The sequence below is a fragment of the Oncorhynchus nerka genome, linkage group LG7 (genome assembly GCF_034236695.1).
Source record: "Oncorhynchus nerka isolate Pitt River linkage group LG7, Oner_Uvic_2.0, whole genome shotgun sequence".
NCBI lineage: Eukaryota > Metazoa > Chordata > Actinopteri > Salmoniformes > Salmonidae > Oncorhynchus > Oncorhynchus nerka.
In genome coordinates, this window is record NC_088402.1 from 52,492,323 (window position 1) to 52,636,501 (window position 144,179).

The 144,179-nt window shown below is 41.7% G+C and overlaps 1 protein-coding gene across 1 annotated transcript; it reads right to left on the bottom strand.

The window, feature by feature from the left end:
- Positions 1-142,162: 142,162 nt before the first annotated feature.
- LOC115132599 (potassium channel subfamily K member 9-like) lies at positions 142,163-143,794 on the bottom strand. The gene is made up of 2 exons (XM_029665339.2): positions 143,512-143,794; positions 142,163-143,201 (listed from the first exon to the last, which is right to left on the bottom strand). The coding sequence occupies exons 1-2, from the start codon at positions 143,792-143,794 to the stop codon at positions 142,174-142,176; spliced, it is 1,311 nt and encodes a 436-aa protein (XP_029521199.1). The 3' UTR covers positions 142,163-142,173.
- Positions 143,795-144,179: the final 385 nt, after the last annotated feature.

The window sequence follows — 144,179 nt, forward strand, 5'->3', positions numbered from 1 at the left end:
TGCATCAAAAACACGTCTTATAAACACAAAAAGGTTTTGAATTCTAACTATGTCAATTGTTGTAGCCATTGTGCTAGCTAGGCAGATATAGCACTGATTCCATCTCCATTCTGTCCACGTGTTCCAGGGCCACTAGCCAAAGGGCCTCTAATGGATCTGGTAATGGGGCAACACAATGGAATCAGAGTGAGACGTGAGGAGGCCAGCCTTTACAGAATCTTTCAAATGTCAGGCGGGCTTAGCTAGCCTTGTCTGACCATTTTACTTGTCCTTCTGCTGGATTCACTGTAATGTAAGTCAAGCTAGCCAGAATTTTAAAAAAAGATACAAGATAAGAGAGAACATGGGGAGAACAGATAGCTCTGACATTTGAGGCAGGAAGTGAAAAGCTTTGTCTTGCTTGTTGTTGTTTTTATACAGGGGCGTCCGAGCTTTAAAAGCCAACCTTAACAATATAGTCAATAAAGACTGGCACGGACTAAAGTGCTGCCTTTCCTTTACCACTTAATGCCCTTTAAAAGATACAAAAACACCAGTCGACCCTGACAGAGTGCCAAGCTGAAGCTTACCTGTGTTGTGTTTGGTTTTTAAGTTAAAGGTGTCCCCTCTGGTGATCCACACTGACCTTTCACTGATCTAAGCTCTGCTCTTCATGCCGCCTCTGTACTCAGAACAACACACGTTTCATCACTCCGCTGTCCTTTCTTTCCCAAAGGAAGAGCTCCACAAGCTCCTGTCATTTCATGTTTCACAGTCATTTTACCATTTATTTTCCCCCTTAAACACTTGCCCAACATGGTTTTTCTAAGGTTACCAGACAGGTGATGGTAACTTTTCTAACTTGTCTAATTCACACGAGCAATAGTGAGTGCCCCACGGCGTCAATGCTTAAAAGAGAACAAATGCTTGTCATCCCACTCACTGAAGTCATTTGGAAAACTAATTAAAGTTTTCCCGTACATAGCCCCCTGAAGCTTACATTGTGCTGCAGAGAAAGGGAGAGGGAGAGGGGGGGGGGGCTAGAGGGAGAGAGAAGTAGAGGAGAGGTGGAGAGATAGAGAGAGGGTGAAGAGAGAACGAGGGAGAGGATGGAGAGAGACTGCTCCCCAAAGTGCTTAAGGCTTGCTTATTAAGTGTGTGGCATTTTGTTAACTCAAACAAGAATTAGCTCTTTAATCTACTGTAGGTTGATGAAACAAATGTGATGGATATTTGCTTTGCTTGTTTGTGTGTCTTTCGCTTCTTAGACAGCTGTACGTGTACCAGTTCCGGTTTACATTGATTAAGTAGATTTTCATACAGGAATTCTGTCTGTACATTTTATTGTATGACTATCGCATCTGTAAGACAGTGCAGTTGAATCACTATAAACACAAAACAGAGGTTACTTTGCTAATAACAAAAGTGTCTGTGACTCTGATGTTGGTGTGGACTGAGCCCTAATCACGCACACGGACAGCTGGCGGTTTAACTTTCACTTCCCCATCTTTAATTTCATTTTCTTTAGCATTCTAACGAGCTAATTCATGGTTTATGAATAACAAGTATAGCGACTCCTCTCATAGATATTAATGAGATATGGAGTTTTAATTCTGTAATCCTTTTTCAGTGTCATGATGTAATATTTATAAATTATAGCAATTAGTCTTGCACTTAAAATCATTGTAGGGCAAAATTATATTCCAGAAAAGCTTTTTTCCCAAAAAGAAATGCATTTATAACATCCTGATCCGAAAACGTCATAGTCAGCCTCACAGCAGCAGATGCCTGGGGGAAAAGAAAATGTTCCTCCCCATTTTTGTACATTAATTCAAGATTATGTTTGGGGTGCATAATTACCACAGTCATTAAATTCTCCTATGCTGAAACGGCGTCAAATGGGAGAAAATATCATTGGCAGTAATCCAACTCATTAGAATCCCTGATGATGGGTTATGGGATTGGCTTTTTATTAGCAGTCACTATTTACCGTAGAGCTGAAAGGAAATATTACAGTAACCTATAATTATGTGTGAGCCTGACGGTTAATTCTAATCAATAAAAGGCATTTTGTTTGGACTGAGTAGAGAGCAGACCGAGCTTTGGGTCACACTGTGAACCACTGTCACCGAGGTGAATTGGAAGGCACACTGCTTCATTTCTTACCTAACTTTGTTTCCTTCTTATCTCCGTTCAGTTGTTTTCTTGCTTGCACTTGAGGAGACGAGTTCTACAGTGTGGGATCTAGTAATCAAAGTGATGTTGTTTTAATATCCTGGTGAGACTAATCTTAACACAAGGGGTTTTTAGGTCAATAAGAGATGTCTCACTACTCAGCCTGAAAGAGTTCCCGACCCCGATGTCCTTTAACTTATTTCAAAGCTAAGAAACAACAATCAGCCTGAAGAGGAAAAGAACTTGGCTTTTCTGAGTGACGCATTACCGATTTTCACGTGTTTCATGTTTAAACAAGTGAAATTGAAGGTAGCTCTCTTCATAAGTACTATGTCATCACAGCAGACAGACGAAAGGGGAGTGCTTTGTCTCAGGCCCTGGGTTGCATAGCATGTGTCTGCAGGCCTCTACTATTATACTGAATAAATCACAGCTTGATTATTCACCCAAGGTCTGGATGTTCTTTCTGCTCCTGCTGAATGAAAATCTACCTGAGGTGAACTTCATCTAAAGCTGTAATTAAGAGTGTCTGTCCATGTGTGATATTGTTTCTCATTACATCCTCGAATCCCACCCAACAGAACCACAGAGGATGAGGCTGTGTGTGTGTGTGTGTGTGGTGGGGGGGCTTGACAGAAGCTCGGGGGCTGAGGAGGGTTATGTGTGTGCGTGCGCATGTGTGTACAGGTGTGTGAGTGTGTGCCTGCCTACCTACATTATACGTGCACAGCTTTTCCCGAATGATACATCTGCAGTGACATCTGTTGGTAACTGAGGGGAAAAGGAGATGGATGCAGCACCAAATCAATATTGAAGTCACAATCCTGCACATTTACAGTGTACACAAGGGATCTAAACACAAGTATGCACTTAAAGCTGCTCAAGTAGAACATGGCGTAGAGATGAGTGAGACTGAGACGTCGTACGCATATCATAATTTTGACGAGTCTTAAATCCTAATCAACATTTTCCTGTGAGACAAGCACTCCACTACAGTTCCCCTTTAGTTCCGGGCTGGCAGGTAGCCTAGCGGTTAAAATCATTAGTCCAGTAACCAAAAGGTTGCTGGTTTGAATCCCCAACCTGACTCTATGAAAAATAAATCTGTTGATGTGCCCTTCAACAACACTTAGCCCTAATTGCTCCTGTAAGTCACTCTGGATAGGAGTGTCTGCTACAATGTATAAAGCTCTTCTCTGTTCATTTCTCTCATCACTCAATCTTCCATTTGATCGACACACAGAATGCCAGCGCTGCAATTTCTCCTCCCTGTCCTCTTTCTCTACCACAGTAGGCCTACTCTGTACCAACCCAATTGAATTTAGCTTTTTTTTCAGATTTACAGAGCTGCCCATAAGGGTTAGAGGTCAATGGCCTGTATTCTGACATAGGTGTTATGGATGGTCAATCACAAGACCCACAGAGTCAATTTTCGTCACACTTTATTTGGATAAATGCTCTACAGATGGCCAAATTATCAGCAAACTATCTGTTGATAAAGAACTGCTTGCTAAGTTTACAGTTAATGTGAGGCACACGTGCCAGCAATTCATACATTGCACTAGACAATAGAGGCTATAGCTTTCTTAACTATATTATAGTCAACTAAAACTGAAACACATCATTTAAAAAGTATTTAGTAAACAAATCAAATAATTAAGAGACACGTTTGAAAGACTAAAACTATACTGAAACTTATTTTTGACAACTGAAATAAAATTAAAATAATCATGGAATATGTTCATGTTTCAAAAAAGGGGATGTCGATGTTTCAAAAAAGCCTAGCTTGTGCATCACTATCACTAGCCATAACTAGCTAACAGGGGAAAAATGTCTAGGTGGCTAAACTTGATTTTCTTACATGTACTACTAACGATGAAAAGCATTGGATTGGTGTAAACATGGGCGAGTGAGTTTCCTTCCACCATATGTTTTGCACCAGCCTAGGCACTAGACTGGGGATGGGAGGGACATGCCCCCCCCCCCCCCCCACACACACACACACACTCTGGAATTGCATTTTTGGCCACCCCAGTTTTATCATTTTACTGTAATACAAAACGTGACAGTGATGTCCTTTAGGACTATGCGGACGCCTCAGAGCGGTTGGGTAAAGTTTTACTGTTTCAGACTGCTGGATTTATGACCGCACGACACGGACACCACAAATCGTGCGGACAGGCTGTGTAAAGGCAAAGCTGCTGAAAGGCTGGCGTATAGGACCAGCATGGTAGAGGTGAACAGAGGCAGCTGTCTGTGTGTGTTTCGCATTTTGATTTATTCCCAGTGCTGAGCTAGTAGCGAATGTTTCATCCCCTCACGACTGAAGTGAATGGACTACTAGCAGCTATTTGGCTAGCTAGTAGCTACAACTGCCAGTTCTAGCTAGCCTCTACCTAGCTATCTGTCAGGTAGCAGTATCTGGGCCATTCCGCCAAATCGGTGCCATTTGCATGTTGCAACTTTTCAAAATTAAACTTAATTCTTTATCTTTTTTCAGCACTGTATCTAATAACACACGTTTAACTATTCAAAATGTGTAATGGTCAATCTCAGGCAATTTTATTTATTTTTTACAAGGTTTCTAAATGGAAGATGGTTGCATTTTCTCAGTCCTGTTACCAAATCTCTTAAAACTGTTTAAATATCAATTAAAAGTGTATTTGTTTTTCCCTCAATAAATTGGGTATTTTAAATAAATATTTGGTTACATGTTAAAAATATATATATATCTGTAGCTAAAAAGTTACAACATATGCAGGCGAAATGTATTTTATTTTAAAACACAAAGCCATTTTTTTTAAGGGAGACCCCAACCTCAATTTGATCAAAAATCTATCATGTGATTTATCAAACAATTGTTTAAATGATGGACCAAACATAATTGAAAAATAAGTGGTTTATCTTTATTATTTTTTATAAAAAACAATTAAGTAACAGGAATGAACATTTGGTCACAGGAATGGGTGCTTGTGTGTGTGAGAATAACTGGATGTCACAGAACTACCTTCAATTAAACAAAGATAAAACAGAGGTCATGATATTTGGCCAAAAATATCTTAGTCTAAATAGAAACATAAAAGCAGTAACAATTGTATTACTGTGTGTTCTTGTGTGTGTGTGTGCGGGGCGGTGGAGAGAGAAGGTATGAGTATCGCTCCTCCCCATGCAGCATGTGTGTCTGTCTCCTGCCTCTGCACAGTATGCGTTCTCCATCTTTCTCTACAAAAGGCAAGAAAGACAAACAAATACAAAAAGCTGAGCATATTAAGCATATTAATCCTCAGATCTCTACATTGACTACCAGTACCTAAGATTAACTTGAAAATACAATTTTCTGCATATAAAACACAACACGACAATTGTATTTCATACAGAATTGCAATCAATTAATAAACAAAAACTTGTATTTTATAAGAAGCAGTTTCTAGTTTGACCCAGACTTTGTTGTCAATTTCCTATGTAACGAGCTGTGAGCTGCCTCACTGGCGGGATGGTTCACAGGATGTCTTGAAACGGGTACCAAAGGATGTCTTCGCGGGCTAGCCAGCAAAACCTGTTGGCCCCAATCCTTTTCATACAACAAACCTTAACATGTGTGTTGTTTGTCTGTGATGTTGCATGGGTACAGTTGACCGTCGTACTTCAGCACACACCATTTACCAACAACCTCAGGACTTTGCCACTGATTTTCGGTGGTCGTGGGAGCCTTCTGTTGATTGAATGTGAAATGCTTTGCATTAAAGCACTCACAGTTCATATGTTGTCTTGCTGTGCACAAGCAGCTGACATCCCTGTAGGTCAGCTCTCCATGGCCTAGGTTTACTGCCTGATACATCTTCATCGTAGATGGCACCGGTGGCACATCCTTGGGCATCTCTGACACTGCTCCCTCTTCCACAAAAATAAACAACTGAATTGCTGTATTCGTCTTGCTCAACACAGAAAACAGCTCCGAAGCATCAGGAATATCTGTCAGCCGTCCTCTTCAGGGTCCCTCCCTATCCATCCGGGGCAACCTTGTCTTGGCTTACCTCAAAGAGGCTTACCTGTGCCGTACTTGCAGAGGTCATTCTCGGAAAAGTCAACATGAATTAAGCATTCATGTGCTGTCAAGCCTTGTTTCAGTGCCCTGTAGTGAGTAAACTGATTATTGATGTTGTAAGTCTGCTTCTCAAAAATGCACAGCATCAGGTTCAGCTGTTCCAGCAGTTGCTGTTGGGTGGTCTGTAACTCTTTTTGCCCGCTGGACTTAAGTCACTTCATTCTTATCATTGTGTTGGCCAGAGACGGGACAAGAGAGGTCCTTGCACACTGCACATTCTCCATACATGCACTTCATGCACTCAGTGTTGCATGTGATGGATTTTAGAAGTTCATCAGGATTGAAAGTGTTGATGATCTCCGGGTGGTGCAGTTTATGTATGATAAAACTGAGATTTTTTTGCAGCTTGCACATGCAAATCTCCTGGTCACAGAGTTGGGCGAACAACCCAAAAGGGGGCGCATTGAGCAGAAGAGGGAGTATGAGATCGACCCATCATATTCTGCCAGAAACTTCACATGTAGATATTTCATCGTGTCCAAAAGGAACCTCTTCTGATTTTTGATTTTCCTCTGGGTGAGGGTCGGCTTCTTCCCAGTCGTAATTCACCTGACATCATCCCTGGTGTAAAAATCTCGGACTTTGTTTATGAAGCCATCTTCTTTCCTGGACTTGGTCCTGTAGTAAGTCTCCCTTCACTTTTTGCAACATCTGCGCTTTTCCCTGTTATTGACTGAATGCTATGTCCTCCCTGTATTTCTGCTCTTCCTTCTTTAAGTATCTCTCTCTCCTCTCTGGGTCGGTATTGTGTCGAGCGTGATGGAGCCGCTGCTTCTCTGCAGCCCTTATCGATTGGCTCCCTGTAAATCATCTGTAAGTAATGTGTTCAAAACACCTGAAAACACCTTCAGTAAATCCAACTCTAAAACTTAAAATAAAGAGAATAGTATCATAATTAATCAATGTATATACCAGACACACATTTAAAAATGTCTATTTCATTCAAACTTCTCACCCATGGTACTCTTATTCAGTCCTGTTACCCTTCATGTGAGTAACAGGACTGAAAGTATCAGGACTGAGTTTTTAGTATAGCATTAGCAAGTACATGAAATGGAGCCACATGGCATCAATGCTAATAGTATGTTAACACTTAGCACCTTCAAGTGGTTTACCAAAATGATCTTTAAAAATACAACATAATAACATCTAAGAAATAATTTAGGGTACAGGACTGTAAATTGAGATTGACATTCTCGGTCATACTTACAATATGATTTTTTTTAAATACAGAAAAAGGAGTGAGAGAACTTACTTTTGGTCTTCCCATGGCCTTCAGGAGACTCAAATGATGCTACTTCCTGTTGATCATGTGACTTATCAGGGTAACATGAAAACCTGGGGACATGACTAAAATGTGTATTTTAACGAGCTAGCTAGCTCACTAACTTTAGCTGTTATTTTTGCCTCGACACATTAAATCTGAATCCAACGATGAAACCAGCAGCCAAGCAATTGAAGACCGATATTCTGACATGTTCTCAGCGCAATGTGAGTTTTTATTCATCAGTAGAGCATTGTAATGTTATTGATCTCTCAGTTTGCCTAGCTAATTCCCTACTTTTCACACTGTCATAGAATAAAGAGCTCTACAGGATTCACTGTCATGGTGCACAGTCAGTATACAAGAATATGCTCATCATATCCTCGCAGGATCAGATGGTGACAGGTGTCCCTGCAGGATCAGACAGCCAGGGAAGACCAGTCTACGGAGTTCAGGAGAATTTTGTAGTATATTAGCTATAACAATCAGTGAATAGATACGAAGTTCGATATTGAGTTGATGGTAGGGCTACAGTCTGGGATCAGGGAATAATGGTCATTTCCATTTTTGAACCACTTATTATATTCTTGGATAATGTCATGTAGGTAATTCTTTGTCATGCCTCATCTGAACAGGATCAGATAGTGACCTGGGTCTCATTAGGGCCAGGCAGCCAAGAAGGCCAGTCTGTGACGGCGCAGAGGTGAATATTTGCAGATACAACAATTTATTACCACTGTGCAGCAAACACTGGACAATGAAGAAGTGCTTTTTCTGTGTGTTTATGTGTAGGTGTATGTGCGTTTTTATAAAACTTTTGTTTTCCAAACCTTTCCCTTGAGACATTAAAACAAAATGCCCCCCAATTAAAGCATATTTAACACAGGTTTCACACCAAACAAAAACATAATACCTTGCATTACGTCTGTGACAACCGCAGGACGGTTGAGCTAAAGTAGGCTAATGCGATTAGCATGAGGTTGTAAGTAACAAGAACATTTCCCAGGACATAGACATATCTGATATTGGCAGAAAGCGTAAATTCTTGTTAATCTAACTGCACTGTACAATTTACAGTAGCTATTACAGTGAAATAATACCATGCTATTGTTTGAGGAGAGTGCACATTTATGAACCTGAAAAGTTATTAATAAACCGATTAGGCATTTTTGGGCAGTCTTAATACAACATTTTGAACAGAAATATAATGGTTCAATGGATCAGTCTGAAACTTTGCACATACACCACTGTCATCTAGTGGCCAAATTATAAATTGCACCTGTGCTAGATTAATACATTATGGCCTTTCTCTTGCATTTCAAAGATGATGTTACAACAACAACAAAAATATAAAATAACTGTTTGTTTTTTCTTTGTATTATCTTTTACCAGATCTATTGTGTTATATTATCCTATATTCCTTTCACATTTCCACAAACTTTAAAGTGTTTCCTTTCAAATGGTACCAATAATTTGGATATCCTTGCTTCAGGGCCTGAGCTACAGGCAGTTAGATTTGGGTCATCTCAGTTAGATTTCCGGTCATGTCATTTCAGGCGAAAATTGAAAAAATGGGTCCGATCCTTGGGAGGGCCAGAGGCAGTAAGATTCAGATACATATCTGGGTCATTCCACCAATTCAGTGCCTCTTGTGAAGTGTTACCACACTAGGCCTTTGGCCTAGTAGGCATCTCTTTGTTCGTGCTTTGTCTTGTAAGTTAACCATAGGATCTATATTTCTAGAATTACATTTGTTAATTTCAGTATTGAATTAGCTTTATGCTATGTATTTGAATTCATTTATTTTTACAAGGTTAGTAAATAATACTTATTTATCGCTTCTTACGACCATTTCTTGATCTTAGTCAGCTAAAGGCATAATACTTGATTGCACATGGTTTAACTATAGTTTTTTTGCATATTGATATTTATCTTAATTAATTTAATGGGCAAATTTCTTAGTCTTATTTAGTGTTGCATGTGAGGTATATATAATATATGCATATATGATAATTATTACCCCACTACAGTAAATGGTGACCCCTGAGGTGATATATCTTATGGATACTTTGGACTAAATTGGGGTGTAGTATTCCATTAGATTCCCCAATGTTGTGTCTGGAATATCATTAAATGTGAACGTATTTATATCAAATCAGTTCTCAAGGTTGAACTATTATGTGATCAAACTAATCATGTAAACATAAACTAAATAGGAAGTCGGGGCACCACAGAAAATGTTGAGATTTACAGAGTTATAATTTTCAGAATAGATATTTTAATATCTGATCGATTTGTCATTCTCATTGATGTATTATTATTACCTCATCAGTTCTCATTACTGAACATCGCAAACCCTTGGATATCTGCACAAACCCTAGTTTCCATAATGAATCAGCAATATACAAATTGGCTTAATTATTTATTTAATAACTAACTAAATAATCACAGAAATACATAACAAACAAACAGTAGATATTGGCTACTAACAATGATAGAAAAGTCCCTAGTGGGCTAAGCCAATATGACAGCTTGGTAGACAAAGGAAACGGGTGGGGACTGAGAAAGAGCGGGAAAGACACAATGGATTCACTACACATAGTGGATAATTATAATAATTGAAATGCTAATCCTTTGCACATGAACGACCGCTCAATCGAGAATAATTACAATGTATAAGTTTACGCCCGTACGCCATTGTTGTCTTCTCTGTTGGAATCCGGTCCGTCTGCTGGAGAGTCAGTTCATCAGTGAGTCTCTTGTTAACTTCCCCAGAAGTCACAATGTCCTTCGTGGTTGTAGGTGGTTAGAATGGATACTTCAGAGTACCATTCTGAAATGTTCTCATAAAGTAGATGCTTCTGGTTTTCTCATCTAAACTTACTGTACGTAATTTCTAGCTGCAGACTTGTAATTATACATCTAAGATTTGCTCTTATTCTGTAGTGATCGTTAGTCTCAGATTTTCACCATTCCCAGCCATGTAGCCTAAACAACAGCTGTATGGTCTCGATGGCCTATAGAATTGTAGCCAGTCCAACGTCAACATGGGATCTACGTCCCGGCGTTCTCTGACTTAATGTATATTTTGGAGGAAGTGGGTTTTATACTCTGTAGAAGAAGGGGCGGTTCTATGACGCCTAATGTGAGCCCACGGGGGTGTGGCGAATGACTAGTTTGTCCTTGCTTAACACCCACCAAAACAGGGAATTGAAGGGAAATATATGCATTTTGGATCTCTTCTCTGACGAGATGCATTCAAAAAACATTTATTGGGAAAAGAAACATGAGCAAAATGCTGAAAATGTTACCTCTTTAAGAAGGAGAGGTGACGCTTTTGGAGCAGCAAAGTAAAATGCTCGAAAAAGAGTGTCAAGACACAGGAGCCCACTGCTCTGCTTTGAGGCTCACCATTCAAGCACTTATGACATTTCATACACCGATAGTGGTGTTGGCTTTACAGGCGACTGTGGAGAGCACAGCCGCACTCGAACGCATGGTCTTGCTGCCCGTATATTCGAATTCGCAGCCGGTGTCACACTCCTCATAGACTAGCGAGTCAATTTAGGGCAGTAGCAGCTCATGTTTCAGTCATTAGTGCATTGAAACCAATGCAGGGGTATTGCTGTGACTTTGGCTATGGATATTGAAGATAATTTATTGACTAATTACTGAAATAATCAATTGATCTAATTCTTGTAATTCATTTGGTTATCCTATCCAAGTTAATCAAAATGGTGGGCAGCATTGATATATAGAGACCCCTTTAATTAATTATGTCAGTAGTAATCATTAACCATTGTGTCAATCTTATATATCCACAATAGTCTTAATCAACAGTCAGTTACTCTAATCTAATTTTGGAAGTCATCAAGCTCAGAAACTTGATGGACCCAATCACTTGTAAATCAACTCAAGGGCACAGATAATTCCTTTTCAAGGCGTCATTTACTAGACAAAATAAGTTGGAAAATTAGGTAGTTGACAGACACGATGGTAAGGCATAGTATAGGCTAACAGAATACAACACAGTTATTGAGGTGAGAATCTCCACAGGTCAATATAAGCGAGCTCCCGTACTTATCTCAGCAAATACAACGATACATTCACAAGACTTTTGAGGACAAGAGGGTCTTATCAATTGAGAGGGAGAATATAAGAGGCTCCACCAACAATTCACTTTAAATTATAGTTTCAACAACCAGGAATCGCCATAGTCATGGCCTCCAAACCGTCATGCTTCCTACTGAACCCTATTCCAACTAAACTACTGAAAGAGCTGCTTCCTGTGCTTGGCCCTCCTATGTTGAACATATTAAATGGCTCCCTATCCACCAGATGTGTCCCAAACTCACTAAAAGTGGCAGTAATAAAGCCTCTCTTGACCCCAAAAATATAAAAAACTATCGGCCTATATCGAATCTCCCATTCCTCTCAAAATATTTAGAAAAAGCTGTCTTCCTGAAGACAAACAATGTATACAAAACGCTTCAGTCGGGTTTTAGACCACATCATAGCACTAAGACTGCACTTGTGAAGGTGGTAGATTACCTTTTAATGGCATCAGACCGAGGATCTGCATCTGTCCTCATGATCCTAGACCTCCGTGCTGCTTTTGATACCATTGATCACCACATTCATTTGGAAACCAAAATTGGTCTACACGGACAAGTTCTGGCCTGGTTTAGATCTTATCTGTCGGAAAGATATCAGTTTGTCTCTGTAGATGGTTTGTCCTCTGACAAATCGACTGTATATTTCGGTGTTCCTCAAGGCTCCGTTTTGGGACCACTATTGTTTTCATTATATATTTTACCTCTTGGTGATGTCATTCGGAAACATAATGTGAACTTCCACTGCTATGCGGACGACACACAGCTAATCATTTCGATGATACCGTGTGAAGCCCCAAAATTGCCCTCCCTGGAAGCCTGTGTTTCAGACATAAGGAATTGGATCGCAGCAAATGTTCTACTTTAAAACTCGGACAAAACAGAGATGCTAGTTCTAGGTCCCAAAAAACAAAGAGATCTTCTATTGAATCTGACAATCAATCTCAAATAAAGCTGTGAAGGACCTCGGTGTTACTCTGGACCCTGATCTCTCTTTTGACGAACATATCAAGACTGTTTCAAGGACAGATTTTTCCATCTACGTAACATTGCCAAAATCAGAAACTTTCTGTCCAAAAAATTAATCCATGCTTTTGTCACTTCTAGATTAGACTACTGCAATGTACTTTCCGGCTACCTGGATAAAGCACAAAAATAAATCTAATCTAGTATTTATACGGCTTCTAGAATCTTGACTAGAATCAAAAAAATGTGATCAAAATGTGATCATTACTCCAGTGCTAGCCTCTCCACACTGGCTTCCTGCTAAGGCTAGGGCTGAATTCAATGTTTTACTGCTAACCTACACAGAATTACATGGGCTTGCTCCTACCTATCTTTCCAATTTGGTCCTGCCGTACATACAGTTGAAGTCAGAAGTTCACATACACTTCGGATGGAGTCATTAATAAAACTAGTTTCTCAACCACTCCACAAATTTCTTGTGAACAAACTATAGTTTTGGCAAGTCAGTTAGGACATCTATTGTTTACACAAATATTATTTCACTTAAAATTCACTGTATCACAATTCCAGTGGGTCAGAAGTTTACATACACTATATTGACTGTGCCTTTAAACAGCTTGGAAAATTCCATAAAATGATGTCATGGCTTTAGAAGTTTCTGATAGGCTAATTGACATCATTTGAGTCAATTGGAGGTGTACCTGTGGATGTATTTCAAGGCCTACCTTCAAACTCAGTGCCTCTTTGCTTGACATCATGGTAAAATCAAAATAAATCAGCCTAGACCAGAAAATTGTAGACCAGAAAATGCCCGAGGGTACCACATTCATCTGTACAAACAACAGTGCAAAGTATAAACACCATGGGACCACAAAACCATCATACTGCTCAGGAAGGAGACGTGTTCTGTCTCCTAGAGATGAATGTACTTTGGTGCAAAAAGAGCAAATTAATCCCAGAAAAACAGCAAAGGATCTTGTGAAGATGCTGGAGGAAACAGGTACAAAAGTATCCACAGTAAAACAAGTCCTATATCGACATAACCTGAAAGGCCGCTCAGCAAGGAAGAAGCCATGGCTCCAAAACTGCAGTTTGCAACTGCACATGAGGACAAAGATCATACTTTTTTGGAGAAATGTCCTCTGGCCATAATAACCATCGTTATGTTTGGAGGAAAAAGGGGGATGCTTGCAAGCTGAAAAACACCATCCCAACCGTGAGTTTAGTGGAGGTTTTGTTCTGGGCACAAACCGAACAGGCTGAGACAAACTCCCGGACATTTCTTACATTACAGAAAATTATTACATTTTCCTCTTCTGTCTCTGCTGCTAAAGCCACTTTCTACCACTCTAAATTCCAAGCATCTGCCTCTAACCCTAGGAAGCTCTTTGCCACCTTCTCCTCCCTCCTGAATCCTCCTCCCCCCTCCTCCCTCTCTGCAGATGACTTCGTCAACCATTTTGGAAAGAAGGTCGACACATCCGATCCTCGTTTGCTAAGTCAAACGACACCGCTGGTTCTGCTCACACTGCCCTACCCTGTGCTCTGACCTCTTTCTCCCTCTCTCTCCAGATGAAATCTCGCGTCTTGTGATGTTGCCCGCTTGACCCTATTCCCTCCTCTCTTCTCCAGACCATTTCCGGAAACCTCGCTCATCAACTCATCCCTGACCGCTGGCTACGTCCCTTCTGTCTTCAAGAGAGCGAGAGTTGCACCTCTTCTGAAAAAACCTACACTCGATCCCTCAGATGTCAACAACTACAGACCAGTATCCCTTCTTTCTTTTCTCTCCAAAACTCTTGAACGTGCCGTCCTTGGCCAGCTCTCCCGCTATCTCTCTCAGAATGACCTTCTGATCCAAATCAGTCAGGTTTCAAGACTAGTCATTCAACTGAGACTGCTCTTCTCTGTATCACGGAGGCCCTCCGCACTGGATCCTTCTAGACCTATGGCCTTCGATACTGTGAACCATCAGATCCTCCTCTCCACCCTCTCCGAGTTGGGCATCTCCGGCGCGGCCCACGCTTGGATTGCGTCCTACCTGACAGGTCGCTCCTACCAGGTGGCGTGGCGAAATCTGTCTCCTCACCACGCGCTCTCACCACTGGCGTCCCCCAGGGCTCTGTTCTAGGCCCTCTCCTATTCTCGCTATACACCAAGTCACTTGGCTCTGTCATAACCTCACATGGTCTCTCCTATCATTGCTATGCAGACGACACACAATTAATCTTCTCCTTTCCCCCTTCTGATGACCAGGTGGCGAATCGCATCTCTGCATGTCTGGCAGACATATCAGTGTGGATGACGGATCACCACCTCAAGCTGAACCTCGGCAAGACGGAGCTGCTCTTCCTCCCGGGAAGGACTGCCCGTTCCATGATCTCGCCATCACGGTTGACAACTCCATTGTGTCCTCCTCCCAGAGCGCTAAGAACCTTGGCGTGATCCTGGACAACACCCTGTCGTTCTCAACTAACATCAAGGCGGTGGCCCGTTCTTGTAGGTTCATGCTCTACAACATCCGCAGAGTACGACCCTGCCTCACACAGGAAGCAGCGCAGGTCCTAATCCAGGCACTTGTCATCTCCCGTCTGGATTACTGCAACTCGCTGTTGGCTGGGCTCCCTGCCTGTGCCATAAAACCCCTACAACTCATCAGAACGCCGCAGCCCGTCTGGTGTTCAACCTTCCCAAGTTCTCTCACGTCACCCGCTCCTCCGCTCTCTCCACTGGCTTCCAGTTGAAGCTCGCATCCGCTACAAGACCATGGTGCTTGCCTACGGAGCTGTAAGGGAACGGCACCTCAGTACCTCCAGGCTCTGATCAGGCCCTACACCCAAACAAGGGCACTGCGTTCATCCACCTCTGGCCTGCTCGCCTCCCTACCACTGAGGAAGTACAGTTCCCGCGCAGCCCAGTCAAAACTGTTCGCTGCTCTGGCCCCCCAATGGTGGAACAAACTCCCTCACGACGCCAGGACAGCGGAGTCAATCACCACCTTCCGGAGACACCTGAAACCCCACCTCTTTCAGGAATACCTAGGATAGGATAAAGTAATCCTTCTCACCCTCCCCCCCCTTAAAAGATTTAGATGCACTATTGTAAAGTGGCTGTTCCACTGGATGTCTTAAGGTGAATGCACCAATTTGTAAGTCGCTCTGGATAAGAGCGTCTGCTAAATGACTTAAATGTAAATGTAATGTAAATTTCTCTCCATGGTGGGCCACCAAAAGTGCTGACGCAGGAAGGCAAGGGTCCGGTTCGTACCAGGGTGAAAGGTGAGGTGGGTAGAATGGCCCCACTGAAGAACATCAGAGCGAACACAATCTGGATCAAACAGATTATTACTAGGACCATTACCCGTGTCAGGTTGGTTCTGCTGAGCCTGGCGGATACAGGACCCGATCTACCAGGTGACAACGATGCAGGTGGACGGCACAATGGCTTCTGGCTCGGTACCCATGTTGTCGGTGGTGAACTGGCGAGAGAGGGCATCAGGCATGGTATTCTGCTAATCGGGGCGATAAGTGAGTGTGAAATTGAATCTACCGAAGAACATGGCTAACCTATCTCTTCGGGAGTTCAGACGTTTGGCGGTCTGGAAGTAGGACAGGTTTTTATGGTCAGTCCACACGATGAAGGTGGTTACCGAGCCCTACAGCCAGTGACGCCATTCCGCCACAACCAGCTTAACTGCAAGGAGTTCCCGATTTCGGATGTCAAAATTCCTCTCTGCAGGTGAGAGGTCAGAGGCATCCACCTCCACGATGAACTGGAGTTCTGGGTTGGGCTGAGTAAGGACGAGAGCAGAGGTGAAGTGACGCTTGAGTGCCAGGAATGCTGCCTCTGCCTCAGGAGTTGCTGGCTCCAGGTGGTGGGGCTGGCTGAGACGAGGCACCGAAGAGTCGTCTCCAGGTCCTGATTGGCACGCTCCGACTGGCCGTTGGGACAAGACTGTAACTACTAATTGGATACCACGAAATTGGGAAGTTAAAAGTGATAAAAAGTACAAAATAAATATGAAAACCATATTCATGAAAACAAATCACCCTAAGGTCAATTATTGAGTATAGATCAATAGAAACAGAACATAATACGAACACATCATGTTATTAAAGGCACAAAGCAATAACATGTTCTGTAAAACAGTTGAACAACAATATTAAAGGTAGTGACACATACAGATTGTCTATGTGTAGTTAGAATTAGCATAAATCAATATTAGCATTTAAAAAAGTGATTATAGCCATGTTCTCCGCCAACAGGAAGTGCAATTTCTAACTGGTTTCTAAGCAAGCAGAGGTTCTGGAAAGTAAATCTCTTTAAATGTAAATCAGGAAGTAGAGACTGTATCTTTAAACATGGATTAAATGGTACAGTATGTGGCAAAGTCACTGTTCTGTCTCTGGAGATAGAGCTGTCATATCTAACTAAAATGAATTTCAAACCTGACAAAATCACATACAAGGATAAAAACGATGCAATCTTTAGCAAGTAACCTTCTATAAGATGAGAATAATAGCAAAATACTAAAACTTGGGAGTGAGAACCAAAGCTCACCCACTGCTTGTGTATATCATTTATGAATAATCAAACAACACCATTTCATGTCGCATCAGTGACATGGCAGGAGATGTTTTGAAACAATTACTGCTTCGCATTCAAGCCAGTGAATTCTATGCAGGGTTTTTTTTAAGGTAATTTATTTTCTGAAACAAACAAGAAATAACACAAAAACACAACTTGAGCGTGCATAACTATTCACCACCCCAAAGTCAATACTTTGTAGAGCCACCTTTTGCAACTTGCAATTACAACTGCAAGTCTTGGGGTATGTCTCTATATGCTTGGCACGTCTAGCCACTGGGATTTTTGCCCATTCTTCAAGACAAAATTGCTCCAGCTCCATCAAGTTGGATGGGTTCCGCTGGTGTACAGCAATCTTTAAGTCATACCACAGATTCTCAATTGGATTGAAGTCTGGGCTTTGAGAGATATTCACATGTTTCCCTTTAAACTACTCGAGTATTGCTTTAGCAGTATGCTAAGGGTCATTGTCCTGCTGGAAGGTGAGCCTCCAAAACAGTCTCAAATCTCTGCAAGACTGAAACAAGTTTCCCTCAAGAATTTACCTGTATTTAGTGCCATCCATCAGTCCTTGAATTCAGACCAGTTTCCCAGTCCCTGCCGATGAAAAACATCCCCACAGCATGATGCTGCCACCACCATGCTTCACTGTGGGTTGAGGTGTTCTCGGGGTGATAAGAAGTGATGGGTTGAGCCAGATATAGTGTTTTCCCGTATTTAACTAGTTATGTGACTTCTGAAGCTAATTGGTTGCACGAGATCGTATTTAAGGGCTTCATAGCAAAGCGGGTGAATACATATGCACGCACCAATTTTCCGTTTTAGATTTTTTTTTAAATTCCTATGAAACAAGTTATTTTTTTCATTTAACTTTTTGACTATTTTGTGTATGTCCATTACATGAAATCCAAATAAAAATCTATTTAAATTACAGGTTGTAATGCAACAAAATAGGATAAACGCCAAGGGGGATTAATACTTTTACAAGGCACGGTACATTTATGGGGGGTTCAATTAAAGAAGATACCCTCTTCTGCAAACCACTGGAAACCTGTACAACAGGAGAGGATATTTTTTAAGTACTGGACAAATAAACTCCTCTATTTTTCCCAGTTTAGGACTCTGAATAACTCTGAAGGGAGCAAGCAGACAGAATAAAAGACAGTCTTGTGATCTGCATGGGTTACAAAGGAAACAACCAGTCAGTCGATTTGAGCGCCAAGAGATGTGTATTGAAAGAGAGAAAAACAAAGGGACCTTTCTTCACCCTCCTTAACAAAGTGAACATGGCACCAAGAGCATGAAAGGACATTGAACTGTTCTCCCTTTGTTGTCACACAATGCTAGACAAAATGTATTCTGTGGTTGTGCAAGGGATCAGATTCATGTTGATGTGGCACATATGATTAAATCTTCCTGTTGGCCACACCCACATCTATGGATGTGTGTGTGTGTGTTCAAGGGAGGGCTCAGATTGGGTTTACAAACTACTGAATTATTCATATTTGATTTACACAAGCAGTATGTGAGCTTTGGATCTCCCTCCCAAGTTTTAGTTGGAATGTTGCTATTATCTTCATCTTATAGAAGGTTACTTGCTAAAGATAACACATTTACTTTGCAGACCTTCTGCTTGCTTAGAAACCAGTTGGAAATGACATTTTATTTCATGACCTGTTGGCGAGGAACATGGATATAATACGTTTTATACATTCTAATATTGATTGATGCTTATTCTAACTACACACAATCTGTATGTGTCACTACCTTTTAATATTGTTGTTCAACTGTTATGCAGAACATGTTATTGATTTGTGCCTTTAATAACATGATGTGTTAGTATTATGTTCTGTTTCTATTCATCTACACTCAATAATTGATCTTAAGGTGATTTGTTTTCATGAATATGGTTTTCATACTGTATGTATTTATTTAGTACTTTTTACCCCTCTCCCCAATTTCGTGGTATCCAATTTGTAGTTAAAGTCTTGTCCCATCGCTTCAACTCCCATACGTACTCGGGAAAGGCAAAGGTCGAGAGTCATGCATCCTCCGAAACACAAGCCTGCCAAGCCACACTGCTTCCTGGCACACTGCTCGCTTAACCCGGAAGCCAGCTGCACCAATGTGTTGGAGTAAACGCCGTACAGCTGGCGACCGGGTCAGCTTGCAGGAGCCCAGCTGGCCACAAGGAGTTGCTAGAGGATGCTGGGCCAATTGTGAGCCGCCTCATGGGTCTCCCGGTCACGGCCGGCTGTGGCACAGCCTGAGATCAAACCTGGGGCTGCAGTGATGCCTAAAGCACTGTAACGCAGTGCCTTAGACCACTGTGCAACTCAGGGGGCCTAGTTGTCACATTTTCAAGGTAAATTTCCTCCCGGGGGGAGAGGCTTTTTCAATGGAACTTTGTCTTTCTCAAAGAAAAGTACAATTTAACACTTATAGTGTATCTAAGTATGCATTCATTGGTCTTTCATTTCATTTTATATCCATCTGATTCATACTTAATAAACTTTGAAGATACCATTGACCAAACCAGCCAATCTGACCAACATTCAAAGCCAAACAGTGACTATTATTTTAACTCTTCACTGTAACAACGTTTCATCAAATGTTGAGAACTGATTGAACTGGTATAATCGTTTTGCACTCAACAAAGATTGACGTTTTATTGAGCTTGGTTTAAAGAATGTGTATGTAGGGACATTTGCATGACCACATTGTCAACGATCCCCCGGAAGACACTCCTGATGTCATGGGCCCAAGTACTAGATGTTGGGTTCCATAAGTTTGACTGAAGTCTCAAAAAGGAACTCTCTTGTGGTGCGGGCCATTTCTTCCACTATTGGACACAGGCTGTCCATATACAGCTTCTTTCCAAAGGAGATTATTAGGCTCTGTCCTAATTTATGTTCTCTCTCACCTGGAGCTGCATGGCAAATGGTCCAGGAATATAAGGAAAGAACCATGCCCAAGGACTAGATAGCCATCCCCTTCTGAGGGGCCAAAACTATATCTCTGTTACAGTATCCAGGGAACTGACTATTGAATGTGTGATAGATACCAGACATGGATACTATAGTATTATTCTATCTGAAACCTGTTACCTAAATAGGAATCTGAAGCTACAGTATGTACAGTACCAGTCAAAAGTTTGGACACAACTACCCTTTCCAGGGTTTTTCATTATTTTACTATTTTCTTTATTGTAGAATAATAGTGAAGACATCAAAACTATGAAATAACACATATGGAATCATGTAGTTTCCAAAAACGTGTTAAATAAATCAAAATATATTTTATATTTGACATTCTTCAAAGTAGCCACCCTTTGCATTGACGACAGCTTTGCACACTCTTGGCATCCAATCAAGTTTTAGAAACATCTCAAGGATGATCAATGGAAACAGGATGCACCTGAGCTCAACTGAATATTTATGTAAATAAGCTATTTCTGTTTTTTAAATTTGCAAACATTTCTAAAAACCTTATTTCTCTTTGTCATTATGGAGTATTGTTCGTAGGTTGCTGAGGATTAGCTTTTCTTCTTTAATCCATTTTTGAATAAGGCTTTAACGTAACAAAATGTGGAAAAAGTCAAGGGATCTGAATACTTTCTGAAGGCCCTGTGCGTATAATATATGCACATATGATCATTATTACCCGACTACAGTAGAACCAGCTGACCTGCTTTTACACTATGATTTGACTATTAGATGGTCAATTTTTCTTTAATAAAACACTTAAAAAGGAATAGTTCCACCATATATTTAAAAAAAAGACTGTTCCTAAAAGATGAATCACTGATCACAGGATATAATAATAATCTTCAGAAATGACTAGGGCTTTACAACGATGACGAAAACTTGGAGAAATGTTTGGATTAAGCGAATTAAAATCTTCCTAGAAGGGCCCACACAGGGACATGCTGAATTTAGGCACATTAGCAAGTCTTCAACATTTCTGATTTATTGAAATCTCCATGTGGTCTTTATTTAATATTACTGTCACGCCCTGGTCGAAGTATATTGTGTTTCTTCATTTATTTGGTCAGGCCAGGGTGTGACATGGGTTTATTGTGGTGTGTTTTGTCTTGGGGTTTTGTGGGGTGTTGGGTGTGTGGCTTAGTGGGGTTATCTAGCAAAGTCTATGGCTGTCTGGAGTGGTTCTCAATCAGAGGCAGGTGTGTATCGTTGTCTCTGATTGGGAACCATATTTAGGCAGCCATATTCTTTGAGTGTTTTGTGGGTGATTGTCCTTAGTGTCTTGATGTCCTTGGTCTGTGTGTATGTGCACCAGTATTAGGCTGTTTCGGTTTTCGTTACGTTTATTGTTTTGTAGTGTTTGTATTTAGATTCGTGTTACTTCAGTTTAATAAACATGGATCGCAATCTACACGCTGCATTTTGGTCCGACTCTCCTTCACCACAAGAGAACCATTACAATTACAGGCTTTTAAAAATCAATATCGGTGTACAAGTTCTACTTAAAATATCAACAGGGATGCAAAAGGCACTCTTTTCAGGGAATGAAATCTAATACACAGACTGAGATGCACATTCAATAACTGTCTTTTGTTCAGTCTATCTTTTGTCTTGGTTTTGCATCTTTTTCACTCTTCCTCCATCAGATTCTTTCAGAATCTGTATTCTTATGGCCCAAGATCACACACACACACACACACACACACAATCAATATGCACAAAGTAATACTGTATGCAACGAATCCCACTCCCTCTTATTTCCAGTGGTTTATATACAATGTACAGAACCATACCTGTTTGCCCATTTTGTCAAGACACATCCTTCAAATGGACCCATGTCTGTGATGTGTTACTGTATGTGGCTATGCCAAGACAAAGACAAAGCCTGTAAGATTAGGACCAGGCAGGCAGAGCAGAGTAAAGCCAGGTCAGACTGGATAGTAGGGGACAGAACAGAACAGAGTAAAGCCATGTCAGACTGGGAAGTAGGGGACAGAACAGAGCAGAGTAAAGCCATGTCAGACTGGATAGTAGGGGACATAACAGAGCAGAGTAAAGCCATGTCAGACTGGATAGTAGGGGACATAACAGAGCAGAGTAAAGCCATGTCAGACTGGATAGTAGGGGACATAACAGAGCAGAGTAAAGCCATGTCAGACTGGATAGTAGGGGACAGAACAGAGCAGAGTAAAGCCATGTCAGACTGGATAGTAGGGAACAGAGCAGAGTAAAGCCATGTCAGACTGGGAAGTAGGGGACATAACAGAGCAGGGTAAAGCCATGTCAGACTGGGAAGTAGGGGACAGAACAGAGCAGAGTAAAGCCAGGTCAGACTGGGAAGCAGGGGACAGAAGTGAGTGTGCATGTATGATATAGCACTCCAGCCTGTTTGGGAAATGTTGTGTGTGTCTCCGGCTCCTGTGAGCCTGCCTCGCGCCCAGCACTGCTAATGAGGCCTCTGGGAATATTCACAAGGATAGTAAAACAAGGAACATTCTGACAAGTTTAGGTTCAGGGTTAAGGTTAGAGAAAATGCAATTTTGTTTGGTCCCCACAAGGAAAGTAAAACAAATGTGTGTGCGTGTGTGCTTGCGTGTGTGTAATCCATAAAAATATATGTTTTAAGGAAACCATTAAATAGAGCACACAAGGCCAATGTGGGATAAACACTGCACAGGCAAATGTGACTCGTTTCAGGAAACTATGCGTATGTCGTGCGTCACTACTTCACAAGAGAGCCATTTGAACGTACAGTACATCAAAAAAAAGCATTTTTTGGCAGAAATGCCTTCTGGAATATAACTTTCATATGCCTTAATAACAAACTTGTATGCCATCTGTAAATATTAATAAAATTGTTAAATTATGAGCCTAGTTGGTTTAGCCCCAGAAAAAGTGAGCAACCTTCCCGCTAGCCATGATTGGCTGAGATAATGAGTGGGCTGGAGACGAGTTCGGATTGGTCTGCCATGTAGCACTCTTCTGTCGATAACATGAGCTGGTCATTATGTATAGGTAATCCTTTCTAACACGTTTAAAATCAAAAATAAAGATATAACGTAGTAGAACTCCACATTCTGGAGGACCGAGTTTTGAAATCAGTCGAATTAGAGTATGATAGTTTGATTGCAAATATGCAGACAGAGTAGAAAAGAGAACACATGCTGTTGTATAAAACACCTGCCTCTGGATTACATCTTCAAATGAATGGAAACCATGGCATCTGTGGCAGAGAAGCATCCATCCATGTATACGGATAAGAGAGTCTAGCTAACTACAATTTTCAGATATTACACATTTCTAATTTTGTCAGAAAGTCATTTTCATTTCAAGTTGAAGTGTACTGTATTCTAGCTAGCTGACGTTAGCTGGCTGGCTCGCTAGCTAACGTTATGTGTATGAGATCTGTGTAGTTATATTATTCGTATATCAGAGCCATTTACATTGCTAGTTATAGGCTAATGCTAGCTAGCTAACATTGAACCTAGTTGGTTAGCTACCTGTAGATTTATGCAGGGTAGTAACGCTATGAGTTGAGATTAGGGTTCATTGTTTAGCTAGCTAGCTACATGTCTAAACAAAAGACTCCACTATGCAAGTAACCATGTCAATAGAATGTTCATGATGTCACTGTGACAACTGTCGATAGACGTTACTGAGAAATTCGCTCAGGCTATCTACTTCGATTTCAGAACACTCTCATCTGAGTGTGCCAGAGAACAGAAGAACTGGTGAATTTACAAATTTAAGAAAGCTCAAAAAAGTGTAATTAAATTGGCTTGCCAGCAGCACAGTTGCAGTCACCAACACTCTGGATAACATCAATTCAGCCTAACCAGCTCTACTAGGGCAAGTAAAATGGTCAGAGTGAGCTGATCGCTCATTTGTGTCTGGAAAGTAGCTAGCTACCTAGCCAATGTTAGCCAGTAAGCTTGAGTGCTTGACTGATGTTGTTAGGTCAGAATGCTCGATCAACCTCCACTCATCCTGCGCTCTGAAAGCTCCGAGATCAAAACGCTCTGAATTTACGAACGGACAATCTGACAGCGCACTCTGAGCACACTCTGGCAATCCAGTTTACATTTCTGAATACACACCCATTGTATAAACCAGCCTTTAGTCTTGAAATATTTGGGTGTTTAGTGCATGGCCTCACATGTGAATCCTTAAAGAGATGGGTGGGGCTAAGGCTTTAGAGGGTTGAATGATGCTGAATTCAAATAAGAACTCTCCAGTAGGTGTACCAAAACATTCAAGCCCATTTTCTCAAAAGTGAGGTAACAAGTTTATCAACTTTAAAAGCAGATTACTTTCCGTTGTTCCTCAAGTGTAGTGTATGATACACCATTTTATAGCACTGAGTCTCTACTTTTAGCCAATGTAAAAAACACCATTTCAAATTTGCTACCTCAGACTGAATCGAGACGGTCGGTCACAAATATAAGACAGCCTGCAACCCATCAAGCTGGGGATCAATAACTCTCTCTCTTCTCTCTGGTGGCTCAAATTTCCCTAATTCCTCCCTATTGAAGAATAAGGTCAAGACTTCCTAGACTTAAAACAGTAATTATTACAACTTCCGGAGGATGTCCTTCAACATATCAGACCTCATTTGCCCACACAATCAAAGGATCAGAGCTAAGGGTGAGGATCTCCTTCCAGAGAGACATCAGGGACTGTAACATAGTCTGTTTCACTGAATCATGGTTCTCTCTAGATATACTGTCCCACTCCATACAGCCAACTGGGATTCTTAGTACACCGCGCAGACAGAAATAAAGATTTCTCCGGGAAGAATAAAGGCAGTTGTGTATGTTTCCGCGCAGACAGAAATAAAGAATTCTCCGGGAAGAATAAAGGCAGTTGTGTATGTTTCATGATTAACTACTTGTGATGTGATTGTAATAACGTACAGGAATTCAAGTTCTTTTGTTGACCCAACCTAAAATACCTCACAATCAAATGACGACCCTCTTACCTCCCAAGGGAATTCTCTTTGGTTATAGTCACAAGCCGATACCACGACGGCCCTCAAGGAACTACTGAACTTTGTGCAAACTGGAAACCACATATCCTGAGGCCGCATTTATTGTAGCTTGGTATTTTAGCAAAGCAAAGATGAGGAAAACACTATCGAAATTCTAGCAACAAATTGCCTGTAGTACTTGTGCTTCAAAGATTCTCGACCATTGTTACTCTCACTTCTGGGATGGTTACAAGGCCTTCCCCAGCCTTCCCTTCAGCAAATCAGATCACGACTCCATTTTGCTCCTCCTTTCCTACTGGCAGAAACTCAAACAGGAAGTACCCATTCTACGATTTATTCAACGCTGGCCTGACCAACGGAATCCATGCTTCAAGATTGTTTTGATCATGCAGACTGGGATATGTACCGGGTTGCGTCTGAGAATAACACTGACATATACACTGATCCAGTGACTTTATCAAGAAGTTTATCAAGAAGTGTATAGGGGATGTTGATCCCACTGTGACTATTAAAACCTACCCAAACCAAAAACCGTGTATAGATGTCAGCATTTGCGCAAAACTGAAAGCTCAAACTATCGCACTTAACTACGGAAAGGTGACTGGGAATATTGTTGAATACAAACATTGCAGTTATGCCCTCTGTTTGGCAATCAAACAGGCAAAACGTAAGTACAGAGACAAAGTAGAGTCGCAATTCAACGTCTCAAACACGAGACGTATGTGGCAGGGACTCCAGACCATCACGGATTACAAAGGGAAAACCAGACACGTTGGGGACACTGACATCTTGCTCCCGGATAAGCTAAACAACTTTCCAAATTATGTCCAATCAATTGAATTTACCGCAAATGGACTCCATTCAAGTTGTACAGTAGAAACATCTCAAAGATGATAAATGGAAATAGAATGCACCTGAGCTCAATTTCGAGTCTCATAGCAAAGGGTCTGAATACTTATATACATTTGCAAACATTTCTAAAAATCTGTTTTCGCATTGTCATTATGGGGAATTGTTTGTAGATTGATGAGTATTTTTATTTATTTAATACATTGTAGAAAAAGGCTGTAAAGTAACAAAATATGGAAAATGGGAAGGGGCCTGAATACTTTCCGAATGCACAGTGTATATATACAGTACCAGTCAAAAGTTTGGACACACCTACTCATTCCAGGGATTTCTTTATTTGTATTATTTTCTACATTGTAGACCAACGTGTGGCCATTGCTGTGGTGAGAGACAAGTGCGCCTCTACTGTAATCTCTATCACGGAACCAGAATGAGATTCACTTTCTATAATCTCTCTCCCATTCTCTGCTCTGATAGACATGAGTCTGCAACTCTCATCTCTCCAGCGTTGCACTTCATCATTTGTTTAAAGTCATTTAATATTTCCATTAGTTAAAATGTGTTCTTTTAAAATCATAGTGTGCTGGAGGTGCTGCATTGAAATAAATGTGCCAAAATGATAGAAATAGCTACTCCTGTCTGCACAGAAAGTGAAGTTCAAAATATTACACCAGAAAGTATAATTTAGCCACAAAGGATCAATAGTTTTTTATTTATTTTAAATGTTTAAATAGCTGTGGATTGTGTAGGTTACAGTGTAACCCAATCACAAGGCATAGCCTAGAAGGGAATGTGTAGAAAATAGGCTGATTGTTATGTTGTGGCCGTCTGTAAACAGCAGCCAAAACATGCCTTCGGCAATATTTGAAATACAATCACAGGAAAATCCAGGTTGGAAAGCAAATGGCTCCTTCAGAAAAGAGAAGACTAATCTGTCTGTAGTAATAATATTAATTATTTTATTAAAGGTGCTACACGTAGGTTTTTGTAGAATATTTCCCATTGTAACTTAATGTCCATAGTATATCTGCAGTAATAGTGGAATGATAGTGTTTCATAGTATTACTTATCGGCCAACCCGGGAACTTCCGGGTTGGAGCGAGCGGTCGCATCTGCACTCGGTCTGCACTCGGTCCGCAGGTAGTATTACATTTCATTACATTTCATTATAGTACAACGGTTTGATTTGTCTAATCTTAGCAATTTCTTCTTAGCTAGCTACATAGCCGTCTTTGTATCATAGATAATTGCGTAATTATCGTATTTCGTCGTCCTAACGCAGTCTACACTGCCCTGCAGCTAGCCAGCTAGCTAACGTCCACCGTTAGCTAGTCCACCGTCTACCGATTAGCAGCACAACTATTACACTCAACTGAACGACTTGATTAGTGTAGTGTTAGCTAGCTACATAGTTGTCTTTGCTGTCTTCGTATCCAAGATAATTGTGTAGTTTAGAGTGTGTAGTTTTAGAGTGATTATCTTAATTTACCGAGGTTAGCTAGCCAGCTATTTGTCGTCCTTAACGTAGGAGACACTGCTAGCTAGCCAACAGCTAGCCAACGTCTACCCAACAGAACTTCCGCACTCAACAATCCGGTCGCATTTCGCTTCGCTCCACAGGTAGTATCACATTTTTCATTTCATTTCATTACAGTACAACGGCTTGATTTGTTTGATCGTAGCTAGCTACATAGCTAGCTACATAGCCGTCTTTGTATCAAAGATAATTGTGTAGTCGAGCGATTTCCTAGGTTAGCTAGCCAGCTATTGTCGTTCTTTTAACGCAACGTAACGTAATCAACACTGCTAGCTAGCCAGCTAGCCCCGAATAGCAGCACAGTAGCACAGTAGAAACTATTACACTCAACGGAACGACTTGATTAGTTTAGTGTCAACAACGCAGACACTGCCAGCTAGCCTACATAGTCAACAACGCAGCCTCTGCCAGCTAGCCTACTTCAGCAGTACTGTATCATTTAATCATTTTAGTCAATAAGATTCTTGCTACGTAAGCTTAACTTTCTGAACACTCGAGACGTGTAGTCCACTTGTCATTCCAATCTCCTTTGCATTAGCGTAGCCTCTTGTGTAGCCTGTCAACTATGTGTCTGTCTATCCCTGTTCTCTCCTCTCTGCACAGACCATACAAACGCTCCACACCGCGTGGCCGCGGCCACCCTAATCCTCATCTCTCCCAAGTGGTCATTCTCTCTTTCTCCCCTTACCCATCTGTCTATCGCCTCCTTTGAATTCCATGCTGTCACAGTTACCAGCCCTTTCAAGCTTAACATCCTTATCATTTATCGCCCTCCAGGTTCCCTCGGAGAGTTCATCAATGAGCTTGATGCCTTGATAAGCTCCTTTCCTGAGGACGGCTCACCTCTCACAGTTCTGGGCGACTTTAACCTCCCCACGTCTACCTTTGACTCATTCCTCTCTGCCTCCTTCTTTCCACTCCTCTCCTCTTTTGACCTCACCCTCTCACCTTCCCCCCTACTCACAAGGCAGGAAATACGCTCGACCTCATCTTTACTAGATGCTGTTCTTCCACTAACCTCATTGCAACTCCCCTCCAAGTCTCCGACCACTACCTTGTATCCTTTTCCCTCTCGCTCTCATCCAACACTTCCCACACTGCCCCTACTCGGATGGTATCGCGCCGTCCCAACCTTCGCTCTCTCTCCCCCGCTACTCTCTCCTCTTCCATCCTATCATCTCTTCCCTCTGCTCAAACCTTCTCCAACCTATCTCCTGATTCTGCCTCCTCAACCCTCCTCTCCTCCCTTTCTGCATCCTTTGACTCTCTATGTCTCCTATCCTCCAGGCCGGCTCGGTCCTCCCCTCCCCGCTCCGTGGCTCGACGACTCATTGCGAGCTCACAGAACAGGGCTCCGGGCAGCCGAGCGGAAATGGAGGAAAACTCGCCTCCCTGCGGACCTGACATCCTTTCACTCCCTCCTCTCTACATTTTCCTCTTCTCTCTCTGCTGCTAAAGCCACTTTCTACCACTCTAAATTCCAAGCATCTGCCTCTAACCCTAGGAAGCTCTTTGCAACCTTCTCCTCCCTCCTGAATCCTCCTCCCCCTCCCCCTCCTCCTCTCTGCAGATGACTTCGTCAACCATTTTGAAAAGAAGGTCGACGACATCCGATCCTCGTTTGCTAAGTCAAACGACACCGCTGGTTCTGCTCACACTGCCCTACCCTGTGCTCTGACCTCTTTCTCCCCTCTCTCTCCAGATGAAATCTCGCGTCTTGTGACGGCCGGCCGCCCAACAACCTGCCCGCTTGACCCTATCCCCTCCTCTCTTCTCCAGACCATTTCCGGAGACTTTCTCCCTTACCTCACCTCGCTCATCAACTCATCCCTGACCGCTGGCTACGTCCCTTCCGTCTTCAAGAGAGCGAGAGTTGCACCCCTTCTGAAAAAACCTACACTCGATCCCTCCGATGTCAACAACTACAGACCAGTATCCCTTCTTTCTTTTCTCTCCAAAACTCTTGAACGTGCCGTCCTTGGCCAGCTCTCCCGCTATCTCTCTCAGAATGACCTTCTTGATCCAAATCAGTCAGGTTTCAAGACTAGTCATTCAACTGAGACTGCTCTTCTCTGTATCACGGAGGCGCTCCGCACTGCTAAAGCTAACTCTCTCTCCTCTGCTCTCATCCTTCTAGACCTATCGGCTGCCTTCGATACTGTGAACCATCAGATCCTCCTCTCCACCCTCTCCGAGATGGGCATCTCCGGCGCGGCCCATGCTTGGATTGCGTCCTACCTGACAGGTCGCTCCTACCAGGTGGCGTGGCGAGAATCTGTCTCCTCACCACGCGCTCTCACCACTGGTGTCCCCCAGGGCTCTGTTCTAGGCCCTCTCCTATTCTCGCTATACACCAAGTCACTTGGCTCGGTCATAACCTCACATGGTCTCTCCTATCATTGCTATGCAGACGACACACAATTAATCTTCTCCTTTCCCCCCTCTGATGACCAGGTGGCGAATCGCATCTCTGCATGTCTGGCAGACATATCAGTGTGGATGACGGATCACCACCTCAAGCTGAACCTCGGCAAGACGGAGCTGCTCTTCCTCCCGGGGAAGGACTGCCCGTTCCATGATCTCGCCATCACGGTTGACAACTCCATCGTGTCCTCCTCCCAGAGCGCTAAGAACCTTGGCGTGATCCTGGACAACACCCTGTCGTTCTCAACTAACATCAAGGCGGTGGCCCGTTCCTGTAGGTTCATGCTCTACAACATCCGCAGAGTACGACCCTGCCTCACACAGGAAGCGGCGCAGGTCCTAATCCAGGCACTTGTCATCTCCCGTCTGGATTACTGCAACTCGCTGTTGGCTGGGCTCCCTGCCTGTGCCATTAAACCCCTACAACTCATCCAGAACGCCGCAGCCCGTCTGGTGTTCAACCTTCCCAAGTTCTCTCACGTCACCCCGCTCCTCCGCTCTCTCCACTGGCTTCCAGTTGAAGCTCGCATCCGCTACAAGACCATGGTGCTTGCCTACGGAGCTGTGAGGGGAACGGCACCTCATTACCTCCAGGCTCTGATCAGGCCCTACACCCAAACAAGGGCACTGCGTTCATCCACCTCTGGCCTGCTCGCCTCCCTACCACTGAGGAAGTACAGTTCCCGCTCAGCCCAGTCAAAACTGTTCGCTGCTCTGGCCCCCCAATGGTGGAACAAACTCCCTCACGACGCCAGGACAGCGGAGTCAATCACCACCTTCCGGAGACACCTGAAACCCCACCTCTTTAAGGAATACCTAGGATAGGATAAAGTAATCCCTCTCACCCCCCTTAAAAGATTTAGATGCACTACTGTTCCACTGGATGTCATAAGGTGAATGCACCAATTTGTAAGTCGCTCTGGATAAGAGCGTCTGCTAAATGACTTAAATGTAAATGTAAATGTGATTGGCTGTGATATTTGCCTGTTGATTTTTCCCGCAGGAGCAGCATCTGTTGTCAAAATCAGCAAGCTGTTTTGACTTTTTGGCGGTGTTATCTAGTGGAAATCAGGTTAAACTGCCAATATAGAAATCACTCTGTCATTTCCTGTTTGTTAAAATTCTACACTTTTCCCTCAATTTCAGTTTACGTGAGAAAATGAGCACTGAATAGTGTATGGAATCATTGTACCTTCTAAATTGAGGTGAAATATATTTTCAATATAAAATAAATATTGTTTTTTACAGCTGTTTGAAGCTGGTGGACCAAAACCGAAAGTAAAAGGCTCAAGAACGAGTCTCCACTATGTTAATTGGTAAATCGGGAGGTGTCAGAACAAAAAGTGAGTACTAGAGGAGAGTGACCTGGGGAGTTCTGAGGTACCGGAAGGCATGAGTTTTTTTTTAATCACAGCGTAAAGCATTGCACGCATATCATTGCATTTGCATAGTGGCATACAGCAGGAGAGTAGAGGCACTTACAGGAGTTGCACACATGGGGAACATTATTAGTTTGCCGAGAGTCCGGGAAAATGTTGGCCTTTTAAAAAAGTATTTCATGCAATTCTACGTCATTGTACGTGACTGGAGACTGTACAAATTATCCAAATGGCAGGCTACTTTGACACTGACAACCTGCGAATCTGAGATGAATAAAAACAACCTTGTCTTGAATCCATCAATAGCCTAGGCCTAGACGTGTGGAGACATATTGCAAGCTACAATATGAGCAAATCATAGTCCTAAAAATGCTTTCCAGTTTCACTGACTCACCCAATGACGCAGCAGCTCACTCCAAAAGACTATCTCCCTCTCTTTCTCTTTTGGAAGTTGATTAAGTACTTTGATATCCGGCAGCATGGAGTCTTCTCTTTTCAGCAGGAGTCGTTGCTTTCCAACATGTGTTTTGACTTGATTGAATTTGAAAATGTTTTGTCTGCATGCTGTTTTTTCACTGACAGATTTGCCTCATGTTCCAGACTGTTTATTTTGATTTAACTAGGCAAGTCAGTTAAGAACAAATTCTTATTTTCAATGATGGTCTAGGAACAGTGAGTTAATTGCCTTGTTTAGGGGCAGAATGACAGGTTTTTACCTTGTCAGCTTGGGGATTCAATCTTGCAACCTTTCGGTTATTAGTCCAACACTCTAACCACTAGGCTACCTGCCACTAGGCTATTCCTTGTTATTGGGCTACAATCCACAGCTAGGCTATTTTTATAACAAGCTATTGGTCCTCTGTGGCTAAATGATAAGGCTTCTCATGGTGTAGTAGGCTACCTGAGTGATTTCATTTTTTTCTGAACAGACAGCAGTAATTCTATAACTTTGGCAAATGTATCTACATTTATCAGGGGTGCTGCAATTCCTCCAGAAACCTTTGCGCAGCTATGATTCTACAGTATAAGGAAATAAACTATGAAGTGCAACACTGGAGAGATGAGAGATGCAGGCTCATGTCTATCAGAGCAGAGGGGGAGATAATAGAAAGTGAATCTCATTCTAGTTATGTGAGAGATACCGGTGCACTTCTCACACAGCCATGTGTTTTGTCTTAAACGATGTTGCGCAAACCATAAAACCAGCCAAGCCAAATCAATTTATAGAATATAATCTACTTTTTCACATTACGTTTTTATTTTTTTTGGAGTAGGAGAATGAATGAAGAGCCAACACAAATGAACCTGGATCGCTTTTATTCAGATTTTTACAGTGCAAAAAGGGAAACTTATTTTTCATGCCACGAGAGATATCAGATACGGCCAAATAGGTTCCGGAACAAAACAGTTTTTTTCGGAACAAAACAGTCCAAAAACGAAGAGGTGCAATGCGGAAATGGGAAGACGGTTGAGGGGGAGATTTGTTATGAATACAGCCTAGTGCTGTTTCAATTCACCCCTGTGCTGTTTCAATTCACCCTAGTGCTGTTCCAATTCACCCTAGTGCTGTTTCAATTCACCTGGCTTCCACATTGTGGAGAAATTCTGTGTAGCATTAACTACCGAATAGGCCCATTTTACAAAGTAAAACAACACCAGTGAGTGTTCTGCACATCATTGGGCAAGTCAGTGACACTGGAAAACCTGTTTAGGACAATGATTTCCTCCCCATCTTGTACAATCTGTGTCTCTCCACTGTTTACAATGGCATAGGCTATTGGTTGTGTTCAAAAACAGGCCATTTGTATTGCTCTTTGTCTCAAACATGTGTGTGGCATTAAAACAGATTCTGCTAAAGACTCCAAGCATGTAACTTGTAGAATTGCATGAAGTGTGTTCATTAAAAGGCCACATATTTCCCGGATGCTAGGCTACTAAAAACTGTTCCTCATCTGCACAAATTCTGTTCGCGCCTCCACTATATGCCACTACGCAAATGTCATGATATGCATGCAATGCTTTATTTCTTTTTTTTAAATCTTCTAAAAACAAAACAAAAGTGTTCAGGTACCTCAGATTCCCCCAGGTCATCCCCCTCTCACGTTCACTTTGTGTTCCGGCACCTTCCGATTTACAAATAGCCTGCCAGATTGGACGTATCATAATACACAGAAAATATAGCGGTAAAACATGGAAATGGTTCCAATGTCTTTTTTCTGTCATAAATGTTTCACGCTGTGAGTTTTACAAACACTTCAAATGAAGTCTGTGTTTGGTGTAAACTTGGCGTGGCGTTTTGATAACTGTGTAATTCCCTCTAGGAAAGGTTGGTTGTATCAAATATGTTTGCTTCAATTTACAAAAGAAAAAGTGTGAAATGCTGATTTGCAACAGAGAAGACCTCAGCAAGACTACAAATTCCTGCAGGAAGCTCCTGCGTGTCATCTCTAGCCGACACTGTCAGCTAGCGTTCCCCAGCGCGATCAGAGACCTGTGCCCAATCCATGATGAATCCGTGTGCTGTATTGAAATGAATTGAATAAAGTGTTGAATTTCTTCCGTCCCCTTTCTCGGTCTTAGCTACTAGTCTTTAAACTTTAACTAGCTAGCTAGAAGAACAGTAGATAAAAAAACCAGCTAATTGTTGGTACAATATGCCGACTTCCGTGTCTATTTCAGACCTTATGCCATTTTTCAAGGATGAGCACAAGAGCATAAAAAGTAGAGATAAAGTGTATCCTGTGTCGGTGAGCGTAGCTATTAAGTTCTTAACTCAATGACCTCGACTGACCTGCACCCCCACACATTGACTAAGTACCGGAACCCCCTGTATATACTGTAGCCTCGTTATTGTTATGATATTGTTGCTCTTTTAATTTTTACTTGAGTTCATTTAGTAAATATTTTTCTTAAAACTGCATTGTTGTTTAAGGGCTTGCAAGTAAGCATTTCGCGGTAAGGTCTACACCTCTTGTATTTGGAGCATGTGACAAATAACATTTGATTTGATTGAAGTTAAGCTTGAGCGTCTTAGCAATACAATGTTTTCTTTACAGCGATCAACATTCTACAAGAAAAGAGACCCTTAATATAATCATCAACAAGATTACCCCGTCTACCAGAGTTTGATGAATGATAACTCCATTCTAAAATGGTGTAATTGATTAGAATGAATCAAAAAATCCATTGACATTCAGAATTGGCTTTGTTTACACATCCAACCTGTATTGTAGTTTCATGACCAGAGAAGTACAATCTTCAAAGGCATAGTTTTTATTTATTCGGAGTGGTACATGCATTCACACGGTCTGTGTTTATAGGATCCTTCCCACTATATGACTAATATGTGATAAAGTGATAGAATAGCAGTTTACCAATTAAACGTTTATGGAAAAGCTGTACTTGTCCTCGTGAAAATTCCAGTTGATTAAATATTCTACAGCTGTAATGTCATCCATCAAACCAAAATGTATTTACAGTGCACTCAGAAAGTATTCAGACACATTGACTTTTTCCTCATTTTGTTTCATTACAGCCTTATTCTAAAATATATATTTTTAAATTAAATACCCCATAACGACGAAGAATAATAAATTGAATATCACTTTTATATAAGTATTCAGACACTTTAGTCAGTACTTTGTTGAGGAACCTTTGGCAGCGTTTACAGCCTTGAGTCTTCTTGGGTATAACACTACAACCTTGGCACACCTGTACTCTCTGCAGATCCTCTGAAGCTCTGTCAGGTTGGATGAGGAGCGTCGCTGCATAACTATTTTCAGGTTCAAGTCCAGGCTCTGGCAGGGCCACTCAAGGACATTCAGAGACTTGTGCCGAAGCCACTCCTTCCTTGTCTTGGCAGTGTGTTTAGGGTCGTTGTCCTGTTGGAAGGTGAACCTTCACCTCAGTCTGAGGTCTTGAGCGCTCTGGAGCAGGTTTTCATCAAGGATCTCTCTGTACTTGGCTCCATTTATCTTTCCCCCGATCCTGACTAGTCTCCCAGTCCCTGCAGCTAAAAAACATTCCCACAGCATGATGCTGAAAACCACCATGCTTCAGTGTAGGCATGGTGCCAGCTTTTCTCCAAATGTGACGCTTGGCATTCAGGCCAAAGAGTTCAATCTTGGTTTCATCAGACCAGAGAATCTTATTTCTCATGGTCTGAGAGTACTTTACTGTAGGTGCCTTTTGACAAATTCCAAGCGGGCTGTCATGTGTCTTTTTTAGAGTGGCTTCCGTCTGGCCACTCTACCATAAAGGCCTGATTGGTGGAGTGCTGCAGAGATGGTTGTCCTTCTGTAGGGTTCTCCCACCCCAACAGAGGAACTCTGGAGCTCTGTTAGAGTGACCATCAGGTTCTTGGTCACCTCCCTGACCAAGGCCCTTCTCTCCCGATTTAGGTACCCTTCCCTAGATCTGTGTATCGACACAATCCTGTCCTGGTGCTCTAAGGACAATTCCTTCAACCTCATTGCTTGGTTTTTTCTCTGACATGCATTGTCAACTGTGGGACCTTATATAGACAGGTGTGTGCCTTTCCAAATCATGTCCAATCAATTGAATTTACCAGAAGTGGACTCCAATCAAGTTTTAGAAACATCTCAAGGATTATCAATGGAAACAGGATGCACCTGAGCTCAATTTTGAGTCTCATAGCAAAGGGTCTGAATACTTATGCAAATAAGCTATTTTACATTTGAAAATCATTCTAAAAATCTGTTTTCGCTTCGTCATTACGGGGTATTGTGTGTAGATTTATGAGGGGAAAAAATGTAATTGAATCCATTTTAGAATAAGACTAACGTAACAAAATGTGGGAAAAGTCAAGGGGTCTGAATACGTTCCGAATGCATTTCAAGGTGTTCAAAGTCATGCATCGAAAGGCATGTGACACTTACTGTAACATCATTGCTCTTGGCACGTCTCCATAGGTGACTATGGGGGATTTTCTCTACCAAGTGAATGCCACCGTGGAGCTCATAAGTGTAGCCATGAAGCCTATTTTGGCGGTTCACAATATCAGCCGTATGGATATGGAATGTGAATGGAAGAAGCCAGCCATGTCCAACCAGGTGCAGTCTGTGGAGGACCTGTTCCCAGCCTAAGACTACAACCCGCTGTCCCGAGAGCCCACTGAGGAGGACCTTCAGTGTCTAAGGAACCGTCACCAGGGCAGGTTCAGTGGAATGTCATGTCTGCTTGAACCTGAGCCAGAACAACCACTACCCACCCTATCATCCTTGTCTGTACCGAACATTGTTAAAAAAAACAAGAGCATGCAGGCATCCTAGCTGGCATGGCGCTGTCGGTGAAGCAGCAGTAGACTATATCGCAGGCAACAGTTGGATAGCGCACCAACCCCAACTGCCACACCATGAGGAGTTGGAGGTTAATGGCAAGCAATTTTGAGGCGTGGTTAAGGCCTAGCGCATTTCTCCTTTGCTGCTAAAGGGTCCTCAAACCACAGTTGTTGTAGGGAGTGTTGTCTGTAAAGTGGGGCACAGATAACGAAGAGGAGGGCATCAAGGCATTCAAAATGGCTGTGCAGGAGTCAAGCGGTTTGGGATCCTGTGTGTCTCACCGGATGGTCTGGTAGGCACCACAGCAGTGGTGGAGGTCAAGTGGCCCTATGGTGCAAGTGACCTTACCATTGAAGAGGCAGTGAAGTCAAATAGTTTCTATATCAAAGAAGAAAGGTCTTACAGCCTCCATAAAGACCATCCTTACAGGCACCAGATCCAAGGTCAGCTCCACATCACTGGATGGGACACCTGCTTCTTTGTTGTGTGGAACACCAAAGCCTTGATCACCATCCCCATCCAGTGTGACGACCTCTGACAGACTCATATTTTTCCTCCTGTTAGCACTTGTTTTCAGGGAAACCAATGGTCCAAAAATATTCCACATAGTTTATACACACACTAGGCTCCCAGAATAGGCTATATTGCATACAAGTTTTGCTCAAAACAGTCAACTAAAGTAATGTAGTTTCTAAAGAAAATGATTTCTTACCTCCTGAAGGCCCCAGTCATCCCTGCCTGTACCTGACATTGTTGAAAAACAGGTGAACAATGAATAAAGACCATACACAAACAATAGGCTCCAAGAATAGGATAAATTGCATTCAAGTTTTACTCAAATCAGCCAACTAAAGTAATGTAGTTAACTTTGGGAAAGGCGTGCCACTAGCGGGACACCTCGACAACATCCGTAGAAATTGCAGAGCGTGAAATTCAAACTACAGTATTATAAATATTTAACTTTCATAAAATCACAAGTGTAATACATCAAAATAAAGCTTATAACTTCTTGTTAATCCAGCCGCTGTGTCAGATTTCAAAAAGGCTTTACAGCGAAAGCAAACCATGCGATTATCTGAGGACAGCGCCCCGCATACAAAACCATGAAAAACATATTTCAATCATGCAGGTGCGACACGAAAGTCAAAAATAGCAATATAATAAATGCCTTACCTTTGATGATCTTCTTCTGTTGGCACTCCAAACGGTCTCTGTTACATCACAAATGGTCCTTTTTTTCGATAATGTCCTTTATATCCATAAAAACTCAGTTTAACTGGCGCGCTTCAGTCAAATATCCACCCAGTTTCACTCCATCAAAATGGATACAAAATGAATCCCAAACGTTACTAATAAACTTTTCCAAACAAGTCAAACAACATTTATAATCAAACCTTAGGTACCCTAATATGCAAATAAATGATACAATTTAAGACGGAGAATCGTTATTGTCTTCACCGGAGAAAAATACCAAAGAACGCGCTCTTCCACTACAGCCAAAATGGGAGCCACCTAGAAAAACTACAATTTCTGTCTCATTTCTCCAAAAACCAGCCTGAAACTCTTTCTAAAGACTGTTGACATCTAGTGGAAGCCCTAGGAACTGCAATCTGGTAGGCTGAAATTATATTTTTTGGGGGGGGATGGTTTGTCCTCGGGGTTTCGCCTGCCATATCAGTTCTGTTATACTCACAGACATAATTTTAACAGTTTTCGAAATTTTAGAGTGTGTTCTATCCCAATCTTTTTATATTATATGTATATCCTAGATTATGGGCTTGAGTAACAGGCAGTTTACTTTGGGCATGCTTTTCATCCGGACATCAAAATACTGCCCCCTATCCCAAACAACTTTTAATGTTAGTTCAATTACAAAGGCTGGTCTGAGTGCATTTCCTCAGTTTCATTCAGTAGTACAACATAATTCAAATGGCATTTTATCATGGGCACAGTGGGCAGTTATACAGTTGAAGTCAGAAGTTGACATAAACCTTAGCCAAATCAATTTAAACTCAGTTTTTCACAATTCCTGACATTTAATCCTTGTAAAACTGTCTTAGGTCAGTTACGATCACCAGTTTATTTTAAGAATGTGAAATGTCAGAATAATAGTAGAGAGAATGATTCATTTCAGCTTTTATTGCTTTCATCACATTCCCAGTGGGACAGAAGTTTAAATAAACTAAATTAGTATTTGGTAGCATTGCCTTTAAATTGTTTAACTTGGGTCAAATGTTTCAGGTAGCCTTCCACAATCTTCCCACAATAGATTGGGTGAATATTGGCCCAATCCTCCTGACAGAGCTGGTGTAACTGAGTCAGGATTGTAGGCCTCCTTGCTCGCACACGCTTTTTCAGTTCTGCCCACAAATTTTCTATGGGATTGAGGTCAGGGCTTTGTGATGGCCACTAAAATACCTTGACTTTGTTGTCCTTAAGCCATTTTGATAAAAATTTGGAAGTATGCTTGGGGTCATTGTCCAGTTGGAAGACCAATTTGCGACCAAGCTTTAACTTCCTCACTGATGTCTTGAGAATTTGCTTCAATATATCCACATAATTTCCCTACCTCATGATGCCATCTATTTTCTGAAGTGCACCAGTCCCTCCTGCATCAAAGCACCCCCACAACATGATGCTGCCACCCTCAGGCTTCACGTTTGGGATGGTGTTCTTCGCTTGCAAACCGTCCCTTTTTCTTCCAAACATAACGATGGTCATTATGGCCAAACAGTTCTATTTTTGTTTCATCAGACCAGAGGACATTTCGCCAAAAAGTACAATCTTTGTCCCCATGTGCAGTTGCAAACCATAGTCTGGCTTTTTTATAGTGGTTTGGGAGCAGTGCTGAGCTACCTTTCAGGTTATGTCGATATAGGACTTGTTTTACTGTGGATATAGGTACTTTTGTACCTGTTTCCTCCAGCATCTTCACAAGGTTCAACTGTATCTGTGATGTTTAAATGATGTCTTACACCCAGAGTCAGAGAAAGAGTTCATCACTTCCAGCAGATCTCCTTGCTGAGGGTGGTGTTGACCATGCACTGCTTCTAGTGCAGTGAGCCAGATGTTCCACATGTCACTCCTCATGTCTAAAACATGGGGGACAGAAAACAATGTTTTACACAATATTGTATCATATTTGGTGAGTTACTGACCTGTCCGTCCAGGAAACACATTGTTTATCATAACACAAACACACCTTGAACAATATGACAAGTGGTCCCTAAACACCCAATCCTCATGCCTCAATGTTTATTCTTGTTTCCCAATCAACAGTCTGGATCTGCCTCTTCTGTCATGGTGGATGAGCTACCTTGTCTGGTAAATACAGGGCCATTTCTCTTTACCAACAGAAGATGTTAGCTACAGACCCAAGTGTTATCAATGGGTTTCTGGTCCGCCCATCTGAAAGACAATACTTTAAAAAAAAAAAAAAACTTTTGCTAGCTAGATAAGTTGATTACAACAATGGTAACATCTATTTTAAAATACCATAACCCACAGACATGACTATAGTAACGGTAAAATAGACTGGGCCTTGGTCTATCTGCACATCTAAAATCATACTATGTGATTGGGACATTTCTTCTGGGATGGAGGAATTATCTGGAATTCTCAACTAGATGATCAGGACAGTCTAGGATACTATTTGCCTGAAGAGGTGAAGTATTGTGATGAGCTATACGACTGTACTTCTGATTCTAATTCTCAAGAGGAAAGTTAAAACCCTCAGCCGTGAGATCACTGAAGAGAACCAACCGTGACAGAGGGATCATCTAAAAGGGACAAACATGCAGGGACCTAACATAAGGGTTTGGGGCACTGGCCAGCAGACCACGATTTCTACATGCAGGTCCTAAATCTGTGGCGTGCGATGTTTGTAAAGACAACACTTCACTGCTGCGTCAGGCAAATTTTGCACATTGTCTACTAGTCCAGTCTGAAAAGTACTAGCCTTGGCTAGCTTAATTTCCATCCCTGCTGACATGTCTAACTGACTTCACATGTCATTTGATTAGTCAAGTACAACAGATGTACTCGTGGAACAATACCGTTTCTGTGTTTTGTATGAGGAAAACATTGAGCCCAAAAGTCCTTTGTGAGCTAGCGAGCCAACTTTAGCTAATGTAGCTAACTAGCCAAACAATGCTCCTAACTAGTTATCCAACCAGGCAATATTTAGCTAGCTAGCTAATTAATATTAGCTCAGCGTTTGTGTAGTCAGACTTTTCTAAGTGGTGACAGCTAGCAACCAACTATCATTGCCCTGGTGCTGGCATATCGTTAAAAAGGTCAAAACAGTCATTATGCTAGCCTCTGTTGGATTTCTTTGCATGGAAGGTATGGAAGGTACAGGTAACTACAGTTGGTAGTTGACTAGCACATTTTCAAAAGCACCTAGCTAAGCACAGATCTTTGACGAAAAACTATTGGAACCATTTCCAGGTTTTACCGCTAGGTTTTATGAGTATTATGAGTGTGGTACTCAAGAAAGCATTGGTGCAGAGCAAAGTCAAAGCGAATCTGTGTCTCAAGTTACTCTCACTCTTTAGGTAATGGTATCCTATTTTCTCTAGCTGTGGTCGCACACACTAAGCACATACAGTGCATTCTGAAAGCATTCAGCTCCCTTCCCTTTTTCCACATTTTGTTACGTAACAGCCTTATTTTAAAATGGATTCAATTTTTTTTTAATCGAATCGACGCACAATATCCCGTAAGGACCTAGCGAAAACAGGTTCAGGAATTTTTGCATTTTATTCAAAATAAAAACAGAAATACCTTATTTACCTAAGTATTCAGACCCTTTGCTATGAGAATCGAAACTGAGCTCAGGTGCATCGTGTTTCCATTGATCACTAGGGATTTTTATACAACTTTATTGGAGTCCACCTGTGGTAAATTCAATTGATTGGACATGATTTGTGAAGACACACACCTGTCTATATAAGGTCCGACAGCTGACAGTGCATGTCAGAGCAAAAACCAAGCCATGAGGTCAAAGGAACTGTCTGTAGAGCTCCCAGACAGGATTGTGTTGAGGCACAGATCTGGGGAAGGGTACCAAAACATTTCTGCAGCATTGAAGGTCCCCAAGAACACAGTGGCCTCCATCATTCTTAAATGGAAGAAGTTTGGATCCACCAAGACTCTTCCTAGAGCTGGCTTCCTGGCCAAACTGAGAAATCGGGGGAGAATGGCCTTGGTCAGGGAGGTGAATAAGATTCCTTTGGTCACTCTGACAGAGCTTCAGAGTTCCTAGATGGGAAAACTTTCCAGACGGACAACTATCTCTGCAGCACATCACCAATCAGGCCTTTATGGTAGAGTGGCCAGACGGAAGCCACTCCTCAGTAAAAGACACACGACAGCCTACTTGAAGTTTGCCAAAAGGCACCTTAAGGACTCTCAGACCATGAGAAACAAGATTCTCTGGTCTGATGAAACCAAGATTGAACTCTTTGGCCTGAATGCCAAGCGTCACATCTGGAGGAAACCTGGCACCATCCCTACGGTGAAGCATGGTGGTGGCAGCATCATGCTGTGGGGATGTTTCTTAGCTGCAGGAACTGTCAGGATCGAGGGAAAGAAAAACAGAGCAAAGTACAGAGAGATCCTTGATGAAAACCTGTTCCAGAGTGCTCAAGACCTCAGACTAGGGTGAAGATTCACCTTCCAACAGAACAACGACCCTAAGCACACTGCCAAGACAACGCAGGAGTGTCTCTGAATGTCCTTGAGTGGTCCAGCCAGAGCCCGGACTTGAACCCCTCTCCAAACATCTCTGGAGAGACCCGAAAATAACTGTGCAGTGACGTTCACATCCAACAGAGATGTGACAGAGCTTGAGAGGAACTGCGGAGAAGAATGAGAGAAACTCCCCAAATACAGGTTTGACAAGCTTGTACCGTCATATCCAAGAAGACTCAAGACTGTGAGTAAAGGGTCACATTTCGGTTTCATATTTTTACACAGTTGCAAAAATGTCTAAAAGCCTGTTTTTTCTTTGTCATTATGGGGTATTGCGTGTAGATTGATAAGGGGAAAAAACTATTTAATACATTTTAGAATAAGGCTGTAACGTAACAAAGTACTGAGTAAAGGGTCATATTTAGTTTGTTTTATTAACACATTTCCAAAAATGTCTAAAACCTGTTTTTGCTTTGTCATTATGGGGTATTGTGTGTAGATTGATAAGGGGAAAAAATGATTTAATACATTTTATAATAAGGCTGTAATGTAACTAAATGTCGAAAATTCAAGGGGTCTGAATACTTTCTGAATGCCCTGTACATTTACATTTACATTTAAGTCATTTAGCAGACGCTCTTATCCAGAGCGACTTACAAATTGGTGCATTCACCTTAGGAAGGTAGATAGTTAGGTAGGTAGGTAGGTAGGTAGGTAGGTAGGTAGGTAGGTAGGTAGGTAGGTAGGTAGGTAGGTAGGTGGGTGGGTGGGTAGGTGGTGGGTGGGTGGGAAGGTGGATGGTTAGGTAGGTAGGTAGGGTGAGGTAGGCAGGTGGGTAGGTGCAGGTGGGTGCGTGGGTGGGAGGGTAGATAGTTAGGTGGGTAGGAAGGTGGATAGGTGGGTGGGTGGGTGGGTGGGTGGGTGGGTGGGTGGGTGGGTGGGTGGGTGGGTGGGTGGGTGGGTGGGTGGGTGGGTGGGTGGGTGGGTGGGTGGTGGGTGGGTGGTGGCAGGCAGGCAGGTGGGTGGGTGGGTGGGTGGGTGGGTGGGTGGTGGGGTAGGTAGGGTAGGTGGGTAGGTAGGGTAGGGTACGTAGGTGGTAGGTAGGTGCGTAGGTAGGTAGGTAGGTAGGTAGGTAGGTAGGTAGGTAGCTAGGTAGCTAGGTACATAGGTAGGGAAAACATGTCCATGTCTCCGAACTGTCTGTCCTTCTCCAAAGGAAGTGTCCATCTGGAGGTCAGTCTGACCAGAGACAGACAGGTTGTCTTCTCCTCGTTGGGAGGGACATACAGGACATGAGGATCTCTTGGCCGTCTACCGTGTTGTCACCATTCATCCCACAGTTCGGCGTTTCTTAAATTAGGCAGGACGCTGTACACACTAGCATGCCACTGATATGGTATATACAAGTTTTGATGAGGTAAATACCCTCAAGATATCACCGAATTTACAGAAGAGACTTCACCGTCCTGCCATGTAATCCAAAAAAGGCTTGGCAAAATTATGTTATTTTAGGGTTTAATTTTGTTAATCCCCTCTTGTTTTCCAAAGCGATTGTTTATTTCGGGAAATTAGCATCTGTGTGTGGGTTTCCCACTCTTAATGATTTCCCTTGCCTTTAAACAGCAGGAAACTCATCCCATTGAAATAACACAGCGCAACCTGGAGAAAAATAAGTGGATATTGAAATTGAAAAGCATGAAATTAATATTTACATTGAGAAGGCAGGAGACAGGGATTTGCTCAGTGGCACAGATGAAGTGCTTTATAGGGGAGATGGGAAATGTGGAAATGGTGAGGAAGGTGAGGGGTGGTACCATGCCACATGCTGAGAGACACCACTTCTGTTGACGAGTCAGGCTGAGGTGGACTGGAGTGAGTGGATAAAAGGCAAAGAGGGGTGGACAAGGAGGAGTGCTTGAGCAAGAGTGGCTTGTTTTCAAAGACTCAGTTTACAATGAGCATGTAAATTACTCTAAAAACTGAAACATGCTGGAACATATTTGTCTGAAATATTTTGAAACCAATATTCAAATATATCTCTCTTAGAGACAAGACTGTTGGTCTTCTGACAGAAACACTGCGATAGTTTGATCTGTTCAGTGGAGGTTTTCTCAGAAGAATCGATTAAAAACACTTTCTCCTTTGTCCCCTCTGTCCGCAGCAGAATTAACATGCAAGAAGAAATTAATTATGCACTGCCATCATTAACTTTTTTGCTTCTAATTACTACAATTTCAGGCTTGAGGAAATTTAGATAGGCCAATTTGAGGAGAGGTTAATGGGTTCTTATTATGGGCTAGATTTCTCATTGCTGTGGCGACTGTGACAACAACACTGGGATGAACAGACAGACCACTTCTCTGGAGACAAAGGGAAACTGTTTCACTGAAAATCCCTCTGAAGATCACAACATTATTTTTCTTCTAAAACTATTCCAAAACGTCATTCCAAAAACTTTAAGCCATGTTGAATGATTTGGAACATTGGGCAAAAGAATAGGACTAAAAGTTTTGATGCAACATCATCTCACAAACTCAAGTGGATTCTAGACGTTTGTACTGCCTTAAAAGTAAAATTGAATACAAAACAGCTGCTGCTACATTTACATAGCAAATATATCACTAGTAGGTACCAGCCATGGTCTGACTGTTAACAAAACTGACCTTCTGTTCTGGCAGCAGAGGATTTCTGTCTTATTTATTTATTTGCTGGCTTAGACTTTGAGGCTCACCGGAGCGCAAAATTGCTGTGCAAAGATATATTATTCACAACATGACAGAGTTATTCTCTCCATAGAAACTGGCCCCCATTTTCTGTAGTTAATGCAATTACCAGACAAGGTCAACAATAGAGACAGTATGTGTGTGTGAACGTGTGAAATCGAGGGATTGAAAAGACACGAAGAGGCAGAAATGTTGTGATAATGAAGAGAGAGAAGGGACAGATGGTGTTGGAAAGAGAGAAAGAATGAGAGGTGCATAAGAAGTGGATGAGTGGGGGGGAAAAATGTATGTAAAGAATAATGATAGTGGGGAAAGGGGTTGACAGACTAGGACTTTGAGTGAGGCCATTCTGACCATGTTGCACTGCAGATCCAAGCAAGGCTGCATTTTTTTTTGACCCACAATCACAAAATAACATCATCCTGGAGTTGGGAGTGTTTTCCAGTTCAGGGTTTACAAGCTAGTTTAGCAGACAGTGAGGATTTCAAGAGAGGCATCTGTCGTCTCAAATGTAGGCAGTGAGGCTTTGATCGCACGGTGAAGGATACAACTTTTTTGTTGTTGTTGAAATAACTACTTTGATTTGAAAAGTTCCTTTAAAGGTATTAGACGTGAGCAGATGAAAGTGTACCTTGATTCAGCTCTTTAAAAAAAACATAATAGATAGTATAACAACCTTGATTTACTGCTTTGCTCTATGAACATGAGAACCACAATAGAGCACTAAAATTCCCTCGTCGGTATTCTGAGTAATCAGAAGGTCATTCAAAAGCCTCTGAAATATACAAGTAACCCCCTTGCCTCGGGCATACACCAATAGTTGTACAATGCTTTAATGACTCGGTGATTGTCAGTGAAATACCAACGAACATATCTTTTCTGTCTGTGAGAATATGACTCAGAGGTAGAAATGCAACTGAATGGCTCTGTGATGTCCGGGATGGCCACGCTACCAACGAAGGTCAGAAGACTGGACAGGTCTGTACAAATCTGGCATTTTATGCCTTATCTCTTTCCTCGATATCCCCACCTCCCAACTCGCCCACAAACATATCCACCTCCTCTCCATCCGTTTTTCTCCCCTCGTCGCGCAACATTATCTGTGATGGTCTGTCTGTCTGGTCAGCTAAGCCGTAAAGTCTTGAGGAGCTTGCATGGATTCGACAGGAGCCGCGGCGACATTTCAGGTCCGACTGTTTTTCCATTAATGTTCCCCTGATGGGACTGAGCCAGGGTTATTCTCCTCTAGCAACTCACTGAAGCACAATAAAACACACACAAACACACCACAAAGCACTGAAACGCACTGCAACCAAATGAAACATACTAAAACCCCACTGCAAAACACTGAAACACACTTAAGCACACTATTACACTCTGAAACACACTGCAAAACAGTGAACCATTACAAAATACTGAAACAAACCGAAACCCAATGCTACTCTCTGAAACACACCGAAGCACTTTGAAACACAATGAATCACACTCCTACACTTTGAAACACAATGAATCACACTCCTACACTTTGAAACACAATGAAAATCACTGCAAATCCTGTATCACTGAAAAACATTAGCTTGAGGAAAAGAGTCAATATGTGACTTTTTTGTTCAAGCTAAAATCGTCAGAATCTGACATTCAAAGTTGATTTTAAATGTCAATTTTGGCTACAAAAATTATGACATTAAGCTGGAACTGCACTAGATCATAATGAACTTCACTGATAACAACAGCAACAGTATAATGAGTTGGTTCCTCATAATTAGTTGTACACTTTTTTCTCTTTCTCCCTCTCTCCACATCTCACTTCCTCCACTTCACCCCTCCTTTACCTTGTCTTGCCCCCACTATTGTATCCCTTTATCTTTAATTTTCTCTCTCCCCTCCCCCTTTTTTCTCTGCTAAACCTGGATAAGCCTACATGACGACCAGAGAAAGAGGGAGACAGTGTGAGGGAGTGAGAGAAAGATCATGAAAAAGTGGTAGAGCTGCTCAGAGAGCAAGTGAGAAAAAGAGAGGCATGAGAGAGACCTGGAATTATGGTGAAAGAGGGGCAGATATCTAATAGTTAAAGATCGGGGAAAGGAGACAGGGAGGGAAATGTATCTGCTCACCAACCGTTCATTTTCCAATCCGTACCCATCATATCGGCTCAATCTCCCTCCATTATGGGCCAGATGTCTCCCCCGGCCTGTGAAGTGCTGGTATCAAGCCGTCATCTCTCCCTGCGCGGCTTTCATTTACCTCAGTCGCAGCAGATTCACAAGGAAATGACTGGAGACACAGAGGAGAACTTTCTGTTCCATGTGCCCTCAGCACTGAGAAAACTCTCCTCTCTTCCATGTACCCGTTCCCTGACAATCTAGGTGACCATCTTTCCTCTATGCCGTAATTGCAGTCAGGCTTTGACCTCTGTGAATTCAGAAAGATCTCAGTGGGGCAGCCGTTGCGATCCATCACAATTCTGATGTATTCTTAGAGTATTTTTCCAACATATACAATTCTGTGCATGAAGTTAAGTGATTTCCTATGAACTCCAGACAAAGGTGATGATAAAAGTGGGTAAGCCAAGTCGGAAAGCACATATCAAAATGTCTGCCTCTCTGAAGAAGAAAGGCTCAGTCAGTTTTATTCAGTGTTTAAATCAAGGGAATAGTTTTCATCCCCATTGTTTCTTACATCTTTACACATCTTTAATCATACTGGGGTGGTGTTTTCTTACTTACTCAACAGCATATTCAGATATAGCATTTGTCATACAGTACCACTGCCCAAGGCCGGCTGCAGGCATAAGTGACAAAAAAGAGTTTCACACTATTGGCCTGAATGCATGTTAACTAGCAGGGTAATTGTTGCCCATGAAAGGAAGTTAGGCTAGCAAGCAAGCATTTTAGCAAGTTAGCCTAGGACAACAAAAACTAAAAGTGTGTACTGTAGGACAGAGGATGGCATTGGTGTTTCTCTACAAGTAGGGTGAGTGAACATGTTTTTTCTATTTACACACACACACACACACACACACACACACACACACACGAGAAATCAGTACCATGGCCAGTCACATAATATTTAGCTTACTTTGATTGGACTAAATTGTTTTTGGAATCTTTTAGTTGTCACTATATTAGACTAAGCATAGGTGATTTGATGATTTTGAAATGTTGAAGTTGAAAATGTGCTGGAAATAGTGGAGCTCCTGTTTTCTTTGCGACTTGCGGTAACTCTCTGTGGTTCTAAATCAATAGTTGTTAAGTAATCTGAAAATGTTGATAGCATTAACTTGCTTGACCGTGCTGTAGGTCATATAAACTGTTTGTTACATGCAATGTGCTTTGTGGATTCCACCGGACAGATGTTGCTCTCCGGTTTTGTGATGAAACAAAGGTGTGGTTGAATTTATTCGTCCACTGTGTCTACTTGTTGTTTTGGCTTTAGGCCTATATATCATGGTGGCAAGACATATGAACTAACAGGTTATAGAGCAAACAATGCAATTATCACAACACATAGGTTGCAATATGGATTTTTTCCCAGGGATTTTGCCCTCGCACCGCTACTGCCCCTGCATCACAATGGGACTCAATACGCTATTAGCGTCCGTTGCTATATCAACGGTGTGGTGAGCTAATGCATCACATTTTGAAGATCCTTACAGCCAAAATGACATTATTTTCATCACCGCTGTGAACAAAGCTGATTTCCCCGACAAACTTGCCGCTTAAAATAGTTTCTTTTAGCTAATAAGATGAAAACATGAACACATTGATGTCCCTTACCTTACAGATCACAAAGTCCGCTAATTCCCACTTCATTCATATGGAAATCCATTTGATTCATACACTGGCTTGTCTGGTTGGCATGTTTTTACTTTTAGCTTTTCTCCCATTGTCTTGTATACACTGATATAATATTATTTCAGTAGTCCTCTATTATGATTATTTATTTTCTATCTCGCAAAGCTCATTAGTACACCCTTGTGGTTGAATATACTGTATACTGCCTGTCACTTGTTCTCAACAGGCAGCCAGTCTGAGAACGGAGACTCGAAGAGGGACACTGCGAAGTCCAGGCACTGCTGCTCTCTTTGTTCGGAGTGTTTGCAGTGCTAGTGTTTGTTGTGTATCTCACATATTATATGCCCAGTACGGCAAGCAAAATGTTCGAAGCAGATAATGACAACATGACAGCTGTAGATTCAATGAAAAGTTGGAGGGTGGTTAGGACATCAGGTGGATCCACGTCTGGGTGTTAGACAGAACCCATAGGTCTTGGAGAACAGGAGCGGAATAACGGAATAGGGGAGGAGACAGAGACGTAAACCAGCAAGCACACAGGTTACAGGTAGATCGGGTATGTAAAGATACAGTTATTGATTGATTTAAGTTAAATGTTTGAACATCCATGCAATAATGTTAATGGAAGACATAGAAGCAGAAAAAAGGATACCGGTCTGTAATTTTTAGCATCAGAGGGGTTGATGAGAGCGGTAAGGAATGGGAGGAGGTCTCCACTAGATGCAGGATTTTGTCTGGAGTGAGGGTAGAGAAATAATTAAAGGATGAGGTAAGAGGCTAAATCAAGAGACAGAAGGTGCTGCTGCTAGTTCTTCCTGTCGACAGGCAGCCAGTCTCGGAAGCGGGACTTGAATTTTGCTCAAAATGGTCGTCATCTTGTCTCCTCGCCTCTGTCTTGGAACATGGCAGAACCCCTGGAGATCATAAGCAGAGTAAAGGGGAGAGGAGAGAAGGCTGTTTTTTATTATTTTTATTATTATTTTATTAGGATCCCCATTAATAACCGATGCCAATGGTGACAGCTAGTTTTACTGGGGTCCAACACATAACAAAAAATACATTACAGACAGAAATACTTTACAATTTACATACATTTAAAAACATTGTGTGTGCGCGTGTATGTATGGATCTATAATTTACACATACATGTCAATATATACACACAAAAAGTAGGTCACATTAGTGTTTCTTATAAAAACAAGAAGTGGTGCAGTCAATCTTTCCTCATCTCTTAGCCAAGAGAGACTGGCATGCATAGTATTGATATGAGCCCTTTTATTACAATGAAGAGCAAAATGTGCCACTCTATTCTGGGACAGCTGCAGCGTAAACTAGGTCATTCTTTGCAGCATTTGACCATTATGACTAGACAATAATCAAGACTAAATCAAATTAGAGAATGCAGGACTTGGTTGAGTGTGGTGTCAAAAAAACTGTGCATCTCTTTATCACGGACAGACCGCTCCCCATCTTTACAATCATCAAATCAATATGTTTATGCAATCTAAGGTAACAGCAAGGGATTTTGTCTCCTTAACTTGCACAACAGTTACACCATTCATTAACAGATTGAGCTTAAGTTTTGAGAACTTAGGGAATGATTTGTCCCAAATACAATGCTCCTAGTTTTAAAGATATTCAGGACCAGTTTATTACTGGCCACCAATTCTAAAACTGACTGCAACTCTTTGTTTAGAGTGATTTCACTAGCTGTGGGTGCTGACGCGTATATGGTGGAATCATCAGCATACATGGCACACAGGGCTTGTTTACTGCCAGTGGCAGGTCATTGGTTAAAACATAAAAGAGTAGAGGGCCAAGAGAGCTGCCCTGCATTACACCACAATTTGCATGTTTAACATAAGAGAAGTGTCCATTAAAGAAAACCCTCTGTGTTCTATTGGATAGCTCTAAATTCACAAGGTTGATGGATTAGGTTTCACACCAATGACCACACAACCAGCCAAATATAATTTGACAGAAAACAAATGTGAATTGTTGCATCTCGTTGTGTTGTCCTCTGGTGGCTAGCTAGCTATCTAAAAATGGTCCCTTTCCTAAATTAGCCATGGATGGAGATAGGGATTTGGACTTGTGGTTTTACTTAATACTCCATACTGGCCAACGATTATAAAGGTGATTCTGATCCAACCATAAATTCATACACTGTGCCTCTGGCCTGAGAGTATGGAGGCTGAAAAGCCATGACACAAACGTTTGTTCAACAACAGTTTATGATCAATCGTATCAAAGGCTGCACTGCAATCTAACAGTACAGCTCCCACAATATTCTTCAACCAATCATCTGTCATTTGTGTTAGTGCAGTACATGTTGAGTGCCCTTCTCTGTAAGCATGCTGAAAGTCTGTTGTTAATTTGTTTACAGAGAAATAGCACTGTATTTGTTCAAACACAACATTTTCCAACAGTTTCCTAAGAGCTGGCAGCAAGCTGATAGGTCGGCTGTTAGAACCAGTAAAGACCGCTTTACCATTTTTGGGTAGCGGAATGAATTTGGCTTCCCTTCAGGCCTGAGGACAAACACTTTCCTCTAGGCTGAGATTAAAGATATGACAGATAGGAGTGGCTATAGAGTCAGCTACCATCCTCAGTAGCTTTCCATCTAAGTTGTCAATACCAGTAGGTTTGTCATTATTGATAGATAACAATAATTTTCCACCTCTCCCACACTTACTTTACAAAATTCAAACATACAATGCTTTTCTTTCATTATTTGTTTTTTTTATGCATGAATATGATGGCTCACTGTCCGTTCTTGGCATGTTCTGCCAAGTTTGCCCACTTTGCCAATGAAGTGATCATTAAAATAATTGGCATCATCAAATGGTTTTGTGATGAATAAACCATCTGATTCAATGAAAGATGGAGTTAAATTTGTCTTTCTGCCCATCATTTCATTTAAAGTACTCCTTGGCTTCATAATACAGTTTCTTCTTCTTTTTGTTGAGTTTAGTCCCATAATTTCTCAATTTGCAGTAAGCCAGCTAGTCAGATGTGCAGCCAGGCTTATTAGCCACTCCTTTTGCCTCTCTTTCAACCATACAGTTTGTAAATTCCTCATCAATCCAAGGAGCATTAACATATCTAACAGACAGTTTCTTAACAGGTGCATGTTTATCAATAATTGGAAGAAGCAATTTCATAAATTCATCAAGTGCAGCATTTGGATGCTTCTTATTATTCACATCAGACCAACAAATATATTTGACATCATCCACATAAGAGTCACAGCAAAATATTTTGTATGATCTCTTATACACTATTTTAGGCCCAGGTTTTGGAACCTTGGCTTTCCTGGATATAGCCACTATATTGAGATCACTGAATCCAATGGGTACAAATACAGATTTAGAACAAAGTTCTACAGTATTAGTAATATGATCAATATGTGAATGATATAGTTCCTGTAGTGTTTCTAAAGACCCTGGTAGGTTGATTAAAGGCACAGTCAACTTAGTGTATGTAAACTTCTGACCCACTGGAATTGTGATACAGAATTGTGATATAAGTGAAATAATCTGTCTGTAATCAATTGTTGGAAAGATTACTTGTGTCATGCACAAAGTAGATGTCCTAACCGACTTGCCAAAACTATAGTTTGTTAACAAGAAATGTGTGGAGTGGTTGAAAAACGAGTTTTAATGACTCCAACCTAACTTCCGACTTCAACTGTATGTATGTATGTATGTATGTATGTATGTATATACATATACATAGTGTCCATGATGGACAGTGTGTAGATATACTGAATATTCTATCTGTAAAATATGTAGAATAGAATAGTATATACAGTGGGGCAAAAAAGTATTTAGTCAGCCACCAATTGTGCAAGTTCTCCCACTTAAAAAGATGAGAGAAGCCTGTAATTTTCATCATAGGTACACTTCAACTATGACAGACAAAATGAGAAAAAAAATCCAGAAAATCACATTGTAGGATTTTTTATGAATTTATTTGCAAATTATGTTGGAAAATAAGTATTTGGTCACCTAAAAACAAGCAAGATTTCTGGCAGACCTGTAACTTCTTCTTTAAGAGGCTCCTCTGTCCTCCACTCGTTACCTGTATTAATGGCACCTGTTTGAACTTGTTATCAGTATAAAAGACAGCTGTCCACAACCTCAAACAGTCACACTCCAAACTCCACTATGGCCTAGACAAAAGAGCTGTCAAAGGACACCAGAAACAAAATTGTAGACCTGCACCAGGCTGGGAAGACTGAATCTGCAATAGGTAAGCAGCTTGGTTTGAAGAAATCAACTGTGGGAGCAATTGTTAGGAAATGGAAGACATACAAGACCACCGATAATCTCCCTCGATCTGGGGCTCCACGCAAGATCTCACCCCGTGGGGTCAAAATGATCACAAGAACGGTGAGCAAAAATCCCAGAACCTACCATCAGTAACACACTATGCCGCCAGGGACTCAAATCCTGCAGTGCCAGACGTGTCCCTCTGCTTAAGCCAGTACATGTCCAGGCCGTCTGAAGTTTTCTAGAGAGCATTTGGATGATCCAGAAGAAGATTGGGAGAATGTCATATGGTGGTCAGATGAAACCCAAATATAATTTTTGGGTAAAAACTCAACTCGTCGTGTTTGGAGGACAAAGAATGCTGAGTTGCATCCAAAGAACACCATACATACTGTGAAGCATGGGGGTGGAAACATCATGCTTTGGGGCTGTCTGCAAAGGGACCAGGACGACTGATCCGTGTAAAGGAAAGAATGAATGGGGCCATGTATCGTGAGATTTTGAGTGAAAACCTCCTTCCATAAGCAAGGGCATTGAAGATGAAACGTGGCTGGGTCTTTCAGCATGACAATGATCCCAAACACACTGCCCGGGCAACGAAGGAGTGGCTTCGTAAGAAGCATTTCAAGGTCCTGGAGTGGCCTAGTCAGTCTCCAGATCTGAACCCCATAGAAAATCTTTGGAGGGAGTTGAAAGTCCGTGTTGCCCAGCAACAGCCCCAAAACATCACTGCTCCAGAGGAGATCTGCATGGAGGAATGGGCCAAAATACCAGCAACAGTGTGTGAAAACCTTGTGAAGACTTCTGTCATTGCCAACAAAGGGTATATTAAGTATTGAGATAAACTTTTGTTATTGACCAAATACTTATTTTCCACCATGCAAATAAATTCATTAAAAATCCTATAATGTGATTTTCTGGAAAAGAAATCTCATTTTGTCTGTCATATTTGAAGTGTACCTATGATGAAAATTACAGGCCTCTCTCATCTTTTTAAGTGGGAGAACTTGCACAATTGGTGGCTGACTAAATACTTTTTTGCCCCACTGTATACAGCAATAGTTGAATAGGATGATATTGACTAGAATATAGTATATACATATGAAATGAGTAACACTGTATGTAAACATTATTAAAGTGACCAGTGTTCCATTATTAAAGTGACCAGTGATTCCATGTCTTTGTACATAGGGCAGCATCCTCTAAGGTGCAGGGTTGAGTAACCGGGTGGTAGCTGGCTAGTGACAGTGACTGATGGTCTTGAGACAGAATCTGTTTTTCAGTCTCTCGGTCCCAGCTTTGATGCACCTGTACTGACCTCGCTTTCTGGATTATAGCAGGGTGAACAGGCTATGGCACGAGTGGTTGATGTGGTTGATGATATTTTTGTCCTTCCTGTGACATCGGATGCTGTAGAGGGAGCCCCGCGGTTGCGGGTGGTGCAGTTGCCGTACCAGGCGGTGATACTGCCCGAAAGGATGCTCTCAATGGTCCATCTGTAAAAGTGTGTGAGGGTCTTAGGGGCCAAGCCAAACTTCTTCAGCCTCCTGTGTGGGGGGACCATTTTAGATTGTCAGTGATGTGTACGCCAAGGAACCTGAAGCTTGATGATTGAGTTGGAGGCGTGCGTGGCCACGCAGTCGTAGGTGAACAGGGAGTACAGGAGTACACCAGTAGCACAGGGCCCCGAGCTTCATGATGAGCTTGGAGGGTACTATGGTGTTGAAGGCTGAGCTGTAGTCAATGAATAGGATTCTTACATAGGTATTCATCTTGTTCAGATGCAGTGCAATGGCGATTGCATCGTCTGTGGATCTATTGGGGCAGTATGCAAATTGAAGTGGGTGTAGGGTGTCAGGTAAGATGGAAGTAATATGATCCGTAACTAGCCTTTCAAAGAACTTCATGATATTAATTTACTTCAGTTGCCTTTGCTTTCTTGGGTACTGGAGCAATGGTGAACAACTTGAAGCAAGTGGGGACAGCAGACTGGGATAGGGAGATATTGAATATGTCTGTAAACACTCCAGCCAGCTGGTCTGCGCATGCTCTGAGGACACGGCTAGGGATGCCGTCTGAGGGTTAACATGCTTGAATGTTTTACTCATGTTGGCCACCAAGAACGAGAGTCCTCGGGAGAGGCCCACGACGGTGGCACTGTGTTATCCTCAAAGCGGGCATAAAAGGTTTTTAATCTGTGATTGTCTGTTGTCCCTTGCACATACGTCTCATGTCTGAGAGCTTGAATTGCGACTCCACTCTGTCTCTGTACTGATGTTTTACCTGGTTGATTGCCTTACGGAGGGGATAACTGCACTGTTTGTATTCAACCATATGCCCAGTCACCTTTATCATGGTTAAATGCAGTGGTTCGCGCTTTCAGTTTTGTGTGAATGCTGCCATCTTTCCATGGTTTTTGGTTTGGGTATGTTTTAATAGTCACAATGGCAAAAATGTCCCCTATACACTTACTGATGAACTCCGTCACTGTGTTAGTGTATGTTAATGTTGGGGCTAGGGGGCACAAGGAGTTCCCTAAAGGGAACACCCCCTCCCATTCAGCTGGAAAAAATATTATTTCGAAATATTTCACTTTCACACATTAACAAGTCCAATACAGCAAATGAAATGATTCTTGTTAATCTACCCATCGTGTTCGATTTTTAAAATGTTTTACAGCGAAAACACAACATATATTTATGTTAGATGACCACCAAATTCAAAAACACACACCAGCGATTTTTCACAGTCACAAAAGCATAAATATAGATAAAATGAATCACTAACCTTTGATTATCTCCATCAGATGACACTCATAGGACATCATGTTATACATTTATTGTGTTTTTTGTTCGATAATGTGCATATATATATATATATATATATATATATATATATATATAAAATCTCAGTTTACATTGGTGCGTTATGTGCAGTAATGTTTTGATTCCAAAACATCTGGTGATTTTGCAGAAATACTCATAATAAACATTGATAAAAGATGCAAGTGTTATTCACAGAATTAAAGATAAATGTATCCTCTATGCAACCACTCTGTCAGATTTTTTAAAAAACTTTACGGAAAAATAATAATCTGAGAATGGCGCTCAGAACCCAAAGAAATAGCCGCCATTTTGGCGTCAACAGAAGCTACAAAAAACACTATAAATATTCACTTACCTTTAAATATCTTCATCAGAAGGCAGTTCCAGGAATCCCAGTTCGACAATAAATAACTGATTTGTTCCGTAAAGTTCCAAAAAGCCCATAATTTAGTCACTTGTTGTTAGCTTGTTCCTCCAGACCGAAACTCAAAAAGTTCCGTTACAGGTCGTAGAAACAAGTCAAATGATGTATGCAATCCATATTTAGGATGTTTTAAACATTAATCAGCAATAAGGTTCCAACCGGAGAATTTCATTGTCTGAAGAAAAGCATAGGAACGGGAGGACACTCTCTCATGACCGCGCGCAATGAGACCGAGGCTTTCTGCCAGACCACCCACTCAAAGAGCTATTATGAGCCCCACCTTTACAGTAGAATCATACAACCAGAATCTAAAGACGGTGACATCTTGTGGAAGCCCTAGGAAGTGCATGCTCATCCATATCTAAGATGGCCATCCAATGGCACTGTTTTCTAAATTAAGTTCTCACTTCCTGTTTGGATTTCTTCTCAGGTTTTTGTCTGCCATATGAGTTCTGTTATACTCACAGACATAATTCAAACAGTTTTAGAAACTTCAGAGTGTTTTCTATCCACCGGTAATAATAATATGCATATATTCCCATCTGGGAAAAAGTAGGAGGCCGTTTACTCTGGGCACGCCTTTCATCCAAAAGTGAAAATGCTGCCCCCTAGCCTCAACAGGTTTTAATCTCAGAGGCAACCCGAAACATAACCCAGTCCGCGTGATCAAAACAATCTTGAAGCATGAATTCCGATTGATCAGACCAGCGTTGAATAGACCTTAGCACAGGTACTGCCTGTTTGAGTTTCTGTCTATAGGAAGGGAGGAGCAGAATGGAGTCGTGATCTGATTTTCCGAAGTGAGGGCAGGGAAGGACCTTGTAGTCATCCTGGAAGGGAGAGTAACAATGGTCAAGAGTTTTTTGAAGTGTGAGTACAACAGGCAATGTGTTGATAGAATTTCAGCAGCATTTTCCTCATATGCTCATATTTTCCTGCACAAAGTCCAGTGTAGTTCCTTAACGGCCGTCGTGGTATCGGCATTTGATTGTGAGGTTTTCTAGGACGGGTGAACAAAAGGACATAAGTTCCTATACATTATCAAAATCACACCACGAGTAGTTAATCATGAAACATACACAACTGCCTTTATTCTTCCTGGATACCTCTTTATTCCTTTATTACTCAGAACCTAGATGGCTATATGGACGGGGACAGTATATCCCAAGACAGCCATGAGAATGTGAATGTTACATGATTACAGTCCCTGATCTCTCTCTGGAAGGAGATCCTCACCCTGAGCTCGTCTACTTTATTGTCCAGGAACTGAACAGTAGCGAGTAATATACTCAGAAGCGGTAGATGGTGTGCACACCTCCTGAGTAGGACTAGAAGACCACTCGGAATACCTCTTCTCTGCTGGCGGCGTCTTAGAGCAGCCTCTAGGACAAGTTCAATTGCCTTGGGGTTACGAACAAAGGATAAAATCCGGGAAAGTTGTATTTCTGGTCGAAATGCTGGTGAGTTACCTCCACTCTGATATCCAAAACATATGTCCAGCTGTATGTAATAACACACAACAACAAAAAACGTTTTGGGCTAATAATGTAAGAAATAACACAAAAACATACACAGTACCAGTCAAATGTTTGGACACAATTACTCATTCACGGGTTTTTCTTTATTTTTACTATTTTCTACATTGTAGAATAATATTGAAGACGCTCAGTGTCCAAAGTGCATGCTCTTCAACAAATCGCTGCCCGCACCTGCACGCTCGTCCAGCATCACTCCTCTGGACAGTTATGACTTAGAATATGTGGACAATTACAAATACCTAGGTGTTTGGTTAGACTGTAAACTCTCCTTCCAGACTCACAATAAGCATCTCCAATCCAAATTTAAATCTAGAATCGGCTTCCTATTTCGCAACAAAGCATCCTTCACTCATGCTGCCAGTCAGTTTTACGAGGGTATCTTACCGATCCTTGACTTCGGCGATGTAATTTATAAAATAGCCTACAACACTCTACTCGGCAAATTGGATGTAGTCTATCACAGTGCCATCCGTTTTGTCACCAAAGCCCCATATACTACTCACCACTGCGACCTGTATGCTCTCGTTGGTTGGCCCTCACTTCATATTCGTCGCCAAACCCACTGGCTCCAGGTCATCTATAAGTCTTTGCTAGGTAAAGCCCCGCCTTATCTCAGCTCACTGGTCACCATAGCAGCACCCACCCATAGCACGTGCTCCAGCAGGTATATTTCACTGGTCACCCCCAAAGCCTATTCCTCCTTCGGCCGCCTTTCCTTCCAGTTCTCTGATGCCAATGACTGGAACGAATTGCAAAAATCACTGAAGCTGGAGACTCACATCTCCCTCACTAACTTTAAGCATCAGCTGTCAGAGCAGCTCACAGATCATTGCACCTGTACACAGCCCATCTGTATATAGCCCACCCAACTACCTCATCCCCATATTGTTATTTTGGTTGCTGCTGCTCCTTTGCACCCCAGTATCTCTACTTGCATATTCATCTTCTGCACATCTATCACTCCAGGGTTTAATTGCTCAATTGTAATTATTTCGCCACTATGGCCTATTTATTGCCTTACCTCCCTAATCTTACTACATTTGCACACACTGTATATAGATTTTTATATTGTGTTATTGACTGTACGTGTGTTTATCCCATGTGTAACTCTGTGTTGTTTGTGTCACACTGCTTTGCTTTATCTTGGCCAGGTCGCAGTTGTAAATGAGAACTTGTTCTCAACTGGACGACCTGGTTAAATAACTGACCTGACCTAAAACAGGTTATTTTTACTAGGATTAAATGTCAGGAATTGGAAAAATAAAACTAAGTTTAAATGTATTTGGCTAAGGTGTACGTATGTAAACTTCCGACTTCAACTGTATGTGGCAGGGTCTACAGTCAATCACAGATTACAAAAAGAAAACCAGCCCTGTCACGCACCCCAATGTCTTGTTCCCAGACAAACTAAACAACTAATTTGCTCGCTTTGAGGACAATACAGTGCCACCTACATGGCCCACTATCAAAACATGTGGACTCTCCTTCACCGCAGCCAATGTGACTAAAACATTTAAACGTGTTAACCCTCGCAAAGCTGCCTGCCCAGACGGCATCCCTAGCCTCGTCCTCAGAGCATGTGCAGACCAGTCTGCTCTTCCCACATGCTTCAAGAGGGCCACCATTGTTCATGTTCCCAAGAAAGCTAAGGTAACTGAGCTAAACGACTATCGCCCGTAGTACTCACATCCGTCATCATGAAGTGTTTGAGAGACTAGTCAAGGATCATATCACCTGCACCCTCCCTGACACCCTAGACCCACTCCAATTTGCTTACCGCCCCAATAGGTCCACAGACAACGTAATCGCAATCACACTGCACACTGCCCTAACCCACCTGGACAAGAGGAATACCTATGTAAGAATGCTGTTCATCGACTACAGCTCAGCATTTAACAACATAGTACCCTCCAAACTCGTCATTAAGCTCGAGACCCTGGGTCTCGACCCCGCCCTGTGCAACTGGGTCCTGGACTTCCTGACGGGCCACCCCCAGGTGGTGAGGGTAGGAAACAACATCTCCACCCCGCTGATCCTCAACACTTGGGCCCCACAAGGGTGCGTTCTGAGCCCTCTCCTGCACTCCCTGTTAACCCATGACTGCATGGCCATGCACGCCTCCAACTCAATCATCATGTTTGCAGAAGACACTACAGTGGGAGGCTTGATTTCCAACAACGACGAGACGGCCTACAGGGAGGAGGTGAGGGCCCTCAGAGTGTGGTGTCAGGAAAATAACCTCACACTCAACATCAACAAAACAAAGGAGATGATCGTGGACTTCAGGAAACAGCAGAGGGAAGGTGGAACGTTTAAGTTCTTCGGCGTACACATCATGGACAAACTGAAATGGTCCACCCACACAGGAGACAGCGTGGTGAATAAGGTGCAACAGCACCTCTTCAACCTCAGGAGGCTGAAGAAATTCAGCTTGTCACCAAAAACACAGATGCACAATTGAGAGCATCTTGTCGGGCTGTATCACCGCCTGGTACGGCAACTGCTCCACACACAACCGCAAGGCTCTCCAGAGGGTAGTGAGGTCTGCACAACGCATCACCGGGGGCAAACTACCTGCCCTTCAGGACACCTACACCACCCGATGTCACAGGAAGGCCAAAAATATCATCAAGGACAACAACCACCCGAGCCAGTGCCTGTTCACCCCGTTATCATCCAGAAGGTGAGGTCAGCGCATCAAAGCTGGGACCGAGAGACTGATAAACAGCTTCTATCTCAAGGCCATCAGACTGTTAAACAGCCATCACTAACATTGAGTGGCTGCTGCCAACATACTGACTCAAATCTCTAGCCACTTTAATAATTACAATTTGGATGTAATAAATGTATCACTAGTCACTTTAAACAATGCCACTTTATATAATGTGTACATACCCTACATTACTCATCTCATATGTATATACTGTACGCTATACCATCTACTGCATCTTGCCTATGCTGTTCGGCCATCACTTATCCATATATTTATATGTACATACTCGTATTCATTCCTTTACACTTGTGTGTGTATAAGGTAGTTGTTGTGAAATTTTTAGATTACTTGTTAGATATTAATGCATGGTCGGAACTAGAAGCACAAGCATTTCGCTACACTCGCATTATCATCTGCTAACCATCTGTATGTGACCAATAAAATTAGATTTTACTTAATGTATCATAATAATGCATCTCTGAAAATGAACTTCGATTATGTACCTAATGTATACAACACAGCTTTGTTGACACCCCTCAAAAACAAATGTTTTTGAAGCTTCTCCTCCCGATCTTGCCGTTCTGTGCGTAAAATGATCAGACCTACCAACTTTACCCTCTTCATGTAAAAATAATAAAATTGTGAGGCCAGACGCTGCGGGGCGAGAAGGAAGTACAGGGAGTGAATATTTGATAAATAACAGAAATTAAACAAAACAGGGACATCGTCTAGACAAGGGAAACATAACAACATTAATGCTGACAAGGTGATGAAACTGAGGAATAGACAGATATAGTGGAGGCAATCAATAAAGTGATGGAGTCCAGGTGAGTCCAATGAAGCGCGGATGCGCGTAACGATGGTGACAGGAGTGCGTAATGATGTGTAGCCTGGCGACCTCGAGCGCCAAAACATGCTATTGGGTAAACTACAGTATATCTACTTGGAAATAAAGTTGAATCCCATCCCCCTCCTAAATTGAATGTATGAATATTATGACGATTATTTATTTGAGTTATTTCCATAACGATTAAACAATTATTTTGCCAGTCCTTGTGTACGTCTGTATGCATGTATGTGTGTTCACATGATCGCACGTGAAAGCTGTTATCCCAGACCATCACCTCATCTCCACTCCTCAGGAGTGGCCCAGAAAAGCAGTGGGTTCTGAGATTTGGCCAGCCAGGTAATGGGAGGATTCAGTCTTAAGGTTTTGAAGGGCATGAGTTCTCATCAACCCAGAGGGGAAATGGGAAAGGAGGGAACTGGTGAAAGGTTCAGACAGGGTTACCTTAGTGTCTTAGACCAGGTGAGGTGGGTCAGCTTGTCCTTTCAGGACTCGAGCTCACGATAAACTGGATTACACCTACATGCTGCACAATTATGTTGTTCCATTGTAGTAAAGTATCTTTGTCACATAAAGTGTCTGCCATCTTCTCACAGTCACCAAGGCTTGCGTGACACTGCCTGATGTGGAAATGAGATTGTAAGAGCAATGAGTAAGTGTCTCAGAACAGTTGATGTGAAATAAGAACACAAGCTACAGCGCGTTGCACCACAGAAATCAGAACAGCACTTATCAACTAGCCAGGCACTGATAGGCTTATCTATACGCACAACAGAGACCTCACAACCAAACTTTTTCCTTCAGTTCTGTATTTCTCCACTCCTATTTTCCACTCAAGAGAGATGGAGAGAAATTGTGTGAGACAGACAGACAGACAGACAGACAGACAGACAGACAGACAGACAGACAGACAGACAGACAGACAGACAGACAGACAGACAGACAGACAGACAGACAGACAGACAGACAGACAGACAGACAGACAGACAGACAGACAGACAGACAGACAGACAGACAGACAGACAGTATGAGGCAAATGCTAGGGTTTAATGAATGTGCTATCACTGTCACAAGCTTATGAATTCATCATCAAATGAGTGACAAGGTTGAAGAAAACTCAGGATGTCACATTCTAATGGAGATCAAGGCGAGAGAGAAAATAGGGTGAGAGGGAGAGAGAGAGAGATAGTGGGGGGGGGGGGTGCTATTGGGGGTGCTATTGGCTTCTCTAATGATGTGGTTGTCATGCTGATAACAGCCATGGTCATATGGCTCATATTTATGTTATCTGCTGTATCTGCTGTTGGTGGAGACCAGAAGGAGGAGCTCAGTGCCTGGGAGTTGACCGTGTCTAAAACACTACAATGATTTATGAGTCTGAGCCGTAGGAGCAGAGACTGCAACATTGACACAATGAGTACACCAAACATTAGGAACATCTTCCTAATATTGAGTTGCACCCCCCAACCCCCTTTTGTACACTCAGAACAGCCTCAATTTGTCAGGGCATGGACTCTACAAGGTGTCGAAAGCATTCAACAGGGATGCTGGCCCATACTGGCTCCAATGCATCCCACAATTGGCTGAATGTCCTTTGGGTGGTGGACCATTCTTGATACAGACGGAAAACTGTTGAGCGCACCGTTGCATTTATTGACACAAACCGATGCGCCAGGCACCTATTACCATACCCCGTTCAAAGGCACTTCAATCGTTTATCTTACCCATTCACTTTGAATGGCACACATACACAATCCATGTCTCAATTGTGTAAATGCTTAAAAATGCTTCTTTAACCTGTCCCCCCCACCCCCCTTCATCTATACTGATTGAAGTGGATTTACCAAGTGACATCAATAAGGGATCATAGAATGACCAGGTGAATCCAGGTGAAAGCTATGTCAAGGAAAGAGCAGGTGTTCTTAATGTTTTGTATACTCAGTGAATGCATGCACACACACGCACAAACACACACTCACACGCTTCTGCAACAAACTTTTCCTAAGAAGCACGTACCGGTAGAGTCCTATCCTCCATACCTCAGGTTTGATCAGTACAGGATAGGATGGGGCATCAGGAGAGGACAGAGTGAGAGAAAACACATTTACCATCGCTGTGGTGGCAAGAAGCCTTATCTTGCACACAGACTACACATACACACACACGAAGAGGAGGGCAATACAGATGGGCAGAGGATGGAGTAGAAAACAAATAGGAAGTGGTAAGGAAAAGGAAAAAAAGAGCCCACAGTCAAAAACCGAAAGGTTATTCCATTTATGACACTACTTTACTTTCTCTCCCCTTTAATCATACCTTTCTGATATCTCAGCTAAGGAAGCAGTACTGTCATTTAGGTGTAATTCATTCCAAACTCTCTTTCTTCTTGAAAGTTCCCTACACACTGTGCCCCCACAAGGTAATGAAATTCAAAGTGAACTAAAATGCATGAATGACCAATCATGCCATGTTTTAGCGAGAACATGAAAATAATTGGTGCATTGTGCTGAAATAAATGTTGTGGGGAATAAACACATAGGGCACAGAGTCCCTGCTAGTAGGACTCTTTACTGATTCACTTAGTTAATTTCCACTGATGTTTGTCTGCATTGTGACAGTACCAGGAAGTAAACATTCATGGAATGACAAAGGCATACTCACTCCATGGAAATGCCTGTTTAAAAAATCTAACTGACGTGTTGTTGACACTCCAACCCTAGGCTGTGCATGCCCACGTTTCTCCTCTCCTCTAAATTATTTTGATATTCACTCGGTTCTCAGATTTCATTTAAACAACAAAACAAATTATTGGGTTTCTTGCTACGTCTTCTGCGCCTCCCCTGCCACTCTTTGATTTGCACAATTTAGATAGGATGAATCTGGCTGGAGACGTGTAAACACACTTTGACTTGTGATCCATAAGTCTACACAAATCATTATCCACTTTCCAGACATTTAACATCCAGTATTGATAGCAGATCTGTTGGCTGATGCAGAGTGAAGATGAAAGCAATTCAGTATTGACTGTGATTGTCTCTGGGCAGAAAGAATATCTAAACAAAGTCAATAGTATTCTGTCCATGTGTGAGGGACATACTGACTTATCACATGAACATCACATGCCTGTATGCGTCAGCCAAGACACTGCAGCACCACAAGAGAAAAGCTCCTCTTCTCCCCAAAAAGTATTTTTAGCCCCAATGACGAGTCCCTGTAATTTTTTGCACCCAGCAGCACTTCAGAAAGCTAATTCTATGACCCATTAAATTAGCCAGAGACCTTTTAAATGAAGCAATTCGGGGAGAGAGCGCTAGCAATTAATACAGTTCTAAGGACAGCCCAGGCGCCAACGAAACAATCCCCCCAAAAATCTGCACAGCAGACTGTAAAAGTAATAGTCCTCTATCGAAAATGAAAGCTTTACATTTGAGTCATTTAGCAGATGCTCTTATCCAGAACGACTTACAGGAGCAATTAGGGTTAAGTGCCTTGCTCAAGGGCACATCAACAGATTTTTCACCTAGTCAGCCCGGGGATTCAAACCAGTGACCTTTTTGGATACTGGCCCAATGCTTTTAACTGCAAGGCTATCTGCTCCTTTTAATAAAGCGAGTAACCGGGCACCTGAATGTTTCTCACTCAGGAAACCATTAGAGCCACTGATGTTACAATAATGTGCATTATGCAATGACATTATTCATGGTTTATCCAGGAGCATGGTGGTTAAAATAGTCTATGGCATCACTTCCAGAGGCCATTAAGCGTCATTAACAGATAGGGTGGCATTAGCAGCCATCGAACATTCAGTCAATCACAAAATGTACAGTTGAAGTCGGGAGTTTATATACACCTTAGCCAAATACATTTAAACTCCGTTTTTCACAATTCCTGACATTTCATCCTAGTAAAAACGCCCTGTCTTGGGTCAGTTAGGAACACCACCTTATTTTAAGAATGTGAAATGTCAGAAAAATAGTAGAGAGAACTATTTATTTCAGCTTTTATTTCTTTCATCACATTCCCAGTGGGTCAGAAGTTTACATGCACTCAATTATCATTTGGTAGCATTGCCTTTAAATTGTTTTAACTTGGGTCAAACGTTTCATGTAGCCTTCCACAAGCTTCCCACAATAAGTTGGGTGAATTTTGGCCCCTTCCTGTAGACAGAGCTGGTGTAACTGAGTCAGGTTTGTAGGCCTCCTTGCTCGCACATGCTTATTCAGTTCTGCCCACAATTTGTCTATAGGATTAAGGTCAGGGCTTTGTGACAGCCACTCCAAAGCCAACTTTGGAAGTATGCTTGTGGTCGTTGTCCATTTGGAAGACCCATTTGTGACCAAGCTTCTTCTTGATTGATGTCTTGAGATGTTGCTTCAATATATCCACATAATTTTCCTGCTTCAAGTGCACCAGTCCCTCCTGCAGCAATGCACCCTCACAACAAGATGCTGCCACCCCTGTGCTTCATGATTGGGATGGTGTTCTTTGGCTTGCAAGCCTCCCCCTTTTTCCTCCAAACATAACGATGGTCATTATGGCCAAACAGTTCTATTTTTGTTTCATCAGACCAGAGGACATTTCTCAAAAAAGTACGATCTTTGTCCCCATGTGCAGTTGCAAACTATAGTCTGGCTTTTTTATGGCGGTTTTGGAGCAGTGGCTTCTTCCTTGCTGAGCGGCCTTTCAGGTTATGTCGATATTGGACGTTGTTTATATATTGTTTATATTTGTTTCAACAAGGGTTTCATGTAAATATGTATACATTTAGTTGTCATACACACACAAACACACACACACACAGTTAAACATACATATTTATACATGTCCTCTTCCAAAATCTACTGTAACAAAGAGAAGTAATGTTCAAATATTCTGTTATATACTTATAATGCAAAGTATCACTAACCTTTGGCCCAAGAAATCACACCAAAGATGATGTCAAGATGTTCCATTTCTTAGATATTGTATGAAAGCAGCTCAATTATGAGGGAAAAAAAGAATTAAGAAAATGAGAAATGTATTCTGAACAATGTAAGATCAATTATTTTCAAATCAGTTCCTTCATAATGATAGATTATCTATGGAAGCGAGACGAGACAAAAGCAGAGAAAAATCATTGGTCTCTCTTCTATTGTTTTGAGAGCTAAAACTGTGAATAATTTGAATCATTTCATTTTCATATTTTTAGCTTGTGACTTTTTTTCCGTCTTTCCGTGGCCGTCATCTCCCTGCTCTTTTCTTTCGATTTTTCCTTTTTGTGGGAGGAGGAGAGTGAATGCATGTATTATCTTTCAGCGTGGAATGGTGGTGCTTTAATGAGTTTTATCTCCCCTCGCTACGTTTATCGCTCTCATTCAAACTCAGCCACTGCTACAATTCTAAAAACAGACTTTCCTTAATATATGATATTTCAAAAGCCGCCGATTGTCCAACAAAAGCCTTCATTCTTTTCCCTTTTTTTTCCAGAGGTAAAGAGTTTCTCGGATTCGGAGCAGAAAACAATGAGACTACTGAATGAAAAGGTCTCCACCGCTGAAGACAGACAGACAGGGTGAATAGAAAAGGAAAAGTCACTTGCGTTGCCTCTGAGTCAATGTGAGAAAAGGTTAGTTACCAACTCCTATAAGTCTTATTAAAAGCAGTGAAATACGGTCCTTTAGCCCTCACTGCAATCCTCAGGGAGAAGGTAGGTGTGAATGTGAGTCTTGAATTCATTCAGATTCATAGAATATGTGTATGGAGGAGGAAGCACGAATAGTTACCCTTTCAAAAATAGTCCCCTAGTTACCAGGTTAAAGCTATAAGCACTAATAAGCAAACACTCTAAAGTTTCCAAGTGCATTCCATTATTTCCAAGAGTGATAATGGACCCAGTGTCTCCTCCCTGAATTACTTTGGAGTTGCATGCTGACACACTGACTAAAATGGGTTCATAAAGGAGAAATCAATTAACTGTGGCACTTCATCAATATTATACACTAATGATTGACTTGTCTCATGTTTCCGTTACCAAAACTGCATTGTGACACGCCTTACAAACAGGGTCAAACACCTCATTAGAGAATTAAGAGTTGGGATATGTGGGAGTTTGTTGAGTTGTTGACATTTTTCCTCTGGGAAAAATAAGTGAGACATGTAGTGATTAAAAATATATATTTTAGTAATCCTATCCTGGATGACCAGTATAGAACCTATTTCTGTAGAAGATAAAAACCCAACTCTGACAGTTGAAATTAGAAGCTTGTGATGTGTTAAAATCAACAAGCTCCTTCTTAAAATGTAATTATCATTTGACTACAGCTTATGGCGCACCAGTAAGCACAATATACCACTTAGAGAGATATCACCATCAGGCTCTGTGCCTCTTCAGAACAAGGCTACGGTAGAGCCAGTCATCTGAGCACCATTCAAATCCACATATTCTGGATGCCAGCATGGGTGCCATGCCATCACCAGAAACGCTGCTAACTTCTATAAAGTATTTACAATCTGTTTGTATACTGTCAGGATCGGCAACTTCAACGAGTAAAGTTAAGGCATGCAACGTGTTTCAAGATGGACACGGCGAGTAAGGGAGGGGTGAGAGGGAGGGAGAGCTGGCTTTGATGGAGGAAGAGAGAGAGCTGAAAACGGGAATGGGGAGAAGGACACAAATGGGGAAAATGAGATGGAGGCAAAGAAAGTCAGTGAAAATTAGCACAATCCTGAAATAGAAAATATATAATGGGGGGGACCGTGTGTGAGCCATGTGTCCATGTGAGTATATGATATTTTTTTGTTTAAAAAAAACACAACATCCATTTACATAGCTGCTCTATCGTTTATTCTATCCATCATCGGCACAAAGCTATTGTATTGTGAATCATCTCGATTCTCAATGTTCTGCATTGTCATCTACTCTGCCTTAGAAAATAGAGAAAGTAAAACAGAAATACCTTCATTCAGCAGACTGCCTGGCAGTTAAGTTAGCCTTGCTTACTGTAACTCTGACTATGATTGATGTTCAGCACACATTTCATTCCTATTGACTAGATCAGTGGTCACCAATCTCCAAGGCGTTCCTAGTTGATCACCAAACATTTCTGTAAAAAAAAACTATGATAAAGCCTTGCGTTCCAATTTTTGTGTATTGGTTTTGCACTGTTGGCGGTAGTTACGCTTGGTTCAGCATACCTAGTGCCGAGAAGGCAAAGTATTTCCATGTTGAACCATTTCATACGTCTGAAGGTAGAACTCCACCTACCCAACAGGCCCAGAGAGCAAATCAAGTGGGCCTTCCGCTGGCCAATCAGATACAGCGCATTCAGAAAGTATTCAGACCCCTTGACTTGTCCATATTTTGTTGTGTTACAGCCTTATTCTAAAATTGATTTTTTTTTTTTATTAAAAAGAGGCCTCCCGAGTGACGTAGCGGTCTAAGGCACTGCATTGCGGTGTTGCGGCATCACTACAGCCTGGGATTGAATAATACATTTGCACAAATTTCTAAAAACCTCTTTTGGCTTTTTCATTATGGGGTATTTCCTCGAGCCATAGGCTGTAAAATGAAGCCTCGAATGCACAGCAAAGCTGATACTGTGAGATTACAAAACCTTTAAAACCATGAGAGACTCAACAAATACCGAGCTCAATTTCGAGTCTCAGAGCAAAGGGTCTGAATACTTATGTAAATAAGGTATCTGTTTTTTATCTGTAATACATTTGCAAAAATGTCTAAAAACCTGTTTTCACTTTGTCATTATGTGGTATTGTGTGTAGATTGATGAGGAAAATGTTTTCTTGAATCTATTTTAGAATAAGGCTGTAACGTAACAAAATGTGGAAAAAGTCAAGGGGTTTGAATACTTTCCGTATGCACTAGTGATAATGTACTGGGCCTATAGCCTACTGCACAAACCTCATTGCTACAGAACTGTTTTTAGTTGGTTAATATTGCATAGGCTTACGTTAAAAAAATCTGAGTGCTAGATCTCGGCTTGCATTTTGACTCAGAAATTGATCTTCACTCAGAAAAGGTTGGTGACCACTGGACTAGATAATATATAATCCATGTGCATCATCGTTTACCTGCTATTGGAGCTATTCCAAATATGTTTGGCTTACATGTATTTATTGCACAAAAAGCAAAAATTGGATCCGAATGGGCATGGTGTCCCCCCTCTCATCTCCTCATTTCTCTTGGACCCTCAAAACACTTTTGTTGTCATCTCTCCTCACGGACCAGGATGTCTTGCTCCCAGACAGACTAAATAACTTTTTTGCTCGCTTTGAGGACAATACAGTGCCACTGACACGGCCCGCTACCAAAACCTGCGGACTCTCCTTCACTGCAGCCGATGTGAGTAAAACATTTAAACGTGTTAACCCTCGCAAGGCTGCAGGCCCAGACGGCATCCCCAGCCGCGTCCTCAGAGCATGCGCAGACCATCTGGCTGGTATGTTTACGAATATATTCAATCAATCTTTATCCCAGTCTGCTGTTCCCACATGCTTCAAGAGGGCCACCATTGTTCCTGTTCCCAAGAAAGATAAGGTAACTGAGCTAAACGACCACTCACTTCCGTCATCATGAAGTGCTTTGAGAGACTAGTCAAGGACCATATCACCTCCACCCTACCTGACACCCTAGACCCACTCCAATTTGCTTACCGCTCCAATAGGTCCACAGACGACGCAATCGCAACCACACTGCACACTGCCCTAACCTATCTGGGCAAGAGGAATACCTATGTGAGAATGCTGTTCATCGACTACAGCTCAGCATTTAACACCATAGTACCCTCCAAACACGTCATCAAGCTCGAGACCCTGGGTCTCGACCCCGCCCTGTGCAACTGGGTACTGGACTTCCTGACGGGCCACCCCCAGGTGGTGCGGGTAGGAAACAACATCTCCACCCTGCTGATCCTCAACACTGGGGCCCCACAAGGGTGCGTTCTGAGCCCTCTCCTGTACTCCCTGTTCACCCACGACTGCGTGGCCATGCACGCCTCCAACTTAATCATCAAGTTTGCAGACGACACTACAGTGGTAGGCTTGATTACCAACAATGACGAGACGGCCTACAGGGAGGAGGTGAGGGCCCTCGGAGTGTGGTGTCAGGACAATAACCTCACACTCAACATCAACAAAACAAAGGAGATGATTGTGGACTTCAGGAAACAGCAGAGGGAGCACCCCCCTATTCACATCGACGGGACAGTAGTGGAGAGGGTAGTAAGTTTTAAGTTCCTCGGCGTACACATCACGGACAAACTGAATTGGTCAACCCACACAGACAGCCTTGTGAAGAAGGCGCAGCAGCGCCTCACCAGGGGGCAAAATACCTGCCCTCCAGGACACCTACACCACCCGATGTCACAGGAAGGCCATAAAGATCATCAAGGACAACAACCACCCGAGCCACTGCCTGTTCACCCCGCTATCATCCAGAAGGCGAGGTCAGTACAGGTGCATCAAAGCAGGGACCTAGAGACTGAAAAACAGCTTCTATCTCAAGGCCTTCACTAACATTGAGTGGCTGCTGCCAACATACTGACTCAACTCCAGCCACTTTAATGATGGAAATTGATGTAAAAAAATGTATCACTAGCCACTATAAACAATGCCACTTAATATAATGTTTACATACCCCAACATTACTCATCTCATATGTATATGTATATACTGTACTCTATATCATCTACTGCATCTTTATTTAATACATGTATCACTAGCCACTTTAAACTATGCCACTTTGTTTACATACCCTACATTACTCATCTCATATGTATATAATGTCTTCGATACCATCTACTGCATCTTGCCTATGCCGCTCTGTACCATCACTCATTCATATATATTTATGTACATATTCTTTATCCCTTTACACTTGTGTGTATAAGGTAGTAGTTTTGGAATTGTTAGGTTAGATTACTCGTTGGTTATTACTGCATTGTCGGAACTAGAAGCACAAGCATTTCGCTACACTCGCATTAACATCTGCTAACCATGTGTATGTGACAAATAACATTTGATTTGAATTTGATTTGCCTCCCTCCCTCCCCACACCCTCATCTATGAACATGGTTCTATAGTGCACGCTCTCGGGCTGCGCACAAAATGCGGAATTTGATGAAGACAAGCTTGCATGTGAAAAAAAGACAGGGGATGAGTGGGAATGGTGGGGGAGAAGCAGAAGAGCGACGTGAAGTATGCCGGGGTGCCGCCTGCCAACAAAGCGTCTAGTGTCTGTCTGCTTCCGGGGAGCTGTGGCAGCTCGCACCAGCATAGGGGGAGGGAGAGAGGGGAGGGAGAGGCGACCTGTCAGGCTGGCTGGCTGAATGACTCCACATCACCCTTTCAGCTCCAGCGACTTCCCATTTATATTGTAATGCAAATCCAACATGTGTCCCAGATGGTGCTTTTCCAGCATCATGGGTGCATAGAAATATGATTATTTATCCCCAGAGCTCTCAAGTCTTTACTCCACCCTCTATCTCTAACACCCTCCCTGCTCTCCCCTCCTCTCACCCTCGCTGAGATGAAACTGTGTTCTGTATTGTGTCCCTCATGAAACAGAGGGAGGAAAGTAAATGATAGGTGTGGATGGAGAGATAACAATAAGGTAGAAAAGGAAGAGTGGGAGATGGAAATAGCGTAAGACAAAGACCGAAAGAGTTTAGAGAGCAGGAAGAGGGGTGTGAAAGAGAGGGGGAGGGTGTAGGAGAAAAAAGACACAGGTAGATCCTTTCTTCCTCTCCTCTGGCTGAGCATTAGGCAGAGGAGCGTGAGCAATAACTCTTCCGACTCAAGTGGTCTTTTAATCATCTCCAGTGAGCAAACGGAGCGCCCTCCCCAATGCACGTCGCTGTTAAATGTCACCACTCTGACACAACACGACAGGAATCCTGCTTGAATAATTCACCCTTTATCTCCATGTGTCAGATACGGCTCACCTGCTGTATGTTGTCTGTTGAAATAACTCACAGCTTGTTGGGGTTACATACTGTACAATAAGTTTCAGTCATGGTATGGCCATGCGATTTTGTAATGGCTGCTGCATGCACAACAAAAAATAGAACTTTGACAACAAAAACGTTAGACATATGCTAAATCTGTTTGTCAACAAACGTTGAATAAACTATCTAAGTAAAATACTTAAAATATCTGAGAGCGTAAATCTGAGAAATTGCCAGGGGGTATTGAATATGCTGGTTTTTGCTAATGCAGTCCCTTCTCCCCCTCCAGTCTGTTCTAAGCCCCTGACTAATTGGTTTCATTTGAATGTCAAATGAAAGTGTATGCATCACGTACACAGGTTACAGCAGGTGTTTAACGATGCAGCGGAGCACTTACTTTCAGCTCCCTCAGCAGCGCAGTTCAAATATCAAGATCAATATTAGTCAAAAGTCAATCAAAAATAGAAAGTAGAAGAAAGTAGTATGCATCGTAATAAAAAGGATATGTACACCCAGCTTCACTGCAGTTCTTGACACACTCAAACCGGTACGCCTGGCCATACCCCGTTCAAAAGGCACATAAATATGTTTTTCTCGTCCATTCACCCTCTGAATGGCACACATACACAATCCATGTCTCAATTGTCTCAAGGCTTTTCTAATAACAGTTTGAATTGAGGTGTGTTCCGCCTCCATGTCGTTTCTACTGTCGCATAATGTTTTTGTGTACATTCCTTATAACCGCGGACACGCAATGTAACGTTACTCATTTCATAACCTTTATGGTGTTATACTCAATGCTGAGGTAGCTATCTACATTCTTCTATTAGCTCTGGAAAACAATGCTAATTGCATCAGAGAAATATTAGCATGTGTTGTATTTTGACCCTGGCCTTATGACTCCCAAGTGGCACAGTGTCTTAGTGCTAGAGGCGTCACTACAGACACCCATGTTCAAATCCAGACTGCGTTTCTATCAAAGTAAGGGACGTATTACATTATAATAGTTTCTGTATGTCGTGTTATACCGTTTCTACTGTAGCTCACTGTGTGTATGGAGCATAATATATTTGTGTATATTCCTTATAACCGCGGACACGCGAGGTAGCGTTACTCATTTCATAACCTTTATGGTGTTTTTTTCAATCGTGCTTATGTAGCTAGCTACATTCTTCTATTAGCTCTGTAAAACAATGCTAGGTGCGTCAGAAGCACTGGCTTGTTGTATTTTGAAGCTACCCTGGAAAAATATCCTCTTATACCACTTGGACGTTTTCATTCCACAAAGATGTTTATCATGTCCGTCTTATCCACTGACCCCATTTTGAGGTTATAGTCAAGCACGCAGTCTGGTTTGATTTTTCTCTCTCCCGTCAGGTGGTCCACCTTCCCTGTGGCCGACATGGTTGCTGTATGGACAGTGGAGAGGACATGGATGTCTCGTTTGTCTTGCCACTTTACTGCCAGCTGTTGACATTTCTTATTTTGTATAACGGGTCATTTAGGATGGCAGTAGCGTTGTTGATGAAATGCAGTCACAGCAGCAGAACGAGGAAGCAGTTTTGGGAAAAGAGGGTGGCAAAGAAAGTTGCAAACATAGGCTCTCTGCTCCAGTATTCGCTTAGGGAGTTCTTTTTTACTATCCCCATGAGAAGGACTGTCAGCAGGAAGTTATACATTTCACTAATTGTGGTTGTCCCTCCACTCCTGGCTCTCACTTCTCCTGTAGCTCCAAGGCATAGCGATTCGTCTCTGCTCTGTCTCCCACCAGCTCCTCTGTCAGAAACAACTTGAAGCACTGCCTCAGATGGAAATGCCAAGGGCCATTGCACTCCAGACTGGGACTCATCAACGCAAACAGCAGGGCCAGGAGGGGTGAAATGGCTGGCAGCCTTCCAGCTACCACAGAACTCCTGTACTTCATTCACTATCGGTCTGCCTCCATCACCACCAGGATCTTCAAATGGAACAAGGACTTTGTCAGTGGACAAGGGGTCCTCAGATTCAGAGTTCTCAGCGGCTGAGTGGCAGCTCCTCACTCCCACTGTCAGAATCTGATTCCTGATTTTCAGGCTGCCAGAATTTCCGCATTTGTGAGTTGTCTCTTTTTGAAAGACATTGCTAATGCTACAGCTTATCTCACCAGCTACATACATAAACAACAACACTGAATGGCTCAGAGTGGGTGGTTATGTGATTGATTGCCTGCACGCGCCACTTGTATCAATAAATCACTATCAGAAAATGTTTTGTGTGGTATTATTGATATATTTACTATTTTATTCATGTTTTTCAATTACCGGTGATAAATCATGCATTCCGATTTTTGCATAGACTGTAATGGGCACATAGTATGTGTGTAAAATAATTTTTTGAAGGTTGGAATGATTATGACAAGTTAAGCTAATTCTGGCTATGTGTGTGGAGCCATGTTTGTTGACATACAATGCATTCTGGGTTTCCGTGATCGTCTGTCGGACCAAAGATGCAATAACAAAATGATGTGAGTAAGGGTTCACTCATTTTTTGAGAACTTCAGGAAGTGAATGGTGGGATGTGAACGATGGTAGACGACACACCCCTTTAACATGCATACTATAAACAGACCAAACTCACCTTGTCTTCTCTTATTATCTTTGGTGTCTGTGAGGGAAAAAAGCATGGCTGCGCGCTGAAACTAATCGTCGGATTACTTTCGATTTCTAGAAAGCGTTTTACTCAATTATTTTGATCAACGGTGAGCTCTCCCGTGATGTGATTAATTATAAATAGTAATTGCTATTAAATAATTCATATTGTAGTTTATGTCAGCCGAGAGTTAGAAAATATGACCGCTGTGTTGCGTCAATCTTTCCTCATTTAGCGATAGGACAAATGTAGCTTACATTTTTCTGGTTAGGGTGTTTGTGTTATGCTATAGATACTTCTGTGAATATCTGAACATTGCATCCAAAAATAAACTGCTCACATTCTGGACATAACTTTGTAAGGACTGTGTTTGTGTAAATAGTTGATGAAAAAAGTGTGGCCAGCTCAAATTCTGATTGTTGCGATATTTGAAACTGGCCGTCCTAAATAAGGATTCTAAATGAGCGTTCTAATCACACGGGTGTGATTGTACGCTTCAGGGACCACTGTAGAACGATCACACCCATGTGATGGTACGTGTGAAAGGGTTAAGCTTAGTTTTCACAATTCCTGACATTTAATTCTAATAAAAAATGCCCTGTTTTAGGTCAGTTTGGATCACTTTATATTAAGAAAGTGAAATGTCATAATAACAGTAGAGAAAATGATTTATTTCAGCTTTTATTTATTTCATCACATTCCCAGTGGGTTAGAAGTTTACATACACTCAATTAGTATTTGGTAGCTTTGCCTTTAAATTGTTTAACTTGGGTCAAATGTTTCGGGTAGCCTTCCACAAGCTTCTCACAATAAGTTGGGTAAATTTTGGCCCATTCCTCCTGACAGAGCTGGTGTAACTGAGTCAGGTTTGTAGGCCTCCTTGCTCGCACACGCTTTTTCAGTTCTGCCCACTAATGTTCTATAGGATTGAGGTCAGGGCTTTGTGATGGCCACTCCAATACCTTGACTTTGTTGTCCATAAGCCATTTTGACACAACTTTGGAAGTATGCTTGTGGTCGTTGTTCATTTGGAAGACCCATTTGCGACCAAGCTTTAACTTCCTGACCGATGTCTTGAGATGTTGCTTCAATATATCCACATAATTTTCCGTGATTCACGGTTGGGATGGTGTTCTTCGGCTTGCAAGCATCACCCCTTTTCTTCCAAACGTGACATTGGTCATTATGGCTAAACAGTTCTATTTTTGTTTCATCAGACCAGAGGACATTTCTCCAAAAAGTACAATCTTTGTCCCCATGTGCAGTTGCAAACCACAGTCTGGCTTTTTTATGGCCGTTTTGGAACAATGGCATCTTCCTTGCTGAGCGGCCTTTCAGGTTATGTCGATATATGGTACTCATTTTACTGTGGATATAGATGTTTTGTACCTGTTTCCTCCAGTATCTTCAAAAGGTCCTTTGCTGTTGTTCTGTGATTGATTTGCGCTTTTTGCTGCAAAGTACGTTAATCTCTAGGAGACAGAATGTGTCTCCTTCCTGAGCGGTTTGACGGCTGCGTGGTCCCATGGTGTTTATACTGCGTACTATTGTTTGTACAGATGAACGTGGAACCTTCAGGCATTTGGAAATTGCTCCCAAGGATGAACCAGACTTGTGGAGGTCTACAATTTATTTTCTGAGGTCTTTGCTGATTTCTTTAGATTTTCTCATGATGTCAAGCAAAGAGGCACTGAGTTTGATGGTAGGCCTTGAAATACATCCACAGGTACACCTCCAATTGACTCAAATGATGTCAATTAGCCTATTAGAAGCTTCTAAAGCTATGACATCATTTTCTGGAATTTTCCAAGCTGATTAAAGGCACAGTCAACTTAGTGTATGTAAACTTCTGACCCACTGGAATTGTGATACAGTGAATTATACGTGTCTGTAAACACTTATATGTATGTATATGTGTAACTGTCTGTAAACAATTGTTGGAAAAATTACTTGTGTCATGCACAAAGTAGATGTTCTAACCGGCTTATCAAAACTATAGTTTGTTGACAAGAAATTTGTGGAGTGGTTGAAAAATGATTTTTCATGACGTCAACCTAAGTGTATGTAAACTTCCGACTTCAACTGTACTTCCATATATTTTTTTCAACTGGTAAAAACGACACTTGTGAGGCCTGTGGGCATCCTAGAGCAAAACAACCGACATACATTGGCATGTCTTGGAAAGATGGCATGATGCCACCGACAGACAGGCAGCTCTGCCTCTAGCTCCTAAGCAACTTTGCTGTATTTAGTTTTTTTGTGTGTTATTTCTTATATTATTAGCCCAGAATGTTTTTTGTGTTATTACATACAGCCAGAAATCACTTTTGGATATCAGAGCGGAAGTAAATCACCAGCATTACGATCAGGAATACAACTTCCCTGAACTGGAACCTTTGTTCATACCCCCCAGGGCAATTGAACTTATCCCAGAGGCTGCTCCAAGACGCCGGTGGTGGAGAAGGGGTGTTTGGAGTGGACTTCAAGTCCGACTCAGGAGGCGGGCACACCATTCACCGCTTCCGAGTATATTACTCGCTAACGTTCAGTCTCTGGACAATAAAGTAGACGAGCTCAGGGCGAGGATCACCTTCTAGAGAGACATCAAGGACTGTTTCCTACTCTGTTTCACAAAATCATGGCTCTCTTGGGATATACTGTCCCCGTCCATACAGCCAGCTGGGTTCTAAGTTCATCGCGCAGACAGGAATAAAGAACTCTCCAGGAAGGCGGGGGTGTATGTTTCATGATTAAACTAGTTGCTCCTACCCTCTACTTTTTTGAACATTTTGTTAAAAATCGCGCAACATTTCAGCGCCCTGCTACTCATGCCAGGAATATAGTACGTTCATATGGTTAGAATGTGTGTATAGGAAACCCTCGGACATTTTTAAAACTGGTTAAATCACGACTGTGGCTATTACATAACGTGCGTTACATCGGAAAGCGCAGGAAAACCTGATCACAGAAAATGGAAATAAATATCCTTGCGCCACTTCCAGCAATTGTTAACAGTGAGCCGAATTAGATAAGACCGAGCATTCAACTCCCACAGCATCCCCATGTAGTCGAGTATCTTGTGAATTTAATCCTCTTTGATTCTTGGTTGAACCGAAAGAGGGGCACGACGTACCTCCGGTCTCCGCCCAGATCATTCCGGAAGAGCTCTCTCCTGAAATTTTTTCCAAGACGACAGCTAATGATATGTACATCGCCTACGGATGATTTTTATCGCTTATTAACGTTTACTAATACCTAAAGTAGCATTACAAACGTATTTCGAAGTGTTTTGTGAAAGTTTATCGTCTACTTTTTGAATTTTAAAAAATGACGTTACGTTGTGAAATCGCTGTTTTTTTCGTTTATCACACAGTCTACATATAACGATATCTTGGCTTTATATGGCCCGATTTAATCGAAATAAAGACCCAATAGTGTTTATGGGACATCTAGGAGTGCCAACAAAGAAGATGGTGAAAGGTAATGACTGTTTTCTATTTTATTGTGCGGTTTGTGTAACGCCGAAATGCTAATTATTTTGTTTACGTCCCCTGCTGTGCTTTTCTGTTGTAGTGTATTGGTGCATGCTATCAGATAATAGCTTCTCATGCTGTCGCCGAAAAGCATTTTAAAAATCTGACTTGTTGCCTGGATTCACAACGAGTGTAGCTTTAATTTGATACCCTGCATGTGTATTTTAATGAACTTTTGAGTTTTAACTAATACTATTAGCATTTAGCGTAGCGCATTTGCATTTCCAGAGCTCTAGTTGGGACGCAAGCGTCCCAGGTAGAGGTAAGAGGTTAACTACTCATGGTGTGATTGTGACAACATACAGAATCTCAAGTCATTTTGTTCACCTGACCTAGAATAGTTCACAATCAAATGCCGACCGTATAACCTCCCAAGAGAATTCTCTTCGGTTATAGTCACAGCCGTGTATATTCCCCCTCAAGCCGATACCACAACGGCCCTCAAGGAACTACACTGGACTTGGATAGAAAACACTCTGACGTTTCTAAAACTGTTTAGGTTTGTAGGTTTTCAAGTCTTTTCCTGTCCAATATACAGTGTGACATTTGGTCCACTAGATGTCCACTAGATGTCTTTAGAACCTTGTTTCGGGCTTCTACTGTGACTAGGCGCTGACCTAACATAATCGCATGGTATGCTTTCATTGCAAAGCCTTTTTGAAATAGGACACTGTGGTGGGATTAACAACAAGTTTATCTTTAAAATGGTGTATAATACTTGTATGTTTGACGAATTTTAATTATGAGATTTCTGTTGTTTGAATTTGGCGCCTTGTGCTTTCACTGGCTGGATTTCAGCCGTAAGAAGTGAGAACCACCGCATTTAACCATGGCAAGGTGACTGGAAATATGTCCGAATACTAACAGTGTAGTTATTCCCTCTGTTAGGCAATCAAACAGGCAAAACATTAGTACAGAGACAAAGTGGAGTCGCAATTCAACGGCTCAGACAACGAGACGAATGTGGCAGAAAATCACAGATTACAAAGGGAAAACCAGCCGACGTCTTGCTCCCAGACAAGCGAAACACCTTCGCCCGTTTTGAGGATAACACAGTGCCACAACGAGGATAACACAGTAACACAACACGGCTAGCACCCAAGGACTGTGGGCTCTCATTCTCCGTGGTCGAGGTGAGTAAGACATTTAAGGGTGTTAACCCTCGCAAGGCTGCCGGCCCAGACGGCATCCCTAGTCACGTCCTCAGAGCATGTACAGAGCAACTGGCAGGAGTGTTTACATATTCAATCTCTCCCTATCCCAGTCTGCTGTCCCCACTTGCTTCAAGTTGTCCACCACTGTTCCTGTACCTAAGAAAGCAAAGGTAACTGAACTAAATGACTATCACACCCGTAGCACTCACTTCTGTCATCATGAAGTGCTTTGAGAGGCTAGTTAAGGATCATATCACCTCCTTACCTGAAACCCTAGACCCACTTCAATTTGCTTACTGCTCCAATAGATCCACTGACAATGCAATCGCCATCGCACTGCACACTGTCCTATCCCATCTGGACAAGAGGAATACCTACGTCAGAATGCTGTTCATTGACTGTAGCTAAGCCTTCAACACCATAGTACCCTCCAAGCTCATCATTATGTTCAAGGCCCTAGCCCTGAACCCCGTCCTGTGCAACTAGGTCCTGTACTTCCTGACGGGCCACCCCCAGGTGGTGAAGGTAGGAAACAACACCTACACTTCGCTGATCCTCAACACAGGGGTCACACGAGGGTGTGTGCTCAGCCCCCTCCTGTACTCCCTGTTCACCCATGACTGAGTGGCCACGCACACCTCCAACTCAATCATCAAGTATTCAGATGACACAACTGTAGTAGATCTAATTACCAACAATGACGAGGCAGCCTCCATGGAGAAGGTGAGGGCCCTGGCGGAGTTTTGCCAGGAAAATAACCTCTCCCTCATCATCAACAAAATGAAGGAGCTGATTGTGGACTTCAGGAGACAACCCCTATCCACATTTATGGGACCGCAGTAGAGAAAGTGGAAAGCTTCAAGTTCCTCGGCGTACACATCACTGACCATCTGAAATGGTCCACCCACACAGACAATGCGGTGAAGAAGGCGCAACAGTAATTTTGCTTGGCCCAAAGATCCTCAGAAAAGTTTACAGGCACATAATTGAGAGCATCCTGTCGGGCTGTATCACCGCCTGGTACGGCAACTGCACAGCCCGCAACTGCAGGTCTCTTCAGTGGGTGCTACAGTCTGCCCAACGCATCACCGGAGGCACACTGCCTGCTCTCCAGGACACCTACAGCACCCGATGTCACAGGAAGGCCAAAAAGATCATCAAGGACATCAACCAAGAAAGCCATGGCCTGTTCACCCTGTTATCATCCAGAAGGCGAGGTCAGTACAGGTCCCAGCATCAAAGCCAAGAGACTGAAATACAGCTTCTATCTCAAGGTCATCAGACTGTTAAATAGCCATCCCTAGCCAGCTACCACCCGGCTACACAATCCTGAACCTTAGAGGCTGCTGCCATATATACATAGACATGGAATCACTGGCCACTTTAATAATGGAACACTAGTCAATTAAATAATGTTTAAATACTGCTTTAATCATCTCATATGTATATACTATTCTAAATCCAAGATGGCGTAGGAGTGGGATGGTTTGATTGTCTTGTCCTGTCCCTTGTTTCTTTCTTCGTATATATTTCATTTTTCCATTTACGAACTGAACATACTCTCCTGCCACCTGCATCACCAAATGCAGTATGTATCTTTTTTTAATACATTAGAACCCCCTTCAGTATGTATCATTTTTTAATACATTAAAACCCCCTTCAAGCTAGCCAGCTACTAGCTAGTAGTCTGTTAGCCACTGCTAGATAGCCAACACCATTAACTGGGACATCTGCCACCTTCAGCCCGGTCAACTCCAGCCAGCCTGCACAGCGCGATACCAACCCAGAGCATATCGGACTGCTTTTCTCCACCATATCTCCGTATTTCTACCGCAAGCTCTGAACCTTTACTCTGGATCATTGCAGTTAGCTAGCTGTTATCCGGGTGGCTCCTCCTGGCTAACGTCTCTTTCCCAAAGCAAGCACCAGTTAGCCTGGAGCTAGCCTCGAATCTAGGCGCATCTCCCGGATAGCCGAATAGATCTATCATGAATTCCTGGGCTTCAATTACCTCTTTTGCCAATTGGCCTGGACCCTTTGCTGCCGACACGGAGCCCCGCCGATCCATCACGACTGGTCTACCGACATAACCATCCAAGGGGGTTTCAACAGGCTCCTGAGGCCCATCTGCTAGCCCCGGCCTGCTAGCTGTCTGAATCTCCGTGCCTCCAGCTCGCCTAGCTACTCACTGGACCCTATGATTACTCGGCTACACATGCCTCTCCCTAATGTCAGTATGCCTTGTCTATTGCTGTTTTGGTTAGTAATTTCTGTCTTATTTCACTGTAGAGCCTCCAACCCTGCTCAATATGCTTTAGCTTGCCCTGTTGTTCCACCCCCCACAGCACCTGGCTTAAATGGTGCTTCTAGAGACAATTATTATTATTTTTTGCCTTTATTTAACTAGTCAGTTAACCTGTTAAGACTCTAGGGGCAGTATTTCATTTTTGGATAAAAAGACGTGCCCGTTTTAAGCGCAATATTTTGTCACGAAAAGATGCTCGAATATGCTTGGAATTGATAGTTTTGGAAAGAAGACAGTCTTACGTTTCCAGAAATGCAAAGATTTTCACTGTGAGTCCCTTAGAACAAATGCTTCGGGCAAAACCAAGATGTATGACCGACCAGGAAATGCACAGGATTTCTGAGGCTACGTTTTCCATGATCGCCTTATATGGCTGTGAATGCGACAGGAATGAACGGACTCTTTCTCTTGTTTCCCCAAGGTCTTTGCAGCATTGTGACGTATTTGTAGGCATATCATTGGAAGATTGACCATAAGGGACTACATTTACCAGGTGTCCCGCTTGGTGTCTGCGTGGCAATCGGTGCGCAAAAGTCAGGTCCCGGTATTTTTCCATTCAAATCTCAGAACAAACCAGGCTACAAGGACGGTGCTTTCAATGGAGAGAAATATGACAAACCACCTTCAGGATTGATTCAAACAACGTTTTCCATGTTTCAGTCGATATTATGGAGTTAATTCGGAAAAAAGTTTGACATGTAGGTGACTGAATTTTCGGTTAGTTTCGGTAGCCATATGCATAGTAACAAAAGGGAACGATGTGTCCTACACAAGAATCTTTCAGGAAAAACTGGACATCTGCTATGTAACTGAGAGTCTCCTCATTGAAACATCTGAAGTTCTTCAAAGGTAAATTATTTTATTTGATTCCTTGGCTGGTTTTTGTGAATATGTTGCGGGCTAAATGCTAACGCTAATGCTAAGCTAGCTATCACCACTCTTACACAAATTAGTGATTTTCTCTGGTTCTAAAGCATATTTTGAAAATCTGAGACGACAGGATTGTTAAGAAAAGGATAAGCTTGAGAACAGGCATATTTATTTCATTTCATTTGCGATTTTTAGAAATCGCTAACGTTGCGTTATGCTAATGAGCTTGAGGCTGTAGTTACGCTACCGCATACGGGTTTGGTCGGACTATGAGGTTAAGAACAAATTCTTATTTCCAATGACGTCCTAGGAACAGTGGTTTAACTGCCTTGTTCAGGGGCAGAACGACAGATTTTTACCTTGTCAGCTCGGGGACTCGATCTTGAAACCTTTCGGTTACTAGTCCAACGCTCCAACCACTAGGCTACCTGCCCCAACAAAACCTCTCTCATTATCCCTGAATGCCTAGGCTTACCTCAGCTGTACTCACATCCTACCATACCCTTGTCTGGGCATTATGCCTTGAATCTATCCTTCCGTGCCCATAAACCTTCCCCCTTTACTCTCTGTTCCGAATGCACTAGACAACCAGTTCTTTTATCATTTGGCCGTACTCTTATCCTACTCCTCCTCTGTTCCTCTGGTGATGTAGAGGTTAACCCAGGCCCTGCAGCCCCCAGCATCACTCCCATTCTCCAGGCACTCTCATTTGTTGACTTCTGTAACCGTAAAAGCATTGGTTTCATGCATGTTAACATTAGAAGCCTCCTCCCTAAGTTTGTTTTATTCACTGCATTAGCACACTCTGCCAAACCGGATGTTCTAGCCGTGTCTGAATCGTGGCTTAGGAAGGCCACCAAAAATCCTGAAATTTCCATCACTAACTATAACATTTTCTGACAACTGCCAAAGGGGGTGGAGTTGCAATTTACTGCTGAGACATCCTGAAGAGTTCTGTCATACTATCCAGGTCTGTGCCCAAACAATTCAAGCTTCTTCTTTTAAAAATCCACCTTTCCAGAAACAAGTTTCTCACTGTTGCCGCCTGTTTTAAACCCCCTCAGCCCCCATCTGTGCCCTGGACACCATATGTGAATTGATTTCCCCCCCATCTATCTTCAGAGTTCATACTGTTAGGTTACCTAAACTGGGATATGCTTAACACCCCGGCCGTCCTACAATCTAAGATAGATGCCCTCAATCTCACACAAATTATCAAGGAACCTACCAAGTACAACCCAAATTCCATAACGATGGGCACCCTCATTGATATTATCCTGCCCTCTAAATAGACCTCTGCTGTCTTCAACCAGAATCTCAGCATTCACTGCCTCATTGCCTGCGTGCGTAATGGGTCCGCGGTCAAACGACCACCCCTCATCACTGTCAAACGCTCACTGAAACACTTCAGCGAGCAGGCCTTTCTAACTGACCTGGCCCGGGTATCCTGGAAGGATATTGACCTCATCCTGTCAGGCCGACTCTTTTCTCTGTATATATCAATGATTTCGCTCTTGCTGCTGGTGATTCTCTGATCCACCTCTACGCAGACGACACCGTTCTGTATACATCTGGCCCTTCTTTTGACACTGTGCTAACAAACCTCTAAACGAACTTCAACGCCATACAACACTCCTTCCGTGGCCTCCAACTGCTTTTAAATGCTAGTAATACTAAGTGCATGCTCTTCAATTGACTGCTGCCTTCCGCCCTACTAGCATCACTTCTATGGACGGTTCTGACCTAGAATAATATACTACAAATACCTAGGTGTCTGTTTAGACTGTAAACTCTCCTTCCAGACTCACATTAAGCATCTACAATCCAAAATTAAATCTTGAATCGGCATCCTATTTCGCAACAAAGCCTCCTTCACTTATGTCGCCAAACATACCCTCGTAAAACTAACTATCCTACCGATCCTTGACTTTGGCGATGTCATTTACAAAATAGTCCCCAAAACTCTACTCAACATATCCATCGCCAAACCCACTGGCTCCAGGTCATCTATAAGTCTTTGCTAGGTAAAGCCCCGCCTTATCTCAGCTCACTGGTCACCATAGCAACACCCACCCGTAGCAAGCGCTCCAGCAGGTATTTTTCACTGGTCATCCCCAAAGCCAACACTTCCTTTGGCCACCTTTCCTTCCAGTTCTCTGCTGCCAATGACTGGAACGAATTGCAAAAATCTCTGAAGCTTGAGTCTTATATCTCCCTCTCTAACTTTAAGCATCAGCTGTCAGAGCAGCTTACTGATCACTGTACCTGTACACAACCAATAGCACACCCAACTGCCTCATCCCCATATTATTAATTACCCTCTTGGCCTTTTGCACCCCAGTGTCTCTACTTGCACATCATCATCTGCACATGTAGACTGTGAGAAAGACCTGATTATGTGATGGAGAGCCATGTGAGTGAGAAGTGCTTTGGAGCACGCAGCACTCAGAGAGAATGGAATTATAATTATTATATTTAATCCAAGGGCACAATTGCCACTGGCCGCAAAAGGCATACTCCAATATGGCCAAGACCAAAGAGCTGTCAAAGGACACCAGAAACAAAATTGTAGACCTGCACCAGGCTGGGAAGACTGAATCTGCAATAGGTAAGCAGCTTGGTTTCAAGAAATCAACTGTGGGAGCAATTGTTAGGAAATGGAAGACATACAAGACCACTGATAATCTCCCTCGATCTGGGGCTCCACGCAAGATCTCACCCCGTGGGGTCAAAATGATCACAAGAACGATGAGCAAAAATCCCAGTACCACACGGGGGGACCTAGTGAATGACCTCCAGAGAGCTGGGACCAAAGTAACAAAGCCTACCATCAGCAAGGGCATTGAAGATGAAACTTGGCTGGGTCTTTCAGCATGAAAGAATGATCCCAAACACACCGCCCGGGCAACGAAGGAGTGGCTTCGTAAGAAGCATTTCAAGGTCCTGGAGTGGCCTAGCCAGTCTCCAGATCTCAACCCCATAGAAAATCTTTGGAGGGAGTTGAAAGTCCGTGTTGCCCAACAACAGCCCCAAAACATCACTGCTCTAGAGGAGATCTGCTTGGAGGAATGGGCCAAAATACCAGCAACAGTGTGTGAAAACCTTGTGAAGACTTACAGAAAACGTTTGACCTCTGTCATTGCCAACAAAGGGCATATAACAAAGTATTGAGATAAACTTTTGTTGTTGATCAAATACTTATTTTCCACCATAATTTGCAAATAAATTCATTAAAAATCCTACAATGTGATTTTCTGGATTTGTTTTTCTCATTTTGTCTGTCATAGTTGAAGTGTACCTATGATGAAAATTACAGGCCTCTCTCATATTTTTAAGTGGGAGTACTTGCACAGTTGGTGGCTGACTAAATACTTTTTTGCCCCACTGTATATTACTCCAGTATTTATGCTAAGTTGTAATTATTTTTCACCTCTATGGCCTATTTATTGCCTACCTCCCTACTCTTCTACATTTGCACACACTGTACATAGATCTTTCTATTTTTCTTTTCCTTTGTGTTATTGACTGTACGTTTGTTTATGTGTAACTCTGTGTTGTTTTTTTATTGCACTGCTTTGCTTTATATTGGCCAGGTCGCAGTTGTAAATGAGAGCTCTTTCTCAACTGTCCTACCTGTTTAAATAAATGCTTAATAAATCTTTTTTTTTTAAATACATTAAAAAAATTCTACTGCATTTTAGTCAGTGCCACTCCGACATTGCACGTCCTAATATTTATATATTTCTCTATTCCATTCTTTTACTTTTAGATTTGTGTATTTTTGTGAATTCTTAGATACTACTGCATTGTTGGAGCTAAGGAACACAAGCATTTCACTACATCTGCAAAAACATCTGCTAAATATGCGTGTGTGACCAATAACATTTGATTTGATTCGTGGATGCCAAGGAAAGCCAAGCTTCCCCAAATATTTGACCAATCTAAAGTGCATTACAGTGGCTTGGAAATAGAATGCAATTCAAAGGGAGGAAAATAACTTGTCGGAAAATCTTTCGTCATCATTTTGAAGTAGCCAGATTTACTTTAGATGCAGTATAACGTTAGCTAGTTAGCTAAGATTGAGGGGAGGTCTGTTCAATCCAAACTTGTAACCAAGTTATTGCAGAATTACCACAAAAATGGAGGAGGCAAGTGGAAGAGGGAGAAGGTAGGGAACTTGTTTGTCTGCCAAATATTAAAGATACAAACTGGCTGAAAATAATTGTCATAAATCGAAAATATATACCAGTTTCATTTGAGGACAGAAATGTTGACAGCTGCGTCATATAGGTTGCAAAATAAATGGGAAGAGATTTTATGACCAGAGGTTTATGAACAGATACAAAAAACAACACTTGATTCAACACCTCAATTTTTCAATTTAAATTATTTTACAAAATTCTTGCCGCCAACGGAATGCTACATACAGAGTATTCAGACTCTTGACTTTTTCAATATTTTGTTACATTACAGCCTTATTCTAAAATGTATTATATAAAAAAATCTCAGCCATCTACAAACAATACCCCATAATAACGAAGCGACATCTTATTTACATAAGTATTCAGACCCTTTGCTATGCGACTCGAAATTGAGCTCAAGTGCATCTTGTTTCCATTGATCATCCTTGAGATGTTTTTACAACTTGGAGTCCACCTGTGGTAAATTCAATTGTTTGAACATGATTTGGAAAGGCATACACCTGTCTATATAAGCTCCCACAGTTGACAGTGCAGCTCAGAGCAAAAATCAAGCCATCAGGTCGAAAGAATTGTCTGTAGAGCTCCGAGACAGGATTGTGTTGAGGCACAGATCTGGAGCAGGGTAACAAAAAATGTTTACAGTATTGAAGATCCCCAAGAACATGGTGGCCGCGATCATTCTTAAATTGAAGTAGTTTGGAACCACCATGACTCTTCCTAGAGCTGGCCACCCGGCCAAACTGAGCAATTGGGGGAGAAGGGCCTTGGTCAGGGAGATGACCAAGAACCTGACGGTCACTCTGACAGAGCTCCAGAGTTCCTCTGTGGAGATGGGAAAACCTTCCAGAAAGCCAACCATCTCTGCAGCACTCCACCAATCAGGCCTTTATGGTAGAGTGGACAGACGGAAGCCACTCCTCAGTAAAAGGCACATGACAGCCTACTTGGAGTTTGCCAAAAAGGCATCTAAAGAAATAAGATTCTCTCGTCTGATGAAACCAAGATTAAACTCTTTGTCTCGAATGCCAAGCGTCACGTCTAGAGGAAACCTTGCACCATCCATACGGTGAAGCATGGTGGTGGCAGAAACATGCTGTGGGGATGATTTTTAGCGGCAGGGACTAGGAGACTAGTCAGGATCAAGGCAAAGATGAACGGTGCAAAGTACAGAGAGATCCTTGATGAAAACCTGCTCCTGAGCGCTCAGGACCTCAGATGGGGGCGAAGGTTCACCTTCCAACAGAACAATGACCCTAAGCACACAGCCAAGGCAACGCAGGAGTGGCTTTGGGACAAGTCTCTGAATGTCCTTGAGTGGCCAAGCCAGAGCCTGGACTTCAACATGATCGAACATCGCTGGAGAGACGTGAAAATAGCTGTGCAGCAAAGCTCCAAATCCAACCTGACAGAGCTTGAGAGGATCTGCAGAGAAGAATGGGAGAAACTCCCCAAATATAGGTGTGCCAAGCTTGTAGTGTCATATCCAAGAAGACTCAATGCTGTAATTGTTGCCAAAGGTGCTTCAACAAAGTACTGAGGGAGGCGCACAATTGGCACAACTCTTAGGGCGGTGCACAATTGGCCCAGCGTCATCCGGGTTAGGGTTTGGCTGGGTAGGCCGTCATTGTAAATGAGAATTTGTTCATAACTGACTTGCCTAGTTAAATAAAGGTTCAATTAAATAAAATTGAAAAGTGAGAAAAGGGTCTGAATACTTATGTAAATGTGCTCTTTCATTTTTTTTATGAATTAGAAAACATTACTAAAAACCTGTTTTTGTTTTGTCATTATGGGGTATTGTGTGTAGATTGAATAGGAAAAAACAACAACAATTTAATACATTTTAGAATAAGTCTTTAACGTAACAAAATGTGTGAAAAGTCTGAATATTTTCTGAAGGCATTGTATCTGGAGCATACAACAATCTCAGCTCTGTAGATTCTGCTGTGCAGAGACAGAATCACAAGTTCATGGGTATTGCCACTATGTAGCTTGTTTCTGGTCACAGGTTCAGGAATGGTTCAAAGAAATCACAACATTCAATGAAAATGAACCTTACAAATAACAGTGTTGGGAGATTTGGAACGCCATAGTCAGTCAATAAATAATATAATAATACTCGTAGGAAAGGTTTTAACCTTTGGCTCATAATCTGTGGATAGAAAGGTTCAAAATGTATTTAAAACATCACAGCACAATTGAAAAATATGTGGCACATGGAATCCAAACGAGGGTAGTCTATGGTAATAGGTGGGATGGGCTGAGAGTGGCTGAGGGGTGGGATTAAGGAGTTTATGTTCAGTAGTGTATTATTGTTATGTGATTGCTGTATATAACTACTTTTTTAGCTTACTACATGATTTCATGTGTTATTTCATAGTTATTCTACAATGTAGAAAATAGTACAAATAAAGAAAAACCCTTGAATGAGTAGGTGTGTCCAAACTTTTGACTGGTACTGTATATACCCAGACACAAGGCCGGAGTTAAATGAGGTGGTCCACACTCTCAGCTTTTCACAGATGATTCCACTTACCCACAGATTTTGGTTGGGATATGTACACACTGTCACTGTTGGAACAACATCCTCTATGCATTTCCTGATGAACCATGTGACTGAGTCTGTGTACTCGTAGATGTTACGGTTGTAGGCGACCCGGAACATTTCCCAGTGCATGGAGTCAAAACAGTCATTGAACAGTCCTTACCACCTGCATTTCTTACTTAAATGTCTGCCTATTAGCAGGAAGAACCAGGATGGCGGCGTGATCTGAAGGAGCGGGTGAATAACACTGATCCATCATCCGCTGGCCTCACAGAGGACAGGAGAAATTTCAGTAGGGTTTTTAAGATTTGCTTTGTTGAAGTCACCAGCCACAATAAATGTGACAATTGGATGTGCAGTTTCCTGTTTGTTTAAAGACCCGAAATCCAAAATAATGTAGATTTGTATGTATAATTCCTTGAGTGCCAGCAAGGTGTTGGCTGAGGGAGGAATGTAAAACAGCCGTGATGAAAACAGATGGTAATTCTCTCGGGAGGTAATAGGGGGGCATTTAAATGTCAGGTATTCCAGATCAAATTTGATAGATTTATGATTTCAGAAGTGATTGGACTTGCTCCTGTTTAGGAAAATTCACACATGACACACAGTGGTGTTCAGTGTTCAGTCAGCAGTGTTTTGTTGTGAGAGTGAAGCATCATGGGGGATTGAGTTCTCCGTAATGAGCGCTGTGACTGTTGTGTTGTCATACCTGTGCTATTATCCCACAGTTTTCACCAGATCTGTCTGTCTGTCTGCCTCTGAGCTTTTCTAAACAACCCATCGGTGCCACAAGAGCTGAGTAATCAAATCCCATTCTGGTGTCAGAGCAACTCCTTCAATCCCCATCACCTCCTTCAATTAGGTGTTTTGACAAGGTGCCTCTCACTTGAACTCCACTTACTTAAAGCACAACGTTTGAGTGATGCAGCAGCAGCATTATGGAATATGATGAGCAGTACAATGAGGATGTGTCTGACAGTACAGACAAGAAGTTTGGCAGGGGTGCATGATGGGTGAGAACTCACTCTTAAAAGGTAACAGATGTTTTCTTTAACAGTGTTTAGCATACAACAGTATTCTGCTGTCTCGGCCACAACACTAAGTCGACTCCCTCGTGTTCTTTCCGTTGTTGAAATTGTGTCAATAAGGCAGAAGAGTATTCACATACGTAGATTGTATAGGTTTGTTCATGAGAAATATGATAATACTGTTGTATATTTCAGCCAGAGAGGGCCCTCAGCATAATTAATCATTAACCCAGTGCCTAACCCGCTGGAGTTGGTGCTCCTACAAACACCATTATTCTGATCACTGCTAATAAGTAGCACCGCAAAGTTATCATGTCTGCTCTGCTTGCTTGCTACTCCTGTTTCTGCCATTCAATGTTTCCAAACTCCACAGTCTTCCACAACTCTGAGGGACAAATCTACTTCAATTCACACACTTTTTGACAGCACGCCTTTTGATTTGAACGAAACCACACAAACTCAGCAAAAAAAGAAACGTCCTCTCACTGTCAACTGCGTTTCTTTTCAGCAAATATAACGTGTGTAAATATTTGTATGGACACAAGATTCAACAACTGAGAGATAAGCTGAACAAGTTCCACAGACATGTGACTAATATAAATGGAATAATGTGTCCCTGAACAAAAGGGGGTAAAAATCAAAAGTAACAGTCAGTATCTGGTGTGGCCACCAGCTGCATTAAGTACTGCAGTGCATCGCCTCCTCATGGACCTCACCAGATTTGCCAATTCTTGCTGTGAGATGTTACCCCACTCTTCCACCAAGGCACCTGAAAGTTCCAGGACATTTCTGGGGGGGAATGGCCCTAGCCCTCACCCTCCAATCCAACAGGTCCCAGACGTGCTCAATGGGATTGAGATCCGAGCTCTTCGCTGGCCATGGCAGAACACTGACATTTCTGTCTTGCAGGAAATCACGCATAGAACGAGCAGTATGGCTGGTGGCTGGAGGGTCATGTCAGGATGAGCCTGTAGAAAGGGTACCACATGAGGGAGTAACGCACAGCGTTGAGATTGACTGCAATGACAACAAGCTCAGTCTGATGATGCTGTGACACACTACCCCAGACCATGACGGACCCTCCACCTCCAAATCGATCCCGCTCCAGAGTACTGGCCTCGGTGTAACGCTCATTCCTTCAATTATAAATGTGAATCCGACCATCACCCCTGGTGAGACAAAACCGTGACTCGTCAGTAAAGAGCACTTTTTGCCAGTCCTGTCTGGTCCAGCGACTGTGGGTTTGTGCCCATAAAGCAACGTTGTTGCCAGTAATGTCTGATGAGGACCTGCCTTACAACAGGCCTTCAAAGCACTCAGTCCAGGCTCTCTCAGCCTATTGCGGACAGTCTGAGCACTGATGGAGGGATTGTGCATTACTGGTGTAACTCGGGCAGTTGTTGTTGCCATACTGTACCTGTCCCGCAGGTGTGATGTTCAGATGTACTGATCCTGTGCAGGTGTTGTTACACGTGGTCTGCCACTGTGAGGACGATCAGCTGTCCATCCTGTCTCCCTGTAGCGTTGTCTTAGGCGTCTCACAGTATGGACATAGCAATTTATTGCCCTGGCCACATCTGCAGCATGTCTAAGGCACGTTCACGCAGATAAGCATGGACCCTGGGCATCTTTCTTTTGGTGTATTTCAGAGTCAGTAGAAAGGCCTCTTTAGTATTCTAAGTTTTCAGAACTGTGACCTTAATTACCTACCGTCTGTAAGCTTTTAGTGTCTTACGACCGTTCCACAGGTGCATGTTCATTCATTGTTCATGGTTCATCGAACAAGCATGGGAAACAGTGTTTAAACCCCAAATCTGTAAAGTTATTTGGATTTTTACGAATGATCTTTCAACGACAGGGTCCTGAAAAAGGGACGTTTCCTTTTTTTCAGAGTTTATTTTCCCATTGTAGAAGTTCTCAGAAAGTGACTTTTAGGACCTGATTGCCAAAACATTCAAGCGATAAAGGTTCTCAAAGTTGATCTATTTTGCATACTCCACCATGCCATGAGACATCCATGTCTTCATCACCGGAAAAGATACACATTTGAGATTGATTTAATTTAAAAGCGTACAAACAGGGTTATCAAACTATTTTAGATTTTTAACGAAAACTATATCTTTTTTTTTTTAACCTTTAAACGTAAACTATCTAAAAACGCATTAAAACCCTTTTTTATTTTATTTTTTATTTCCGCATATGTTGTGCCTGCCATAATTTGAGAAACAACCTGTTCTTGAATACAGGGTGGGTGTCGTGTTTTGGCTGATAAATGTACTGAAAGTGGAATCAAATAGACATTTCTACTTTCAAACGGTCCGCACATCAGAGAATGTTGACTTGAATGCTGTCAATCCTCCATAGGAAATCTATTGAAATCATATAAATATCGATAATAGCATAGACATGACCATTTAAGTTGGCAGTAATTAGTTGTAATAATAGAAAATTAGTAGGTAGATATTATAGGTACTTAGTTTTGTTAGTTGTATTAGTAGCTGTAGCAGAAGTTTGTATTAGCTGTAGGCCCATTAGTAGTTTCCTACGCTGTTAATGTGATTTAATTCAAATGGACTTACTCTAATTTGAAATGACTGACATTCGAACACATCTTAAAGATTTGCAGTGTTGCCAAAATGGAGAAAGAGGGAGAGGAACAGACAGACACAGAAGTAGCCAATAGCGCAGGGTCAAACAAAGAGAGAACATAGAGAAACACCACACACTCAGTCAGCAATTAAGATTAGTTCCTAATTATGAATCCCATATAAATCACAGCTTCTCGGAGTTCCTTCATGCTTACAACCATAATGTGCATCTTTGCCTTGGCGTACTCTACTACCCTACCATCATCCACAAATAGAACAGATTCAAGGTAATCAAATTCCAAGCAATTTAAATGGTATAATGGAATCTATCTTTGGTAATTGCCCGACTTAGTCAAGCAGTCATTAACCGTGAGGAGGGAGGAGCTGGCTGCTCTATGCCGTCCTGGAGATATGGAGAGACAGATCTCCTCCTCATGCGATGATTTTCTCTCTTTGTTGCTTTTGCGGTTTTGTGCTTGCCATTGTCAAACTCACGGATAAGAGCAAATTACCTCTTCAACTGTGTGATGGGGAACAAACTTGGAGTTGACAGGGAATCAGAAATCCACAGAGTTCATCATGAACTTCTGTCTTCCTGATGTTGGTCTCTGCCTGACCCCTTTCTCTCTGTTATGGCCGACCGAGCTCAGACAAGGAGTTGTGGATATTCATGGCTACATTGACCTTCGGAGGAACTCGAATTAATGAACATCGCAAGCATGGAGATCAATTATTAATTGGCAAAAGTTTAGCTGGATTTTCTTGTTTTTTTATATAATAGATAAGAGACGGCGACTGATCGCTGCAACAAAGCAATTTGGGGTCTTATCCTATTAACCTGCCAACCATTTCCATAACATTCAGTAACCCTTCAACTGCTGTCTCAACAGCCAGTATACCGAACGCAAAACCATTAACCATTTAACTTCCCCAAATGGAGAATCCATAGCTGTGTATCTCTGTGACCTACGATACTATAAATCAGACAGATCAATAAAAACACTGAGGTAAAGGTGAAGTCCGGTGGCTCCTGATGATCATACTCAATTCACTACATCCCTCTAACATGCATGAACTGTATGCCTAGACACTCACATGCGCGCCCACACACATACTTGTAATCATCTTGCGAATTACGGGGGAGCCAGGGTGGGCTCAGCTCCCCTGAATGAGACGTTATCTCCACTAAATGCAACAAACGTCAATCTTTTGGGGGGGGGGGTCTAAATAATGCTAATTTAACCATTCTCCTATTTGTTTAAAATGCAGTGATAAATATGTTCTACAGTGGCTGTGCTGTCCATCCGATAGGCTACAATATTTTATTTTTAAAAAAAGGTGCTATACACACTGAACAAAAATATAAATGCAACAATTTCAACAATCTATGGATTTCTGGGCAGAGTTGTTCCCCACAAAAGGCTTTAATACAGATACAGTGCATTGTAAAGGTATTCACCCCCCTTGGCGTTTTTCCTATTTTGCTGCATTACAACCTGTAATTTAAATGGATTTTTATTTGGATTTCATGAAATGGACATACACAAAATAGTACAAATTGGTGAAGTGAAAAAAAAAAAACTTGTTTCAAAAAATAAATATATATATAAAATACAGAAAAGTGGTGCGTGCATATGTATTCACCCTCTTTGCTGTGAAGCCCCTAAATAAGATCTGGTGCAACCAATTACCTTCAGAAGTCACATAATTAGTTAAATAAAGTCAACCTGTATGCAATCTAAGTGTCACATGATCTGTCACATGATCTCAGTATATATACACCTGTTCTGAAAGGCCCCAGAGTCTGCAACACCACCAAGCAAGGGGCATCACCAAGCAATGAGCTCTCCAAACAGGTCAGGGACAAAGTTGTGGAGAAGTACAGATCAGGGTTGGGTTATAAAAAATCTGAAACTTTGAACATAAAATGCAATTGTGTTCTTTGTCCGTAGCTTATGCCTGCCCATACCATAACCCCACCGCCACCATGAACACTCTATTCACGACGTTGAGACGTTGACATCAGCAAACCGCTAGCCCACACGACACCATACACAAGGCCAAATTCTCTAAACTATGTTGGAGATATGGTAGATAAATTAACATTACAATTCTCTGACAACAGCTCTCATGGACATTCCTGCAGTCAGCATGCCAATTGACCGCTCCCTCAAAACTTGAGACATCTGTGGCATTGTGTTGTGTGACAAAACTGCACATTTTAGAGTGGCCTTTTATTGTCCCCAGCACAAGGTGCACCTGTGTAATGATCATGCTGTTTAATCAGCTTCTTGATATTCCACACCTGTAAGGTGGATTGATTATCTTGGCAAAGGAAAAATGCTTACTAACAGGGATGCAAACAAATTTGTGCACAACATTTGAGAGAAATAGGCTTTTTGTGTGTAGGGTGTTCTCCGTGCCATCCGTGGCCAGAAGAAGTAGACAAATTATTTAGCTTGATTATTTTCTATCAATATTTGTTTTCTTTACTGGATCACCTGATGGTAGACAATATCACTAAATAACTAGCTTATAGCTAGACACCAGTGCGCATCCAATCCATCCAGCAAGTATATGTTAATGACAGTATGCCTGACTCTTTCGGATAGATAATGAAACGTTATGCAGCCATACTGTAGTTAAACTTACAGTGCATTTTCTGAGATCGCCAAGATCCATGATTTGTACAGGATTTAAATTCAACGTTCTAATTTGATTGCTAAATGCTTGATAATGACAAATGACACTGTCATGTCATTAACGTAAAGAAAGAAAGGTAGTGTTTTATGTCACACAATCTGTGAAGACTCCAAGCATTTAACTCGTGAATTATGGACAACTCCTGAACTAGGGTGGAAAACATGTTTTGATTCATCTCATGTATTATACTGATTGTAGGCTACCTGTTTTGCGTGTGTTTAAGTGTTTAAAATGGCCTTGGCTGAGAGTGTAGGCTACCTGCAGTGGTGTAAGCCTAGTTGAGGGTAAATACAAGTAAACATCATTTACCAAACCTGCATTGAAAAAATGCATTGAAAACATAGAGAGTTACTTTTTCAGAGATTACCCACCTATTTTCTTTTTAACACTATATCAGGCCTTTTTGAAGTTCATGCTAATACACATTGTGGCCTAGTCTAGTAAGTTGACCTTGTGTGTTCGGGTGATCATCCCGTTTGTCCCGGGACAGTTTCAGACCCATTTTTAGATGTCCTAACTTTTTCACACTGCAAATAATGTCAATTTGTCAGCAAGACGCATCAATTAATGTAGGCCTAATCCAGGGTTTCCTAAACTTTTTCACTCAGGTCCCCTTTCCAACATTGGGGAACACAGCCCCCCAGGTTTAAAGCTTATTTCCTGCAATTCAACACATTTTGTCATGCGGTGCAGATCATATTTTGCCGTTTTAAAGCTAATTTTCTTGCAATTCTATACATTTTGCCATGTCTAATGTGTATTCATGTGTTATTTGAGTGCCTCACAAATTACAACTAAATCCATGGGTTTGTTGATCTGGACATTTCTGACCAGTTATAAGGTATGCAATGACTGACATTACGAGAGTGAAACTGATGACGCACTGCCCATTTTTGAAAGCCGGAATTAGTCCCACCCCCACACAGTTTGGGAACCACTGGCCTAATCAATGGCAATCGATTCATCTCATTAGGCACACTTTCTGGTGTTTTGCAACCAATGTCTATCTCCATTCATCAAATGGCATACATGCAGTTTGGATGCTGGAATTATTTTGGAGTAGAAGAACGTCACATTAAAAGCTTCCAATTGGCTCATTCATCCCCCTCCTCTCTCCTTTAACTATTCCCCGGGTCGTTGCTATAAATAAGAATGTGTTCTCAGTCAATTTACCTGGTAAAAATAAGGGTAGAAAAAAACAATTTAAAGTATGTATGGCATTGAAAAACATCTTTCCTCTATGTAGAATATTAGCTACTTATCAGAATATTAGCTACTTATTCAGAACAGTCAAGTCCATTTCAGCTCCAAACCTGACCAATTGTAGTGAGAACTAACTAAAAATCCTTCAATCTGCTTGAGATGAATCACTCTCTTTGCAAAATGATCACGTCTTGTTGATGAAGCCATTGTTTACTTCCCAATCAAATTGTTTGTTTTCCGGATCATAAAGATGAGAACATTCCTCTGTGATAACTGTATTTTTTTTGTTCAGTCCTCCTCAAGGATTTATCACTTGGTTGATATTGTTGTATTCTTGATCTCTGCTTGTTGTCATAGTATCTCCACACACTACCTCTACCTGCCCACACAAAGAAGAGCTAGTGAGCTAGCAGTTGGCTGTGAGCCTGGCCAGTACCTATAGCTCCCTGTAGCTCACCATCTGTGCTCAAAGCAAACCTTCACAATGATCAACTCAGCCAGAGACAGATAAAAGAGACAAGAGTGTGAGGTGACTGGGAGGTCAGTGTCGGTGGCCTCTGCCCAACACCAAGCTAAACAGAGAGAGAAAGAGGGGGGCAGTAGGAGATAGCCAGAGGGAGAGTGAAAGGTAAAAGAGAGAACTTGCACGATTAACGAGTGAAGCTAAGAAAAGGTGGGATGAAAAGACAAAAAGAGAAGAGAGAGAGAGAGAGAGAGAGAGAGAGAAAAGTGAGAGATAGAGGTGAGAAAGTAAAGAGAGAAAGGTGAGACAGCGAGAGTCGTAGGACACTGACCGATGTAAAAATAGATACACAGCTGACATTGTTGGTCATTGAGTCCCTTAACTCTGCAGCACACATTAAAGCTTAATCCGTATGAGCCCCCTACCTGCAGCTTTGGACCATAACGGTCCATAACCCTTTCCTTTGGCAGCGCTGACTGAATACCCTGCCTGAAACCTCAACGGTGTTACCAGTAAGTCGTTCACAGAGAGGAAGAGCACCACCGCCATCTACAGGCCGGAAGAGTAATTACAACCTCATAGTCACCGAAACAGCAGCTGGCTCCTCCACAGTGCCTGCTCACACAGTCAGCAGCACGCCACACACACCGTGCCCACAAACACAGCCATCACAATAAATTACTTACACAGCTCAGGTTTCAGAACAGTTCATTCATGTTCAATTACCAGTGAATGTTCAATAGTGAGCCTATTACTGGGGAAAAGTTTCAACTCTCTCTCTCTCTGACAAGAACGCATTAATGACACTATAAAGGATGAGCATAAGATTACAACAAATAAATGCTTTGAAGCAGTATGTAATAATTATATTATTAATAAAGTCCTGTAATGGTGACTGTAATATCACTGTCCTAGTTAAATCATGTCTTTCATGTAATAGATAAAAATGTGTAAGCTGTCCTAAATACAATAATTTTCGATCGAATGTGATCTCATTCATACAGTGCCTTCAGAAAGTATTCATAGCCCTTGACTTATTCCACATTTTGTTCTTACCCCATAATAACAAAGTGAAAACATGTTTTTAGATATATATTTTTTAAATGTATTGAAAATGAAATACAGAAATATCTAAATGACCTGTTTCACAACCCTGAGTCAGTACATGTTAGAATCACATTTGGCATTGATTACAGCTGTGTGTATTTCTGGGTAAGTCTCCAAAAGCTTTGCATACCTGGATTGTACAATATTTGCACATTCTTTTTTGAATTCTTCAAGCTCTGTCAAGTTGTTTGTTGATCATTGCTAGTCAGACAGTTTTGCCATAGATTTTCAAGCCAATATAAGTAAAACTGTACCTAGGCCACTTGGGAACATTCAATGTCGTCTTGGTAAGCAACTCCAGTGTATATTTGGCCTTGTGTTTTAGGTTATTGACCTGCTGAAAGGTGACTGTGTCTCCCAGTGTCTGTTGGAAAGCAGACTGAAACAGGTTTTCCTCTAGGATCTTGCCTGTGCTTAGCTCTATACTGTGTCTTTTTATCATAAAAAAACTCCCAGGTCCTTGCCAATGACAGGCATACCCATAACATGATGCATTCTTTGCAGTGTTACTTTAGTGCCTACTGCAAATAGAATGCATGTTTTTGAATATTTTTGTTCTGTACAAGCTTCCTTCTTTTCACTCTCTCATTTAGGTTAGTATTGTGGAGTAACTACAATGTTGTTGAGCCATCCTCAGTTTTCTCCTATCACAGCAATTAAATCGTAACGGTCTTAAAGTCACCTATGGCCTCATGGTGAAACCCCTGAATGGTTTCCTTACTCTCCGGCAACTGAGTTAGAAAGGACACCTGTATCTTTGTAGTGACTGGGTGTATTGATACAACTTCTAAATGGTAATTAATAACTTCACCATGCTCAAATATTTTATGTCTTTTTCTCTTTTTATACCCATCTACCAATAGGTTCCCTTGTTTGCGAAGCATTGGAAAACCTCCCTGGCCTTTGTGTTTGAAAGTCACGACTGAGAGACCTTACAGATAATTGTATGCGTGGGGTACAGAGATGAGGTAGTCATTAAAAAAATCATGTTATACACTATTACTGCACACAGAGTGAGTCCATGCAACTTATTATGTGACTTGTTAATCATATTATTACTCCTGAACATAAAGGGGTTGAATACTTATTGACTCAATTTCAGCTTTTCATTTTTGTATTCATTTGTGAACATTTCTAAAAACATAATTCCACTTTGACATTATGAGGTATTGTGTGTAGGCCCATGACACAAAATCTCAGTTTAATCCATTTTAAATTCAGGCTGTAATACAACAAAATGTGGAAAAAGTCAAAGGGTGTGAATAATTTCTGAAGGCACTGCATATGTCCCAACTCACATATGAACACAATCACAGTCTTATGGTATCTGCAATTACCATCTCGCCTCCCATCTATGCCTCTTTTGAAATATTTTATTACCTTGACTTCCCATTCGTCTCTCTGAGATTTTGCTTGTGGCCTCTCAAATCCCACTTATGATAGTTAAATCACTGGTGCATTTTCGGCATAGGGAAATAACCATGGCAATACCCCTAGCTTTCTTCTCACATACCCAGACTTTGACTTTGGATGTTGTTTTTTACACCAAAAATGCATCGTTTTAGTTAAGGCAATTGTTTTTCTGTTTAGTTGTTTTTTTCTATTGTAGTATCCTTTGTTTCATCATCATTCCCCACATTCCCAGATCCCATACATAGATTCTCAGCCCCCAAGAAAGGCCAGTCCTAGCACTTGCTCCATGTTTCGTCAGATGATATTTGACTAGGTGGGACATAAAAGGGTTTATTGAAATTAGAAAAAAAAACTGCCTTGAGTGTTGAATGAAAGAAAATGTCTGTTGAAGTGTTGATCTCTATTTTGAACTCTTCTATCGACTTTGGATTTTGAGTATGAAAGCTTCTATTCTATCCAGATGTTTACAAAAAGCACTGAGCTTGAGACAAAAAGTGAGCATTCTAAGACTACTTTTGTTTCTTTTCTTGTATTTAACCTTTATTTAACTAGGCAAGTCAGTTAAGAACAAATTCTTATTTACAATGACAGCCTACCCCTGCCAAACCATAACCCGGACGACGCTGGGCCAATTGTGCGCCGCCCTATGGGACTCCCAATCCCGGCCGGTTGTGATACAGCCTGTAATCTAACTAGGGTCTGTAGTGATGCCTCTAGCACTGAGATACAGTGCTTTAGACCGCTGTGCCACTCAGGAGCCCCTTATAGAAAGACCTGACACAAGTCTACTTCAAGGATAGTGTTTGGAAACGTCTCTTAAAGAAGAAAAACATCACAGTATAAAATATTGACTAGGCCTCTGTATTTCATTTTATAACAGTGCATACCTTACCTACCAATCTCACTACCCCTCCATCAAACACACACACACACACACACACACACACACACACACACACACACACACACACACACACACACACACAGAGAGAGAGCTTAGGACAGTAGTTAATTGTGGGGTAGGGGGGGCATTATCATGTTACCCTAACACTCTCTAACTCTTTAACTGCAGTCTCAACAGCCAGTATATTGAACCCATAACTAGGGCTTAGCAGGTCACGAAATTTGTTCTACTGGTGATTGTCAAGCAAATAACTGCTAGTCTCACAGAAATTGACCGTTAATTAACAAACACATTTAGCAACACCTGGCTTCCACACATAGCCTACAAGCCACTGATCCTTTGGAACATCTACATTTAAAAAATGTTGAATAAATTAATGTAATATAACCTACACCTTCACAATACAATCCATTATGTATTTTTGTCCATTACAGAAAAACAGTTGTCCTTATGTTAAGGTCCTGATCTGGCTATGTCATATGGCTGTGGGCTACACTAGTTGATTTAGCAGACAATATTTGCTTAGAATTCTATGGCATTATTTTATATTCTTTTGTAGTATGAAGAATACAATGGAACAAAGCTGAATAAAATACAAAGGATATTTTCTCCAAACGATTTGAGGGAGTGCGCACATGTGGCTATTCTGTGTTGAGCTGTTAACAAAGAAATAGGTACTCCTATATGCTTAATTTAAAGTTATTAATGTAACTCTATTTCTTCTACAAACGATGGGCTATATGTTTTGATTTTTAATACATTGTAAGGGTGCATTATGCGACTAATGATGATTTGAAAAAATGTTGCTTGTAAGGCATGAGCTCTGCTTTGTTTTTGTTGCGCAGGCTGTACACACTTCATCAGTCTCTCATTCACAATTTGACAAGCACTTGATAATGCTTTGAATTTCCCGGCAGCATCCCCTTAAAGTGGACGGGATGCACCTAAAACAAATCTATGCCTTTTGCGGCCAGTGGCCGTTGTGCCCTTGGGTTAAAATATAATAATTATAATTCCCTTCTCTCTGAGTGCTGCGTGCTTCAAAGCACTTCTCACTCACATGGCTCTCCATCACATAATCGGGTCTTTCTCACAGTCTACAAGTGAAGACTGTCACATCGGGGACGCAACTGAGCACATCCTTATCCAATTCCGAGGTGAATATTGAAAATATTGGAAGAACTGTCCACGTTTACTTTTTGTCATCCAACCAGATGAGTAGGCCTAACGGAGAAGCAAAAGCTTCTATCCCCCATAGTACAAAATATGAGCTATTCCATTCTGTGAGAGAAATAAATATTTTGGGATGCAATAGATTACAAATGAATACAACCGCTAGCATCAAAAAACCTTTTTTACGCAATGACGCTGATGCAGCAGATCAGAACGTTTAGCTTACAATGTTAATAAACTATTAGGCTATTTCTTCACAATATAAGCGCAGAAATGCGCACACAGCATAAGGCTACAAGCATGAATGTTCAATTAGCGTGAAAACACCGTAATCAAAAGTGATCACAAATTCAATTATACATGTGATGCTTTTATTATAAAGGTGCATTTTCGGGTGAAAATGATCTTCCCCGAACTTGAAACTCAGGTGCTGCTTATGTATGCAAGTTAGACGCTTCGCCCATTGTAAAGTGGAAAATTTGGCATCTTTAGCTGTGATACAAACCTTATCAAAACATATTCCTATGGGCTAGGCTACATGAGGTGTGTGACTATGATTAGAAAAAGTCCCGAAATAAAGGCTTTGTTACTTGTCTTAAGCTGGGCATTCTTCACAAGTGATAATATATCATTCACAAGTGATAATATATCATTCACAAGTGATAATATATCATTCACAAGTGATAATACTGTCACCCATCAGACTATTCTTGATTTAACCTTGTCTTTACATATACTAACTAATCTGTGTGAGAAATGTGTTTTGATTAAGAATGGACCATTATCATGCACCTGTCTCGAAACAGGGGCAGGGGAAAAAATACATGTCATCTATGCACTTAAATAGTGAATGGAGGTGTCACGTCTACTCCCGCTCCTTGTCACCAGTTTACTCATTATTGAGCACACCTGTCATCATCGTTACGAGCACCTGCGCCTCATGAGACTCACCTGGACTCAATCACCTTCCTGATTACCTTCCCTATATCTGTCACTCCCTTTGGTTCTTTCCTCAGGCGTTATTGACTCAGTTTCTGTTTCATGTCTGTACCCTACTCGTGTTTCTTGTTCGTTTATTGAATAAATTCACTCCCTGTACTTGCTTCCCGATTATTAGTGTACACGTTATAGAATAATGCATCACCAAAGGGAAGCAACATAGCTTTTCTATTGCTTTTTTTTACTGATGACATCAGGTCCAAGGGCGGCTGCCGAAACAACCGGGGATGCCTCAGCTGGCTCGTCAGGCTTCCATGCCTCAGCTGGCTGGATAGGTGCACAAGCCTTGGTTGGCTCGAAAAGGCTTCCGTTGCCAAAGCTACAGTGGTGCCTCCTATAAAAGTTGTGTCATACCGCAGCACACCTTGCGGGCTGCTGCAGCATTCTATGGCACGTTATTTAATTGTCAGACATTTTTTATGTTAAGGCAGGTTAGTGCTAGTTTGACCACCAGAGGGCATCTTTGATAGTCTTCCATATTGGCATTACTAGAGAATTCAAAACCTTTTTTGTAATAACATAGTACATGGGATTGATTTGAAGAAATTTGGCTTAATTAATTTGATTAAGATGATGGTGTTTCAATTCCGAGAAAAACAAAATCAGTTAGGATGGAATGGAAAATATCGCGCTGCACAACGTGACCGTCGGGAGTAGGCGTGACCGTCGGGAGTAGGCGTGACCGTCGGGAGTAGGCGTGACCGTCGGAAGTATCTAAGGGGCATAACATTTCCAAACCCTAATTGTAGTGTAACCAATACTCAATTAGCCTATGGTAGGCCTACAGTACACCTAAAAAAACCTGACCTGACTCTCTGCCAATAATTACATTTAGCCTTTCAGATGTGGACGTCTATTTCAGCACTGTTTCGAGCTGCTCTGAGACAAGCATGGAGAAGCAAAAATGTTCAATTATATTCTTAAGATATGTGTTCACTGAATATAAGCAAGTGATGGCTGCTAAATAATCAAGTTAGGTTTCTCCAGAAATAAATCATTCTAAATAACAAACTGGCTTTATTTACAAATTAGTGAGAATGTCTCAGCCCTATATATATATATATATATATATATATAGCTTGCAATTATATAGCCTTTAGATATTTTTGTCAGTTGTTACTATGGAATACTGAAGTATAATTACAAGCATTTCATAAGTGTCAAAGGCTTTCATTGACAATTACATGAAGTTGATGCAAAGAGTCAATATTTCTTTTTTGAGAAGCGACCCTTCTTTTTCAAGACCTCTGCAATCAGCCCTGGCATGCTGTCAATTAACTTCTGGGCCACGTCCTGACTGATGGCAGCCCATTCTTGCATAATCAATCCTTGGAGTTTGTCAGAATTTGTGTTTTTTTGTTTGGCCACCCGCCTCTTGAGGATTGACCGCAAGTTCTCAATGGGATTAAAGTCTGGGGAGTTTCCTGGCCAGGGACGCAAAATATTGATGTTTTGTTCCCCGAGCCACTTAGGTATCACTTTTGCCTCATGGTAAGGTGCTCCATCATGCTGGAAAAGGCATTGTTCATCACCAAACTGTTCCTGGATGGTTGAGAGAAGTTGCTTTCGGAGAATGTGTTGGTACCACTCTTTATTCATGGCTGTGTTCTTAGGCAAAATTGTGAGTGAGCCCACTCCCTTGACTGAGAAGCAACCCCACACATGAATGGTCTCAGGATGGTTTACTGTTGGCATGACACAGGACTGATGGTGGAGCTCACCTTGTCTTCTCCAGACAAGCTTATTTCCGCATGCCCCCAACAATCGGAAAGGGGATTCATCAGAAAAAATGACTTTACCCCAGTCCTCGGCAGTCCAATACCTGTACCTTTTGCAGAATATCAGTCTGTCCCTGATGTTTTTCCTGGAGAGAAGTGGCTTCTTTGCTGCCCTTCTTGACACCAGACCATCCTCCAAAACTCTTTGCCTCACTGTGCGTGCAGATGCACTCACACCTGCCTGCTGACATTCCTGAGCAAGCTCTGTACTGGTGGTTCCCCGATCCCACAGCTGAATCAACTTTAGAAGACGGTCCTGGCGCTTGCTGGACTTTCTTGTTAACCCTGAAGCCTTCTTCACAACAATTGAACTGCTCTCCTTGAAGCTCTTGATGGTCCGATAAATGGTTGATTTAGGTGCAATCTAACTGGCAGCAATATCCTTGCCCGTGAAGCCCGTTTTGTGCAAAAGCAATGATGACGGCACGTGTTTCCTTGCAGGTAACCATGGTTGACAGAGGAAGAACAATGATTCCAAGCACCACCCTCCTTTTGAAGCTTCCAGGCTGTTATTCGAACTCAATCAGCATGATAGAGTGATCTCCAGCCTTGTCCTCGTCAACACTCACACCTGTGTTAACGAGAGAATCACTGACATGATGTCAGCTGGTCCTTCTTTGGCAGGGCTGAAATGCAGTGGAAATGTTTTTTGGGGATTCAGTTCATTTGCATGGCAAAGAGGAACTTTGCAATTAATTGGAATTCATCTGATCACTCTTCGTAACATTCTGGAGTATATGCAAATTGCCATCATACAAACTGAGGCAGCAGACTGTGAAAATTAATGTGTCATCCTCACAACTTTTGGCCACGTGTGTGTGTGTGTGTGTGTGTGTGTGTGTGTGTGTGTGTGTATATATATATATACACACACACAGTGGGGAGATAACCTGCAAAATCGGCAGTGTTTCCTACTTACAAAGCATGTAGAGGTCTGTAATTTTTATCATAGGTACACTTCAACTGTGAGAAACAGAATCTAAAACAAAAATCCAGAAAATTACATTGTATGATTTTTAAGTAATTCATTTGCATTTTATTGCATGACATAAGTATTTGATATTTGGTACAGAAACCTTTGTTTGCAATTACAGAGATCATACGTTTCCTGCAGTTCTTGACCAGGTTTGCACACACTGCAGCAGGGATTTTAGCCCACTCATCCATACAGACCTTCTCCAGATCCTGCAGGTGTCGGGCCTGTCGCTGGGAAATACGGACTTTCAGCTCCCTCCAAAGATTTTCTATTGGGTTCAGGTCTGGAGACTGGCTAGGCCACTCCAGGACTTTGAGATGCTTCTTACGGAGCCACTCCTTAGTTGCCCTGGCTGTGTGTTTCGGGTCGTTGTCATACTAGAAGACCCAGCCATGACCCATCTTCAATGCTCTTACGGAGGGAAGGAGGTTGTTGGCCAAGACCTTGCGATACATGGCCCCATCCATCCTCCCCTCAATACGGTGCAGTCGTCCTGTCCCCTTTGCAGAAAAGCATCCCCAAAGAATGATGTTTCCACCTCCATGCTTCACGGTTGGGATGGTGTTCTTAGGGTTGTACTCATCCTTCTTCTTCCTCCAAACACGGCGAGTGGAGTTTAGACCAAAAAGCTCTATTTTTGTCTCATCAGACCACATGACCTTCTCCCATTCCTCCTCTGGATCATCCAGGTGGTCATTGGCAAACTTCAGACGGGCCTGGACATGTGCTGGCTTGAGCAGGGGGACCTTGCATGCGCTGCAGGGTTTTAATCCATGACAGCGTAGTGTGTTACTAATGGTTTTCTTTGAGACTGTGGTCCCAGCTCTCTACAGGTCATTGACCAGGTCCTGCCGTGTAGTTCTGGGCTAATCCCTCACCTTCCTCATGATCATTGATGCCCCACGAGGTGAGATCTTGCATGGAGCCCCAGACCGAGGGTGATTGACCGTCATCTTGAACTTCTTCCATTTTCGAAATAATTGCGCCAACAGTTGTTGCCTTCTCACCAAGCTGCTTGCCTATTGTCCTGTAGCCCATCCCAGCCTTGTGCAGGTCTACAATTTTATCCCTGATGTCCTTACACAGCTCTTTGGTCTTGGCCATTGTGGAGAGGTTGGAGTCTGTTTGATTGAGTGTGTGGAAAGGTGTCTTTTATACAGTTCAAACAGGTGCAGTTAATACAGGTAATGAGTGGAGAACAGGAGGGCTTCTTAAAGAAAAACAAACAGGTCTGTGAGAGCCGGAATTCTTACTGGTTGGTAGGTGATCAAATACTTATGTCATGCAATAAAACGCAAATTAATTACTTAAAAATCATACCATGTGATTTTCTGGATTTTTGTTTTAGATTCTGTGTCGCTCACAGTTGAAGTGTACCTATGATAAAAATGATAGACCTCTACATGCTTTGTAAGTAGGAAAACCTGCAAAATTGGCAATGTATCAAATACTTGTTCTCCCCACTGTATATATAAACTGATATTTTAGAGATTTTTTTTTAAATCTACAGTTGTAATCTGAATAAAGGTCCAAATAATATTTATAAAGGCCAAAATATATCCCTGCTTACTAGCCATAATGACGCTGTACAACATCACCATGTGTGTTTGAAAGAGTATTTTCCAGTAAGCAACTATTTGCTTGCCTTCATTAGACAACTTTGTTCCAATATTTATGTAATTCAGTGATATTTATTCCCATAGTAATTCGTCATGGATCCATAACTTTTGCTTCAAACCCTTTTGCTTCTAACTTCAATATGGTCTATAATTAAATAAATAAGACCTACACCACTTTTAACAGCACATTACTCAACACTAGTGAGACTCATGTCGCCTATGGAAGGCCTACAGTATATCGAAAAATATGACATGACTCTCCGCCAATAATTACATATAGAGGATTGGACGATTCTAAATTAAAACCAAAAGCCACCTCCTGTGTCTCCCGTTTGCGGCCGGCACGGGTATCGAACCTGCATCAGCCAGTTAAGTTATTTTATATAGGTCTAGGCTCCGAATAAATAGACTCCAATTAAGCCCTCTTGTTGTTTGAAAAGTCAAATTAAAATGAAGATTATTGTTGAAATGAATTGCTCGATTGGTGTAGGTTGTTTTCTCCATCTGTTGGTGTGCAACACTTGCATAAAAAGTTAGCTATATTTTCAGCACCAGCCACTGTTCACCTCCTATTGATTGCGCTGCGGTTGCCACCAGTTGTGTTTTTAATTGAACCTTTATTTAACTAGGCAAGTCAGGTAAGAACAAATTCTTATTTACAACGAAGGCCTACCCAGGCGCCCAGGCGCTGAGCCAATTGTGCGCCGGCACTCCTAATCACGGTTGGATGTGTACAGGCTGTATTCGAACCAGGGACTGTAGTAATGCCTCTTGCACTGAGATGCAGTGCCGTAGAAAGGTCAAAATAAATTATTTGTTTGCAAGTTGGAGAGGGGGGGTTTTCACACCTAGCTCGACTATTAAGACACTTCTTTAATAAAAGGTTGAATTGTCTTTTGTTCGGCTAATATCCAATTTCGTTCCTCGCCCTCTTCCATGTGTCCTTCCCCGCCTGAGTGGCTCGCTTGTGGGCGTGCTGGCAGGATATGGCAGCATCTTTGGTTGTGCGTCAAGAATTCAGCATAGCAAGTTTGTATGAAAGTCGGGTTATTCACAGGAAAATAGTAATACGCTCTAGACCTCTCGTGACAAACAAACTTTGCTGCCCTGTTTTCAATCATCCACATGGCTGGGAGAACCTATTCAAGTAAGTAAATACACTTAGAAAATGTAATGAAAACTGTATATTATTAGCAAAAGTAACTAGCTACAGTGCATTTTAACTCAAATGAGCTGCTAGCGTAGCTAGCTAGTTTACATAATGTATAGATAGCTAGCTAAGTTAATTTCATTTGACCAGCTACCGAACTCCATATTAGCTAGCTATCTTGATATATTTAACACTGTAAAACACATGTGTAGGTAGCTAGCTAACAGCCATGGATGAGGGTGCAATGATGACAGGCCCAGCTGTCAAAGTGAGGGAGTATAATGAAGTCTATTTCTTCTGAGGTTTTCTGTCCTCAGATACAGAGAGCTGTGAAAGCCTGTCTGCAGATGAAGAGGTCCCAATGAAGAGTTCTCAGTCCTGGTCCTGGGGACTCAAAGGGGGGCACATGTATGTTTTTGCCTTAGCACTACACAGCTGATTCAAATGATCAAGTCATCATCAAACTTCTCTATCCAATGTTATCAATATTTGTTATAATGGATATTATACTTTAGTAATTCACAATGATCTGGTAATGTAAAAGTCTAATAATTACATTATCGTCTATTGTTTGTCCTCGTGTGTCTGGTTTTTAGCATAAAGTACTCTGTAGCCACTTAGTGTGGACACCAGGTGAGACTACACACACACACACACACACACAGATTCCTGTTGAACACAGTCTCTTTAACTACCTTATTTTCTCAATAACAGTCTCTCTCCTTCACTTCATCCCTCTCCCCCTTCTCCATAAATCCTCTAGGTTATATCAGCTGTGTTGGTGAACCCCTCCAGTATCTGAACTGGCTGACACAGAGGGCACAGCATGATCATAGGTGAGAGGTCACTTGGTCGGGTCAACAGGAAGTATTATTAGAGAGATGCTTAACATTGAGATACAGATAGAGATGTAGTAGTCCTAGAGTTAATGATCCAAGGTCAGTTATGCATTTCACCTCCTGATGATTATGATGACTGACTGTGTTAGAATAAAAAAACAACGCTTAATCATGCTCTCTCTCTATCCATCTGTCTCTTGTCTGCAGGTATGTTTTGATGTGAGAGAGGACACAAGTCCCATCATCTCCACCTCACCCGCTCTTAAGATAACCTTCTGGCCAACTGGGGGCCCAAAGCTGGTTAGGAGACACTATGTAATTGTGATGAACTGAGAGAATATTAGGGTAGCACTGTAATTCATTCATCATATGCTGTCTTCCCTGCTCCTCTGCTCTTAACTCTTTCCTTTTCTGTCTTCTACACCTCTCTCCCCATCTCCTTTTTCTTCCTCTTTTTTTATAATGCATACCATATGTGCATTGATGTATAGATTGAACATGTAGTTTCTAGTCTAGTCTATTGCATAGTTACAATGTGTAATCATTGATGGAGCAGGAGTGGTAAACACTGTTGAAATGTATAATTGTAATACATACATGCAGACACAGCATCATTCAAATAATGGAGTTTGGTATGACTAAAAAATAATGTCTCAGAGATTCATGCCTGAACCGTAACTTTATTTGCCAAGGAAGAGTACATGATCAGTGAATATATTCCATGTACAGTCTACAATGTTGGGAATCTCATGCGTGGTAATAACTACATGTATATAGGACTTGCACCCTTGGCACAATAAAGTTATTATATTCCACTCAATCCATAGGCTTCATTAATGCCATTCAGACTTGAAGGCGATACAACAGATAGCTGAGGTTCATAGATAGGTTCTGAACTAATGTTCATACCAAAAGAGTTAGGGTCCATACACAGATCAGCTACATACTGTAGCTAGCTACACATCCATAGGCATACCGTTATTTTTATCCTCCACTACACAATAAGCAAGTAAATAGTTAGCTAGCTATGTTACTTCAGCTGCATTGCAAGGCAAATATAAGCAAGGGAAGCTTAAACAATTGTACATTCAATGTACAGTAAATGCTTTAGCTAGCTAGATTCTTTACATCCACTGTTTCACAAGACGACATCCTGGTTTGCTGGTTTTCTCAGGAGTCCCTAAAACATTAAACAACACAAATTACAAGTTCATACTCATGTCATAACACTAGCTAGCTAGCTGGCTAATGTTAGCTAGTCAGCTAACTTGCTAAATAGCAATTTTTGTAAATTATAACAAGATTTATAACAAACAAATATGCACAATTGTTTGTCTCTACATTAACTAAAATATTCCTCTCAATTGTACATTTTTTGCTTGACTTGTTATGCCGTATTAGTTACTTACATTTGCTTCCACCGTAATGTTTCGTCAGCCAACTTTGCTGAAGAAAGTCAGCAGCGACGGGTGGCTTGCGTCAAATTCGTCATAGGAACCACTTGATTTGATTGGTGATTGTAAGGCGTCTAGGTGTAGCAGGTAAGGCGGAGTCAGGCGCAGGACCAAGAGATAACTTTACTCAAAACAACAAATATTCCAAGAAGGAAAATAATCAAGCTCACAAATACGACTTACAACGAACAAACACGCACAAAACCATGGGGGAACCAGAGGAAATAAGGAACATATGATTATGGGAATGGAAACCAGGTGTGTACAATGAAGACAAAACAAATGGAAATTAAAAGTGGATCGGTGGCGGCTAGAAAACCGGTGACGTCGACCGCCGAACACCGCCCGAACAAGGAGAGGGACCAACAGTCGTGACAGTGATATAAAAAACGTGGGAACCAAATGCATAATGAGTGCTCTAACTCCCCCTTGCGGTGGTCTGGAGCAATGAAGCCGTGATGCTGGGTACTGTCATGTTTACTACCGCTCCTCCTCTCTGCCGCTCCTTGTCACCAGTTTACTCATTATTACGCACTCCTTTCACCCTCGTTACGTGTTACTTGTTTTGTTCCGTGTTCGTTTATTTAATAAATTCACTCCCTGTACTTGCTTCCCGATTATTAGCGTACATGTTACAGGAGGACCCTATTCCCATGGTTCATTTTCATGCCACCCAGGAAGGCTATATTCCTGTTGTAAAGAGAAGCAATGTGCTTAATATTAGGGAAGTTGAGAAATAAATATAATAGGCCTAGCCTATAGAAAGCCGATGGGATCCTCCTCTTTTAATAGAGGCCATCACTCTGTTTTCTCACGCAATTGCATAGCTATAGAAATGTTGTGCAACATGAGCTCATGGGCTCTCATTAAGTGTTTGATTAGATTTTCAATTACATTTGCATTGATGTCAGAGTGATTAGAGGGACCATATAGTGCTGAGTACCAGGCAGTTAGCTAATTTGGTAGGCTACTAATGACCACCAGCAACATCAGAGCTTGGAGAACCCTAATTACTGTCCCTAAACGGTCACTTGGAATCATGACTCGGGACCGCTGGTGTGGCGGTAATACGGTCACCGCAACAGCCCTACCCACAACCCTCTGACATTAACTATTAACTTCCTCAAATGGAGAATCCACAGCTGTGTATTTCTGTGACCTACGATACTATAAATCAGTGAAGTGAAGTAAAGTACAGTGGCTCCTGATGATCATACTCTATTCAATACTTCCCTCCAACATACATGAACTGTGGACCTAGACATTCACAATTAAAACTAAATGACATACAGAAACCTATCAACTGTGCTCAAACTATCATTCAAAACTGAGCACCTTGAGGAATGAGAGGAGCGAGCAGTCAAAAACTAAAAAAACGTTCACACACCCACTCTCTCATGCATAGCCCCTTCTAGATGGATGGTTCAAGCACACCGTGAAGGCCTCCCTTCATACTTAAGAATCACCATGGAATATTCCACACCCTCTGACCACCCTCATCAGAGGGAGAGCGAAAGCAGGGAGAGAGAGAGAGCGAGAGAGGAGACCGTGTGAGAGAGTAAGATCGAGTGGAAGTAGGTGTGTCCAGGTGAACAAGTGAAAGAGTAATGTCTGATTAACTAAGAAGTGAAGAAACTCTCATACAGGGAGACATTTTAAATCAGAGACTCACTGAAAAATATGGAGATACTCAAAGCCTTGTGCTACCACCTCTTGGTGAGTACACTGTGTGTATGTGTGGAATGGAAAAATCTGTTGCCAATTGGTTATTAGCTAGATAGATCATGTACAAGACAGATTAGACTCAAAGTAAAGTGTAGTTCATAAACAATAGTTAATGAATTCATGTTTTGCAGTGAAACGCACGAGTCAATAACAATGTAACACATGAGGCCCAGTGTAAAAACACAGGGCCTCCATGGTCTGTTCAGTCTTCAGTGAGATAAATGGAAATGAGGTGGTTCAGTAAGGGTTTCTGCTTACAGCCATTACTGTGTACATATAAACACTGCAGTTACACAGTGATTGATGTAAGACAATGGCGTTGTCTATTATTATCACAATGTGGGTGCAGTATGTGGGAACATATTGTGTGTTTTGTTATCTCTAGCTACTCACTGTCCAGGACAGTTAATGATGTGGATTTATTATGTATGGCTGGCAGATATATCAATTATATAGTAATCAGAACATTGAGTTCTGTGGCGAGAGATGCTATTATCTGCCATTATTCCAGTGAAGAGAGGGGTGACAGATCAAGCTCATGATAAAACTGTTATCAGTTTTATTAATGTCGCTATTATGTAAAAGTGATAATGGCTCTCATTTGTTATACAAGACACGGCTTCAATACCACACTGCTGGGAAAATATATTGTGCAACTATTGCTTAATGGATTCAGTTTTTATAAAACAGTCATATCTTTGTTATCAAGTTATCAAAAAGGGAAATGGAATGAATACATTATCATACTGAAAGCTATAAATCAAACAACACATGATGATAATGTCACAATGTTGGATTGTTTCTGAGAACACTGTGCGTTTGATCACTCCTTTCTACTCCTTTTCCTTCCTCACACGGCTCCCTGCAGAGAATGGCCTGAGAGTAGAGAGAGAGAGAACGAAAAGAAGAAAAAATACGACACAGTTTGGCTGGCAAGCGTTCGTTTCCCCCTCCATCTATCTGAGCGACCAGCCAAGATGGCCATATTGTGTTTCTAAGCACAGTGGCTGGCAATGTGACGAGCGAGTCTCTGTGTGGATGAGTGCCACATAGTCACATGTCTGTGCTCCCCTTTTCCAGGTCACCACATGCAGCAGACAGCAGGGAGCTGTTTACTGTACAGTCGTGTGGCAACCATTTGATTGATTTAGTATTTTGGCTGGGAGGCAAAGGAATAGTTAGAGAAGAGTTCCGTGCACTTACGGAACATTTGATACTGTATCTTTGGCTGCTGTATAGTGAATATACACAGTGTAAAAAAAAAACGATGTTAATGACACCTGCTCTTTCCATGACATAGATTGGCCAGGTGAAAACTATGATCCCCTAGTGATGTCACTTGTTAAATACAGGTTAAATAAGGATGTTTAAGCCTTGAGACAATTGAGACATGGATTGTGTATGTCTGCCATTCAGAGGGTGAATTGGCAAGAGGAAAGATAGAAGTGCCTTTGAACGGGGCATGGGAGAAGTCATAGCTATGTTCTGATGTTTGAAAATGTGGGGGAGAGGTGTGACTTGTAGTTATTTATTTATGTATTTATTAGGGATGCTGCAGAAACCCCTAAAAAAAATGATTTAAAAAATTATGAAATAAATTGCACCTCTCCCCCACATTTTAAAACATCAGAACATAGCTTTTGTCCACTAGAATTTAGGGAGACCCATACCCATGAGCAAGCTGTTGAGGAAAGAATGGACAATCATAAGCCAGTTTACTGACTGTAAGACTTTGTGTTGGCTATAGATCCACAAGGGGAACCCTTACACTGAAGTCCTGATGGATAGACTATGAAAGTACACACAGTCATACAAGCACACACACATCGTACACACACACACTCACTCAAAAGCTCAAAGCCCTCAAGCTGTGATTGCATACTGCAGCCTGTCAGCCCAACAGTGAACACACACACAACCCCACATATAACACAAACATACACACACAGTCACAAATCCATTACTGGCTCCCTTACAACAGCTCTTTACAGACAAATAAAGGGTATTAGTGTTGGGTTTTAAAACCTGTCACACCTTCGGTTATGCGTGTCGGACAGGCAAAGCCCCCAAGCACTGTCCAGAGAGGGATAAAGGAATCGATAAAGAAAAGAGGGAGAAAGAAGAATGAGTGAGATTAGCCATTTAGCACTGTGCACTCAGTGGAACTATAGCGGGCTAATTGCATGGAGACCAACGTGAGGAGCAGGGATGGAGGGATGGAGGAGAGGAGAAGAGAGAGAAAGCGGCGCAAAATCGATTGTTGGAACTTTGGGTGATGTCTGTTGGGACTCTGCGCTGTCTTCCTACTCCTCTCACCAGATGTCTGTCTGTCTGTCTGTCTGTCTGTCTGTCTGTCTGTCTGTCTGTCTGTCTGTCTGTCTGTCTGTCTGTCTGTCTGTCTGTCTGTCTGTCTGTCTGTCTGTCTGTCTGTCTGTCTGTCTGTCTGTCTGTCTGTCTGTCTGTCTGTCTGTCTGTCTGTCTGTCTGTCTGTCTGTCTGTCTGTCTGCCTGCCTGCCTGCCTGCCTGCCTGCCTGCCAGCCAGCCAGCCAGCCAGCCAGCCAGCCACACAAGGTCAACTGTCTCAGATCGACTTCACGCTCATTCCACAGGACAAATAGTAGGGAGGAAGAAGAGGATGAAAAGGAGGACGAGGAGGGGGATTTTGAGATCATCGAAGTCGCAGTGACAGCTCTTGGGACCTTACAGACAAGCAGAATTTAGACAACCTCAGCTCGGAGGATCCCATGGAGCCTCAGCTCACAGACCAAAGTGACCTCCTTCACATTGGTCAGATACTCTATGTCAGGTATGACTGTCAGCTCTCAGAGATAGTTATGTTTGCCTCCCTCCTATTAGACAAATGTACTAATGCATATTTAATGTATTCAGAAGTTGATCAAATGCAAGTGACACATGACATAGTATGCTTGGCCACTGTGACTGGTAGATTAAGAAATATACCAGCCACATAGATTTTTTACCAGCCAAAATATTTTACCATAATTACACACAAATAACAAAACAAAAAAAATATATATATAACCGGATGAGCATGCTTTCTGTTTTTCTCAAACAAGAAATGTATTACTAGTAAGAAGTAACGGGGTATATTTCTTAATGTAATTTCATTTTTGTGACCTGCGTCTTTTAATCAATGTATGTTAAAATGAACAATTTAGATATAATGGTAAAAACAGATAAACAATTCAAGAATCAACAAAGGGCTTGCCCTGCAACAAAGGGCTTGCCCTGCAACAAAGGGCTTGCCCTGCAACAAAGGGCTTGCCCTGCAACAAAGGGCTTGCCCTGCAACAAAGTGCTTGCCCTGCAACAAAGTGCTTGCCCTGCAACAAAGGGCTTGCCCTGCAACAAAGGGCTTGCCCTGCAACAAAGGGCTTGCCCTGCAACAAAGGGCTTGCCCTGCAACAAAGGGCTTGCGCTGCAACAAAGGGCTTCGACACGGCTTATTTATTATTATAGTTCAGGGCTCTACACTGACATTTTTTAGAAGAAGTACATGCCATACTCCTAAGTAGAAATGTAGAACAACACAAATAATAAACATAAACATGTTTAGGATTGTGTTTAAATTGATCCCCATGCTCAATTAAGCACAATCATAAAGTGCAGCATCCCCTTTAAGTTGCAGCAAACTCAAACTAACGTTGAAAAAACAACCTAGTGTGTGAACAAAATGATATGTCTGGCCAAGAAAGACGAGGCCTTTCTACATATGGCCTTTGCTGGGCCGGTGTTATGGGCTTTAGGTGGCCTGGCCCGCCCTACCTTTACGTTCTTGCCCGTCCATATAAAATATTGAAATATTTATCATTTATTTGACAGAGACACGCCCCAACAGAAAGATGCATCAATTTCAGTTAAAGCATACGCGCGAGCAGAACAGCGCCCCTCTGGACCAAAAGGGTAAGGCATGTCATACTATTTCTGGCCAGACAGCATCATATAGCCTACATGGACTACATATAGAGGGGCGCTGTTTCGCTCTCACGGATGCTTTTCCCGGCGATACAGTTTCAGTAGAGGAAGAGGCGAAGTCAGAGGGCTCCCTCTCGCCAAATTATGTTTAGTATAAGCCCAATGGTTTCTCTGGAAATAATATGCAGACCAAAGATTCTCGCTTGCTTCCCGCCTTTGAGACAAAGACTCCCATTGTTAGGGCGGAGACATGAGCATCTCGTCATTATATACAGATCTCTAGTTACAGCATAATGTAAATTGATGTTTTGCCAAAATTAGTGGTGATTTTAGTATGGAAATCTTGGTGGGGCAATAAAATGTAGATGCATGCCAGCAAAGCCGTGACATAACAGAACACTAAACAATACATGCATTGCACTAAAACGGTGGCTAGCGGTGCACTCAAACTGATGGGGCCTACATAAAGCTGTCCAAACAGCAGAGATTTCTTTCCAGCACAAAAGAGTGAATCCTTACCACAGCTTCACCTGGCTATCAGAGGAGCCGTGTCTGGCAGCGAAACAGTTCATTCAGCCTCGTTCACTGCCTTTAAAAAAAACAAAGCTGATATGGCTGACTTGCTTAAACAAATGCGGTTTCTGCTAACAATTGATATGTACAAACTATGGCATAAGGGAACCATGAGTAGATAAGAGACATTCCGTAATTTCGATTAAGACATTAATGAGAAAGCTAAGACAGACGTAGTCAATATAACTATGGGTTCAGGACTTTTGAAATGTACATCGACAGAATGCAGAACATGGGCTTCTCTTACAGTATTTGCCCTGTACACCAAGTTAGAACTGTAGGATAAATAAAAAGGGGCATATAAGCAGACAATGAAAGCTCGTACAATATTAGATGATGACATTTCTCAAAAACAGGTTGCACCACCGAATCAGAACAGTAACGTTAGGCGAAACTAAGAGGTGAAAATAGACCAAATTATTAGGTTGAGGCACATGGGCAACTAATAGCTTACTACACAAAACACACTTAGCATTACATTCTTAACTACAGTACACATACAGTTGAAGTCGAAAGATTACATACACCTTAGCCAAATAAATTTAAACTCAGTTTTTGACAATTCCTGACATTTAATCAGAGTAAAAATTCTCTGTCTTAGGTCAGTTAGGATCACCAATTTATTTTAAGAATGGGAATTGTCAGAATAATAGTAGAGATAATAATTTATTTTAGCTTTTATTTCTTGCATCACATTCCCAGTGGGTCAGAAGTTTACATACACTCAATATGTATTTGGTAGCATTGCCTTTATATTGTTTAACTTGGGTCAAACGTGTCAGGTAGCCTTCCACAAGCTTCCCACAATAAGTTGGGTGAATTTTGGCCCATTCCTCCTGACAGAGCTAATGTAACTGAGTCAGGTTTGTAGGCCTCCTTGCTCTCACACGCTTTTTCAGTTCTGCCCACAAATTTTCTATGGGATTGAGGTCAGGGCTTTGTGATGGCCCCTCCAATACCTCGACTTTGTTGTCCTTAAGCCATTTGGCCACAACTTTGGAAGTATACTTGGGGTCATTGTCCATTTGGAAGAACCATTTGCGACCAAGCTTTAACTTCCTGGCTGATGTCTTGAGATGTTGCTTCAATATATCCACATAATTTTCTCCCTCATGATGCCATCTATTTTGTGAAGTGCACCAGTCCCTCCTGCAGTAAAGCACCCCGACAACATGATGCTGCCACCCCCGTGCTACACGGTTGGGATGGTGTTCCTTGGCTTGCAAGCCTCCCCTTTTTCCTCCAAACATAACGATGGTCATTATAGCCAGACAGTTCTATTTTTGTTTCATCAGACCAGAGGACATTTCTCCAAAAAGTATGATCTTTGTCCCCATGTGCAGTTGCAAACCGTAGTCTGGCTTTTTTATGGCGATTCTGGAGCAGTGGCTTCTTCCTTGCTGAGCGGCCTTTCAGGTTATATCGATGTAGGACTCGTTTTACTGTGGATATAGATACTTTGTACCTGTTTCCTCCAGCATCTTCACAAGGTCCTTTGCTGTTGTTCTGGGATTGATTTTCACTTTTCGCACCAAAGTACATTCATCTCTAGGAGACAGAACGCATCTCCTTCCTGAGCGGTATGATGGCTGCGTGGTCCCATGGCCTTTATACTTGCGTACTATTGTTTGTACAGATGAACGTGGAACCTTCAGGTATTTGTAAATTGCTCCCAAGGATGATGCTCCCAAGGATGAACCAGACTTGCGGAGGTCTACAAAAAAATATTCTGAGGTCTTGGCTGATTTCTTATGATTTTCCCTTGATGTCAAGCAAAGAGGCCGTGATTTTGAAGGTAGGCCTTGAAATACATCCACAGGTACACCTCCAATTGACTCAAATGATGTCAATTAGCCTATCAGAATCTTCTAAACCCATGACATCATTTTCTGGAATTTTCCAAGCTGTTTAAAGGCACTGTCAGTCGACTTAGTGTATGTAAACTTCTGACCCACTGGAATTGTGATACAGTGAAATAATCTGTCTGTAAACAATTGTTGGAAAAAATTACTTGTGTCATGCACAAAGTAGATGTCCTAACCTACTTGCCAAAACTATAGCTAACCTAAGTGTATGTAAACTTCCGACTTCAACTGTATCTCCATCGCATATTACATGATTTATGCAGCAGCATATAAGACATTTTTGGACTCACCTTGTTGTGATGTACCCACTTGGAGAGGAAGGTGGCGCGGCCGTCCTTCGGCAAATTTTGTCATCAAACAGAAAGAAGCCGGATTTACTATCCCGAGTTGGATGACCGTTCAAAAGGTATTTTCCCAGTCTGAGCTGGTTTATTCCCGACTTCCCAGTTGCAATGCTTGCAGTTTGCCACTGTCACCGATTCCTTCCAAACCACTCATTGTTGAATTTGCGATTTCCAACTTGTTGTGTAATGTTTATATGTCCAATGGCCGATGAGCACCGATACATTTCATTTATTAGTTCTCTTCATTAATTCTCTTCATATGACAAGGATTAAAAAGGATTTGCCAGAAGATTGTTGACTTGATTAATGATGACTGCTTGCTAAGATTTTGAAAGTAAGATTTTGACCAATCAAAGCTACTATACATATAACATATTTAACATAATTGCATCTGTGGCCAATGACCTTGAGCCTTCTTGGAAGGGCACTTGTAATGGAACTCTTATGGCAGGACCCAAAGGGCTTACTTTTCCGATGTCTACACTTTTTTTTTTGCTTTTTGAATTTTCCCCCTTTTTCCCCCTCCCCAATAACAATTGGATATCCGATGTCTACACTTACTAAGGACTTAGACTTGGCGATGACGTAGTTTCCCCATGAGTGACAGAACACTGAGCCAATCACGGTGCAATGCTCCTATTTTCTGCTGTCTTGCCAAACCAACACAGAAAGCACGGAGCTAGGCTGAAACACCTGGATTTTGGAGCTGCCTTCCTCAAGAAAACAAAAAACGAGACGTGCTTTATTAACTCAATGATATGTATTTTTTTGTACATTGTTTGCAAACTGATATGTGATATGTATTAATGCCAAAATAACATGCGGAAACCCCTCCCCAAAAATATATATAATATATAAATGTATACCTCTATATAATTTATTTTTAGTTATTTTATATTTGGGGGATAAAAATGTGGGGATCGGGATTGTTTCAAGTCACCAGTGTGTTTGGGATTCCCGCGATTTGGGTAGTGCGTGTGGCAATAGGTCTAGCTGACTGAGTTGCGGCTCTCAGTGAAAAGCGTCTAAAATATATGTGAAGATAATGTATCATGGGTATAATTTAAAATGTTGCATCAAGAAGAAGGGGGGGGGCGAAGACACGGTGCGTCTCTCTCCAGAATGCATGCATATGTAGGAAAGTACCCATTTGGCAATGTCTGATTTCTGATTGTCTTAACTCACCACGTACACCGCTCATTTTTTCTTTGCCTCACACAAGTCAATGAAGTCTGCTTTTTTAACATCCGTTGCGAACGATAGTTCCTCTGTATTTAAAAAAATCTTTCCAACACTCCCGGCCTCGATAATCACCAAGCCGTGTGAAAGAGCAAAATATCATGATCTGATGATCCCATATATCCAGTCATAAAAAACATTGTAAAAAAAACATATTTCTGTTCCGAGCTCACTGGCGCAGAAACTTCCAGAAACTTCGGGGGCCAGGAATAGTCTTGTTGATGCAATGTTGCAAGTTCGGTAGCAACAGCGTCTGGGCGGACCAAGTCATGATTTGATACAATATTGCACTCACAAGCAATAGCTCAAGTCAAGACGGATAGAAAGAAAGGGAGGCAGACAGGCGCGGTGGATAGATGAATGTGATTGAAAGAACCGTCATTTTCATCAGGATATTTTCTGCTGTTTGTATTTGTCGGCTTTAGGCCTATGTATTTTACTTAGTTGACAATGGAAGTCATAGGCCCACTGGATCACAGTGTGTCCATATGGCAGAGGCTAGTGCTCTCCACATAGTTTCATTTTAACTTTTTGATTTTTATCACTTGACTTCAGATTTTTTATTATCAACCATGTGACAATAATTTTGAGAAACGAAAACGTTATTATTTATTAAATGAAACTGTTCCAAGAAAATGCGCATATAACAATGATAATAACTGGCACGCATATCGGTTGAAATGGTAGAATACATATTTTCTATTACAGCCATTTATAAAAATGTGAACGCGCAAGCGCGAGCACACAAGAGCTCGCGTGAAAAAACGTGCCCCCCTATGGAAATCCAAGGCTCTTTCAACTTATTCGTTCTGATACCGGGTCTGCCAACAATGACAAAATCTACAAGAATGTGGAAGGTGTCGTGTGTGTATAACTATAAGACCTGAGTACTTAGCTTGAAGTAAATATGGTAAACTGAGCAAGTGCATGACAGCCTATTCGGGCATCAAAAGATGCCAACAACTACTAAAGCCCAAATCAAACAAAAGAAGTGGGTCAAAGGCGACATTGTTGCACGTGAAAAGTTTAACATTACCACAAGTGACATAATGGTCCATACACCAAGGTCATGGGCATAGCCAATATCAAGGTTGTGTAATTATTAGTTAGACTGTCTTGTACATATTCACAGCTAAAAGCTATAGGCCTATACAGACACAAAATAAAAAAAGGTGTGAAATGTTAGTTGATTAAAAATAGAGTGAAGTCTATAGTCTTGACAGCTTCAGATGTGCCTGCATTTGGTGACGCTTCCGGTGGCAGCCCAGTTGGATGGTACTAGGAGGGACAGGTTTGATCGTGGTGTTGGCTAGCTGGTCCTGACGTTGTTCTCACCCCCTGGGCACACACTGGTTGAATCAATGTTTACATGGTCATTTCAATAAAATGATGTTGAACCAACATGGAGTGGCTTAACATGGAATGGCTTAACATGGAGTGGCTTAACATGGAATGGCTTAACATGGAATGGCTTAACATGGAATGGCTTAACATGGAATGGCTTAACATGGAATGGCTTAACATGGCTTAACATGGAATGGCTTAACATGGAATGGCTTAACATGGAATGGCTTAACATGGCTTAACATGGAATGGCTCAAAAAGGTTCTACAACTGCACCATTGAGAGCATCCTGACTGGTTGCATCACTGCCTAGTATGGCAACTGTTCGGCCTCGGACCGCAAAGCACTACAGAGGGTAGTGCGTACGGCCCAGCACAGCACTGGGGCCAAGCTTCCTGCCATCCAGGACCTCTATACCAGATGGTGTCAGAGGAAGGCCCTAAAAATTGTCAAAGATTCCAGCCACCCTAGCCATAGACTGTTCTCTCTGCTTCCGCATGTCAAGCAGTACCGGAGCGCCAAGTCTAGGTCCAAAAGGCTTCTTGACAGCTTCTACTCCCAAGCCATAAGACTCCTGAACAGCTAATCAAAGGGCTACCCAGACTATTTGCATTCCCCCCCCCCCTTTTACGCTGCTGCTACTCTGTTTTATTATCTATGCATATTCACTTTAACTCTACCTACATGTACATATTACCTCAATTACCTCGACTAATCAGTGCCCCCGCACATTGACTCTGTACCAGTAGCCCCTGTATCTGGCCTCACTATTGTTATTTTACTGCTGCTATTTCATTATTTGTTACTTTTGCTTTCTATTTTTTACTTAACACTTATTTGTTCTTATCTGCATGGTTGGTTAAGTGCGTGTAAGTAAGCATTTCACTGTAAAGTTGTATTCGACACATGTGACCAATTCAATTTTATTTGTGCCCATTGGGTAGTCCTCAGCTCCCTTCAGCCACTGCAGGTCTCCTCCAATAGTGATGTGTAGCACCTACTTACGTGATGCTTCTTCTGCTGCCGATAGGGGGCGCTAAAAGCTCACCACACAGTCAAGTGTATAAAGTCACCCTCAATACGAGGGAGCCCTCTGCTATCTCCACCCTGCCTGCAGCCCTGTTACTTTGATTGGGTGAAACTAGAAGCCAGTGTATTTCCGAGTTCCAAGTTCCCAGTATTGAAGCTTCCCAGTTTTATGCCACGTTCAAAACAACTTGGAACTTGAAGAAAGAAAAAATAATTCAGACTGGGAAAAATCGTTTTGAATGGTCATCCAACTCGGAATTCCAAGTCGGAAATTCCGACATCTTTCTAAAGCTCTGACTTTCCATCCTGAAGATCACAGATGTCATGACCTCTTTTTTTTAAAGTTCCCAGTTGTCTTGAATGCACCATTAATAGTAGCCTGGTTGACCCGACTCACGTGTTACACATCTAGGGAGAGCTGTAAACACACTGGTCTAAGACAGGAGTCCGTTGTTATGCCATGTTCAAGACAACTGGGAACTTGGATCTTGAACATTTCCAACATCTGACTTCAGTGCTTTCAAGACAACTGGGAACACTGAAAAGAAAATCTAGCTCCGACTGGGAAAAATCATTTTGAACGGTCATCCAACTCAGAATTCCAAGTCAGAAACTCGGGCATCATCCTAGGGCATCATCATAGATCGACTAGATCTATATAGATCTACTAGATCTAAGACTTCTCACTGATATCGTGATTTTACCTATTTTTTTTCAGGGTTCCCAGTTATCTTGAAAGTTGGCTTGACCTTTTGTGAGAACCAAATGTTATTTTTTCCTGGGGGGGGTTGACCTCTCATTGTTTGGATTTGAAAAGCCAACAGCTGTATTGGAAGGGGATGGCGCTCGGGGGCTGAGTGTGGCTGTCCATGTGGTTTTTGAGTGAGAAAGACACAGAGGAGAAGCAATCAGCAAAAAATGCACATCCCCCTTCATCATCAACACATCTTGCCAACAAAAGTCAAAATAGCCTTTCTAGACTCTGAAGTCAGGATGACTTCGAGTTAGGTATCAGCCAGACTAACTTTATGGTGCATTAATGCCAAACTCCAGTAAACCTAGTTCCCTCTTTCTTTTGAAAACTCCCCTGACGCCAAATGGGAAGGGGAGGGCACCAGCGAGGTGACTGGCCAGAATACAGGAGCAGAAATTATCTGACTGGCTTGTCAATAAATACCCTTAAACATGCAGCTTTTTTAATGCATTTGATTACATTAAATGCACCACTTTTACAGTGGTAAATTATTATTGCAGTGCTTACTATGCTCCCCATACAAGTTATTCTAAATTGCCCTATTAATATCAGTGATACAAATGTCACAGTGTAATTCCCATTGGTTTTCAGCTACATGAGCAACTTCCGGCCAGGTTGGAGCAGTGGCCCTGGTTTACAGAGCCCAGAGACATGGCACCGGCCTGGGCACTCTGTACAGGAGCATGGTGGGCATGCACTGTAGCACTGTCATCATAACTATGGACAGGTGAGAAGTAGCTGAGGCCTTTTACAGGCCTAGACCAAGTTTTCTCGTCTGTGCCACAAGTCTGTCAGTGTCCGGTTTTTTTTATCCCTTGTTCTGTGACTATTTCTTTGTCCTATAAGATGCTGACCAGACCGGATACGTGGCGTGCGCGAGCGTCGCAAAATACATTTAGAAATCCATGTTATTCAATTACTGCACCCACACTACTCGCGCGCGCCAACGAGCGTCTGCGTAGCCAAGGGATAAAATAGAACTCCTTTCTATTTCTGAAGCAGATCGCGCTGCAAGTCCTGCCTCTCCCATCTCCTCATTGGTTTATAGAAGCAGGTACATCTCCTCATTGGTTGTACCCACGTGGGTGATTGAAAGATGACTTTGGCCTGTGGTTAGACAAAGGCCTGATCCATTGGCGGAGCCAGAGGTGTGACACATTTGACAATTACGTGTTGTCCTCTGAAGACTTCCTCATCAACGACCTGGAGGTTTGGGCCATCTCCTGAAGACAAATGACTGTATGCTACTGCTTCATAAACATTATACAGCCATTGTGACAGTGGATGGAATTGGAACAGATTGCGCCTCTCATCTGAGGATCCCAACGCGTTCCTCCCTGTGCAAGGGGATTCAACTCATCCATCACCTCATCATTTTCCATTACACCTCAGATAAAGCCCTAACTCAGCCACCAGCTTCAGAGGTATTGGGAAAACAGAAATAGAGTTCTACTGTCCTCTGGTGGTCAACCATTTAGACTGCGTGTAATAATCACTTCTCTCTCTTTTGGCCATATTTTCTTCTTGACATGTCTACATCAGTCTGTAGAGATTTGGATTACTTCAGAATTGAAGTTCTACTGACAGTTCAGTTAAAAAATTGAAAGATTAGCCCAGCTGAATGAATGGTCGGTCTCAATCAATAGCACATCGAAGAAATTGTCTTTGTAGGCAAAGTGTAGGAGTGACAGTTGGTTTACGCCTCTGGAGGGCACCCTTGTCACAGAGATCATTGCTTTTTTGCCCTCTTTCTCTCTCTCTCTCTCTCTCTCTCTCTCTCACTTTCTCTCTCTCTCTCTTTCTCTCTCTCTCTTTCTCTCTCTCTCTTTGAGCAGACCCGTTGCCAAGGGAATTATCTGTAGCACTGTAATAGAGAGTGAAAGTGAGTACATTATTCTAAGATCACCTGATTGGTCGTTCCTGTGCCTTCCTCCAGGCACCCAGAGCAGATGGCGACTCATTCCAAATCACCATTCCACACTATTACCTAATCAGTTTAACATTTATATGTAAAGTAACATTCTAATTGATCAGCAGATGGGAGGGAAATAAAACTTTGGGGGTAGTTATGTGGGACTTGAAGTATCCTGGTCTGTTTCCAGAAAAATAAAAAAAGATAAAATATAGCTCTCAGCAGGGACAGCAGCATGCTAGCCCATTAAGCAGCCATTGTCAATACTGTATGATCTGTACGCCTCAATCTCATTCTACCACGGTAGTGAATTGTGCAGACCAAAAGAGCACTAAGCAAACTCCTATAACCTATAACCATAATGCCGGGCCCTCATGCCAATAGTGTGTGTGTGTGTGTGTGTGTGTGTGTGTGTGTGTGTGTGTGTGTGTGTGTGTGTGTGTGTGTGTGTGTGTGTGTGTGTGTGTGTGTGTGTGTGTGTGTGTGTCAGCCCGCGATCTACTTTCAGTGTTCCAAAGTTGTAGAGGTGGGTAGTTACAAGTTATTTTTGTATTTTTTTTGTAGTGGCACAACCGAGGGGGAGGAGAATGGGTCAGCCAAGAAATGAAAATACCCTCCAAAGTGGAAAGAAGAGGTTTGGAATAGAAGGAGGATGGAGGGTAATCCTACGTTGGCAGTTAACTGTGGCAATTGATATCTGCACTGTTTGATTATTTATTACTTACATGATTCTTACTTGAATAAATACCTTGGTGTTTAATTCCATGCTGAGTTGTCTGATTTGCATACTAATAACATGATTGATAATGACGATATTTATATATTATTTTATTTATTTTTATTTATTTATTTATTGAATATCCGAAACATACAATATACTTGCCGTGAAGCCGCTCAACAACTACAACACACCAGTCATCCAACAGACTCCCATTCAGAGTGAGACACAGATGCTTCCAGGGTCAATACCCTGCTCAAGGAAACGTTGACAGATCTCCCACCAGGCCAAACAACGTGAACCCGAACCCTCCAAGATCCCCCCCCCCCCATCAGTTCCCCAATAGCTGTCCCTCAACCATCCGAGACACCTCCCACAGTCCGCAAAGAAGAAAAAAAATGTATATATAAAAAAAATACAATGAATTCCATTCCCCACCCCAAGAACCCCCAAATGCACCAACAACCAAGACAAAAGAATTAGAGAAGAAAAAAAGAAAAAGACAGAAGAAAAACAGCCAACAGCAATGCAAAATAAACAACAACAGTTCATGTCTGACACTACTACATGTGTGTGTGTCCATGTATGTGTGTATTTGAATGAGAGTGTGTGTCTATGCAGGTGTACAAACACCTGCACGGCATCAGCCTCGGGCACACCGGCATTAGCTGTAAAAAATACTGCCCCTCAATGTCATTCAAACATACTTTTTATTATGTTTTATTTTGACTTTATTTTTGACTTTTATCTTTGACCATCATCTCCCGCACAGCAACTCCACTCCCACTTGTCTACAATTCCATATCCCAACCTTCAGCTTCCCTCAGTCCATCCCACCTATCTCTGCCGGCCACCCTCTTCGGATTTCTACGCAACATATATCTTTCAACTATGCTGTGATGTTTAAAGTACAATTTCAATCTATCTAATCAAATAGATTGCGAGTTGAAGATAAATACTTTTACTAAGAGTATTTGTATATTAGTAATTGCCTGACCCAGTCTCTACAGATCTCCTAACAGTACTATTTCTAGGGTCAATTTTAGATGAATGCTATGCATTTTCAGCCATTCCTGAGCCTGAGACCAGAAACAGGTTAACTTAGGGCAATATCAAAATAAATGGTCTATTGATTCTGTATCCTCATAACAAAATCTACAGAGCTTCGATGATTTTATGCCCCCAATATTCAACATTTTGTTGGTGACAAGAAGTTTATATAATAATTTTAGCTGAAAATCACAAAGTCTTAAATCTTGCGTTGTTTTATATATCAACTCATACACCCTGTACCATGGAATCGGTACATAAAAAATCTCTTCCCAACTATTTTGCAATCTGTATGGCACAGTTGTCAATATCCTGCTCCTCAAATGAAACTGGTATACTCTCCTATTTATGCTATTTGTATTCCTCTGCCAGTTTTGATCCTTTATATTGGGCAGACAGACCAGTTCCCTACCTCCTCCCGCTGCCACCTGCCTCCTCCATTTTTGGGGCAATGCTGTAATCAATTGGTTGTACTCTTGGATTGAGCAAACCTTCCCGTACAATTCTGATAACTCCATGAAGGACATAACTCTACCATTCCAATTTACAATATAATTGAAGAACAAAATACAATTTTCAAACATATTTCCCATAAATACAGATATTTCATCAACCAGCACATTTGAGTTCAGCCATAATATTTGTAATATTTGTTCTGTCTTTTCAGGGGGATGAAATTGAAATTGTAGCCAGCTCTGTAATGCTTGTTTGAAAAAGAGAGATCTGCACAAAGGCAAAAAGGCCATTTTTAAACAATGGATGAGCTTTTCTTAGTCACCTACTTGAGAACCATTTAGGGTTCAAGTAAAGCTTTTGAATAAGTGAAGCTTTTAGAGAAAGGTTTAGTGCTTTTAGATTTAATAATCTCAACCCACCAAAATCCTATTCATTATATAGACAGGCACGCTTTATTTTGTCTGGTTTAGCGTCTCTGTCACGTTCTGACCTTAGTTCTTTTATTTTTGTCTTTGTTTTAGTTTGGCAGGGCGTGCGTTGGGTGGGTTGTCTATGTTTCGTTTTCTATGTTGTGTTTGCGTTTGGCCTGGTATGGTTCTCAATCAGAGGCAGGTGTCATTTGTCTCTGATTGAGAATCATACTTAGGTAGCCTTTTCCCACTTGTGTTTCGTGGGTGTTTATTTTCTGTTCTGTGGTTTATTTCACCGTGCAGGACTGTTCGTTTGTCGTTTTATTGTTTTTTGTTTCAATGTCCACTATTTGTATTCAAAATCAAGATGAATACTTACCACGCTGCTCTTTGGTCCTCTCCTTCATACGACGACCGTTACAGTCTCAGATAAAGCGAAATATGTTTTGCTCATATGATTTGAAAAACAAATCATCAGGAGTAGGCATTGCCATAAGTAAGTGTGTAAACTGAGATATGACTAAGGAGTTAATCAGGGCAATGTTCCCATAAATAGACAGGTATTTACCTCTCCATGGTTGCAGGATCTTGTCTATTTTTACAAGTGGTCTATTGAAATTCATGGTGGAGAGCTTATGTATATCTTTTGTGATATGAATATCAAGTATGTCTACTTCACCATCAGCCCATTTTATAGGTAAACTGCAGGGTAATGTAAAAGTTGTATTTTTTAAAGATCCCATACGGAATATTGTACAGTACACTTATCATAATTAGGTTTTAGTCCAGAGAGTACAGAAAAGTTATCTAGATCTTCAATGAGACATTGCAAGGATCTAGCTTGCGGACTTAATATAAAACTTGAGTCATTTGCATACATGGACACCTTTGTTTTTAAGCCTTGGATTTCTAATCCTCTAATGTTGTTATTGGATCTGATTGTAATAGCTAGCATTTCGATGGCCATAACGAATAGATATGGTGACAGTGGACACCCTTGTTTAAGTCCTCTTAACATTTCAAAACTCCCTGAGAAGTTGCTGTTATTTACTATTTTACACCTGGGGTTGCAATGCATTGTTTTTGCCCATTTTATAAGAGAATCCCTGAAATTGAAAAAATACAGGTATTTAGAAATAAAATCCAGTCTTACTTTATCAAATGCCTTTTCCGCTATAAATACCAGACCTGGCTTCTTAGATATTTCATGATGTTCTATTATTTCTAGTAGTTATATTGTGTATATTATCTCCAATGTATCGTCTATGTATTTGGTATTTGGTATTTTATTAGGATGCCCATTAGCTGTTGCAAAAACAGTAGCTACCTTTCCTGGGGTGCACACAAAACATGAAACATAATACAGAATGACATAATACAGAACATCATTAGACAAGAAGAGCTCAAGGACAGAACTACATACATTTCTAAAAAGGCACACGTAGCCTACATATCAATGTATACACACAAACTATATAGGTCAACTAAGGGAGAGGCGAGGTGTTGCTTTATCTGTTTTTTGAAACTAGGTTTACTGTTTATTTGAGCAATATGAGATGGAAGGAAATTCCATGCAATAAGGGCTCTATATAATACTGTATGTTTTCTTGAATTTGTTTTGGATTTGGGGACTATGAGAAGACCCCTGGTGGCATGTTTGGTGGGATAAGTGTGTGTGTCAGCGCTGTGTGTAAGTTCACTATGCAAACAATTTGGGATTTTCAACACATTAATGTTTCTTATAAAATGAAGACTGGAATTCATAGTATTTATATCAGCCCTCTGATTACAATTAAGAGCAAAACATGCCGCCCTGTTCTGGGCCAGCTACATCTTTAACTAGGTCTTTCCTAGCCGCACTGGACCGCACGACTGGACAATAATCAAGATTAGGCAAAACTAGAGCCTGCAGAACTTGCATTTTGGAGTGTGGTGTCAAAAAAACAGAGCGTCTCTTTATTACGACTAGACCTCTCCCCGTCTTTGCAACCAAGGAATCTATATGTTTTAACCATGAGAGTTTAAAATCTAAGGTAATGCCAAGTAATTTAGTCTCCTCAACTTGTTCAATAGCCACACCATTCATTACCAGATTCAGCTGAGGTCTAGCACTTAAGGAATGATTTGTACCAAATACAATGCTCTTAGTTTTAGAGATGTTCAGGACTAGTTTATTACTGGCCACCCATTCCAAAACAGACTGCAACTCTTTGTTAAGGGTTTCAGTGACTTCATTACCTGTGGTTGCTGATGCGTATATGGTTGAATCATCAGCTTACATGGACACACATGCTTTGTTTAATGCCAGTGGCAGGTCATTGGTAAAAATAGAAAAGAGTAGATGGCTTAGAGAGCTGCCCTGCTGTACACCACACTTTACATGTTTGGCATTAGAGATGCTTCCATTAAAGGAAACCCTTTGAGTTATATTAGATAGATAGCTCTGAATCCATGATATGGCAGAGGTTGAAAAGCCATAGCACTTAAGTTTTTTCAACAACAGGTTATGGTCAATATTATCAAAGGCTGCACTGAAATCTAACAGTACAGCTCCCATAATCGTCTTATTATCAATTTCTTTCAACCAAGCATCAGTCATTTGTGTCAGTGCAGTACATGTTGAGTGCCTTTCTCTATATGCATGCTGAAAGTCTGTTGTTCATTTGTTTACAGAGAAATAACATTGTATTTGGTCAAACACAATTTTTTTCCAACATTTTGCTAAGATCTGGCTAGCTAGCTTATAGGTCTGCTGTTATAACCAGTAAAGGCCGCTTTACCACTCTTGGGTAGCGGAATTACTTTGGCTTCACCTAGGCCTGGGGACAAAGACTTTCCTCTAGACTCAGATTAAAAATATGACTGATAGGACTGGCTATAGAGTCAGCCACCATCTTTAGTAGCTTTCCATCTAAGTTGTCAATGCCAGAAGGTGTGTCATTATTGGTCGTTAACAATAGTTTTTCCACCTCTCCCACACTAACTTTACAAAATTCAAACTTGCACTGCTTTTCTTTCATTATTATTTTTTTATGCATGAATATAATTGCTCACTGTTTGTCGTGGGCATTTCCTGCCTAAGTTTGCCCACTTTGCCAATGAAATAATAATTCAAATAATTGCCAATATCAAATGGTTTGGTGATGAATAAGCCATCTGATTCCATGAAAGATGAAGTTGAATTTGTCTTTCTGCCCATAATTTCATTTAAAGTGCTCCAAAGTTTTTTCCCATCATTCTTTATATCATCGATCTTGGCTTCATAATAAAGTTTCTTCTTCTTTTTGTTGAGTTTAGTCACATCATTTCTCAATATGCAGGAATTCAGCCAGTCAGATGTACAGCCAGACTTATTAGCCACTCCTTTTGCCCCATCTCTTTCAACCATACAGTTTTTCAATTCCTCATCAATCCAGTCAGTTTCTTAATAACAGATGCGTGTTTATCAATAATTGGAAGAAGCAATTTCACATATTCATCAAGTGCATCATCTGGATGCTCCTCATTAATCACATCAGACAAACAAATATTTTTAACATCATCCACATTAGAGTCACAGCAAAATCTTTTGTATGATCTCTTATATACTATTTTAGGCCCGGCTGTTGGAACTTTGGCATTCCTGGATATAGCCACTATATTGTGATCACTGCAACAAAATTCTACAGTATTAGTAAAAATGTGATTGATATATGTGGATGGTCTCGTTTCTGTAGTGTTTATAAAGACCTGCCTGATCAGGATGAACAATACCTGGTAAAACCCTTTTAATTCTGAGTGCTATGCATTTTGCTAGTATTTTTGCATCACAACATTGAAGTGTAAGGGGCCTCCAGTTTGTTAGATAGACTGGGCCTTTATATTTGCCATCGGACCTTCCTGCTGAGTACCTGACAGACTACCATTTCTATAGGAGTAGTTAAAACAATCTAACAATTGAGCTTTTAGTACATCAAAAAAGGCTTGATATACCTCTACTGGTATGCCATCAAGCCCTGGGGTTTTCCAGACTGAAAGGATTTAATAGCCTCAAAAAAGTATTCCTCAGTAAATTGGCCTTCGCACTGATCTTTCTGTACATTTGTTAATTTTCAATTTTTTATATATTATTTGGAAAGATGTCCTTACCGTAATCTTCATTCAGTGGGAGAGGATGAGATGGAAAAGAGAACATGTGCCTAAAATATTTAGCTTCCTCTTTTAAAATATCATTCGGAGAATCATAGATGACTCTGTCTTCAGTAACGAGTTTCTGCAAATTCTTTTTGTCAGCTTTCCTGTATTGGAAACTCAAGGAAGAATTTTGTGCATTTTCACCATATTCCATCCAGTTTGCTTTATTTTTGTAATATATTACATTGGCTCGTTCTTGAATCAGTTCCTCAAGTTCATTTTGTTTTTCCCTTATTACAAAGATACTTATTTTGTATCTCTGTAATATCGTTTTTATTGCTATCTACCTGTAATATTAGTTCATGGATTTCCCTTGTTAGTCTTGTCTCTTTAGCCAGAAACTGCTTTTTTATTATTGATGAATATTGAGTTGAATGACCCCTGAAGGTACATTTAAAGGTGTCCTGAACCATAAGGGGATATGTTATTCAGTTATAAATGATTTTGTCTTAGTTAAAAATAAGTTGTCCTCCAGCAAACTTTGATTATATTTCCAATATCCCCGTCCATATGGAAATTCTATAAGTGTTATTTGAAGGTCAATTAGATGATGATCCGATAGCATTCTGTCTCCTATTAAAACTTTTTTAACCTTTGATACAAGAGAGAAAGAGACAAGAAAGTAGTCAAGACGACAAGCTTGATTAAGTCTCCTCCATGTATATCTCACTAGATCACGTTTTTTTAGTATCCAAATATCCACTATTTCTAATGTGTCCATAATATTTGTGATTTCCTTAAGGGCACGGTGATGATAGTTTGTAGAGTGATTTCCTTTACGGTCCATTGAGGTACTTAAACACTGTGTTATAGTCTCCTATTATAATGATTAGATCATTTTTTGCCTGTAAGTTCAATAAATTGGTATAAATATTTTCGAAAAAGTATGAATCATCATGATTTGGACCATATAGTTTAATGAGCCAAATCTCTTTTTCGTCCACTTTCATATTCAAAAAGATCCACCTTCATAGCGAATCATTCCTGACTATTTTCCCATTCAGATCGACATTTTTGTTAACTAATATCATCACACATTTTGAGTTCCTTTATCCTAGAAAGAAAATTATTTCACCAACCCATTCCCTTTTCCATAAAACTTCATCTAAGGGTGTAGAGTGAATTTCCTGTAAACAGTATATGTTATATTCCTTTTCTTTTAGCCACGTAAAGACTGATTTTATTTTTTATCTGCTAAATCGCTACAATTATAACTGGCTATACCTATTTCACCCCTTACCATAACTAGATACTATTCTCAGTCTAAATTGAACATAATTAGTGTTTGTTAACTTACTACCATCAGAGGAATTATGACGGTCAAAATTAGAGCTTTCAAAATGCCTGATATTTACAATTCAAGAAATAGGTTCTAGCAATATTTGTTTTATTCCCTTGCCTGTTTGCATGTGAGCCAATAGAAAATTGAGACAAGACATTATGTGTGCAGTAAATATGAGTAGGTTGATGTGCATGATATTGGATGTGATTAGTGAGAGTGTGTACGATGTCTGTATAAGAGTAAGCCTATAATGTGTGCTGTCCAAATAAATAATAACTACCAATTTGCATGGTTGAGTGTCTATGTATATAACATGTAGTGCGTATAGCCTTAATATTCATGATGATAATTTTAATCCATATCGTATCACCATCATAGTTGCATCATAATTTACCTTTAACATCATTCAAAAACACATCCCAGCATTTCCATAGCAATTGACGTTTCGTATGATCATGAAAGAGAACTTGCATTACTATAGAGACGGCTTCACTACAGTACAAATGTATTCCGTACATTATGGTATTGTTCCCCAATGCCCCTATTCTGATATCTTCCCCTTGCTTGATGTAAACATATACAGTTGAAGTCGGGAGTTTACATACACCTCAGCCAATTACATTTAAACTCAGTTTTTCACAATTCCTGACATTTAATCCTTGTGAAAAAATCCCTGTTTTAGGTCAGTTAGGGTCACCACTTTATTTTAAGAACATGAAATGTCAGAATAATAGCAGAGGGAATTATTTATTTCAGCTTTTATGTTTTTCATCACATTCCCAGTGGGTCAGAAGTTTACATACACTCAATTATTATTTGGTAGCATTGCCTTTAAATTGTTTAACTTGGGTCAAACGTTTTGGTTAGCCTTCCACAAGCTTCCCACAATAAGTTGGGTGAATTTTGGCCCATTCCTCCTGACAGAGCTGATGTAACTGAGTCAGGTTTGTAGGCCTCCTTACTCGCACACGCTTTTTCAGTTCTGCCAACAAATTTTCTATGGGATTGAGGTTAGGGTTTTGTGATAGCCACTCCAATACCTTGACTTTGTTGCCCTTAAGCCATTTTGCCACAACTTTGGAAGTATGTCCATTTGGAAGACCCATTTTGCAACCAAGCTTCAACTTCCTGACTGATGTCTTGAGATGTTGCTTCAATATATTCACATAATTTTCCTTCCTCACAATGCCATCTATTTTGTGAAGTGCACCAGTCCCTCCTGCAGCAAAGCACCCCCACAACATCATGCTGACACCACCGTGCTTCGTGGTTGGGATGGTGTTCTTCGGCTTGCAAGCCTCACACTTTTTCCTCCAAACATAATGATGGTCATTATGGCCAAACAGTTCTATTTTTGTTTCATCAGACCAGAGGACATTTCTCCAAAAAGTATGATCTTTGTCCCCATGTGCAGTTGCAAACCATAGTCTGGCTTTTTTATGACGGTTTTTGAGCAGTGGCTTCTTCCTTGCTGAGCGGCCTTTCAGGTTATGTCGATGTAGGACTTGTTTTACTGTGGATATAGATACTTTTGTACCTGTTTCCTCCAGCATCTTCACAAGGTCCTTTGCTGTTGTCCTGGGATTGATTCGCACTTTTCGCACCAAAGTACATTCATCTCTAGGAGACAGAATGCGTCTCCTTCCTGAGCGGTACAACGGCTGCGTGGTCCCATGGTGTTTATAGTTGCATACAATTGTTTGACCAGATGAACGTGGAACCTTCAGATGTTTGGAAATTGCTCTCAAGAATGAACCAGACTTGTGGAGGTAGGCCTTGAAATACATCCACAGGTACACCTCCAATTGACTCAAATTATGTAAATTAGCCTATCAGAAGCTTCTAAAGCCAATGCATCATTTTCTGGAATTTTCCAAGCTGTTTAAGGGCACAGTCAACTTAGTGTATGTAAACTTCTGACCCACTGGAATTGTGATACAGTGAAATACAATTGAAATTATCTGTCTGTAAACAATTGTTGGAAAAAGTAATTGTGTCATGCACAAAGTAGATGTCCTAACCGACTTGACAAAAATATAGTTTGTGAACAAGTAATTAGTGGAGTGGTTGAAAAACAAGTTTTAATGACTCCAACCTAAGTGTATGTAAACTTCCGACTTCAACTGTATAAACATGTAGACAAATAAATAAAAAAGTTTGACAAAAAATAAACATTAAATTTAAAAAAAACAGTTCTCGACAATAGCGAGAGAGGTGAGAGAGGGAGAGAAGAGAAGAGAAAAGAGAGAGTGAGAGAGTGAGAGAAGAGAGCGAGATCAGGTGTGTAAGCGAGCATGTAATTGAGTATGTGTGTGTTCACATCCACTTCATAGTGTTCAGATATTTTTACAGTTCTCATACTTTCTTTTTTTCATAACCCGAAGGCCCTGTAGAATTTAGTACAGCCATGGTGTTATGGAGCTGTCTCAGAATAGCTGTCCATCTATAAAGAGTTTGTCCACAATGAGAAAGGCGCGCTTTCCCTTCTCCCTCTGTTGCCTTTGTGCCGGATGCAGTCTCTTACGACGTTTGTTTGTCGCCCTTGGAAATTGGTCATTGTGACTAAATTTGGTCCCTTTAAGTTCCCTTCCCCTGCTTTGAATCAGATCCTTTTGTTGGTAGTGCTCAAATTTTGTAATGATCGGTCGGGGACCCTTGGTCTTGTCGCACCGAGCTCCAAGTCTGTGTACTCGGTGGAAAGCCACCTTGTTTACCGTCTCTATAGGAAGTTTCAAGGCGGATTGCATGCATTCTCTGATTGCCCCCTCTGGATTATTGGATGCGTCCTCGGGAATCCCAGAAAAAAAAATGTCACGCATGCTATGACTTTGTATGTCTATTAGCAGCTCCTTCATCACCCTGTTTTCCCTGAGTAGACGATCCATGTTGGAATCGTGGATTTTTACCTTGACTGCGAGTGCCTTGTTATCTCCTTGGAGCGTAAGAATTTCACTCTGGCTCCCAAACTCCCCCTCACACAACTTTTCCAATGTTGCATGGATTCCAGCCAGAGCACTAGCCTCTACTAAGTAAGAGTAAATCGTCCGTGTCTGTAGATTAATCCGTTTTTTTGTATGGGGTAGTCGGATCTTTCCATGATGGAGTATGTTGTTCCTCCATAGCGTAAAGCTGTTGGTACTCGTTGATTTCCCTCAGGATCTCCTTAGTATCCAGGTTGTCTCAATGAGTCTTCCCACGACAATGACAGGTGTCTGTAGTACAGCCAGCTAGCACTGAGCACGGAACACCTGACCGTCCTTGATATTTTATTGAGGAAAATATTAATCGCTTTGTGAAAACATTTTGTGTGAATATTTTTAGTATGCGTTCGCTTGAAATTATATCGTGAAATACATTTTCATTTAATGCTATTGAAATTGTGAAATTATTCCAATGTCTCGAGTACCATTTACCTTTTTATGAGATTGGAGACTATCTGTGCTGGAGGACATCTGAAATGTAGTATTTTTATTAGGATCCCCATTATCTGCTGTTAACGCAGATACTACTCTTCCTGGGGTCCACAAGATGGTGCTGGCAGGCTAAAATAAGAAATGAATGTAAAATCAATTGCAAATCAAGTTGTTATTTTTGTTTGCTGTCACAGTTTACCATCAGGTGTAAAAAATTACAAAAACTAAATTTGTAACTAGCACTTAAGTCGTTTTTTGACCGGATACTTTTCTTTACTCTTTCTCGAGTCGTTTTTTATTTGAGTGAATTACAATTAAAGTAAAAGTCATTTAGATTTTCAAGCACTATACCCACCTCTGCAACTGGACATTATTTGTATTTTTACCTAAACATGCGAACACCATCAGATGCAATGTAAAGCAAACAGTGAACTGGAATTACATTCAGATGAACTGGAATGACATTCATTCTCATGGGATGGTTGACCAAAAATAATAAACTGAAAGCCCCACCCCCAATAAACAATGAATATGACCACATTGAGGCATACAGTATGTCACAGTGCTTCTATGGCTATATGCACCATGCCACTCTCTACTTCACTTAGCAAACAAGACAGATCATAATACAATGCCTTTATCATGGTCAACACTCCTACACTGAGCACACAAAGCATTAACCTGACACCAACACCTGCTCTTTCCATGACATAGACTGACCAGGTGAAAGCTATGATCCCTTATTGATGTCACTTGTTAAATCCACTTCAATCAATGTAGATGAAGAGGACTGATTTTGAAGCCTTGAGACAATTGAGACATGGATTGTGTATGTGTGCCATTCAGTGGGTGAATGGGCAAGAAAATATATTTATGTGCCTTTTGAACGGGGTATGGTAGCAGGTGCCAGGTGCACTCGTTTGTGTCAAAAACTGCAACGCTGATGGTTTTTCAGGCTAAACAGTTTCCCGTGTGTACCATCCAAAGGACATCCAGACAACTTGACACAACTGTGGGAAGCATTGGAGCGAACATGGGCCAGCATCCCTGTAGAACGCTAACCCTAACCTTGTAGGTGTCGAATATGTTCCTAATGATTGGTATACTCAGTGTATATTTTAGCTTTAATTGGTTTTAAAATTCAACATTTTTCTCTGTGTGTAGAGTGTGTAGAATAGCATGAGATTAGCTAAAAAACTGCACATTTTCCTCTCTGCACCATGGAAAATCTGTAGAATTTAGTGGAGGCTCCTAAGAGAAGGAAGGGGAGGACCATCCTCTCAGAAAGAAATTAAATCGTGAAACAGTGAAAAAGTTATCCTTTTTAGGCAAAACTGTATTAAATATATTCACATGACCAAATAACTGATTAAAACACACTGTTTTACAATGAACGTTTACAGTAGCCTCAACAGCACTCTCTGGGGTAGCACCATGGTGTAGCCAGATGACAGCTATTTTCGGTCCTCCTCTGAGTACATTGACTTCAATACAAAACCTAGGAGGTTCATGGTTCTCAGCCCCTTCCATAGACGTATACAGTAATTACAAGTTCGGGGGAACATCCTCCAACCTATCAAAGCTCTTGCAGCATGAACTGACATGTTGTCAGGCCAATCAAAGAGTCAGAGAATGAATCAAGTACTGAAAGCATAAGTTACAGCCAGCTAGCACTGCAGTGCATAAAATGTGGTGAGTTGTTAACGCAACGAGAGAGAAAGACAATAGTTTAATAGTTTTTAACACATTTTTCAAAAATTAAGGAGAAGCAGCAGAGAGAGATTTTAATGTTTTTTTTTTCGCTTTTACTTTCACTTACTTAGCTAGCTAAAGACGCTTGCTAATTTTGCTTACTCAAACAGAGAAATGTGTGTTTATATTAGCTAGCTGCCTAGTGCTATCCAACACTGCAACTCTTCCAAGTCAAGGCAAGCTTTCAGTTTTATTCATTTATTGCCACCGGGGCCCACCTTGTAGCTGCTAAACTGCTTGCTGTACACTGTACTGCGTGTTTGTAGCGTGTTAGTTAGATGTTACATTAAATGGAATATGAATAACAGTCATCCAATATGATGTAATGGAAATATGTCCATGCTCATAAAAACATTTACGTCCTCCCTAATCTTAAAAGGCACCGAGCGCCACTGGTCGGGGGGAGGGACACCCACATTTCTGCAGGCCCACCCACCAAATAATGTTTGGCTCCGCTACTGGCGTGCCTGCATGCATGAGTGTGAATCATATTACCCAGTTCAAAACATAGCTTTCTCAATGGGAATCTTCAGAATTAAAATTGCATTTGAGGCAATGGGTATGTGATACACATTGCGCCCTGCATTCACTACAGAGTGATTCGTAAGACTGACTATAGCAGGCTCTCAACAACTGGGCTATCAGGCAGAAAATAGGGGCCATCCAGGAAAATATACATTACATCTATTTCTATACAATTTCTATACTATATACAAGGAAATTATAAATATAATACAAACTAAAACAGAGCCAAGGGGAATCAGGTGTCCCAGAAATGGAAAAAACAAACTGACAGACTAACAGTAACTGAAACTACTCATGGGCATCCGGTCCACCTCAGTGTTGGTTCTGGGAACATGTTATCTCTATTAGACATGACGGACACCTAGTTATAGAGTATATTATACAGCAATGTTCAGAGATTGGGGGGGGGGTAAATAACCATTCTGTAATTTGTTTATGGTCCCTTCTCACCTTTTAATATTTTGTCAGCATCAGAACTTTAATAAGAGGTTGAATCCAAACCTGACACATATTTTAAAATGCCCATGGAGCCTGCAAGTAAATTGGCCGCCTAAAGATTTCTGAAAGTTTTTCCTACATATCAGGCAGTGTTACATCCTAAAAATGTAAATGAACACATAGCCTTATAGGCATTGTCTCTGTACTGTGCTAGATCGCAGGGAAATGTATGCAGGGTTGTTTTTAACCTCCTACTGTATGGACTAATAATACAATGATGTATTCATGTCATTGATATGGTTCATTAAAGGCCATCTCTGCCATATACGTGTTCCTATCTATTCATGTCCTTCTCATTAAAACATGATTCCATAATTCCATTAAAGGCATGCAATATGTACTTTCCTCAGAATCGCAGCATCCAACATGCTGAGAACCTGCTTTACTCATTGTGTGTGTGTGTGTGTGTGTGTGTGTGTGTGTGTGTGTGTGTGTGTGTGTGTGTGTGTGTGTGTGTGTGTGTGTGTGTGTGTGTACAGTGCCTTCAGAAAATATTCCACATGTTGTTGTGTGTTACAATGTGGGATTAAAATGGAGATAATGAAAAACATGTCAACAATCTACACAAAATACTAACATCTGTAAAAAATGTATCCAAATTTAAACACTAATATAGCTTGATTAAATAAGTATTCAACTCTTTGAGTCAATACATGTTAGAATCACCTTTGGCAGTGGTTACAGCTGTGAGTCTTTCTGGGTAAGTAAGACAAAAAGTGAATGGCTTTGACACATTTTTTGCAGTATTCCTTTAGTGCCTTGTTGCAAACAGGATGCATGTTTTGGAATATTTCTATTCTGTACAAGCTTCCTTATTTTCACGCTGTCAATTGGGTTAGTATTGTGGAATAACTGCAATGTTGTTGAGCCATCCTCAGTTTTATCCTATCACAGCCATTAAACTCTGTAACTGTTGACCTCGTGGTGAAATCCCTGAGCAGTTTCATTCCTCTCCTGCAACTGAGTTAGGAAGGACGCCTGTATCTTTGTCATGACTGTATGTATTGATACACCATCAAAAGTGTAATTAATAACTTCACCATGCTCAAAGGGGTATTCAATGTCTGCTTTTTATGTTTACCCATCTACCAATAGGTGCCCTTCTTTGCGAGGCATTGGAAAAACCTCCCTGGTCTTTGTGGTTGAATCTGTGTTTGAAATTCACTGCTTGATAATTGTATGTGTGGGGTATAGAGATGACGTAGTCATTAAAAAATCATGTTAAACACGATTATTGAGTCCATGCAACTTATTATCTGACATGCTAAGCACATTTTTACTCCTGAACATCTTTAGGCTTGACATAACAAAGGGGTTGAATACTTTGGGTCAGCTTTTCATTTTTTATTCATTTGTAAAAAAATTACTAAAAAACATTATTCCACTTTGACATTATGGGGCATTGTGTTAAATTCAGGCTGTAACACCACAACATCTTGTAAAAGTCAAGGGGTGTGAATGCTTTCTGAAGGCACTGTATGTGTGTGCATGTGTTTGTGCGTGTGTGTATGCGTGTGCGTGCGTGTGTGTATGCGTGCGCGCGTGCGTGTGTGTGTGTGCGTGTGTGTGTGTGTGTGTGTGTGTGTGTATGAGTGGTGTGTGTGTGTGTGTGTCAGCTACTTAAAAAACAATAATAATACCTAAATATAGTAATTTGCATCATTACAAACATTTTCATAATTATCATGCCATGTGCATCATCTTAACCATGCATCTCACTCTTATTTGCATGCAACAACAAAAATTAAAATGCAGATAATTCTCATAAACTATCTAGGAGAAAAAACTATTGGGGCACAATCAAAAGACTAACAGCGTATTACAATGGTAAGTGAATTGATTCACAAGACAAATCTCCAGTGGCTATAATGAAAGAACAACTTAACTGCGTCCTTAGAAGAAATACAGCACAGTAATCATCTAATTAGGGAAAATAGGTTCTAAAATTCCTGTGATGAAACAGATTCTATTGCCTCTGCCAATCATTTACAACAATTAATCCTTTAATGAGTGTGCATCTGTAGTGTACTGCAATACATTGTCTCTGTAGTGTATTCAAAATATATGTTTGAAATACTGTATTAATCCAACATTTACAAACAAAGACTCTGTCCCAACGTGGTGCTACACTGACTTCCTCCGGGAGTGGGGGTACTCCTTGAAGCTGTGCTGAGGCGAGAGTGTGTTCCCTGGGGACGAGAGTCCTGTGTTGTCCCTGGGGGAGCAGGCCTGGGTCCTGTAGGAGACGGAGCTGTAGTAGACAGAGTTAATGTTACACCCGTGGTGCTCGCTGCGGGAAGGCAGGGGGCTGTCACACACCCCCAGACGGTAGCACATACAGGAGCACAGGGAGCCCAGGGGGGACTCTGTCTTTAGTCTGCCTGTGCCATGCAGCTGTAAGTGCAGCCTCTGCTTGCAGGGTGCACCCCTGGCCCTGTCCCTCTCCTCCTGCTCCTCCACTGGGGAGGTGATGAGGTTAGTGCGGCTGGTGCCCTCCTCCATGGGCCGGAAAAGGTTGCTGTGACTGTGGCTCTGCCCCATCCTGTCCCTCCCCCTGTCCCTGCCCCCAAGCTCTCCTCTGCCCTGCTCTGGTCCTCCTTCTCCTCCATGGAGCCTCATGGTAAGCAGGCCCCTCTCCCTTTTGATGGAGGCCCTCTCCTGGGCGTCCCTCCTCTCGTCCTCTGTGTTCATGGTGAGGAAGCGCAGCACTACTAGGTTGAGGAAGGCTCCGATCACTGTCAACCCCACCAGGATGTACATGAAGCTGAAGGCCACATAGGGCGTCTTCTCCTGGAGGTCCTCCTTCTTCTGCAGGGCCACAAAGTCCCCAAACCCAATGGTGGTGAGCGTGATAAAGCAGTAGTAGTAGGCGTGGAAGAAGGTCCAGCCCTCGTAGTGGGAGAAGGCTGCTGCCCCGACACACAGAGTGCCGATGCAGGACAGGAAGCCCACTGATACCATGTTCTCCATGGATACCTCAGTCCTCCGTAACCCCAGGCACTGCTTGGCCCTGCGCAGGAGGTAGCGAACGAACGTGTTCATCCTCTCGCCCAGGCTCTGGAACATGACCAGGGTAAGAGGGATGCCCAGCACAGCATAGAACATGCAAAAGACCTTCCCAGCATCTGTGCCTGGAGCTGCATGGCCATAACCTGTGGAGATAGATGCCACAGTTACTCTTTACTGTAGGTGATTGTAGACCAATACTGAGGCTTTTGAAGCCAATGACTAAGGAATGCAGAGAATAAGAAAGTACATACTACAATATTCTGTTCAATTTATTAAATTACACTTTAGAATAGGTCAATGGCTACCTGCAATGCAAATTTAACATCCCTAACTTCTGCACAGTAAGCTATTCACCGATGCAGAACACTGCAGACACTGTATTTATAAAACAATTTCCTAACACCTGCAACACACTCAAACATAACAAAAGTAATTGAAGCAAGCGAAACTTGCCAATGGTGGTGATGACCGTGATGGCAAAGTAGAAAGACCCGGCGAATTTCCACTGTCTCCCGGCGTGGTGGGGCTCCGCTTGCAGTACCACCTGCTCGATCTGCCGGTAGTCGTCCTCCGACAACCGGTATTTCTTCTTCATCTCGGTGCGCTTCAGCTCCAGGATGCGTCGGCGGGAGCTCTCCGTCTCTGATTCAAGCGCGTCGAACACCGCGGCTCCCACCAGCAGGTAGGAAAACATGCAGAGGATGAGAGAGAGGGTCCGCACATTCTGCTTCTTCATCTTCAAGCCCTCGGAGCCGAAACACTCGGCCGGATCTCTGAGAGAGTTGACGCACCCTTGCAGGTGGTAGTGCTGCTCACTGTTGTCCACCTCTTTCGCCCCCTCTGGCTGTTGCGTAGAATCCAGCAGCAGTGTTGGTGTTGGAAGGAGGCGCAAACGGATAAGAGACAAAGTGAATGGAATGGAATGTACAGTACGTTGTGTTCTTTTCCCCTTCAAACAAAATGCACACCAAGTCCCTAAGGATAGGCTACGTGGATTCACTGTGCATTGCTATCAATGACATTTCAAATATTCCCAACATTTTCCAGCAGTTTCTCGATTTTTCAATCATAATTTGTTTTCTTTGCATGTTGTAGAACGTTTAGAGAGAATCAATGCTCGC

Coding starts and splice junctions, on each gene's coding strand:
- LOC115132599 (XM_029665339.2), bottom strand. CDS start 143,794: ATGAAGAAGCAGAATGTGCGGACCCTCTCTCTCATCCTCTGCATGTTT. Junction 143,202..143,511: donor CACGGTCATCACCACCATTG/GCAAGTTTCGCT, acceptor CTATCTCCACAG/GTTATGGCCATGCAGCTCCA.